This window comes from Halichoerus grypus, chromosome 1 (genome assembly GCF_964656455.1).
Source record: "Halichoerus grypus chromosome 1, mHalGry1.hap1.1, whole genome shotgun sequence".
In the NCBI taxonomy this organism is placed as follows: domain Eukaryota; kingdom Metazoa; phylum Chordata; class Mammalia; order Carnivora; family Phocidae; genus Halichoerus; species Halichoerus grypus.
In genome coordinates, this window is record NC_135712.1 from 161,915,475 (window position 1) to 162,056,734 (window position 141,260).

The 141,260-nt window shown below is 54.0% G+C and overlaps 1 protein-coding gene and 1 long non-coding RNA gene across 5 annotated transcripts; one reads left to right on the forward strand and one right to left on the reverse strand.

The window, feature by feature from the left end:
- The first annotated feature begins 687 nt into the window (after window positions 1–687).
- FBLN2 (fibulin 2) lies at window positions 688–86,654 on the forward strand. 3 transcript variants are annotated; one of them, XM_036113489.2, is made up of 18 exons: window positions 688–813; window positions 28,219–29,574; window positions 56,849–56,960; window positions 58,348–58,477; window positions 59,418–59,598; window positions 62,087–62,296; window positions 62,934–63,047; window positions 63,678–63,779; window positions 66,818–66,958; window positions 71,013–71,147; window positions 73,209–73,346; window positions 75,136–75,279; window positions 75,407–75,535; window positions 75,975–76,100; window positions 78,171–78,287; window positions 78,797–78,925; window positions 83,460–83,583; window positions 85,741–86,654. In XM_036113489.2, exons 2-18 carry the CDS (start codon window positions 28,278–28,280, stop codon window positions 86,096–86,098), a joined length of 3,687 nt encoding a protein of 1,228 aa, XP_035969382.2. In that variant the 5' UTR covers window positions 688–813; window positions 28,219–28,277; the 3' UTR covers window positions 86,099–86,654. The 3 variants fall into 3 exon arrangements, with proteins under 3 accessions (XP_035969382.2, XP_077930777.1, XP_077930774.1); XM_078074648.1 differs by lacking the exon at window positions 688–813 and adding an exon at window positions 1,968–1,983; XM_078074651.1 differs by lacking the exon at window positions 66,818–66,958.
- On the reverse strand, window positions 29,702–33,062 carry LOC118549236 (uncharacterized). 2 transcript variants are annotated; one of them, XR_004924001.2, is made up of 4 exons: window positions 32,917–33,001; window positions 32,077–32,232; window positions 30,361–30,490; window positions 29,702–30,044 (listed from the first exon to the last, which is right to left on the reverse strand). It is a non-coding gene; the product is annotated as an uncharacterized LOC118549236 (long non-coding RNA). The 2 variants fall into 2 exon arrangements; XR_013448783.1 differs by lacking the exon at window positions 29,702–30,044 and having other exon boundaries at window positions 30,335–30,490; window positions 32,917–33,062.
- Window positions 86,655–141,260: the final 54,606 nt, after the last annotated feature.

A 141,260-nucleotide genomic window follows, 5' to 3' on the forward strand; every position in this document is an offset into this window, starting at 1 on the left:
TTTACATTTGGCAGAGTGTTCACCACCTGTTGGCGCCTGTGCGGTGGGTATGACACCGGGTTCTCCTTGGCTCCCCATCACCGGTTGGGGTTAACCCATTCAAAAATGAGGAAGCTGGACTCACAGAGTTCAAGGGTTTTGGCTGAGGTCATATAGGGGTCACAGGCAGCTAGCTGTATGAGCTGAGGAAAAGGACAAACTTAGATTGCCCCAAAGCCGGGGGCTAGGAACCATCTGCCCAGGGACCTGTAGTAGCCCTGTGGGGCGCCAGCAGGTCAGGTGGGATGGGGGAGCCCCCCAGGCAAGAAGCAAGGGGGATGGAGAGGCCTGCCCTCTGATCCGGTCACACCGCCTGTCCCTTGGTAGTGTGGTACGCAGACCCCTCAGGCCCTCCCAACGTGCCCAGGGTTGTTGAGCCCATTTTCCAGGTGGGGCACTGAGGCCCAGGCTGGCCGAGGTGGCGGGCTCACAGGCCCTGAGGCTGAAGGCAGCCGCGCGGGACCTGGAACTGAGTTTAGACTGGGCGGGGCACGAGGGGCGCTGGACGGGTGGGGTGCTCGGGGCTCCGCAGCGGACGCACTGGGCGTCGGTTCGCACAGCTCGGCTTGCAGCGAGAGCCGTCCCCGGCCCGCGGCGAGACCCCGCCCCGGAGGCGGAGGCAGGGGAGGGGGCCCGGGGTGGGCTGGGGCCGCCCCTCCGCGCCTCCGCCCCGCCCCGCGCCGCGCACAGCCGGGGCTCGGGGCTCGCGGCTCTCGACGCGCGACGGCCCGGCGGACTGACGGACAGGCGGCCGGACGTGCGGAGCGCCCCGCGGTGAGTGCGCGCCGACTCCCTTCCCGCGCGGGGTCCCCATCTCCCCTCCCGCGCCGCGCCCCTCCCGGGCCGCCGTCGCCGAGCTCGGCTTGGGGGCCCTCGGACGCCCCGACGGTTCGGCGGCCCCGCGGATGCGCGCCCCGAGCCGCGGGGTGCCCACACCCCCGCCCCGCCGCGGGCTCGCCCCCCCGGCCCAGGTCCCATTGGACGGATGCGGGCACTGAGGCCGGCGACGGGGAGCGGGGGCCCTCGGGGTCCGCAGACAGGTTCCCCCAACCCGCCAGGTCGAGCGCCCCCCACCCCCAGTGCTGCCGCCCCTTCCCTCCGCTGCATCCAGCCGGTCACCGCCCCCCCCCCCAGCCTTGCTCCACTCCTTCTCTACGCCCCCCTCCCCCTCTCGCGCTGCCCCTCAGCTCCCTCCGTCGGGCACCACCCCCACCGTCAAGCTCACATCCTCAGTTCCCCCCTCCCGTCACACTGCCACACACACACTCACACCAGTAGCCGAAAGAAGTTCCTGCACCGTCTGCCGGGGCGCACCCGCCATCCCGTCCCCCTATTCCCCCATCCCCCCAGTTGCAAAGTCCCATGCTCAGGGCACCCCCCCATCTCTCACACACATGCTTGGGCTTCCCACACTCGTCTCCCACACACGTCCCTTTTGCACACACGTGCCTCACCTACAGGCGTGTCCCAGACAGGCACGCCTCTCTCAAACACTTGTGTCTGTGTTGCACGCGTGTGCCTCTCTGACACGCATGCATGTCTGCCACACGTGTCTATCACACATGCATCTCTGTCTCACATGTGTCACACACGTGTCTCTCGCATAGCTGGAGTAACAGTGCCCCACACACTGAGTCTTGCACACAGAGTCACATACACCAACCTCAGTCCCGTGCACCCCTGACACTCCACCTCCATGGGCATAGCCCTCCCTGCTATCCTGAGCTTGCTGGGAGCCAGAGGAGGGCTGGGGGGAAGGCTCTGGGCCGAGGCTCTCTTACCCTTAGGACTGGGAGGCTCTGGGAGCACAGGGAGGGGCCTTCAGGGCCGGGCCTGACTCCGCCAACATCCCCACTCCTCACTCCTGCATCCCCTCCCCTTCCCCCACTCTATGTCCCAAGCAGCGGTGTCCTTTCTCTGCCAGATGACCAGCACTGTTACAAGGTGAGTGCACTTGGACTGGTCCAAAGCTGGTGTGAGCCAGCAGGTGTCACTATGACAGGCCAGAAAAAGAAAAAAAAAAAAAAAGATTTGGGTACTGGTCATCCCGTAGAGCCCCTTGAATAAGGGGACTGGTTTAGGCCCCTCCCAGAGCAAGCCCCTAAGAGCTCGCCTGGCTAGTGTTTGTAGCTGAATGGCTGGGGCTCTGAGCATCACCTTCCTCACATGCAAATGAGGGTGAAAATCCCCACCAGGAGGAGGGAGGGACCTGTAACAGTTGCTCCCTCAACTTCCGCCCTCCCCGCCTGTATCCAGAGCTGTGAGGTGGGGGAAGTGGGCAGGGGATGGGTGAAATCAAAGAATCTGACTCTGGCTGTGCAAACCTACCAGCCCCGGCTTTGACTGGCTCTGTGTGTTTTGCTTGGCTCTTACCATGTTGTTGTTATTTTTAAATATTTAATTAGCTGCTGGCATTTGCAAATCGGCAGGTTTCACATAAAAGTCCAGATTTCCATCTTTTACCTGCAAAATCACAAAGTCTGGCAGCTCAGGGTCCACATTCCCCCTGTGGTGCCCACTGGCTAGTGCTGCCTGCCTGCTGCCCCTGGGGGATGGGACAGGAGCACCATTTGGCCATAGTCCCCACCAGGGACTCAGCTCCTACCTGGCCTGCATAAGCCTCTGTGTTCGCTGTGCCTGCTGTTTTTGCTGCATTGCCCACTCCGAAGGGGCCTGGGCTAGTCCCCTCACCCATGACTGGGAAAGACTTGAGTGAGCCTCGTACCTCTTCGGAGCACTTGAGGGGCATGCCAGGGGCCTGGACCACAAGGCATCTCTGTGATGATGGAAGGTGCTTTCTGCTGGGCTGTGGGGGACAGTGGCCTGGGAGCCCCATGGGAGGAAGGCAGTGATCTCAGAGCTAGGCCTTGACCATCACATTTCTTCCCAGATCCCGTCAATGATTCTGCAAGATCACATTCTTACCTTATTTGACAGATGGGGAGACTGAGGCTCAGAAAGAGTTTTCTAGCAAGCAAATGGTAGAGCTGAAATTTCAACCCAGATTTTTCTGACTCTAAAGCCAAGCTCCTTGCCCCCCCGCCCAATGAATCCATGAGAGAAGGGACTTGGTCTCATCAGCCCTGGGCAAATTCCCTGAGCCAGGTCCACGCCTGACATACAGTGGGTACTTAATAAATGCTTGTGGAATGACCAGGGAAGTGAAGCTGCATTCTCTGCAGGGGTCAGGGTAGAGCTAAATTCAGGACCTAAAGTGAAGAAGATTTTTTGCAGCCTAAATGACCACCCAGGTTCCTTTTTTTTAATTTAATTTTATTTATTTATTTTTATTTATTTTTAAAAGATTTTATTTATTTATTTGACAGAGAGAGACACAGCGAGAGAGGGAACACAAGCAGGGGGAGTGGGAGAGGGAGAAGCAGGCTTCCCGCTGAGCAGGGAGCCTGATGCGGGGCTCGATCCCAGGACCCTGGGATCATGATGTGAGCCGAAGGGAGATGCTTAACGACTGAGCCACCCAGGTGCCCCTAGGATTTTATTTATTTTTAAGTAATCTCTACACTCAACATGGGGGCTCGAACTCACAACCCTGAGATCAGGAGTTGCACGCTCCACCAGCTGAGCCAGCCATTAAAAGGTACCCCTAGGTTCCTTTTCATCAACCTGAAAGCTCAGCACAGTTTCCTCCTCTAGTCTTGACAGTCATATTCACTGTGACCCTGTGACCACCAGGGTAAAGACTGCTGAGTCTCGAGTCTATCTGGCCTCAGGAGCATCACAGTGTGCCTTGCTGGATATCAGGCTTCATGTTGGCCTTGAATTTGGGGGCTCTGGGTGTGAGGATTTTCCCCATAAGCCCCTGGTCAGCCTTGGTGGCGAAGATGCCTTACAAGGAGGGACTCAAGTGGAGAACAGTCTCCCAGCTCCCATTCCCTTTGGGTGGCCTCTCCATGGGTGGCACGGGGTGGGGCAGTTGCTGCATTATTTTAAGTCCCAGCTTCTGTGACTCTGCTCTCTCTCGTGAGCACACTTATGTAGCTAATGTAAGTGAAGTACCCCCCGGGATGTGCAGCCTCCTGGAAGTTTGTTGACTGACTGAATGAGGGCCCAGCCCTTCCAGAGTGATGGGGGATGGTGGGCAGCCCTGACCTCTTCCTCGTGCTTCCTGGGGGTTTTCTTTCCTGCTGGGGAGGAAGGTGCTGGGCTGTGCAAGGTGGTGCAGAGGGCCTGTCCATCCCTTCTCTGGGCCTTAGTCTTCCCTTCTGTAAAGTGGATACTGTGTTCTTGAGCTTTCCAGGGCTCATGGTCCTGAAGTGGGGAGGGGAGGATGGAATCCTGGGGGCTGCTGTCCGGAGGCAGTGGGTATAGCCCCATTCCCCCGCTTCCTGAGCTCTGAGGGGCCTCCCCCAGCTGAAGGCCTTGGCCTGGGGTGCAGTTCCAGCTCGCGACAGGATTCTGAGTGCTGTGCTCCCACAGTCCCATGAGCTCTGTGAGGGCTGGCAGGAATAATTCTATCAGGCGGGAGCTGCTGCAGGAGCTTGGCTCTCCTGGGCTGAGTGTGGGAATCACATCCTAGGTGAGGCACCGTCCAGGAAAGGACTCAGGGTGGGCAACGCAGACACTGTCTTTGCTCCCATGCAGTCTATATTCTGGTTAGAGGGGTGAGATGGGGTGATTCAGGTGACAAAGAAATGAATTGCGTTTATTTCAGATGCTGTAAAGGAGTTTAAGTCAGCAAGACAACCAAATCCAGGGTGGCAGAGAGGGTCCTTTGAGGAGGGGATTTCTGAGCTGAGACCAGAGTGGTGAGGGAGAATGCCAAGCAGGGGGCACAGCTAGTGCAAAGGGCCTGAGGTGGGACCCTGCTTGGTGTGTGTGAGGAATGGAAAAGGAGGAAGCTGGAGTGAGTCAGGGAGGGGAGAGAGGGTCCCGAGGAAGTGGAGGGGCAGCGCAGAGAGTTTGAAAGCTACTGAAAAGTTTTGATGGAAGGAGCAAGGAGATCAGATTTCTGTTTTAAGACACCCTCTCGAGTAAGATCAGGAGGCTTGTGCCAGGCCCCATGCTGGGGTGCTGTTCTCACCCTTGAGAAGCTACAGGCAGAGGGCGGAGACAGGACTGTGGGCAGACATTTGAGACCCAGGGTGACAGATGTTGGCATGGCCTCATCGTGGAATATTATGTAGCTGTAAAAAGAGGACGTTCTCTGTGGAAGGGTCTTTCAAGCTCTATGAAGAGAAGAAAACAAGGTGCCGAATGGCTTGTAAACCGTGCCACCTTTTGTGTCCAATAAGAAATCCAACTTCCCGTTGGCTTGTGTGAGCATAAACAAGGCCTGGGAGGAAACAGGAGGAACAAGTTTCAGTGCTTACCTGTGGTCACCTGGGGGTGGGCTGGGGTGGGCAGGTGGGGGCCAAGGGTGCAAGGGTGAGGTGACATGTCCCACTCTGTGCCTTTTTTATATTTGCAGCTTTTTGAACCATGTGACTGCATTGCCTGTTCAAAACATTAAATTAAAAAGCAGTTGGGCAGTTGGTGGGTGACTGTTCGTTTGTGAGTTTTAAGTGGAAGTGTTTAAGGATGGTTTTTAAATTCCCTGCTTCACTGACCTTGTTGTTGAACAGACTGACTTCTTCCTGGCATGGTACACTAAAGTTTCCACTGTGATTAAATTAGATGGTAACAAAGTCACTTTTTGCAAAGTTTGGCAAATGGACAAAAGAAAAAACCCACCCTTTCTCTCTCTCCCCATTTCTCTCCCCCTTTTCCTGTGGGTGTATTTCCTTCTGGTGATTCGACTGCCGGCTCTTTCTGGCGTGGGCACCACAGCACTTACAATTCTGTCCTGAGGCTGTTTCCCCAGTCAGCCCTCCCAGCTGGTTGGGAGACTAGCTGCAGGTCCGGAGCCGGGGCCAGTCGGGAGCAGGAAATCCCTGCTTTGGCATCTGATAAGGTTCTGATTCCCAGCTCTGCCACTCGCAGGCTGTGCTCCCATCAGGCCAGTGACTTACCCCTCTGAGCCTCAGTTTCTTTATCTGTAAAATGGGTGTTCTATCTCTGTTAGGGTTAACGGAAGGAGGAAATGAGATCACTCGTTCCTTCATTCAGCAGCTATTTATTGAGCATCTGCTGGGTCCTGGACACTGTTCTGAGTGCTGGGCATAAGACAGTGACCAAGACAACATCCTCTGCCCCCACAGAGCCCGCTTTCTGGCAGGAGACACAGACAGGAGACCTGTGGGTGCTCACTGTGATGTGCTGTGCTGGCTGTGGGTGCAATGAAGAGATGGCGAAGCTGGTCCGCGACTGGGGGTTGGGTGGGGATGTTTTAGGTTGAGCACCTAAGTGGAGGTGTCAGTGGAACAGACACCTGGGTGGAGTAGGGCTGTTCAGGCAGGGGTCACGGCAGGTGCAAACGACCTGGAGCAGCTAGAAATCAGGACCCCCATGAGCAAGGAGGGCCATTGGAGGGTGGGCCACATCTGGGGGCCACAGGAGGGCTTTCATTTTTATTCTGGGTGCTATACAGATTCAGTTCAGGGAGGGGCCAGCTCTGATTGAGATTTTCAAGTCCCCCCACACCTGAGCTGCTGGGGGAGAGCCGCTGGGGCCTGGAACTGGGCATTATGAGGCAGAGGGGAGTAGTGGAGTTGTGAACTTCCTCTGGGAGGGTTAGGAACCATGGCTGAGCATTGCTGGGAACAGCCAGGGAGAGGCTTGTGGAGTCAGGGTTCCCGGACAGTGGCTCCCTGGACGTCCATGCCAGGGATGTGTACCCAAGGATTTGGGTGCTCACAGTAGCCTCTGGTGTGGGATGGCCTGTTGTCTCTCCCATGCCAACTTGAGGGCCCCAGGGATGCACATAGGCAGTTCTGACCTGCTTCGGTCAGGGCTGTCCTGAAGGAGAGCAGAGGTCATGATAGCCAGGGAAGAATCTAGCCGAGTCTGGAGGTGGTCAAGGAGGGCTTCCTGGAGGAGGTGATACAGGCACTGTGATATGAAGGTAAAAAGGTGAGGGAGACACAAGAACAGGAGAAAACCCAGTTTCTCTTGGAGAGGTGGTTTGGAGGAGAGGTGGGAAGTAAGCGTATGCTGGTGGACTGAACCCTGACAATGGAGCACCTCAAATCCTGGTCCGTGAACCGGAGATGGGCCGTCATGGGGCATTTCTTAGAAGAGGATGAACATGGCCAGAGGGTTAGAGGGTCCCTCTGGGAGTCCCGGCATGAGGGTGGGGCTGGAGGGGCGAGATGATAGGTGGGAGGCTGGTGAGAGTGACAGGGCAGGGACACTGAGGCTCCGAGAGGGGCTTGCCTGCCTGGGGTCACACGACAAGCTCGAAGGAAGAACCGGAGCGGTAGCCAGGTCTGTCCACTCCCAGGTCCTGCTCCGGATGGGCTGCCCCTTGATTACGGGCCCCACTGGCACGCACGCACACACTAATTCCCCTCCGCTGCTCTGGTCCCTTCCCAGGGCCCCTCTCAGGTCAAGCCCTGCGTCATTTTGCACCATTGTCCTCACGTTTATTGGAACTTGGAAGCATTGCAAAAATGCCTCTGTCTTCTCATATATGGAGATTGTTACAAAGAAAGTGCTGGTTTGGGGAAAGGTTATTTCCTTCCTCGAGGGTGGGGAAGCTAGCTTTTCTGGTGGGGGGGATGCTGCATTGTAGGCCAGAGTGACCCCGCCCGGGTCACAGTGTTGATGAGGAAGTGGTGCCGCCTGCTTGCCCCGGGCTGGGAGACTTGGCCTGGCCAAGAGCGTGGGGGGCAGCGAGCATCATGTTCCAGGGGAGTGGGGTGGCCACCTCTGGCCACTGGAGGCCTTTTTGGCTGCAGGCAGGCCTTGAGCTGCTAGGGCTTCAATCTTTCAATTTCCTCATTGCAACCTGGGGACGGCCCTCCTGGCTCTGCTACTGTTTGATGGCCAGGAATGGCCGGACATGTGGGAAGAGGGCCTGGCCTGCGGAGTGCCAGTAGGGTGAGGACCCGGCCAGGCCAGGGAAGCCTGGAGGGCGCTGGCACGCCTGCCTGGCCTGAGTCCTGTGAGCCTGGATGATGAGGGCTTTGTGTCCCAGCCTCAGCTTCTCCATTTGTAAAGTGGGCCTGGTGGTAGTGGCCTGCCCGGTAGGGTTGGTGTGCAGACTGCCGGGGAGCCCCAAGCGCAGCTTTTGGCAGCTACACAGTGCTTTGCGAACACATGCTAGCTAGGTTCTTTGAGCGTCATGACCCCGCTCTCCTGTCCTCCTTCTCTGTTCTCTCTCTCATCATTGAGATGCCATCGTCTGTGTAGGGGCCAGATCTTGGCCTTGTGGTCAGGACACACCAGTTCTTTTTTTTTTTTAGATTATTTATTTATTTACTTGAGAGAGAGAGCAGAGAGAGAGAGAGAGCGCGCATAAGCAGGGGGAGTGGCAGGCAGAGGGAGAAGCAGGCTCCGCACTGAGCAGGGAGCCTGATGGAGGACCTGATCCCAGGACCCCAGGATCATGACCCGAGCTGAAGGCAGACGCCCAACTGACTGAGTCACCCAGGTGCCCCAGGACACACCAGTTCTTGATAAGTCTCCCAGAGTTCTTCTTTCCTCAGCCTGGGTCTCCCATCCTAGCCCTGAATTCCCAGCTGTGTCTTTGGTCACTAAGTGAGCATTAAGTGATCCAGAAAATTCGGTTCTTCTCCATGACTCCTCACAACAGGAGCACAACATTAAAAACATTCTGGTAGAGAACTCTCAGGATCCCAGAGAACACCACCCCAGCCCCCAGTGAGTCTGCGGCCTGTTGTCTGAGCCAGAGGGAGCCAGGGAAGAGTTATGAGCAGGAGAGTGCAGCCTGCTGGGGAATGAGTGGGACAGGCAGAGTGGGCAGGACCTCTGTGGATCAGGGCCAGCTCAGGTGGTCTTGACACATACCAGCCCCTCAAAGGCGACCGCACTGTGCCCTCCTTGACACCCAGCACTCACAGGCATGTGCGTGCACACACAAGTACACACACACACACAGACTCAAGGCCACAGCTCTTCCCTTTGGTTTCCATGTCAGCCCCCTGGTCCTCGGGAGCTGAGAGATTAGCCGTCATCATGGTGGTTTGGTGCTGGTTGAGCATCTCAGTGTTCTTTATCTGGTCCCCTGGCATGTCCTCAGAGCAGAATAATTCAAATGTTGTCTGACCATAGGCACCTCAGGGTCTCTGGCTGCTGGTCCCTGATTATGGGGCTGATGAAGGCAGGCCCCATAGGGGGCCTTGTCTCCTTTCTTGGGGAAAAAGCCAGTGGGTATCAGCTTCCTCTTCTGATAAAGTAATGATTAGCGTAACACCATCACATTTTCCGCCAGACCTCCCGACCTCCCGTGCCTTTACGTTATACATAGTATATTTAAAAAAAAAACCCTTCCCTGTTTTACTTGTACTTATTTAAAAGGAGACCTTCTGTCACAGCTGTAGACAAAAATCAGACTTGCTCTAAATCAGCAATACCCATGAAAATAAAGATTAACAATGGCCAAGTGGGGCTTTGAACCCTTGTGACTTCTGTTACCTGGCTCAGCCTTGAGCAATGCGACTTGCCCTCTCTTTGCTACAAAGGTTGGCAAGTGGCAGAGAGATGTGCAAGGCACACCAGTGTTCCACAGAGAGTTCTCTGTGATCCTGAGTGGTGGAAGGAGACTAGGAGGGGGATAATTACTCCCCACGGGCCTCTGTTGCTTTTGCCTTGTTCCTGAGATCTGAGCTCACCCTGCATGGTCCTCTCTAACTCCACGTGGGTAGACCCTTCTGGCTGGTCATCCCACACTTCCCATCTTCTTGGGAACCCCCTTTCCACATTTTTGGGCCCTCATTGGCATGTTTCCTGTTGGCCAGGGCTATAACAGGAGGCTGTAGCCCCTCCAGCAGGGATGTCTGCTCTGAAGCCAAGTCCCTGGTTCTCAGGCCGGGGGTTTGGGACATTCTCTGAGGCGTCCAGTGGCCTGGGGTCCATGCCAGGGGGTCGTGGGCTGGGGGCTTAGGACCAGGGCTCCAGTGCTGAGGAAAGAAGTTGATTGGTACCTGGCGAAGTGAGGCTGGGCCCAGTCACCAGATGACATGGGGAATCTAGGCCTGTCTAGATGGGAAAGTGCCTTTTAAGCTATGAAGTACGGTGAGCCGAGATCACTAATGATTCGTCTCATGGGTAATACCAATCACAGTCATGATAATGGCCGGTCGGGCCCTTAATTAGCCACGTGCCCCAGCATGAGGAAAAGTTTGCCCTAGTGCTCCTACTTCCGTCACCCCTCGTAACTTGTTTTCTTGAACTGAATGGCTGACCTTACACCCTGATGAGTGAGAGAGACTCATGTAATGGAGCGCTGGCCACAGAAAGGGTATGGTGATGTCAGTTGCCTGAGCCTGAAATGCCCCGCTGACCCCAAGGCAGGACATGCCTGGGCCAGGTACGCCCCTTGGAATGGCTGTGGCTTCCTGTGTGTGGGGTCGGAGCAGTGACCCCCCCCCCTTGGCTCCAGACCTCAGGGGTCTCACGGGGATAGTAGGGCCTCAGCATAGGGCATGGTAGCCCACCCATGATGATTTCCCCTGCTCTGGGCTTCGGATGGGGCCTGTCCGAGGGGTGGGTGGTTTCTCCTTCATGTGGGCTTCGCTTGAGGCCACTCAGGAGAAGCAGGGGGCTCCACTGCATCGTCAGGGGAGACTAGGCCCCGCTGGTCCCAGAGAAAGCTACAGCGAGGGTCTCTGATGCCGCCAAGGCTGCCTCACACCTCATCTTTATTTTGTCTCTGCTTTTCTCTGTGAGCGCTGCAATTTTCTCAAAATGACTTAAATGTGCCTGCCCTCAGCTTGGAGGCCTCCTGGCTCGCAGTCTCTTCCCCCAGAGATGCTCTGTATGTTCTTTTAGGTCCAGGTCAGGATCCTGGGGAAGAGCTCTGATTGGCCCAGCGTGGGCCAATGGGCTGTGGCCGGGGGCGGGGTTGTGATAGTGACAGGGCTCTGTGGGCTGTCTCCAGCTGGTCCCTGAAAATGGGCCCTGCGTGAAGCAGGCTAGTGCTGCAGGAGGTGACGCTGCCGGGACCGAGTTTACAGACTCCAGAGACCAACATTCTTGGAGTTGAGTCAGCAACTGACACAACACGGTTGCTGCTCTTACTTTCATCACAAGTGTCAGGATTATTTTGATCATAGGTGAAAGAAGGTGTAACTTCAGCAAAAAAGTCACGGAACAAAAAAGTACAGGGTGAAGTTTCAGGCTTGGCTGTATCCAGGGGCTCTAGAGATGCCCTTGGGACTGTGTCTTCATTTTCCGTGTCGTGTTATTCTCAGGCGGTGTTCAGGTGGCCTGGCAGCTCTGGCGCACTCCTTGAGCTCAGAAGCTTCAGCGTGGGCCCGTGTGGCAGTCACTGTGGATGGGGGATAGCCATCCTGCGGTCCATGTAGTCTGAGAGAGGGTGGCTCCCCAGAGGAAGATTGGGGTTCTCTTGCCAGGAGAAGGAGGTGGAGATCCCCACAGCATCACTGGGTTGCTCTATATCACCGGCCTGCAGTTTCTTCCCTGTTCCTGCGTCACATGGTGGACCCATCCCAAAAGGAATGTGAGGATGTTCCAGGTTGAGTAACAGCGGCTCTTCACGATCTGGGGTAGTCCAGAGTTAGGGAGTTGAGAGAAGGGGTGGGGGCTGTGGGGTCTTGACCTCCAACCCAACCACACTTACCCCAAGTGGCGAGGATGTGGGCAGAGTCTGTTACTCTCTGAGGGTTTGGTCTAACCCTCTTGTTTTTACATCCTTCTTGCCTGCGAACCCTGTGCAGATTCAGGGACTCCGTGTACAGAGTGCAGGGAGGTCAAGAGAGGCAGCTGTGAACTCTGAGGAAAGTTTCTCAGAGGAGGGGATATTGAGCTGGGCCTTTAGGGATGAATAGGAGTTTGCTAAGGGGAAGAGGGATGGGCCTGGCAGAAGGAATCAAGGAATGGGCGGAGTTGAGGAGTGTGAAAGAGTTAGAGTAGCTGGGGACAGTAATTTTTTAAAATGTTGAACATGTATTGAGTGCTCATTGTTTGCCAGACACAATGCTAGGGTCTCTACATCATCTCCTTGAGTCCCCCCTGGGTATTGCAGGGAGGCTGCTTTGACTGGGCCCCTGTACAAATGGAACATGCCTTCTCAGACTGTCCCATGCTGGAGTGGCCCAGCAGCCCGGGGAGTCCAGAGCTTGGTCCTGCTTGCTGTTTGTCTCTGCTCCGGCAGGGGCGGCTCATGGCCTGGGAGGGCCCCCGACGGTGATGCCACAGCCTAGGCCAGACCCCGCTGCTTGCTGCACACTGGCCGCCCACCTGGCAGCCCCCAAGAGATTCCTAAATTTCAGGGCCTTACAAATGAATAGGGGCGCTGGCACGGCAAAGGCCCGAGGGAGTGGCAGCGTTTCGCTGGCTGGCGCCTCCTTCCGGATGCTGCTGTGGCTGAGGGAGCCCGGGCCTGCTGCGGGCCAGCCCTGCCCGCTCGTCTTCCTCACCTCCACCTCCTGTCTGTCCCTGTCTTGTCTGTTTGCTTGGCTTTTGGTCTCTGATTCTCTCTGTCGGCTTTTCTGTCTCATCTCTTTCTGCCTGTCCCTTTCCACTCCACCTTTGGCCCTTGTGGCGCCGTGAGGCTAAAAGGTGACACGTGAGAAAATGCTCCTGTGCGCCTGTGGGCATGGGGCCCCCAGCTTAGGTGGTGACCTGCCAGGTGACCTCGGGCAAGCTTTTGCCAATCTCGAAAGCCCTTCTGGGATGAGTGTTGGTGACACTTACATTTATATTCATCTGATGTCCTGTGTCAGGCCTTGCTGGGGCCATGCACACTAATTAATTCATCCACCACCCACCCAAAGCATTTTGAATGCCTGCTGCGGCCCAGACCCCAGGTGAAGGCCGAGCAGGAGGGCAGGGTCTCTGCCTCAGAACCACAGTGCAGCTGGGGAGACAAGCAGGCGGACACATCAGCATAAGATGTCAGCTCTTAAGTGTGGGGAAGGACCGTGCCAGTCCCGGCCCCTGATGAGCATCCTATCTGACTAGGCAGGGGATGGGATCTTGGAAATGTGGGTGATGGCAGAATGAGCCAGGGCACTGACTGTGCCCCGAGTGTGGTGATGTCCCAGGGCTGTCTACGCAGGCTGGGGAAGTGGTGCAGGACTGGATGGGCTCTGTTGGAGCTCTGAGCAAGGTGGGGCCAGGGACATGGCAGGAAGCAGGGGGCCAGTCATGGGGGCATTGGGGAGAAAGCGTGTTCAGGGCAGAGGGGAAGGAATGCAGGTAGAGAGAGGGGAATGGTCAGGAGGCTTGGAGAGCAGTGACCCACTGGCTGGGCCTGGAGGAGGGGTGGGATCCACCAGGGGAGGATGGCCCAGCATGTGTGTGTGTGCATGCACGCACATTCACACTTTCTCACACATAATCGTACACACTTAAATTTGCACACCCACCCACTCCACAACCACTCACATATACATGGATGTGTTCACTCTCCCTCAAGTGAGTGTGCACACAGTCGCACACATACACCCCAACTCCCGTTCCCATGAACCCTTTCTCACCCTCATGTCTATGCATCTCTCATGGAAGGGGCTCTTGGTCTTTAGGCTTCCCTTGAAAGCACCTTTTCTATCAAAAGAAGGAAAAAAGCAAGAGAATGCCTGCTTGAGCCCGGAGATTGGGTGAGAACCGGGTCCAGAACCCTCTCAGGGAACTCCTGGCACCTCCCTGGAGCAGCTCAGTCTCTGCTGGGTTTCTCAGCACAGATGGAACCCCGGACTCAACTCCAGGGCTGGAGAAGGTGTGATTAGGGCCTCACCAAGGTTTGGGAGGCTCTGGAGGAGGGGTGGACCCCAGAGTTTATCTTCCACTGGCCTGCCGTGAAGCCGAAAATCCTACCTCCCAGGCATTACATTCCCCCAAGGCTAGTTTATTTTCTGGGAGGGGAGATGGGCGAATCCATTTCCATAGGAACCTGGCAGGGAGTCCTCTTTACCTGGAGGAGCTGAATTTTCTCTGAGCTTTTAATCACAGAACGTCAAATTTTATTGAATGCTTTTTTCCAGCATCTAGTAAGATGACCCCGGCAAATTTTTCTTTTGGTGAATTGCATTGATTTTTTTAGTATTGAACTACCCTTGCATTCCTGAGGTAATGCTGTTTGGGCACAATATATTATTATCCCCATAATAGGTGGCGGGATTCAATTTTCTGGTATTTTATTTAGGACTTGGCAGCTAGATTCATAAGTGAAACTGGCCTATCCTTCTCTCTGCTTATAGTATCCCCGTCTGCTTTTGGTATCAGGATTTTCCTCACCTTACAAAATGAGAGGAGGCTGCCCCTTTTCTTTTTCTAGGCCCTGGAACAATTTTTTTTTTTTTTTTTAATAGGATGGAAATCATTGTCAGCTCTGACTGTACCATGTCTTGGGCTAGCCTCTGCAGATAATTCTTTATCTCATCCCACAGCACCTTGTGAGGAGAACATGATGCTTCTCATTTAACAGATGGGGAAAATGAGGCTCAGAGAGCCAGTCTCTGGTCTGTGGTCAAATAGTGGGTGTCAGCTTAGCTGGGCTTTGAATGTAGGCCAGTGTGACTCTAGGGCCATGCTTCCAAGCTATTCAACATGGCCAAGAATTATCTGAGATGCTGGCCTATAGGAGAGCCTTCAACCTTATTCTAGGGTTTTCCAGGGGGTCTAGGAAGAGCCCTGATTGAGCATCAAGAGAACTTTCCTAGCTCTACCTGCCCATCTGCTACCCACCTACCTGTGTACCCACCTGCCATGCATGCATCCATTTGTCCATTGATCCATTGCCTGCCTAGTCATTGAGCTGTCCGTCAGCCATTCATTCCTATACTGATATACCCACCCATTAACCCACCTTCCCATTCATCCATCCTCTACCTCTTCACCCATCTGTTCACTGGTCTGCCCATCCATCAGACATTTATCCACATGCTGGTTACTCATTTATCCACGGACCCACTTTGCCATCCATCTATCCTCTCTCTGCCATCTATTCACCCACCCATTTATCTATGATTTGTTCACCATCTGTCTATTACCCCATCCATATCTTCATCAATTATCCATCTATATACAAGTTCACTTACTCATTCACTAATCCACCTTCTCATCCATCCATCTTCCACCTGCTACCTGCTCATCAACCACCAAATCCATCCATCCATCCATCCATCCATCCATCCATCCATCTATTCATCCATCCATCCACTTGTCCATCCACCTACCCTTGGAGCTTAGCCTTAAAGTAGGAGCTGGGATTTGGGTCTTCAGAGATTCAGAAGGGAGGACACTCTGGTTTGGGAGAGCGATATGAGCAAAGATGAGGGGTTGGGAGTCTTCCAGTTTATCAGGAATTGGGTGAATGGAAGGCAGCAGAGAGAACTGGAAGATAGGTGGGGGCTAGGTGGTGATGGACTTTGAATGTCACTCTTAGGAGTTTTCACTATGTACCTGAGCTAGGGGTCTTCAATCAGGGTAGGTGAGTGAGCTCCAGCGAGTCTGTGAGACCCCTAAAATGATACACAACAGTTTTTGGTGTATGCCCATATCTCTGTTAAGACTCTCAATTGCAAATGATAGAAAACCTGGTCCAGGTTAGCTTAACACACTGTGGGTTCATGTCATTGCAAAATTCAGTTTTTCAATTCGGCGTGGCTGGATCCAAGGGCTCAGCAGCTATCGCTGTGTTTCTGTTTTTTCCACCTCGTGGGCTTTTCTTGTTTTTGAGTTGGCTCCAGCCTCAGACGGTCTCCACCTGAGAACAAGATGGCTTCAGGGATTCTTGACATGAAATCACTTCATGTCTAATACAGTGGGAAAGAGAGAGGCCATTTGCCCCAAATCTCACCTGAATTGGGTTTCTTGAGCTCACGTTAGCCTGGTGTCCAAGTCTGAATTTGGCATTGTTGTGACAGGAATAGGAAACACTGATGGTGGGGGAATGGTGGGGTGGTGTGGACCCCAGAATGAAGCCCCCAGGCTGCTCTTGGAAGGCGAGTAAATATGTAATGGGATGGTCAGAAACCACCCCATGTCCACTACCAGGCTTTGTTCGAATTTTCACTTTTCTGGTAGAGGGGGGTGTAGTACCCATAACTTTTTCTGGATTCTCAATGATAGGGAACCATTCAGGATTTTGAGCAGGGGTGAGAGGAGATCAGCCAAAAACCCTCCTGCGGGTGGGACCAGGGCAGGCTGGATGGAAGATGCCTGGCTTTCTCACAGAGAGAGGGAGAGGTCAAGGGTGTGACGCCCCCCATCCGCCCATCCGCCCATCTGTCTGGGGCCGGGTGGAGGGCGCTGGACGCCAGGTGGGGAGAGCAGTGAGCTCAGCGTGGCTGTGGGCAGGCCCATTTCTCATTGCTCCTCCCTGGGAGCATTTCCTCTTTCCAGAGTTGTGACTTGTAGGGAAGGAAAAGAGCAGCTCCCTCCTGGTGCCAAAAGCAACATTTTCTTTTTCTCAAAGGTTGATTATAAGTCATGCACATTCATCTTTGTAATTTTTCACCTGCTTATGCTGGTAATGAGATTAGTGATTATATACACAGGGTCAGCTCTCACCCAGGCTTTAAGGAGCTTTTTATTCATTTCATTTTTTATTTTTTTCTTTTTAGGGAGGAGAGGGCAGGGAGGGGAAAATACCCTGGCTGTTCTACTTGAAGGATGATTTTTCACAGTGTTTTCATGAGCTCACCCCTTTGGCGGTCCCCAGGGGCCAGTGAGCCTGTGAGTCTCCCAGCCCCTCTCTGTGTCCCACCTGGGGCCCCCGATGCTTGTCAGCACTTTGTACCCAGAGTTGGCTCAGAGACCCGGTGTCCCCCAGCACTCTGGACCCAGCCCTTCCCCTCTCCTCGGGGGTCTCAGGCCACCCACCTGTGCCTTCAGCCCTGCCCGGTTTTCCCAGTGCAGGGACAAAGACCCCACCTCCCCAACACGCCCCTGGCCCTTTTTATTCATTTACCCTTTACTGTTCTCCTCATGGCCAGCCTTGTCTTCTTGCCAACCATATCAGCGATTATAAAGACTTTTGCCTACAAGGAAATGAAGGGAAATAAGACTTTAAAGACGGAAGCCAAATGTGATCACTTTCTTTCGGTAATTTGTGACTATTTTTCACATCCCTCCCCTCCTTCCCATTTCTTCTGCCAACACCCTTTCTTGCTCTTGTTTTCTTTTCCTGGACTGCTATAAGTGGCTCTTTTTTTCTTTTCTTTTAAAAAATCTCTTTTATTGTGAAAAAGCACACATAAAAGAAAGTACATAAAAGCATACCCTCGAGTGACCACTACCTGGGGGATTCAGGAGGACAGTGCCCATACCCAGGAGCTCCTGTGGTCCTTCCCTGTGCCCCTCCCCCCACCACGTACCCATCACCAGACTTCTATGGTGACCATTCTAGTTTGGCTTTTTAGTTCTGTCTCCCCTTTTTGTGTTCCCTATATGATGTTGTTTAGGTTTTACCTGGTTTCAGACTTTATAGACTGGAATCTTCCTTGGACTCCTTGAAAAGGATGTCTGTAGTTCCTTCTTTTTTCTTTTCTTCTTCTTTTTGGAGAGGGGGTGGGGGAGAGAGCGTGAATGGGGGGGCAGAGGGAGAGGAAGAGAGAGAATCTCAAACAGGTGACCTGGGGCCCGATCCCATGACCCTGAGATTGTGACCTGAGCCGAAATCAAGAATCGGATGCTCAACCAACTGAGCCACCCAGGGCCCCCTGTAGTTCCTTCTTGAATTCCCAGTGTGCTGGACCTAGTGGTGGCCCCCATCACCCTGTTGAAACAGTGTCTGTTAAACGTACTGGATGCTTTGCCGAGTTCTCTGGGGCACTGCACATGGGGGAGTGATGGACCTCCTCTTTGGAGCTTCTTTCTTTCCTTGATTTTCACATCTCTACTTCTATCTTTTCTCCTCTTGCTGCTCACCTCATCATATCCTGCTCTCTTCTCTGTTTCCTGCATACCAGCCACAATGTGTCTAGCTGGTTCCTGCCTCAGGGCCTTGCACGTGCTCTTATCACTGCCCGGATGCCACTCCCCAGATCTTTGCATGGCCACCACATTTTTGCCAGGCAAGTCTCAGCTGGAATGTCACCTCTTACATATGGTTGCTCTGACCATTCACCTTTTTTTTTTTTTTTTTTTTTTAAGATTTATTGATTTATTTTAGAGAGAGAGAATGAGCACGAGCGGGTAGGGGGCAGAGGGAGAGGGAGAGAGAATCTCAAACAGACTTGTACTGAGCACGGAGCCCGATGGGGGCTTGATCCCAGGACCCTGAGATTATGTCCTAAGCTGAAACCAAGAGTCAGATGCTTAAGCGACAGCACCACCAAGGTGCCCCTGCTCTGACCACTCTTGCCGGAGAAGTACACCAGTCCCCATTCTTCACAATGCCCGTATTATCTTCTTATTCATTTGTTCCCTGTTTCTTCCCTCCGCCAATATTGGCCCCATTGCCCCTTTGTTGGTTTGGTTCACTGCCTCATCCCAGTACCTATAATAGAGGGTGACAGGTAGCAGGTGTGTGATGAATATCTACAAGCTAAAGGACTCTGGCTGTATTCCCTTAGCTAGACAGACCTGGGTTCAAATCCCCATGCCACCTTTTACTGGTGATATGACCTTGGGCAGATCATTGACTCTGTCTGGGCCTGAGTTTCCCTATCTGCAGAGCATGGTTAATAAAATAAACCTTGGGGTGTCTGGGTGGCTCAGTTGGTTAAGTGTCTGCCTTCAGCTCAGGTCATGATCTCAGGGTCCTGGGATCGAGCCCCACATTAGGCTCCCTGCTCAGTGGGGAGTCTGCTTCCCCCATCTCCCTCTGCTGCTCACCCGTGCTTTTGTCCTCTCTCTCTCTCTCTCAAATAAATAAATAAAATCTTTAAAAAAAAATAAACCTTCTTGGAAAGCCTGGGTCCAGTGTTTGTCATTGTGTTGGCACTGAGGAAGTGATAGTTGAGTATGAACCTAACCAACAGCTAAAATCCCTGCTAACATTTTGTGCCAAGAACAAGTTTATTTTTCCCAATGAACTAGATGACTTCCTCTGATCAGACAAGGAGCACTAGGTCATCCTCTAATTTCCCTCTGGCTTTGGCTGCCAGGAAGCTTACTATCAAGGGGAGGTGTCGGGGGCAGCCCTTGTTTCCTGTGGGGCCTGCAGTGCGGTTCCTTCTTTCCTCTCCTCTCTGTGCTCTTCCATTATTCACTTCTGGCTCCACAGTGCATGTGTTTTTACTTTTTATTGTAGTAAAATACACATAATAGAAAATTGACCATCTTGGCCACTTTTAAGTGTGCAGTTTGGTGGCATTAAGCACATTCATACTGTGGTGCAACCATCCCTACCATCCATCTCCATGATTTTTTCATCTTCCCAGACTGACACTCTGTCCCCATGAAACAGCTGCCCACCTCCCCTAACTCCAGCCCCTAGCACCCACCATCCTACTTTCTGTCTCTATCGACTTGATGACTGTAGGGACCCAGATAAGTGGGATCTATAGGATTTGTCCTGTGGCGCCTGCTTCATTTCACATTGTCTGCAGTGGTCGCCCATGCTGTAGTCTGTGTCAGAACTTCCTTCCTTTTTAAGGCTGAATAATATTCCAGTGTAGGTATAGACCATATTTTGTTTATCTACTCACCTGTTGATGGACACCTGGGTTGCTTCTGCCTTTTGGCTATTCTGAATAATGCTGCAATGAGCATGGGTGTGCAAACACTATTTTTAGTAAATACTTTCTTACCTTTCTGTGCCTGGGGTGATCTCAGACTAAATTATAAATTAAGGGTAGGTTTGGGGACACTCCCTAGGACTATACTGTTTTATCTGCTTCTGCCCTGTGTGTGTGGGGGTGTGTGTGTGCATGTGGGTGAGAGATACTGTGGTCACTGCTGGTGCCCCATCTGGTCCCCCTCATCCCCCAGATGCTCCAGGTGTTCCTGCTAATGGCTCCCACCTGCGTCCTTCTGCAGAGGCTTGCCCTTGGCCAACAGCCATTGCCTCCCACTACATGCCTGGGAGGTAATCCTTCCCTCTTCACCCCACTGTGGCCCTTGGCCAGTGACTGACTGAGGTCCCTGAGTGGGACAAGTCCCGGGGTGCCAGTCACACTCCTCAGCTAGTGCTGGACTCTAGCCAATGCCCCATCTTTGCCCAGTTTTGTCCCCCAGTAAGTCATATGTACGAGAACCCATGTCAGGCTCTGCCTCTGGGGGTCACCATCTAAGACAGTGTGTAACCCCTGTATTCCCTACCGCGTTGTGTATCTTGTATGACTGTGGGATGTGGTTGGAATCTGATAGGAGTGATACACTGTGACCTGCTAGGCCACCTGGGTGGCAGCAGGCACCTTGCAAGGGGGCAAAATTCCCACGGTCTGCCACTTAGAGAAGAGATGGGTCCTAACCCAGGAGACCAGGACATTCAGGATGAGACCCTGGGCAGGAGGGGGCAGGAACTCCCACCTCCTCTGGGCCTCCCAACTTTGGGCGTGGATAAGAAGCCCAAGGCCTAAGGGGGTCCAAGGGGACAGTGACCCAGGGAACCCACTGATGCAAATGGGGAGTGAGTATGGACTTGCCGTGGACCAGAAGAGCCCTGTTCTCAGGCCCTACCCTCTGGTTTTCCTGGAGAAGTTGGGGGGTCTAGCTTCAGTGCAAAGTGTTCAGATTTTAAATGTTATACCACTAAATTAATGATAAATTAATGGCATTGAAATGTTAGAACATCAGCAACTAATTTCAAGAGCACACGTGGGCCCCCAGATGTGTCCTGTGAGCAGTTGGCTGGTTTGTGACCACCCTCTGGTTGGACTTGGGGGCAGAGGGCAGCTGTTTGGGGCGGGCTTCTGGGAGGAGCAGGACCAGGTGGCCTGATGACTCACTTGTTTGTAACTGGTGTGTCTACAAGGGCCTTGTATGTTTATTTCTCTTCTGTCATCCCCCACTGCTTGAAAGTCCCAGTGTTTTGATATAGCTGCCTCTTGTTTAAAAGAGAGATCCCCTGCAAATATTTAGAAGGTGTTGGAGCCATACCAGCACCAACCTGAGCTTTTTTTCTTGTCTGGGGTTGCCCGGTAAAAATGTGGGATGCCCAGTTAAATTGGAATTCCGGATACACAATGAATAAGTATGTCTCCAGTATTGTGCAGGACATACTTATGCTAAACATTTGCACATTGCTTATCTGAAGTTCCCCCACAACTGCTTGTCTTGTATTTTTATTTGCTAGCTTTGGCAAGCCTGTTCTTGTCAGGATCAGAAGGATCAGAAGACCGGGGAAGGGAAGCATTTCCTTATCTTGTGATTTGATGCTACATGAAGCCAGCCCCCACTTTTGATAACAGCACCGGCGATGAATCAGTGTCTCCCAGGGCCATGTGGGGGGTACAGCATGGCTTTGCCAGCCCAGAGAGTGCTCATCTGGCCCTGCTATGGATGGGAGCTGTGGGAAACGCTGCCAACTTGCTGCAGAGATACATGTTTCGGTTTTGGGGCGGCAGTCCTGAGGGCAGCAGAGAGAGGAGCTTGCAGCCAGAGCGAGGGAGGGTCATTGAGGTTCGAGCAGCACCCCAAGGCACCTCTGACTCTGCTCAGAGATCTCCCTCTCTGACGCTGCCCACCCCCCACACCCTGGGGTGGGGGGCGAGGAGGAGAGTAGACATGTCTCCACACAGTGCGCTCAGCCACCTGTCTCAGGGGATGCTCCCTGGGAAGAGACCCTTCCTGAGTGCACACCCACCCCACCCATGAGAACCTGACCCTGGGCTACCACAGAATCCCTGCTGCCCCCACCCACAGCAGGTGTCCCATCAACAAAGACCAAAGCTATTAGCAGCCTGGACCGTGACCTCAGCCGGCCCGCTGGTTCTGCCTGGAGCCGCCTCCGGGATCTCTAGTTCTGGGAGTCAAAGACTCACCCCACCGAGCTGGACGCTCTCCCAGCTGTGAGTGTCAGTGGCTCCCTGACCTTTGGTCCCACCTCCACACTGATGGTGGCTGTTCATTGTAGGGAGTGGCAGACTGAAACCCAGAAGACCAGAAAGGACACCAGACACCCATCACCTAGATTTCACAGTTGTGAACATTTGGACATTTTGCTTTTGACTGCTATCCATGCTGAAATATGTTAGGGTATCTTACAGGCGTGATACGTAGATAAAGGATTAATTAAAAAATGAGAAAGCATTAATCTTTAAAACATGCCGGTATTTGCCAGCCGTCACACCTCACAAAATGATCGGCTGGTCCTCAATCCCTCCTTGGAACCCCTCAGTGAGCTGAGATGACTTTCTCATCGGGTTTATTCACACCCAGGGCCGATCAGGAACCCCACATGAATAGGGATGTTCTATCTCAGGCCTCTGTGGATCTGGAGCAGCCTCCCCTCTGCCTGCTTTTCCTATGTGCCAAAGCGGTGGGGAACATTTGTCCTGTGGAACGTCTCACCTCCCGACCATCTGTGTTTCACTGCTTAGATCCCAGTGGTTCTGGTTATCTATTGCTGCATGACCAACTACCCCGACCCCTGGCAGCTGAGATCAACAACACTCATGTAATTTGCTCAAGAATTTAGGCAGGCCTTGGCTCCTTCTTTCAGCATCAGTTGGGGACATCAGTGGTGTTCACCTGGCCTCCGAGCGAGTGGGGGCCTCCAGAATGGACTCACATGCCCAGGGCCGTGGCTCATGTGGTCTCATCGGTAGGGTGGTCACACATCTTCCCTGGTGCCTCGGTGGCCTCAGAGAACCAGGTGGAAGCCACCAGGCCTCATACAGGCAGCTCAGCATCCCGACTGCCACTCCCCTATGGGAGCAGTTGGAGTTCTGAGTCTCACAGGTTACTTGGGTCCCCAGGCCCATCCCTCAGCCAATCCCAGCGAAGGGGGGATGAACTTTGTGGATTGGCTGGGTGTGGTCATGTGGCCATGCCACTGTGGAGCGGGGTGCAGGAAGGACCCCCGACCTGAACCCTCCCTCAGGCTGGTGGGGTTCCTGCTTATAGAGGGGCCCAGTTAGGACGTGGGATTCTTTTTGTTTTTTCAGCTAAACCTCAGGCACTAAGAGTCGAGTTAATTATATTCCTCAACTAATAACACACTATTATCTTGGTCTCTGCAGGGTCCTGCTTTTATTTTATTGGTCAGTTTATTCCCATTATCTTTGCCCCCCATGCCATTCCGTTTTCCCACTATGGCAGACTTCCAGCTCTGCTCAGTGCATATCTGTTTGCCTGTGTTTTGCAAATGGTATATTTTACTTTGGGCATGTGTATTTTTACTCCCCATGAACAGTGTTGGGCTAGCTTGTTCTGTTTCTTAACTTGTTCCACTTCGTGTTCTATTTTTTTTTTTTTTTTAAGATTTTATTTATTTGACAGAGACACAGTGGGAGAGGGAACACAAGCAGGGGGAGTGGGAGAGGGAGAAGCAGGCTTCCCGCCGAGCAGGGATCCCGATGCGGGGCTCGATCCTAGGACTGTAGGATCATGACCTGAGCCGAAGGCAGACACTTAACAACTGAGCCACCCAGGCGCCCCTTCGTGTTCTATTTTTAAGGTCCATCCTTGTTGCTCTGTGCACACCAAATCATCGACCTAGCATTCTGTGGGGTCCTCACAAGGATGTGTCTGGCAGGGTCCCAGCAGGGAATGGGATGGGGGGCTCCCAGGGTTTACCAGAGGAGTGGTTAATGAAGAGTCATAGAACCTAGGTGTAGGCAGGGTCGGGGGAACTCTAGGGGTTTGGGCTGTGCTTGGAGTCGTGGTGGTGGGTGGGGAGTCCTTAGCACCCTGGGCCTGCAGGGGCTGGGGAGAGGCAGCTCTCCAAACCCAGCAGGGTCACCCAACTGGAGTTGTGGCCTTTGGTGGAGGGGTCAGCCACCACCAACCCCTGCCCTGGAGGGAAGGGGGGTGGGAGATGGGGAATAGATACTCTATCCTCTGATCCCTTGTCAGTGGCTGCCATTGAGGGCTGCAGGAGAGGTCAGCCTCCCAGGTGCAGAGCAGGGTGGAGGAGGGCAGGGAGTGGATCTAGGGACAAGGAACAGCATTGTGGCCTGCGTCTGCTGGGTCCCCACCTACCACCAGATGAATACCTGGTGACCACTGTGGGCATGTGGACCTCTGCAGATTTCTCTGGATAGCTCACTGGACAGGAGGACGCGGCCTGTGTGCACTGCCCATGCTTGCGGACCTAACTGCATAGACGCCCCTCTCCAGGGGTGTCTGCTCCTGTGGTCACTTGGGCCAGCTGGCCTTGTCATAATCACAGTTTTGTTATTATGAATGTGCATACGTTAGGCAGCTTTGCCAGTGGGATGGGTACAGAGAAGAAGCTGTGTGGGTTTGACTCTGCCTTTCCCTGGTCCCTGATAAGTTCCCACCTTGGGAGTGTGTGACCCAGCCTGCTGGCACTGGGCAGCCTGGCTGGAGGCTCTTTGTTTGTGACCACAGTCTGGCTGCTGGGGCTCCCCCCTGCAGGGAGGTCAGCCTCCTTTTCTCAGCCCCTCCCCTTGTGGCTCCTCTTTTTAGATTGGAAGGGGGGGGCATGTCTGCAGAAGCCAGACATGAAGGGGGCCACTTGCTGTGGGGGCCGTGGGAAAACAGCAGCTGGAGTCTCCAGGAGGGACACGTTTCAATCTGAGAACAGCAGTGTAGAGATTGTGCTCTCCTACTTCTCACCTGTGTGTTTCCAGCCCCGCTTGCTTATCTCCACGGATAGGGAGCTTACCCCTTTCCCCTAGCAGCCTGGTCTAATGCTTGACCTGGAGAAAACTATTCCCCTGTGGAGCTGAGATCTACCCCCTCCACCCTTCATACATACCTGTGGGTCCTGACCTACCCAGAACAGCTGTGGAGATATATCGGGGCTTTCTGAGGCTGCTCTTCTCCAGGTGAGCCACCCTAAGGGGCTCGGGACCCTCCCCATTGGGCTACCTCCTCTGAACACATTTCCGTTGGTCCCACCCCTCTCACAGGTGGGCACACAATCATCAGACAGCACCAGGAGGCTCTGAGCAGCATGTCATGAGCCCCAGACTTCCATTCTTCCAGCTGGAGACCATAGTGGGAATGAGCATGAGGTTCCCAGTTTAGGAGTGAGCCTGGGGGGGACCCTGAATTCAAGCACAGCCAACCACATATAAGTCACATAGGCTTTGTGGGGAGCAGGAGCCCATACCCCATGTGACATCTCAGGGTGGCTAGGGCTCGGTGGTTTTCAAGAGGAGTCAGAAATTTTCTTTCTCTTTTTTTTTTCTTTTTTAGAAACCTGAATTTTCATGTGAACATTTCCAATTTGTAAATGCTGATTAACTAACTTAAAGCTAAAACCCACTGTGTGGGATAAACAAAACACACGAGTTGGCTGACTAGAACCCCAGAACCCGTGGGCCCCCTGTTGTGACCTGAGGTGTGGTAGAGCCTCTTCACTGTATACAAATGCAGGCTCAGAGAGGGCAAGGGCCTGGCTCAGGGTTGCACAGCAAATGAGGAGTACACAAAGCCAAGGCCTGATGTTCTTTATGCTTCCCCTGGGCCTGGGGTGGGGATGATGGGCGAACCCAAGACCTAGAATCACCTAGGTGTGGGTAGAATGTGACACCTGGGGGGGCCAGGGCACCCAGGGGCCGAGAGGAACTGGGGGACCAACTTGTGGGAGAATGTGAGATGGGGTGGAGTGTGGCAGGGCTGGCTGGGAGCAAACTTCCTCTGGGAGAAGCTCTGGAAGAAGCCTGCCAGCCTGTGGCGGGAATATTTGCCTCTTGGGGATGCATTGTTCATGTGAGCAAGATGGAGGTGGGAGGAGGGTTTGGGTCTTGGTTTGCAAAGGTTTCCTTTCTTAAATGACGCTATTGAGAGTGGACTCAGGGGCCACTTTCGGGCTTTCGTGCCCCACAATCTTCAGGTAGAGGGTCATTGACCTGGTCAGGGGGGACCACAGGCCCCAGTTCTCCCTACAGCCGATTCCTAGTTGCGCTTTATAGAGCCCCCTCCCCTACCCACTCACCTCCTGAGATGGCTTCTTGGTTGGGGGGCAGGGGTGGATGTCCGTTTGTGTCTTTACCAAATTCATTTGGACTTTCCTTGGGCTTCTCAAATTTGGCATGGCCCAAACTAGGCTGCACATCCCTCTGCAGGCCCTCCTTTGGCAGCCTTCTCTGCCTCAGGAAGCCGGAGCTCCATCCTTCCAGGTCCTTGGGCCAAAACCTCAGCTCTCCCAGACTATGGTGGCCCTCTGCTGTTCCTCATCTCCCTCCTGCTGCCTCAGGCCCTTTGCACTTGCTATTCGGTTGGCTGACATACAGATATGCCTTTACCTCCAGATATTCACATGACTGTCTCCTTTGATTCCCTCAGGTCTCAGATGAAATGGCACTTCCTTAGAGAAGCCTCGCTTGACCACCCTGGCTAAAATGGGCTTTCCCACAGCCCCAGTCACTTCCTGCCCACTTCCTTGCTTTCTGTCATTTATTTATCCATTGTACTTACTACTGCCAGGCATTCAGTAATCTACTGCTTTGCTGTGGGTTTATTACCTGCCTCCCCACATCAGAGACTGAGCTGGCAGCATGGCCATGGATCTGTCTTATTTGCTGAGAACCCCCCAGTTCTAAGGTGCCCGGCGCATAGGACCTGTTCAGTCAGTTCTGGTTGACTGGCTGGCAGAGGCCGACCTCCTTGTCCCGCTGTGCTGGGTGCTGAGTCGCTGTTGCTGCCCCCCTCGACTCAGATCCTTGTACTCCACTCCAGTCCTGCCTGCTCGCCCTGCCCTGGGGATCGCTTGGGGCGGGGGGCCGGGGGGGCGGGTGCGGCAGCATAAGGCTGCTTCCTCTAGAAACAGTGGTGGCAATGCTCTCTGCTCCCTGTCTCCTCTTGTCAGAAACTTTTAGAGAAGTTACTATTATATTGTTTGTTTGAATGTTGAAATGTTTGAAATTATTATATTTATAGGTTTGAAATAATAAGCACTTAAAATACTGGAGATGCCACTTTATTGTTTTTTTCCCTCCTTTTTTTGGAAAGCCAGACAGTTTTAGCAAAGTGACTGCAAACAATAGCTCAGCCTCACTGCGGTGGGTGGAGAAGGAGCCCATGTCTGGGAGTGAGGGCAGGGTCAGGGCGGTTCCCACTGGGACCGCGGACCTTTCCTTGCTGGAGCAGGGAAGCCTCCATGGGGCTTGGGGCCACGGCGTGTTGGGGTCAGCTGCTCTCAGGTCATATGGGCTTTGCAGAGGAAGGGCTGAGTAGGGTTGGGGAGGGCAGGGAGGGCATATCCCAGGGCAGATGGGAGGTGAGGCTGGGGCTGGGGTGGGGCCAAGGAAACAGATGGAAGGGGCAGAGAGTGGAGAGCTGTTCCTGGGGGAGAGTGGGAAGGACTTGGGGGTGGGGGTGTTAAGGACAGCAGGTATCTAGAATAATTCTGGGAATGGTGGTAATATTTACAGAGGCAGCCGAGGACATTGGCAGGAACCTCTCCTGTGGCTAAATTTGTAGTCCGAGGGAGTCTTCTGGGGGGGGGGGGGGCGGTGGTGTTCCTGAGCCCTGCGGTGTGAGGGCTACGGTGGGGGGCTTGGCTGGCTGTGCCACAGCCCGGGAGGGGGCTTGTTCGTGCCCAGCATCTACCTGACCATATTGTCTGGCTGGCAGCCAGGCCTCTTGGTGGATGGCTGGGAATCGAGTTGGACTTCGGTGGGGAGAGAAATCATTTGGGTGGTCGTGTGTGTGTGTGTGTGTGTGTGAGACCACCTGTGGTGTCCTGGCACATGGATGAGGCTGTGGGTGAGACAGTGTGTGTGTAACTGTGTGCCTGTCACCAAGGGTGTGAGACGCCAGACGTGTGCCCTGAATGAGTGTGAGTAAGAATGCAGGGGTGTGTGGGGGGGAATGGCTGTGGGCAGGAGGCTCCCACTCAGAGGGCATGTGTCAGAAGGCAGGCGAGGGTGGGGGGTCAGTGGCCCCGCACGCTGACACCTGTGGCTCGTGAGCGATGGCCGAGGCCCCCGTCTGTGCATCTGAGCAGACGTGCCTGGGCGCACGTGCGTGTGCTGTACTCCAGGGGTGCGCGCGTGGGAGGCAAGCCGGCTGGGGCGCTGTCCAGCTGTGCGCGTGTGTGCGCTGGCGTGTGTCCACGTGGGTGGGCCCCCGCGGGGCGCTGACAGGTGTTCCTTCCCGTTCCCCCAGGGCCTCACAGCAGAGGACACGGTTCATCTCGAGGCAGCACCTGGGCCGGCTGTGGGACCATGGCGCGGCTCCGGGAGCCTGCGGGAGCCTGGCTGGCCCTGGCCCTGGCCCTGGCCCTGGGCCTGCGCGCCGGCACGGCCGCCCCGAGGCAGGACTGCACTGGCGTCGAGTGCGCGCCACTGGAGAACTGCATCGAGGAGGCGCTGGAGCCGGGCGCCTGCTGCGCCACGTGCGTGCAGCAGGGCTGTGCGTGCGAGGGCTACCAGTACTACGACTGCCTGCAGGGCGGCTTTGTGCGCGGCCGCGTGCCCGCCGGCCAGTCCTACTTCGTGGACTTCGGCAGCACCGAGTGCTCCTGCCCGCCGGGCGGCGGCAAGATCAGCTGCCAGTTCATGCTGTGCCCGGAGCTGCCCCCCAACTGCATCGAGGCCGTGGTGGCGGCCGACAGCTGCCCGCAGTGCGGCCAGGTGGGCTGCGTCCACACCGGGCGCAAGTACGCCGCCGGCCACACTGTCCACCTGTCGCCCTGCCGGGCCTGCCACTGTCCTGACGCTGGGGGCGAGCTCATCTGCTACCAGCTCCCTGGTTGCCGTGGAGACGCCGAAGCCGTGCCCGCGGCTGCCACCGGGAACTTCTCGGACGCGGAGGAGGGTGACCCCGAGCGACACTATGAAGACCCCTACAGCTATGACCAGGAGGTGGCTGAGGCGGAAGCTGCAGCGGCCCTAGCGGGCGAGCTCCAGGCAGGCGCTGGGGGCCCAGCTGCTCTGGGAGGCGGCAGTCAGCTGTCCTCCGCCATCCAGGCCACCCGCTGGCCGGCCGCCCTCCCTAGGCCCACGGCGGCTGCTGCCCTGGGTCCCCCGGCCCCTGTGCAAGCCAAAGCCAGGAGAGTGACAGAAGACAGCCAGGGTGAAGGGCAGGAGGAGACAGAGGAATTGGCCACCAGGGAGCAGCCAGCAGCAGGCGGCCCCACGGGGCTGGATGGACCACCCACTCCAGGACCAACTGGGCCTGGTCTCCCTGCCCAAGATGACAAGGCAGAGGCGAGGGCAGGGCCTGAAGAGAACTTAATTCCAGAAGCTCAGGTCACCCCCCACAGTGCTGGGCAGGAGGGAGCCGGGCCCGTTCTGGGGTCAAGCACGGCCAGTGTCCCCCTATCACAGGCCACACCGAGCTCTCCTGGGGGCACGATGAAGCCCAGCACCCACACCATCCTGACCCTATCTCCCCAAGAGGCAGCCTGGGTCCCACCTACCCAGGAAGTGCCCAAGCAGCCGCCGGTTCTGCCCCGTTCTCGGCCAGAGGAGGACACAGACCCCAACTCTGTTCATTCTGTCCCCAGAGGTAACCCTGAAGGTAAGACCCTATTCTAGTTCCTCCAAGGGCACTCAGCCCAGGGAAGGGCAGCCTCAGGGCCCCGTCAGGGCCCCCAGCTCTCTGCACAGTTGCCTGGGGCTGGAGAAGCTGGGTCTGTGGGGCCAGGCTAGGGACAGTCAGCCCAGCCCATAACACTGCAGGGCAGATGGCTCTGAGATGACACTTTCTCCCCGGCTGCCCTCCTAGGGACGGAGTGGGTTGGTAGGGCTGAAGTCCCTCTTGCAGTAGGTGCTGGGCTACCTGGTAGGGCTGTGGTTGAGGGCCTCTTAGGCATACCTTCTCAGGACTGGAGTTCCCCGAGGAGGGTTCCAGCTCAGGTGCAGGTTGGGCCTAGGGGTGGGGTCCACAGGTGCCCTGGCAGGAAGTGGGGAGTTTCGCAGACCTGGTCCAGCTGCTTGCTTCCATCCCCCCTTGACAGTAGCCTCTGGGCGTGGCTGTGTTCTTGGTCTCTGAGGTGACAGCAGAAGAGATGTGGTCTCTCATGGGGGCTCCTTGCGAGAGCCCAGGACCAGGGCTGCCACCCCTGCCAGCCAGGGGTGGTGTTAACACACACATCATTCTCGTCCCTGCTCTGTGCAGCACCTGCTGGGCTCCCACCTACTCAGAGTAGAAGCCAAAGCTCTCTCCAGGGCCACAGGCTCTGCGCCAGTCAGCCCCGTGACCTCCCGCACCACCTCTCCATCACCCTTGTCTTAGTCTGTTTTGGCTGCTGTTACAAAAATGCCATACACCAGGGGGCTTACACCCCAAGCATTTATTTCTCACAGTTCTGGAGGCTGGGAAGGCCAAGATCAAGGTGCTGGCAGACGTGGTGTCCGGTGAGAGCCCGCGTCCTGGTTTGCAGATGGCCATCTGCTCATTGCGTCCTTGCATGACAGATGAGGGCGCATCTCATCTGAGATACACAGAGAAGAAGCAAGTTTTCTTACATCTCTTCTTAGAAGGGCACTAATCCCATCATGAGGGTCCACCCTCATGGCCTAATTACATCCCCAAAGGTTTGTCTCCACATACCATTCCTATTAGGGTTTGTTTTTTTTTTAAGATTTTATTTATTTATTTGAGAGAGAGAGAGAGAGAGCGAGCGAGCACAAGTGGGGCAGTGGGAGGGGCAGAAGGAGAGGAAGAAGCAGATTCCCCATTGAGCAGAGAGCCCGATGTGGGGCTTGATCCCAGGACCCTGGGATCATGACCTGAGCTGAAGGTAGATGCTTAACTGACCCCTCCCCACATTAGGGTTTTAACATATGAAGTTGGGAGTGGGACATAAACGCTCAGTCCCTATTGACCTTCTCCCTCAACTACTCTGCTTAGTACTGGTTTCCTAGCCCCTTTCAGGTACCTTCCAGCCCCAGGGCCTTTGCACTTGCCACCCCCTCTTGACATGCTCTCCCAGGTGTCCATGTGGCTCTCTTTTCCAGGTCACCTCCCCAGAGAGGCCTTCTCTGACCACCTAGTTAAAAGAGCACTCCACCTTCCTCTTACCCTGCTTTAATTTGTCCTAGCAATGCCTGACATGATAGCATGTAGTTAACTTGTTTAATGTTGTCACCCCAGTAGAATGTTAGTGCCATGAATGGAGGGACCACATCTGTCATCTTCTCTGCTATGCCTAAGGGCCTCCAGTAGGGCCTGGCAACACAGTTGGTGCTCAGTAAATATCGGGTAAATAAATGAGTGACTCAGTGGGGGCTTTCTGGCCACGCCCTCTACCATCCTTCCTCATCATAGCTTCCCAGCCATCCTAGGAACACCTTACACCGACATATCCCCTCTCTTCCACCCATTTCCACACATTTGTTCCCAGCCAGCTCATGTAGCACCTCCTCTAGGAAGCCTTCCCTGAATCTTTATGTCTTGTCTGATCCCCTCACCACCACCCCTCTGCCGCCTCACCTCTGAGGGTACCTTAGGCAGTTGTCTGGTTGTCTAGAGATCCCTCCCTATAGCTGAGAGTCTGTGTCTTGTTCAATCTCATATGTAAACCTTCTCTATAAACCTTCATTAGGCATTAACTGTGAATAGGCCCTGGTGGGCCCTGGGGAGGCAGAAATGGACCACTATGGCCCATGTCCACAGACTGGGGGCTGTGAGGGAGGGATGTCTGGGTGGTGTGTGGGGAGGTTTCTTGGAGGAGGGGGCATGAGAGGGCTCCAGGATTTCTGCAGCATTCCCATATACCCTTAGTACTGGTTTCCTAGCCCCTTTCAGGTACCTTCCAGCCCCAGGGCCTTTGCACTTGCCACCCCCTCTTGACAGCTGTGTGGCCTTGGGCAGGTGTCTTAACCGGCCTGGGCCCCGTTTTCCCATCTGTCAAGTACTGTGCCTTTGTTGGGCATAGACTGTGTGCAAAGCTTGTGCACATGGAGCGAGGGGGTGAAATTGCAGGCTCCTCCTGACCTGGTGGGAAGATCACCCCCCCACCCCAGATGGCTCTCCTTCTAGTCCCAGTATGGTGAGTGGGGCACAGAACTCACTCACCCTTGCTGAGTGATCACCTCCTAGGTGCCAGGCCCCATTTCTTTGACCTGATCCTTCCCACAAGCTGGGGAGGTGGGCTCCTTCTTTAAAACCGAGCACATCGAGGTCGGAGAGGTGTGGCTCGTGGTTCCAGGTCACATGGTGGGAGTCGGTGGGCTGGAACCAGGGCAGTGGGCTTCAGGGGGCTCCTCCTTACCCAGCCCTGAGCTTGCAGGATGTGGGGAGCATGCGTGGGGTGGGTTGGGGGCTGTAATGAAGTACACGTGTGCCTGGGAGAGCTTGCAGGCCTGACTGGAGCATGGTGCATGCGGCGTGTTTGGGTTGCAGCCTCCAAAGGTTCCAAAATAGACCCAGCCCCCACCCCCCACCCCCGCCTCTCGCTCCAGAGGCCTCTCTGTGGTTCTGGGCCTTTGGAATCTTGGAGACTTACTTTGTTCTCAGGAGCCCTAGTTTTTTGTTTTTTGTTTTTTTTTTTCCCTCTGCCCTGTGTTTTCTCAAATGGATTTTGGGGTGTGGCCTTTGATGAGGGCTGCTTGGGGCAGGGGCCCCTGATGGGGTGTCCCCTATCCCATCTGAGGGCTGTCCTGGCAGAGGGCCCAGGACCCACAAAGCCCCGAGATAATTAGCAGGGCACGGACCCGGCAGCTGCATTTTTTCGTGTGCAAGGAAAGGAAGGTGTGGGAGGTTGGGGGGGAGCTTGCGCTAGCCAGATAAACAAGGCTGGCCTGCCACTGACCACCCTCATCCATCTTCCCTCCTCTCCTCACCCCGCGTCCAGCCACCCCCCACCAGCTCACGAGTTCTGCTCCACGACCTGCACAACTCAGGCAAGTGGCTTACCGTTTTGTGCCTCCTTTCCTCCATCCGTAAGCAGCAGGGAGGTCCCTGCTTCGTGGGGCTGTCTTGAAGATGAAAGGAGCTGATTCATGTCCAGTGCTGGGCACGGAGCTGAGCACTCGCTGAGTAATTAAAAATGTTAGCCGCTGGTTGTCACCCTCCGCTCTTCATTCTACCTGTTTATTTCCTCAACAGATGTTTGTGGCCCACCCTCCCTGTGCCGGGGACTGTGCCTTTGAACAAGGCCAGCACAGCCTCTCCGCTCCTAAGGTCTCCTGGGGGAGGGGGGTGTTCAAGGATAAGTGCACACACACAGGTTTACTCGTGGCCATAATGGAGTACACGCAGCTCAGAAAGGGTGGGCGGTGGGAAGCCTGATGGATGGGGGTCAGGGGCCCGATGGAGCATCCTTTGGGAAGTGGGGACCTTGTCGGGGGAGGGCTGGGGCATCCCAAGTGACGGAGGGGCCCTCAGCGCCGAGGAGCTGGGGAGGTGGCTGTGCCCTGCTCGCCAGTGGGGCCAGCTGAGAGGTGGGCATGGAGCCAGAAATGACCCCTAGCCATGTTGCCATGGCAGCCCTGGGGCCTGGAGAAGGACGCTTCCAGCCATTGCTCCAGGCCCGGCTTGGGTGGGGGTCCTGTCTGAGCCGGAGCTGTGCCAGGGATCCTGGCTGCCTCTGAGCATGTCCAGATGTGGCCTAATGGAAGCCACATGCCCGGCTCCCTGGGCTGGGGAGAAGGGGTCCAATGTCTGTTGTCACTCAGGGGGCTTTGTGAGCGTGCCTTCCCCTTCTACCGCTGGGCTGGCATGATGGAGGGAGACAGGGGACTTCTGGGCCCCAAGGGAGGGCGCCCGGGGGCAGGGTGGCCCTCGGGAAGTCGGAGTTTCTCCCTCCTGGGAAAGGCTCCAGCAAGACCTCTGTGGGCCCCCAGACCACGTGGCAGGAAAGGGGCCCCTTCCTTGGACCCTTGTGTAACCACATTCTGCAGGGCAAGGGTCTTTGGATGCTTTGACATCCTGGTTAACAGGGAAGCTTTAAAACTCAAATAACTCTATTAATTGCAGACATTGTCATGCTTGCGACTTGCGCCGGCACCATTATAAGCACTCTGTGATAATTAACCCCTTTAATCCTCATTGCCACCCCCTTAGTTTACAGCAGAGGAATCAGGCCCCTCGTCTGAGGACACATGCGCAGGGAGCGGTGGATCCAGATTTCCCTCGTATTTCTTCGTGTCTTCATCCCTGTCATTTCTGAGTGCCCAGTGTGTGCATGGGCTGTGACAGATGCTGAACCTACAGTGTAGAACAAAGCCCAGCACAGTCCCTGCCCTTTGGGAGCTCACGGTTTAGTGGGGGAGATAGCCCAGTAGTCACATGGGTGTGATGTTCTGAGTCATGACCAGGGCTGAGGAAAGAGGTGGATGTGCTCTCTAAGCCTATCTCAGGGATCTGACTTCTCCTGGGGATCAGGGAAGGCTTCCTGGGGGAAGTGATGTTTGAGCATGAAGGCTTGTTGACTGGATGGTAGGTGGCAAACAGAGAGGGGACAGTGCTCCAGGCAGAGGACACAGCACGTGCAAAGGCCCTGTAGGTGAAAGGAGCGAATTAGATTTAAAGGAAGCTGTGTGGTTGGTATGAGGCTGGGGAGGGGGTAGGGACCACGATGGTGTTGATTCTCAAGATGAAGATTTGGGTCTTTGTCCCAAAAGCAGTGGGGAGCCATTGAAGGTATAAGGCAGGAGGTGGTATGATCTTACTTGGGCAGTGCAGCACTCCCCCTGGGTGCTGGGAGGAGAACACAGGACTAGCAGTGGGCCTTTCCAATGTCTGTGGGTTTCCAGCACCCCTCCCCAGTCCCCCCACCCCCACCCAGAATCACCAGGCTGTGGCTCCCGGGACACAGGAGACAGGGACTTGTCCAGACTCTCCCTGTTCCCCAGAGGATCCTTAGAGACCCTGCCTTTTCTTTTCCAGTCTTGGCCTGTGGGAGAGTTAAACTTGTGTGGGGCCTAAGGGAACCAGGCTGGGACTCTGGACCCCAGAGCTCATGTCCCATGCAACAGAATCACCTCCTGCTAGAGCTCCAGGCTCCTGGAACAGGCAGGGGATGGAGCTGGCCTGTGGAGGCTGCGGCAGGAGAGCTTACAGGAGGGTCCTGCCAGCCCTTCCTCTCCTCACTCCAAACCACGGGGCCTTGAAATGGGGTCTGTGACTCTGCTTAGGGCTCTGCAGGGCTTGCTGAGAGCAATAGGACAGGCAAACTGGGGGCCTGGGCTCCCCACATCCACAGTAAGACCCAGGTCTGAAGCCCACCACTCACTCGTGTGATCTGGGGCCCAGGACGTCACCCCTCTGAGCCCCCGTTTCCTTGTTGATGAAATGGCACTGTTGTAAGTGCCCAAGGCTGTAGTGAGGACGAACATGTCAGGAGTGAGGCCTGCATGGAGTGAAGACACAGGCCAGTGTTGCCCGCACCTGGGCCTGCTGAACTGTTAATACGGCGCACGCTCCTCTCCTAGGTCCACCCATTAGCTTCTTTCTGCAAAGCATCTTTGTAAGCAGTAGAATTTTGTTGTGAATATTTCAAAATTAGAAGATTTCACATAAATTTCAGCTCTCAGGCTTTCCTGGAAAATGGGCAGTTGTGGGCACACCAGGCCCGTGTGCCACAAGGCTGGCCATTGGGGTTACTGACAGGAGGCTCCCCGCCCTTCAGACTGGGTGGGTGCTCTGCACTCTGCTGGGCTAGCTGTCCTCAGTTTCATCAGCAGCCTGGCCCTGGTTGGCAGCTGGGGGTACGTGTCAGAGCATAGAGTTTTGTCCTGTGGTTTATGTGGTCATTCTATTTTATGGAAGAAAAACTGGCATCCTGAGAGGGGAGGGGGCTTTTCTGGAGGTCACAGGAGAGCTGGGCAGGGGGCTGCAGACTCCCAGGGGAGGGGTAGGCTCATGGCTCCCACTGGGGACCTGGAGGCATGAGTGGGTCTGAGTGGCCTTAGCTGGGCCCTCCCTGTGGTTTGCCTGCCCCAGACCATATAGCACTTGGAGGAAATGGGGCAGGGGCCAGGGCGAGGCCTGTGGTGGTGGGTATCTTTTAATTTTTAAAACTATATCTCCCTCCTTCCTTCCTTCCTTCCTTCCCTCCTTCCTTCCTCCCTTCCTCCCTTCCTCCCTTCCTCCTTTCCTTCCTTTTTTTTTTCTTTCTTTCTTTCTTTCTTTTTTCTTTCTTTCAGAACAGCTTTATTGAGATGCAGTCATGCACCATAAAGCCCCCCCCTTTCAAGTGTATAATTCAGTAGCTTTTATCAGAGTTGTGCAGACATCATTAGGCTCCAATTTTAGAACATTTTCATCACTCCCAAAAGAAACCCCACACCCAGTAGCAGCCACTTCCCCTTTCCTCCTCCTCCCAGCCCCCAGCAACCACCAAGCTCCTTGCTGTCTCCATGTATTTGCATATTCTGGACATTCCTGGACGTGGAGTAATGCAATATGTGGTCTTCGGGGACTGTCTTCTGTCACTTAGCATAATGCTTTCAAGGTTCATCCATATTGCAGCATGCGTCACTACTTTGTTCCTTTTTATGACCGAGTAACATTCCATGGTGTGGATGTACTATGTTTTTTATCCATTCATCCATCGACGGACATTGTGTTTCCATCTTTTAGCCATTATGAGTACTGCTGCTATTGATATTTGTGTATGTACTTTTGTGTGGACAGATGTTTCTATTTCTCTTGGTAATATACCCAGGGGTAGAATTGCTGGGTCATATGGTGACTGTATGTTTAATCATCAGAGGAGCTGCCAGAATGTTTTCCACAGCAGCCGCATCATTTTTCATTCCCACCAACAGTGCATGAGGGTTCCAACTTTTCCACATCCTCGCCAACACTGTCTGCATTTTTCTTTTCTTTTCTAGGGGGTGGGGAGGGGCAGAGGGAGAGGGAGGGAGAGAATCATAAGCAGGCTCCATGCTTAGAGCTCCAGCACAGAGCCCGATGTCGGGCTTGATCTCATGACCCTGAGATCATGACCTGAGCCAAAATCAAGTCGGATGCTTAACAGACTGAGCCACCCAGGCGCCCCTTACTGTCGTGTCTTTTTGAGTATAGCTGTCCTAGTGGCTGTGAAGTGGTATCTGACTGTGGTTTTGATGTGCATTTTTCTGATGACTCGTGGTGTTGATCATCTTTTCATGAGCTTACTTTAGAAAATTCTAGAATATACAGAACACACAAAAACACATTCCATTAGCCATTCAAGTGATGACATCATCACAATGTCATGTTGCCTCTGGAAGACTCCGCCATATACTCGTGGGAGAAAAGGCGTGAAGAAGGCAACTGATGTTGTCGTGTTGTTATGAAAATAATGCTGATCTCATGGATGCCTGGAAAGGCTGCAGGGACACTCCAGGGCCTAGGACCACACTTGAGAACCATTGGTCAGTCCACAAATACTAGCATATTATGCACACCATTCTGCCCTGTGCTTTTTTTTCTCTGACAACATATCTTGGGATTCTTCCTTGTCTTTACGTGAAGAGTTCCCTTACCAGTCAGTATGTCACTGTCCACGTGTTCCAGCTTTACTTTCTGGTCCCTACTGACAGATGTTCAGGTTGTTTCGAGCCTTTTGCCATTAAAAAGCAGTATTCTAGTGAATATCTTTATGCTGTGCCCTGGTGCGGAGGCTGGGTCAGTATGCATGTGCATTTCTTTATATTTTTTGTGAACTTATTATTGAAGCATAATCGATAGAAGCTATCAGAAGCACACAACTCAATAATATATTTTCACAGATGGAACACACCCATGTGACAGGCGCTCAGATCATGAAACATCATGAGACAAGCCAGGTTACCCCCTTGGTGCCTGTCCTGGAAAACCACCACTGCCCTGACTTCTAGCGGCAGATGTTCGTTTTCTGCTCAGACTTTTCTAAACGGAACCAGAGAGTCTGTTCTCTTTTGTCTCTGGCTTCTATTGCTCAGCACAGCGTTTCTGACGTTGGCCATGTTACATGCGCTGTAGTTGGTCCTTTTGATCGCTGAGAGGTGCTCCATTGTATGGATGAACCCCAGTTTGGTTGTTCATTCTCCTGTCAAGGGGTGCTGGGGTTGTCTCAAGTCTGGGACCATTAGGAAGCATATTTCTGTGCACCTGCTCGAACCAATCTTTTGATGATCATGGGCACACGTTTCTTTCGGGAGATGCCGGCTCCTGTGGGCTCAGCATTAGGAGACGCAGGATATGCATGTTTATCACCTGGGCAGATGGCAGCTTGTCCTCCTTTGAAAGCTGGGCTAGATTTTTGCTCACACCAGTAATATATGAGAATGGATTTTCCCCATTTATATATCTGACAAGCATTTATTGCATTGTTCTAGGTGCTGGGGACACAGCATCGTAATCAAAACGGATGGAATGCCTATCCCTCATGGAGCTTCCACTCTGGCGGGCTTGGGAAGCCCACAATCAATCCCATGAATATGTAAAGTCTGTGTGAGATGGTGCTAGGCGCTAAGGAGAAAATGAAGCAGGGTTCTATAAAATGTTCTCAGTGTGGCCAACCTGGGAGGTGGAAGATGGTGTCTCGGGGTGGTTCTAGTTAACACGTGTGTTTTGCTCTCCCCATCCTCCACTTTGGCCAAGGGGTCCTCAGCAAGTCTGGCCACGCTCCCACCAATGCCGCGTGGGGCTGCCACCTGGTCTTTCTGGCACTCTCGCCAAACCCGTGCCAGTCCTTGTGCTGGGAACACACCTTGGTCATGGTATGAATGATCTATTGCCATGGTAACATGAGCAGCAAGCCACCACACAGTAAACTTTCATTGTCGCTGCCAAGTGCACGGGGCAGCCAGGCTCTGCTGCCCAGGAGTGGCTGATGGCAGCTGGGCTCATGCCTGTGAGTGTCTGTGGTCAGCTGGCGGCTCTGCTGGGGCTAGCAGGTGTGTGTGGGGCGGCCTCTGCCAGGATGGCTTGTCTCTCTGACCCCCTCAAGCTGGTTAGCCTTGGCTTGGTCTTGACCTGGAAATGGGGCTCCAGGTGAAAGATGAGAAGCACGCAGGGTTCTTGGGCCTAGGTTCAGAACTAGTAGAACCCTTCCTATTGCCCCATTTTGTAGCCAGCCAGTCAGGAGGCCAGCCCAGGTTCAGAGGCTCCTCTTTCTGGGAGTTGCTGTGAAGGGTATACGTAGAGGAAGGGAGGAGAATTGGGGCTGAGTCTGCCCCAGGACCTGGGCCGGGTGCTCCATGGACCTCATTTCACTTAGGCCCCAAATGACTTTACAGTGAGTCCCTTCCCACCAGGGGGGAAATGCTTGCCTGGCCCATGGCCCGGCAGCAAATAAGTGGTGAGCCCAGGTGTGAACCTGGGTCCGTTGATGCTTAAGGCATGTCTGGATTTCCTGCTTGCCTCCTTTGGTAGGCCCGGTACAGAGCTCCCCAGGTTTGAGCTGGCTCTGCCCCTCGCTAGCTATGTAATCTTAGGCAAATTGCCTTATTGCCTGGGCCTCAGTTTTCTTGTTGTAGAATGGGCTTTCTGAGGGCTCCCTTCTATAGCTGTGTTCTCAGTTGGAAGAAGGCTGGTGTTGGGCACCAGGTGCTGGGGTCTATCTCCTAGCAGGGCTCTACTCACAGCTGGAGTCCTGGGGGCTGATTCCAGGCCTGGGGTCTCTGTCGGGAAGGCAATGGCCTTTGCACTCTGGGCTGCTTCCTGTTTATACGCTGAGCCCGAGACAGCAGATGTGGCAGTCCGGAGGCTGAACCAAGCCCTTTGGCCTCCTGTACCCTGAGCCTTCCAGAATCCTGGGTGCCCCTGTGAACTGGAGCTGAGAGGTCTGTGCTCAGGGCTCTCCTGAGAGCATTGTCAGCATCATCTGCCTGCCACCACCTCCTCTAAGCCCGGCCAGGAGTTGGTGTGGCCTCTGCGTCCTTTGTCCTGCAGCATCTGGGGCCTTGCAGGGGAGGCGTCTGTACACCGAGGTCAGCATTGTGTGGGCTGGGGTTCTACGTGGCCCTCCTTATCCACTCCAGGGTCTCCATACTGGGAAAATGAGCTTGGAGCCAGTGGTGCTGGGGATGAGCCAGCTTGGTCCTCAGAGGGTGAATCCTTGGGTGTGAATCCTGCCCCTGCCGCCATGGCTGTGTGACTTCAGGCAGTTGACTCACTGAGCCTCAGTGTCTGCATCTGTAAGATGGGAGAGTGGTCTTACCACCGCAGGGTTACGGAGAGGAGTAGCAGGAGGAAAGTCAGCCAGCGCAGAGCAGAACTCAGTCCCCGTCTTGCCCGTGTCAGACGGCCAGTGCACTCTGGGGGCTGGGGCTATGGGCTTGCGTTTGTGCTTCAGTGAACAGATGTGTGTCTTTTCTCGTGGCCAGGAGTTGTCCCCGTTGGTGAAAAAGCAGAGGGGCCAGGCCTAGTGGGGTTGGGTGGGGGGTATTCACTTCCTGCGCCCCACCCCGGCGCTGTCACTCTCCGCAGCCTCCCAATCTGGAGTGCAGTGGTCCTCCCTGGCTCTTCTGTTCCCGCTCTCCAGTTCTGTTCCAGCACCTGCCAACTGAGTCAGCAGACACCCAGTCCTGAGGTCTTCCCTTCAGTGGCACAGCCTGACCGGGAGGCTGACATACCAGAAATGGGGAGGGGGACGCCCTCCTTGGGTCTGCACGTGGTCTTCTCCTTCACCCTCACAGGGCTGGCCTGCGTGGGGGAGCGGTTGTTACAGGGCAGGTGCTGAGCTGGTCACTGGACGTGTATCGGTGTGTTACGCCTTGTGACACCCCCGTCACTAGAGGTGAGGTTACTGAGGCAGAGGGAAGTTAAGTGAATTGTCCAAGGTCACTGAGGGCGATGAAGCAAGCAGACGTGCCGACCACTGACTCTTGGCCCTTTGCCCTGACCACCTCCCTGGCTTTGCCCAATTGCCTGGCACGAGTATGTAGATCCCACTGCCAGCCGTCAAGGGCTCCAGCACTGCCCCATGTCACAGACCCACAAGGGGCACATAGGGCCCAGGGTGGGGTCAGCAGGCCCCAAGCTCTGCATGTGCCCTCAGCCCCAGGCTCCCTCCCAGGCAGAGTTTGGGATTCAGGGTTTCTCTGGGATCCACAGGGGGAGGGTGGAGAAGGCTGAAGAATCTGGCTGCAGGGAGCCACCTGCCTGGGCACAGAGAGCTCCCAGCACCTGAGAGGGTGTTGGCATTGGTTGGGGGGAGAGTGAGAGAAGCCGTCCTGTTTCGTTTGCAGCCCCCACCCTCTCATCTGCACCACTCACTCCCGACATGCTTATGGGCCACGTACTCTGAACCAGGGCGCCAGCGGAAGCCAGAAAGGAGAGTGCTCCCCCACACCCCCAGCCTGTGGTGGGTGTACCTGCTGTAATGAGCAGACCTTTGGAATGCACAGGATGGGGAAGCAAAGCCAGACGCTGGAGGTGGGGCGGCTGGAGGATAAGAGCCACTGGCCGATGGGGACCGTGGGACCAGGAAGGCGCCTGGAATGCTGGGGCAGCTGCTCCCCAGCTTTGATTGTTTCCCTGGGGCAGGGGAGGCCCAGCGTGGCCTATAACTTTGGGTTTTCTAAAAGAAGCCAGGGATCTGGAATTTTCTATGAAAGCTCCCGATTTGTAAGTGTTGGCAACTAATTCAAATATATTACAGTACCAGTAAAGTATGCAGTGAGTACCAGTTTGCTGCCACAATTTAGTCTCCCTACCCCTTCCCACCCCTAATTACACAACTAGAACACAGAGGCCCAGAGGTGGATGAGGGGCTGGCCAAAGACTCCGTGAGCTCAGAGGATGGGCCCCAAAGTCCTGACTCCCAGCCCAGTGCGCTTTCCTCCCAGACTTCCCTGCCCAGTGGAGTCAAAGCACAGGGAACAGGTGGCACATTCCAAGGGCGACTGAAGAGAGTGTCGTGAAGAGGCCACATGCACAGGTGAGGGCAGGGTTGGGGACCTGCAGGGCATGGTGTAGCACCTGGGCTGGCAGCTGTGGAAGATGTCACTCCTGGGCCTGAAGGGGAACCTGGCAAGAGCTGAGGTTCTGAAAGTGCTATGGTCTTCGGTCAAGGGGGCCATGCCTTCTTGGGGATCCGTGCTGCAGCCCCTCCAGGTCAGCCTCTGTCAGCGAAGAGCAGGGTGGGATGCAGATCTGGGACAGATGGGGACAGGAGCAGGATTGGTGGATGATGACCATGTAGATGTGGCTGGGGAAGGATCAGGATCTCTCCAGGATGCCACACCTCCCAGGCTTGGTTTGGGGGATGCTCTTCCTGAGATGGGTGACCCCAAGTATGTGGGCGAGGGCTACTCACAGTCTCTTTCTGGAGGGTTGCAGCCAGTTGCTGATACTCAGGTAGAGACACAGCCTTGACAGTGGGCATGCGAATCTGGAGTGCTGGGCAGAGGTCTGGGCCAGAGGTAGAAACCTGATCAGAGGGTGGCTGGGTTTCTCTTTCTTCCCCATCGAGTTTGCCCCACTTGGCAGGTGGGCAGCAGGTGGGTAAGTGCCCAAAGAAAGGCTCATGATTCCCTATCTGTCACCACATGACCCCTGAAGCCTGGATGTGGGACCAGACGGGCCAAGGGACTTGTCTGAGGTTTCTTGGGCAGTGGAAGGAGAGCAGGGTTCTGGGTTGGGTTCTCTGGCTAGTGTGGAGTGTCAGTGTCAGCCCACCTCTCCTGGGTCACCAGGATGGTGCTCATTGCTCCCCTGAATATTGAGTCACTCTGCAGGCCGCAGCGACAAAGGATGGAGGTACTTGGGAGTTGGGAGAGAGATCTGGTAAAGGTCTAGTTGGGGTCAGGGCCTGGTGGGGCTGCAGTCCCACGTCACTTAAGAGAAATGCAAAGTTGCTGGGTAAAGTCACTGGGAATTTGGCTTTGGAAGGGCCCCGGCCTGGCCCTGTGGTATCCCCCTTGAGAACGCTGGGAGCCTGAGGTCACAGACTTGCGGCCCCTCCGCCTCATCTGGTGACCCATCCCCGGGCACCCACTGCCTCTTTCCCCGGCTGGACCTCTGTGTCAGCACCGCCACCTGAGGCTTTGCTGGAAATCTTGCTGGTGCCCTGCTTCCTGTTTGCCTCAAAGAGGAGAAAAAAACCTCGCCCAGTTTTTTATGTGATGTTTTAATTTCTGTAGTTCTTTAACCAATCCCTATTTATTAAGGTAAAAATAAATGTTTACATTTCTCTTACAGAAAAAAACTGGCCTGGGGAAACCAAAACTGCCTTATAGTTAAACATCTTCTCTTACTAAACTGTATGTATGTATGATGGAATGGTAATTAAATTGAACTATCCAGAAAGACCAGGGAAGTAGAATTAAGTCATTGATAAGATTCATGTATAAAACAAAATATTATCCCGAGAACCGGAATTCCATGACACTCCTCTGAGCAGAAGTACAATCTCATAGGTAGCAGCAAATTTCTTCAACTCGTCATGAAGGAGCTACAATTCACAGTTCTTTTTGAGGAGGAACAGAGCACATCCCAAGGTGTCTTGGGTGAAGTTCTGGAAGTCTGTGCATTTAGTTTGAGGTTTGAGTGATACCGGCAGGCTGCAGTGGGGGTGGGGGCTGGGAGAGGTCTCCTCCTGGAGCCCAGGGACGGAGGGCTCTGGCCCTAGGATCTGGTGCCGCCATGAGCTGCAGCAGGCGGTGGACATGGCCAGTAGCCTGGGGTGAGGCTGAGTGGAGGAAGGGACAACTCTCTTTTTGTATGGAGGACACCCATTGGTGAGGGACCCTAATGGGCATATGCCCTTGGTCACGTGCACTGTTTTAGAAAGCTGTTGGCCATGTTCTAATTTTGGAGCGATCTTCCAGGGACTGGTTCATTCTTAGAATGTGAGCCGCCCACTCTTGTGTCCCAGCGTTTGGATCTTTGTCCTGTCCTTGTTCAGGGAAGGTTATTTTCTCAGAAGCTGGGGCTGGTCCTGTTCAGCTTTTCAGAGTTTGCCTCCAGCTTCTATACGTCTGGTGGCTCTTTCTAGGGTGGCTTCTTCTAAAAATGATGCCAGTTCCACACACTCCCTCTGAACAGAGCTGAGCTTGTCAAGAGTTTTTGCAGTATTCTTGATCAGGGCAGCCCATTTTGTGCTGACTACTTTTCTCTTTTTGCATGAAGTCAACTTCTCATCAATTGGAAAATTCTAAGCAGAAATGGCCAGTTAAAAACCAGATGACAGGCACACACCCCATCCCACCACTGGCTCCCTGGAAAGCCGTAGAGGCTAGGGCCCTCCTATTGCACGGGTCATCCTACTGCTCACCTTCCACCCCCCAAAGCTTCCCAACGACCATGCTGCTTCCACGTGCCTGGGGCCTCGCACCCCTTCACATCGACAAAGCCCACCATAGAGTCCCCATATCTGTGGCTCCACCAGCCACAACACCCTGACATCCCAGGATTCCACTTGGAACCCAGCCCATACCAGGCAGCCAGGATGGGCCCTCGGTGGGCCTGCTGTAAGGGGAGGGGGCTCAGGGAGGAAGTCTCAGTCCCATAATTGTTCAGGTCTTGCTCTTCTTTCTCGTTTGAGATGTAGTATGTGTGTGCGCACGCACATGTGTGTACGTGTGATGGAAATATTTCAGTCTTCACGCTTATATGTATGGTGCAACTCTAAAAGATAAAGACATCTTTCCACTTTCGTCATGATGGTATGTGATGAGTACGTTGCAAATGCTGTCTTCTGAGGAACACAAATCCCTAATTTTAATGAAATGCAATTTATTGATCTTTACTTTCATGTTAGTAGATTTTGTGTCCTTCTACAGAAATCTTCGTCTACCCCAGAGTCATGAAGATATTTTCTTATGTTCTAGACATTTTAATGTGTTTCACCTTTCACATTTGATCATATTTAGATTTGTTTCTTTAGGTGGTGCGAGTAGGAATCAAAATTCATTCTTTTTTTCAAATACATATTCAGCTCACCCTGTACCAGGTGTTGCAAAGGCCATCTTCCCCCCACTGCCTTGTTGGCTTTGTCAGGAATCAAGGGGCTTTTCTGCCCATGGTGAGAATGGGAAAGGAGCTGAGGAGTGGGGGGCCTGCTTCCCTTGGAGTAGCTGCTAGAGAGGAACTTGAACTCCCCCTGCCTCCCTCCTCCCTCATCCTCTCCTTTGCTTGCTCGGGTGCTCTGCTCAGGAGCCTGCCCTCTGGAGCGCACTGCTGCCGTGGGCCCCTGCGGCTGCCCCTGGCTGGGCATGTGGTCCGGGGCAAATGGCGCCTCCTCTCTGGGCTGCCGCCTGCTCATCTGTAAATTGGGGATGTGCACAGGGGCCTCTTTCTGGGGCTGGAGGGTAGATGCAGTGGGTGCAAGATGGGGCCCCACAGGTGGCTCAGCCAGGGCAGAGACCAGCCTCTAGCCTGCAGCCTCGGACTTGGGCAAGGGTGGGCAGGAAGTAAACCCTGCCACACAAGGAAGCCAGGTGATGGGAGGTGCTGGAAAGAGCAACGGAGGCTGGGGACTGCCCTTCTGGGGCAGGGAAGGGGGGAGGGGAGGGCATCTCTAAGGGCCTGAGTTGGGTGGGCCCTGGTGGGTGGGCTCAGCCCAGGTTGTTTGTCACCACTGTGTGTGTGATCCTGGCACAGAAGACAGAGCTCAGGAACCCTTCTTGTTTGTCCACTTTACAGTCCGTGTAAGAGGATCCCAGGCGCTCCCAGGGCCTGCAGGTACCCGTTCCCCGCCCCCAAGCATACCAGACTGCCCTGAGCAGAGAGCTGCAATGCTGGGCTGTTTGCTCAGGCCCCTCAAACATCCTGTCCAAACAGGGTGCTGGCAGAGATGGCCTGCTCATCACCCTCCTGCCAGGTGCACGCGTTTTTCTGCAGTATTTCCAAAGCCACCATTCTTTAGGACTTTAATGTCTGGGAGAGGGGCCTGTCCAGAGGGGTCGTGACCTCTGAGCCAGATTGTTCAGGGCACCTATTGTTCTGTGATCAAAGGCGGTTACAATCTCCAGAATCTCAGAATCTTTTTATAATAGAATATCTCTTGAATGGGCAATACCTGCACACGATAAGAAACACATAAAAAATACAAAAGGGGCAAACAGTGAAATGTCAGTGTGCTTCCTCCCTCCCACGGTCAGGTCCTGCCCTGAGCCAACCACTGTTACTACTGTCTTGGCTGTCCTTACAGAAATAGTCCATGTATGTCTGTGTATCCCTTTAAAATGATAAGGCATAACTTATTTTTTTTTTAGATTTTATTTATTTTGTCAGAGAAAGAGAGAGAGAGAGCACAAGCTGGGGAATGCCAGGCAGAGGGAGAAGCAGGCTCCCCGCTGAGCAGGGAGCCCGATGTGGGACTTGATCCTGGGACTCCAGGATCATGATCTGAGCCAAAGGCAGACATTTAACCGACTGAGCCACTCAGACACCCCTGTTCTTAATTTTTCATAGTACAGTCAGAAATCATACCGTATAAGTGCAGGAAGATCTACCTAACTCTTTTTAACATCTGCATAAGACTGGACAGATATAACATCAATTATTTAATCACCACTCTACTGATGAGATTTTGGTTGTTTCTGACCTTTGCTCTCACATATTCAGGGGTAGCAAGCATCCCTGTCATACATGTTTATGCTCATGGGGGAGGGGAGTCTGTCAGCAGGTTAGATTTCTGGATGGGGTAAGTGCTGGGTCACATTTTTTTTTTTACACTGCAATGCATCATTTTCTTTTTATTGCAGTAAGATACACGTAACATAACATTGGCCAGTTTAACGAATTTTAAGTCAATAAGATGTAGTACATTCACATTGTACAAGTATACTTCATCCATCTCCAGAACTTTTTTTTTTAAGGTTTTATTTATTTGAGAGAGCGCAAGAGTCAGAGAGCACAAGTGGGGGCGGGGGAGGGTGGTGGGCAGCAGAGGGAGAAGCAGACTCCCCACTGAGCAGGAAGTCTGACGTGGGGCTCGATCCCAGGACACTGAGATCATAACCTGAGCTGAAGGCAGATGCTTAACCAACTGAGCCAACCAGGCGCCCCATCTCCAGAAATTTTTCATCTTCCTAAACTGAAATCCTGTGCCCATCCAGTGCTGACTCCCCATCCTCCCTCCCCCAGCCTCTGGTAACCTCTATGCTACTTTCTGTCTCTCTATATTTGCCTATTCTAGGTACCCTATATAAGGAGAATCATATCTGTGTCCTTTTGTGCCTGGCATAAAGTCACTCTGTGGGTCACAATTGGAAATACTCTTAGTCTTTAGTCTGAGTCTTAGAATTTTCTAATCGTAGTACCTTTTGCAGTGATGTTATCGTTGTGAAGTGTTTGTGAATAGAAGCACGTATGGGACTTACATGACAATTAAAGGAGCACTTAAAGTGGGCACCCATTGGAGGTACCAGCTGTGGGGACAGAGGCTGGGGCCCACCTGCCCTGACCCCCTCCCACTCCACAGTTCCCACCATCCTGACTTCTGTGCGCATGTGTTCCTTCCTTTTCTTTAGAGCTGTACAGTCGTTTTGCTTTTTTCCCTGTTTTTGAACTTCATATAAAAGGCGATCTGCAGTATTCTTCTGTGACTTGCTTCTTCCCCCAAGATCATTACTGTGATTCATCCATGTTATTGTGTGTGGTTGTAATGAATTTGCGCACAACGTGTGGTCCTGCCATGGCTTATTCACCCTTTCTCATCGAGGGGTGCTTGGGTTGTTTGCAGTTTGGGGCTTCTGTTTGTGGGTCTCCGGGTGGAGACCACGGGCACCTGTTTCTCCTGGGTGTGTACTTGAAAATGAGATCACTGCATCATTGGCTTTACTAGACGAAGTTAATTGTTTTCCCAAAGTGGGTCTGTTCTCCCTCTGCTACTCGGGGATGTGGGAGGCGGGCTTCCTGCCAGGGCCTGTGAGGCAGGCGGTTGGCAGAGCGTTTGGAAGCCAGGATGATGTGGTGCTGGCCCATGTCACTGGAGACCAGAGAGAGGGCCATGGCTGCAGCTGTCATATCAGGAGATGTCCTCCCGTTCCATCCACAGTGCTTGCAGATAACCAGCAGGTGAGGGACACCACACACGCTCTGGGCCAGAGCTCAGGCAAGGTGGCAAAGTGGCCAGAAGTGGGGGAGTCTGCGAAAGCCCGGAGGAGAACAGAGAAGACGGGGAGGGATTGCTGAAAGCCCCGCCAGCTTCCTCTGCTGGAGTTATTGTTCTATCCACCCATTTATTGGTCTGTCCCCTTGTTCTTTAATTAATTATTTGGTGAGTAGTCACCAAACACCTGTGTGCCAGGGCCGGGGAGGTATTGGTTACCTGTTGTTTGCCAGGCATTGAATCTTCTCACCTCCCCACTCTGTGAAGTGTGGTGGAGAGAGGTTATTTGCCCATTTTACAGGCAAGGAAATTGAGGCTCAGAGGATGAGTGACTTGCCCATGTCCCCTAGCCCACGCTCACAACGATGGTAGAGATGCGTCCGTGCACCCCTCTGCCCCCCGCTGGAGACCGCAGCAGAGAGGTGGTCTGGGCCAGGTGGACAGGCCACACTTGCGTTCTTCTCCCGCATTTTCCTAAGCCTGTGCGCTGGGCTGTGTATCTTAAACTCTATTTACACATCTGGAAAATCAAGATAATCATCCAACCTCATGTTGTTGATGTAAGTTTTCCATGAGATGGTATACACTGAGGGCCTGGGATGCTCGATTCAGCCCCGGGCCCTGGGAGCCTTGAGAGGACTCAGACCCATTCTTGGCTTCTGAGACCCTCTCAGTCTGGTGGTGGAGACAAACATGTCCCCTGACAGTATCACAGTGCAAGTATGTACCAAGTGCTGATGTGAATGAAGCCAGAGGAGGGGGCTGTTGCCCAACCCCCCCCCCCCCCCCCCCGGGTTGGAGGTGGGTGCCAGTGGGAGCTCAGCAGGTGGAGAGGCAGGGAGTCACATGTGGATTGGCTGGTTAGGGATGGTTAGTTGGACAACACAGAGAAAGATGTTCCCAACCTGGACCAGCATGTACAAAGACAGAGTGGCAAGGAGAAGCATGTGGGGCTAGGGTAGAGGGTGAGAGCTGGACATGACTCTGGGCTGTGATTGCCCCACCAGGGAGGGGTGCTTCATCCTGGAGGGCAGTGGCCTTCCAGGAGGGGTCTGTGGACCACAGGTTCCCTGAGCTGATTGGGACCAGGGAAGGCCAGGGAAGTAGGGTGGTGTGATGAGGGTTGGCATAGAGGTTAGTTTAGTTACAGAAGTCAGGGAGCTCCTCTCTGAGGAGGTGAGAGCCCTGAAGAAGAAGGGACAGCTGTGTAGACAGTGGGAGTGGGGCAGGGCACAGGAAAAGAGCAGAGGATTCCAGGCAGAAAGCAGAGTACATGCAAAGGACCTGGGGCAGGAATGAGCCTAGGGAGTTCAAGGAGTGGAGAGAATGAGTGAGAAAGAGGGTCACAGAAAGGAGATGAGGGTGAGGCAGTCAACAGGTCTTTGTAAAGAAAGGGGGACTGTTGGGCCCGTAGGCCAAGGAGAGACACAATCTGATTTATATTTGTGACTCATTCTGACACCCTCGGGAAGATGGCCTGGAGGAGGACACCTGTGGGAACAGGGACCCTGTCGGATCAAGAGGTGTGGGTGGAGTGAGAGGCCAGGTGGGTAGACTGGAATGCACTTTGGAGATGGCCCGCTGAGTGATGGAGGGAGGTGAGGAATGAGGAATTGGTGCAGGAGGGTCCTGAGGTTACTGGGGGCCCTTCACTGATGCAGGGGAGACCTTGGGGAGAGGTGGTTTGAGGGAAATCGGTTGCTGAACAGATTCTGGTGGTGGGAGCACCAGGGAGCACTGGTGGTGGTTCCTTAGCCAGCTGTGTGTGTGTGTGTGTGTGTGTGTGTGTGTGTGTGCGCGCGCGCGCACGCGCGCGCACGCGCGCGCACAAAACTATGGCTGGAGACACATGTGTGGGAGGGGTCGAGGTGGAGCAGGCACTTGAAGCTCAGAGCTGGATGAGATCAGCCAGGGCCGGGGTGGAGACAGAGAAAGGAAGAATCCTAGGACTGGAAATCTGAATGGTGGTGCCTGGGAACTTAAAAAGAACCAGAGAGAAAGACAGGCTGGGGACCTCAGAGGGGGTGGTCAAGGAAGGAGACCTGGAGGAGAGGGCCTCTGGGCTGAGCCTTGAAGCACTGGGGTGGGGAATGGAGGGGGTGTCTTCTGGATGAGGAGATGGAGGTATACATCTTGTGGGGCTTTGCCTGGCTCTGCCTCCCACGTCTTGGACAGTACCAAGCAGTGCCAGGCTTGGCCCCCTCCTGTTCCAAGTGGGTGGCCCTCCCAGCATATGGGTTCACGGCCTCTGAGTTCCTTTGTCTGAAACAGAGGGAAGTCAGGGTGGGAAAGGCCAGGGGAGAATGGTGGGAAGTCTGCCAAACACAGGCTGAAACCTGGCTTCTGATCAAGGAGGGGGCAGGAGGAGAACACCATTCAATCCACAGGGAAGCAGAACCCCCTCTCAGGATGGTGCTGGTCAGATTTTCAGACAGGGCCTTCAGGATCAGCTATATCAAGTCACCCATGCCACGAATGTGGGGAAGCTGAGGCCTGGAGAGGGGAAGAGAAGAGGGGAAACTGAGGCTTGGGACTTCTAACTCACCACCTGATCTGTAAAGTGGGGAGACAAGAGTACTCACTCATCATAACTGTAAGAATGAAAGTGCTTGGACCCGAGCCTGGCACTAGCCCACACTTCATTTCAGCTGTTACAGTTATTTCAATAGGGCACCCATCTCAAGTCACCTGGCTAAGACCCAGGGATCAACTGCAATATCCTGATCTCAGTAAGGCAATCTTGGAGAAGGCTTAGGGAGTAAGAGTTGAGTCCAGTAAAAGAACGATGTGAACTTGAGCTATGCAGAGAAGGGATAAGCTGCCTAGGTGGAGTGAGCTCCCTATCACCAGAAGTATTCAAGTGAGACATGACTCCACGTGCCCAGAGTGTAATGAGAAAGGATTAAGCATGGAATGGTGGCATCACTTCCAGTGGCCACAGAGATTCACGTGCCTTTGTAGAGAAAGAAACAGACAAGAAGGAAACTCATAAATAAACAAGATTTCACATAGTGATAAGTGCTATGAGGATCCTTAAAAATGAGTGATGCGATGAGAGTAACTGGGGCTGGTTGGATAAGCTGTCACTTGCCATACAGGGATTTTATGCTTTTATTGTATTAAGGTTTTCCTTTTTACTTGTGGATTTTATTTCTTTTTTCCCCCAGCTTTATTGAGATATAATCGACATATAATATTGTGTAAATTTAAGTACACAGTGTGATGATTTGATCTACATATGTATTGTGAGCTGATTACTACAGTAACGTTAGGTAATACATCCATCACGGCACAGAGTTGCCATTTTTTGTTGTTGTTTGTGGTGAGAACACGTCTAGATCTATTCTCATAGCAACTTTCAAACACACAATACAGTATTGGTAACTAGTCACCATCCTGTGCATTAGATCACCAGAACTTATTCATCTTATAACTGGATGGAAGCTTGTACCCTTGGCTCAACATCTCCCCATCTCCCCGGAGGGGCCCCCCTATTCCCGGGCAGCCCCCAGATGACTCTGTTTCTTTGAGTTTGGCTTTTTTTTGATTCCACATATAAGTCAGATCCTACAGTATTTGTCTTTCTCTGGCTGACTTAGTTCACTTAGCATAATACCCGCTAGGTCCATCCATGTTCCTGAAAATGGCAAGATCTCCTTTTCTATGGCTGAATAATATTCCATTATATATGTAGGTATGTATGTGTACATATATACACACACATACATATATATACACACCTGTACGTACATATGCATACACATTGATATGTGCATATACATTTATATACATACATATGTATATATGTATGTATATACCACATTTTCTTTACCCATTCATCCATCAGTGGACGCTTAGGTTGCTTCCATGTCTTGGCTACTGCAAATAATGCTGCAGTAAACATGGGGGTACAGGTATCTTTTTGAGACTAAGCTTTAATTTCCTTCAGATATATACCCAGAGGTGGAATTGCTGGACCATATGGTTAGTTCTATTTTTAAATTTTGGAGGATCTTCCATACTGTTTTCCAGAGTGGCTGCATCAATTTACACCTCCACCAACAGTGTACAGGGTTCCCTTTTCTCCACATCCCACCAATACTTGTTATCTCTTGTCAAATATTAGCGTCCCTAACAGGTGTGAGGTGACATCTCATTGAAGTTTTGCTTTGCATTTCTCTGGTGATGAGTGATGTTGAGCATCTTTTCACATACCTATTGGCCATTTATATGTCCTTGGAAAAATGTCTATTTTGGTCCTTTGCCCATTTTTAAATAAAATTAATTTTTCTTGCTATTGAATTGTATGAGTTCCTTATATATTTTGGATATTAACCCCTTATCAGATATGTGGTTTGCAGATATTTTCTCCCATTCTGCAGGTTGCCTTTTCATTTTGTTGATGGTTTCTTTTGCTGTACAGAAGCTTTTTGGTTTGATGGAGTCCCATTTGTTGATTTTTGCTTTTGTTGCTTGTGTTTTGGTGTCTTCCAAAAACTCACTGCCAAGACTGATGTTAAGGATATTTTCCCCTGTGTTTTCTTCTAGGAGTTTACAGTTTCAGGCCTTACATCTAAGTTTTTAATCCATTTTGAGTTGATTTTTGTATATGGTGTGAGGTGTGAGGGTCCAATTTCATTTTTTTGTGGATTTTACTTTTGAAAACAGCTCTCTTTATCCTAAAATTATTTTCTTAGGTTTTCCTCTAATACTGCCTTTAGATTTGGAATTTGTTTTTGTGTGCAGTGTGAGGTCGGTCCCAACATCATATATTCAATCCTTTCTACATTGAGTTTGAATGTCGCCTTTATCATATATGATGTTCCCATATGCACATAGTTCTCTTTCTAAATTCTATCATTTCATTGATCTCCTTGTCTCTTTAGTTATTAGAACTTTAAAATATGCTCTTTTTCTTTTCAGAATTTTTCTTCGGTGTTCTTAGACATTTCCAATTTTGGATGAATTTTAGAATCAGCTTGACAAATTTCATGACAAATTATGTTGGGACTTTGTATTGCATTGAAGTTGTAGATTAAAAGGAGGAGAATTAATGTCTTCAAGGTACTGAATCTTCCCATCCAGACACATGGGATATATTTCTAATAAAATATACTGTTATATCTATTAGACAATTTTTTTTCTTCATGTGGATTTAGCATGTTTATGATAGATTTATTTCTAGGTCTATTTCTGTTTTGAATGAGATTTTTTTCTATTACCTTTTCTATTTTTACTCTTGTATAGGAAAGCACTAAATTGAGCATCTTGATTTTGTTTTTGGCTACTGTATAATTTATTATTATTATTATTATTCCTTAGCATTCATTTTAATACTGTGTTAGTTTTGGTTCCTTTGGATTTTCTAGAAAGATGAAACCGTATAACATCTGCAAAGAATGACCATCATCTCTTTGTTTCTAATATTTCTACTGCCTCTTTTTTTTTCTTACCTTATTGCATCTGCTCGTATCTCTAGGACAACACTAAACAGAGTGTCAATAGGCATTTTTGTCACATTTCTGACTTCAGTGGGACAGGTGTCTGATGTTTCACCACTGAGTGTGATATTTGCTATTTGTTTCTGGTAGATAATTCTTTTCATTCCTCCTGGTACAGACCTCAGGTTGTTACGAAAACTTATTTTCCCTCTTTTACAGAAAGGGACTTGAAACTTAGAAAAGTTCAATAACTTGAAATGCCCACTCAGCAGATGAAGCTGATGATTCTCAGTGAGCTGTCACTCTTTCCCTGGAACCTTGCAGGCTGCTGACATCCATTGGCACATTTGTTCCTCAGCTCTGCTAGATTATGTGAACTGCTCAAGGATATTTAGAGGTCTTTGTAGGCTTCAGCAGTTGTGCAGCTAAAGGTCCTCATAGTAGAGAAGGACACTAAGTCTTTAGAGAGAAGAAATGGCTATACATGGTAGCACAAAGATGTGGACCCAGGCTCAGAGTTATTCCATTACACCCTGCTGTCCCCCCAGCATGGATATAGGTATTCTAGATGAGCTTTACCTTTTTCTGGTTTAAAATTTTTTATTGAAGGATCATAGCATACAATGTTATATTAGTTTCAGGTGTAGAAGATATCAATTCAACAATACTATACATTGTTCAGTGCTCACCACAATAAATGTAGCCACCATATAATGTTATTACAATATTATTGACTATATTCCCTAAGCTGTACTTTTCATCTCTGTTTATTTCATAACTGGAAGTTTGTATCTCGTAATCCTTTTTGTTATTTCGCCCATCCCCCCATCACCTCCCCTCTGGCAACCACCAGCTTGTTCTCTGTATTTAAGAGGCTCTTTTCTTTGGGTTTTTTTTATTTGCTTTTTTGTTTTGTTTTTTACATTCCACACGTAAATGAAATCATATGGTATTTGTTTTTCTCGTCTGACTTATTCCATTTAGCATAATACCCTCTAGCTCCATCCATGTTGTTGCAGATGGCAAGACCTCATTCTTTTTTAGGGCCGAATAATATTCCATTGTGTACATGTGCCACATTCTTTATCCATTCATCTATAGATGTACATTTTGGTTGCTTCCATATCTTGGCTGTTATAAATAATGCTGCAATCAACAGAGGGGTGCAGTTATCTTTTCCAAATCAGTGTTTTGTTTTCTTTGGGTAAATACCCAGTAGTGGAATTACCGGATCATGAGGTATTTCTGTTTTTAATTTTTAGAGGAACCTCCATACTATTTTCCACAGTGGCTGCACCAGTTTGCATTCCCACCAGCATGCACAAGGGTTCCCTTTTCTCCACATCCTCCCCAACACTTGTTGTTCCTTGTGTTTTTTATAGTAGCCATTCTGACAGGTGTGAGGTGATATCTCATTGTGGATTTGATTTGCATTTGCCTGATAATTAGTGATGTTGAACACCTTTTTATGTGTCTGTTGGCCTAGATGTGCTTTATCTTTTCATGTCATTTATTTTTAGGCCTCAGAAGCAAATGGTTGGGTTAATTATATTCATTTTCTGGCACCTTACACATCATTGTCTCTGTAAGACTCTCTCCTGTTTTATTTATGTATTTACTCCCTTTTATCCCTTTCCCCATCACCAACCTCTGCCCCACCAGAGGCAACTGCTCTCTTCTGTTTAATTTGCATATGTGTGTGTGTTTTTAATTTATGTGCAAAATGTGTGTTGTGATTTTGAATGCAGTATTTTTAATTTGTGTAACAGATCTCACCTGGTTTCTTCCTTTTCCCCCCAGTGCTTTTTTGTGCCACTCCCTCTTGCTGTGTGTATGTGTGTCCAGCTTCATGGTGTTGTGTGTGTACATCTAGTCTGTTATTTCTGACAGCTGTGGAGTCCTCCATGGAGGACATCCCCAAATTCTATTCAGCCACTTCTCCACTGATGAACACCCGCTTCCACAAATGACGCCAAAGTATGGCATCCTTGTAGTGGTTGCTTTATGGGCCTGGGTGAGGACTTCCCTGGAATGCACAGCCAGGAACAAAAACACTGAGTCCAGGACGATGTGTCTACTTAATTGTGTCAGTGATGCCTTATGTCCTTCCAGACTGGCTGTGCCAGTGACCATTTCCACCCCCAGGGCATGAGGGCTCCCACCTGTGCGTGGCATGTATCACTCTTTCTGATTTTTCCAGTTTAATAGGTATTTTACTTTGGGGTGTATTTTATGTTAATTTTCAGGAGATTATTCTGTTTTCTCAATGGCAATTCTTTGCCAGTTCTAGGCATTCCAAAAATGTCTCCTAACCTGTCATCAGTCTTCTATTTGTCCCTGGGGTTCTTTGTTATACAAAGAATTTTAATTTTGAGGTGGGCAAATTCATCTGTTTTTAAGCTGTGGTCTGTGCCTTTCAGTTTTAAGACATTCCCCTACCCCTTCCTCCTCCTGCTCTCCCAGCCACACAAATATTTTCTCCACTAACTTTCCTAGATGAGATTTTTTTTTTTTTTTTAGAGAGTGAGAGAGAGCGAGCGAGCAAGTGTGGTGGGGGGAGGGGCAAAAGAAGGAAGAGAGAGAATTTCGAGCAGGCTCCCTGCTCAGCTGGACCTCATGACCCTGAGATCATGACCTGAGCCAAAATCAAGAGTCGGATGCTCAGCCCACTGAGCCAACCGGGCACCCCTCCTAGATGAGTTTTAAACTTCCCTCGCTGTTGCTATTGATTCTTATGCCTTGTCCTGTCTTGGTGCTTAGGTCAGGTTCCTCAGAAGCAGATCCTGAGGGGCAGCTGGGTGGCTCAGTCAGGCAGCTGCCTTCAGCTAAAGGTCATGATCCTGGGGTCCTGGGATTGAGCCCTGTGTTGGGCTCCCTGCTCAGCGGGGAGTCTGCTTCTCCCTCTCCCTCTGCCCCTCTTCCCCTGCTCATGCTCACTCTCTCTCTTCCCCACCCCAAAAGTAAATAAATAAAATCTTAAAAAAAAAAAAGAAGCAGAGCCTGACTTGAGGGTTTTGTGCATGTGGTGGTTCATTTGGAGAATCGGCCTGGGGAGGGGGCAGGGAAAGAGCTAGCCAATGCCCCCGATCCCACTGGGAGCTCTGGAGTGCGAGTGGCCCCACACACTGGCCCCCTTGAGGCAGGGCTAGGTTTTTGTACCCCCACTAGTCACTGATTGGCCATAGTTCTGCCAGCCTTCTCCTCCGTGGGGTGGACTTCAGCTCGCAGGCAGCTCTCCGAAGCAGGTCGTACTTGGGAACTGCTAGCAGCCACCCTGCACAGCTGCAGGGGGTGGGGGTGAGTGAGTCACCTGCCTGGGCATGGGGGTCCTGACAGCCCCAGCAGCATCTCCTACACCTGCTGACTCTGGACACCTTGGAACCGGGTGCCTCCTCTAGGGTGGTGACTCTGCCTGTGTTGCCACCCACAGTGTCCACGAAGGATCTGATCGAGACGTGCTGTGCGGCTGGACAGCAGTGGGCCATCGACAATGACGAGTGCCTGGAAATCCCCGAGAGTGGCGCCGAGGGTGACGCCTGCAGGTAGGGTGGGCACCCCGGAGCAGGTAGAGTGGCCCGGCCCGTTCACCTTTTCCAGACCCCTGCTTGCTCTGCGTGGGCCCCGGCAGTGCAAGGGGGGTGCATCTGCTCCACCTGTCTCCGCGTGCACGCTGTGGCTGCCAGGAGCCCGCCGGCCGGGCCTTCTCCAGGTGTGGAGAGCTCAAGGCTGGCTGCAGGAATAAACGAGCCACGTACATCTGTAGCTGGACCGATGAGCACGGTTAGGAGAGCGTACAGTTTGGAGCCAGTGTTAAAGGGCCGTATCACCTGGGAACAGTGAGGTGCCTCACTCACTCGTGCTCAGCCCACGTGAGATTTTCCTCCTCAGCTTGGAACCGGGAGCCTTCAGCCCTCCTTTCTTTCCCCTCTCTGCTACCCTGGGGTCTCCAGAAGGCTGGCCCCTCACCTGTCCTCTGTTGTCTGTGTTGATTGTTTTCTCTGACTCTAGTGTTCTCTGCGGAGGAATCATTTGTACCTTTGCCCCTCTGTGCTACACTGGGAAGATGTCTTGGTCAGCCATTCACCTCTCCTTTTTCCCAGGGTTGCCTTCTTTCCCAACCTACTTATTTTTCTAGATAAGGAGGAAGGTTCAGAGAGGTGATATGATTCACCCAAAGCCACACGGCTCCTTGGGAGCATGGCCAGAATTAGAGCCCCTGTTTCCTAATGTCTAGCCCTCCCTGCCTACTTTAGAGACATTTAAATTCTAACCTTGTCCCTTTCCCTTCCCTTTTGTCATCCTGCCAGTTTGAGGGCTGCTTAGGATGTAGAACATGCATTGTTCAGGAGTTTTGAGCTTAGTGGCCCTGAAGTGTCCTTGTATCCCTCTTGTGATGGGAAACTCACTACTTCATAGACAGGCAGTTCCGTCACTGAATAGCTCCCACTGGGATGTGCCCTTTCTGAAGTGAGGCTAAACCTCACCTCCTGGCGGCCCCCCCTCTTTGTGTGCTGGCTGCCCAGGGCAGCCCTATAGATATGGGGCACACGGCCGAGGGGCCTGGAGGCTGCTCTCTTCCAGGCTGAGCTGCCCTGTGCTTCCTGGGGTTGAGTTTCCCTCTCCTTAGCCCTGTGGGGACCTCAGAATGCTGACCGCCTCCCACACTGGTCAGGGATAGACAGTGTGGAGTCCAGTGTTCTTGGTGAAGCTCAGACACAGAACCCACGTTCTTTGATGGGGGGTGCGCTGGCTTTGCCGAGTCCCCCACACCAGCACGGGCCTTGCTTGCAGTGGACCTCTGGCAGGGCCTTCCCTCTCTGAGCCTCCGTGTCCTCCTCTGGGAAATGGGACCAGTCATCCCTCCTGGTGGGGTCACTGGGAGGATGGGGGCCGGCACTCAGGCAGGGCTGAGGCACACCTCTGTTGCAGGACAGCCCAGAAGCACTGCTGTGTGTCCTACTTGAAGGAGAAGAGCTGCATGGGTGGCGTCATGGGGGCCAAGGAGGGCGAGGCCTGTGGGGCTGAGGACAACGACACCTGTGGCGTCTCCTTGTACAAGGCAAGCCCGACCTGTGGCATCCGTAGCCTGGGCCCGAGCTCCTCGCAGGCTGGGGGGTTAGGCTCCCTGTGGGACTCCTCCGTAGGAGGTTTGGGGGGCTCTTCATCTGCATAGAAACCATCATCAGCTATTGGAGTGGCCAGTTCATTCAGGAACTATTTGTTGAACACCAGCCTGTACTGGGCCACGTTAGGCATTAAGGATGCAGAAATGAACAGCACATGAAAAGGCCTGCTCTCACAGGGCTTTCTGTTTCTGTTTTTTCTTTTTTTTTTTCTTTTAAAGATTTTTATTTATTTATTTGACAGAGAGAGACAGTGAGAGAGGGAACACAAGCAGGGGGAATGGGAGAGGGAGAAGCAGGCTTTCCACTGAGCCAGGAGCCCGATGCAAGGCTCGATCCCAGGACCCTGGGATCATGACCTGAGCTGAAGGCAGACGCTTAATGACTGAGCCACCCAGGTGCCCCTGTTTTTTCTTTTTGTATCTGACTTATTTCACTTCACTTCACATCCTCAAGGTCACCCACATTGTAGTGTGTGTTAGATGCTCTCTCCTTTTCAAGGTTAAATAACCGTCCATCGTGTGGTTATGACACGTTGCGCTGATGGCACTTGGGTTGCTTCTGCCTCTTGCCTAATGTGAATACTGTTGTGAACGTGGGGCTAAGAAGAGCCTCTCTCTTGAGGACAGTGTTTCACTTCCACTGTATTGGCTAGAACTTAGTCCAGTGGCCACACTGAGCTTCCAGGGAGCTGGGGAATGCGGTCTTTCTTCTGGAGAGGTCATGTGTGGCCCCAGGGAGCTGGGGAATGCGGTCTTTCTTCTGGAGAGGTCATGTGTGGCCCCTGAGTGAGTCCCCCGGGCTTACAGTCCATGGGGAAGGCCGATGAGCTCCGAGGGGCCGGGCTGTGGGCAGTGATGGTGCGTCTCTCTCCAGCAATGCTGTGACTGCTGTGGCCTGGGGCTCCGTGTGCGGGCTGAGGGCCACTCGTGTGAGTCCAACCCCAACCTGGGCTACCCCTGCAACCACGTCATGCTCTCCTGCTGTGAGGGTGAAGACCCCCTCATTGTGCCTGAGGTCCGCCGGCCTCCAGAGCCTGAAGCCGTACCACGGAGAGGTGAGTGAGGGGCACAGATAGCTGTTGGGGCTTCCAGCCAAGGCTGGGTGTCCTCTCGCCTTCTGTGGGAACCCGGGGTCCACTGTCACCTGTGGCAAGCTCTGCTCTGGGTACAGTTCTTCTGTGGCCTCTGATGGTGGCCTCTGCCCTGTTATTCCTGAGATGGTGATCCCATCCAGCTATGTATGTACCATCCACACCCCGCACCGAACCACCAACTTCCTGCTACCCTTTCACTCTCCACCCTCCCATGTCCGCCTGCACCTCCCCATCCACTCTTCTGTCCATCCATCCATCTATCCATTTCATCATCCCCGGCACATCCTCCTGACTCTGGTCCATTTCTCCACCCATTCATCCTACTACACTGTCCATTCCCGTGTCCCCTCATCGGGCCACTCACACATCCGTCCTTCCATTCATGTATCTACCCAGCCACATGAGCATCCACCCGTCCACTTACCCAGCCGTTTACCCTTCTGCCTATCCATCTATCTGTCCATCCATCCGTCCATCCATCCGTCCATCCATCCGTCCATCCATCCATCCATCCAACCATCCATCCTTTTTCTGTCCGTCTGCTCATGTATTCACCAACCCACCCAGCAGCACACCTCTCACTCATTCATTCATTCACCTTCCTCCATCCATCTGCCCTCCATCCCTGTCAGCTATGTCATTCCGTGTCTTCAGGGTACAGGATAGAACTAGTATAGAGAATGCATTCAGAAATGGTGCCCCACCCGCTGATCAGCCCCTTCAGGACAGCACTGTCTTTCTCCCTGAATTCCCAGTGCTTGGCCCCGAAGAGTCACTAGCAAATAACTGAATGAATGCTGGGTTTGCTTGGTGGCCTCCCCTTCACCACCATGAGCCCTTTGAGGGCTGATCAGGCCTGTGCCCTCTTCCTCTGTGCCCCTGCCCAGAGCCTGCCCCCGAGCAGCTGTTGGCTATGTGGGTGGGAGCTCTGGTACCAGTGCAGAGCCTGGAGCCTGAGCAGTCTTAGAACTTCCAGCCTTCCGTGTCCCTGGGGTCTCCTCCTTCCTCTGACTGCCATGTGCTGTGGTCCCTGTTCCAGCTGCCATGCCCAGTTGCTGTCACCCTAGCCAGGGATGTCTCCTGGTCTCATGACCATTAGCCTTCTTTGTGCCTGTGGGCCAGCAGGAGCCTGATGAGGGTGTCCCAGTGAGCCCACAGGGACTCTGCTAAGAGGGACTGGCCGGCCTTACCAGGCTAGCGTGGACACAGATCTGTGTCCAGTCCAAGGAAATACCACTTGCTGGGGTTGGCTGTAGGGGCCTGGTGGAGCAGTGCTGTGAAGGTCTGGTAAGTACCCAGAAGGGTTTGGTTTAAGGTAAAATTTGGGGGAAAGTTTGGCCTTAGGAGTCAGAGGGTGGGGACAGGGCCAGAGGTGCAGGTTCCTCTCCTCCAGTGGGGAACTGGTGGGTAACCTGGGCCTCAGGAGACATAGATGGTAGGGTCAGACTGGCCTGGGTTCCCGTCCTGCTTAGGTGACCTTGGGCAAATCACTTTGCTCCTCTGAGCCTCAGTTTCCCCCTGCCAAGAATATGGTATGAAGAGCATGCTGGTGAGGGTGAGCTGAGCACGAACCCTAGACATGCTGTCCGGCCCTCAGCACGCTCGGCGGAGCCCTGGGCCCAGGCCCATCTGCCCACCTGCAGCGCTAGGTCTCCGGGCCAGCCCACCAGCTGCCATGGCCCCGCCTGCATGCACCAGGCCAGGGCGGACTGGGCTGGAGCACAGTGTAAACACCCTCAATACGAAACATGTTTCTCAGATGTGACCTCATGCAGCTGGTCTCTTGGGCGGCTCTGCTGCCTGGGGCCAGTGAGCTAGGCTGAAGTCCCAAGCTGACTGTAAATATGGAGGGCTGCGGGTCCCCTGCCCCATTCCATTACTGGTATATGAAGAGCCTCCAAGGCAGCTCAGCCCCAGGAGCCTTCTCTGCCTCTCCCACCTGCTCCCCATGGCAGCCCTGGGAGGCTGGAGAGACCCAGTGCTGCCCAAGGGGACATGGCTGCGGAAGGCCCAAGTGAGAGTTCAGATCCCCATCTGACAGAACACATGTTGGGGTCCTTTCTGTTGCTAGGGGTGGTCTTCCCAGATGTCACTGAGATCAGGGGTCTGGATCTAGTTCAACACTTTAGCCAAAGCTTTCTGGGGACTGTTATGAGCCTGGCCCTGTCATATTGCAGGGCATAAAGACTTGGGCCTGGCTCTGATGGGTTCATTCTTATTGTTGGAGGTCTGTTTGTTCGTCTCTTCATCCGTTCATCCATCCATCCATCCATCCATCCATCCATCCATCCATCCATCCATGCGTCCATGCTTTGTCCATCTGCGCTATCTTAGCTGGGCACACAGAAGATTCTGAGGAGGGCCTACACTGATTTCCCGGGGGCTTACAGTGTCAGCCACCTGCTGGGGCCAGCCCGTGTCCCATCGCGAGCACTGACCCCCGCTCTAGTTGCAGAGGCAGAGTTGGCGAGCCGGGAGGCCCTGTCCCTGGGCGCGGAGGCTGAGCTGCCCAACAGCCTGCCCGGTGATGACCAGGATGAGTGCCTGCTCCTCCCCGGGGAGCTGTGCCAGCATCTCTGCATCAACACCGTGGGCTCCTACCACTGTGCCTGCTTTCCCGGCTTCTCACTGCAGGACGACGGCCGCACCTGCCGTCCAGGTAAGGGCCCAGACGGCTGCGGCAGGGCTGAGCTTGCCAGAGGAGCACGGTGTTCCTGTGATGGGCACAATGGGCTCCTTCCCCTCCTGTCACCCTACACACTGGAACCCGTGGGAACTGGAGGCCCCTAGCAGTGGGGTTTGTAAGGCCGGGTGGACAGGTTGAAACCCTCTGCTCCAGCTGAAGCTCCATTTGCGTGGGCAGCCCCAGTGCCCCACCCTCGATCCCAGTGCAGGGCTAGGACCCAGGCTACAGAAGCTCCCACCAACTCAACTTAAACTGTCCCCAGCACTCGGCCTGAGGTGGTCAGGCTTCAACAGGCAACCTAGGAGGCTGCCTCAGTCCCTGGTCTGGGGGGCTTTCTGTCCATCAGCTGTCCAGGGTTAGATACGTTTTTAGTCTAGAAACTCACTCCCCTCCTTCCTCTCCTCCTCCACCCCAAATAGCTGTGAGATTGATTTTGCCTGGGGTACGTTGCTTTCTGAGCCTCAGTTTTCTGTCCTATGAAATGGGTAGGAGAGGATTAAACAAGGCAGTCTCTGTCAAATGCCTGGTGTGGTGCCCAGGGTGTGAGAAGAGCCTGAGGCCAGGCTGAAGGCATGAGCTGTCCCCCTCCTGTCTGTCCTGCCCATGACAGATGGTGATCCCCCACAGCCAGAGGCTGCAGAGGAGTCTGCACTGAAGCCAGATCCCTCCCAAGTGGCCTCCAACACCATCATGCTACCAGTGCCGCAGCCCAACACCTGCAAAGGTAACCTGGGCCATGGAGTGGGTCTGGGCCGCCTGCGGGGCGTGAGCTCCCCAGTGCCGGGCATGTGCGAGATGGTCTCCTGCCAAAGGGGTGCTTCTGCTTCGGGAATTTGGTTGGTCTTGCCTGTCTGGAGGTCAAGAGTTGAGAGTGTAGCTGAGGAGATGAGGTTGTATGTGGGGGAGGGGGAGCCTAGGGCCAGGGTGTGACCCCAAGCAAGTCAGTTAGCGACTTTTCATCTCAGGTCCTATAATATGGAAAGAATAGAATCCTTGCTTAAGAAACTGTCTTGGAGACTGCTTGCAGACCTGTGTGGAAAGTTCTCTTTGTTCTTCCTCTCTTCCCCTCTGTCTTGTTCCTCCTGTCTCCGTATCCTTTCTCTCCCTCCTTCCCTGTCTCTCTGTCCCCTCCTCTCTGCCAGCACTGTGACTCCAGGGAGGGGTTTGGTATCTGAGCGGCGGTGGCAGTGGGAGGTCCTGAACATCATCCCCGACACCAGCTGGCGTATGAGCCGATTTACCGGGGGATCTTGTGGAAAGGACTGGGGCTGGGGTTCCTTGGCTCCCAGGACCCTCTGCTGGAGCCGGAGGTGACAAGCCCGGTCGTCTCTGATCTCCATGTGGTTTTCCTCAGACAACGGGCCTTGTAAGCAGGTGTGCAGAATCGTTGGGGACACAGCCATGTGCTCCTGCTTTCCTGGCTATGCCATCATGGCGGATGGTGTGTCCTGTGAAGGTGAGTACCCCGGGGCCGCTCTCCTACCTGTGCAAACCTCGGCTGGCTCGTGGCGGGGGCCCCAGAGGGGAGACGGGGCAAACAGAATGAGGTGGAGGTGTTCTGGATGTGAAACTCACTGTGTTAGTAAAGGAATGGGTCTGGCTGCTCTGACTGGAGCCCCAGATAGAGGAGCTGAAACAGCTCTTCCCTCTCCTGATACCATGCACAGGTGTGTGCATGCCATCCAGCAGTATGGACAGGCGTGTGCATGCCGTCCAGCGGTAGGGACAGGCGTGTGCATGCCATCCAGGGGTATGCAGAGGCGTGCGCATGCCGTCCTGGGGTATGGACAGGCATGTGCCTGCCGTCCAGCAGTATGGACAGGCGTGTGCATGCCATCCAGCAGTACGGACAGGCGTGTGCATGCCGTCCAGCGGTATGGACAGGCGTGTGCATGCCATCCAGGGGTATGCAGAGGCGTGTGCATGCCGTCCAGCGGTAGGGACAGGCGTGTGCATGCCATCCAGGGGTATGCAGAGGCGTGCGCATGCCATCCTGGGGTATGGACAGGCATGTGCATGCCGTCCAGGAGTATGCACAGGTGTGTGCATGCCGTCCTGGGGTATGGACAGGCGTGTGCATGCTGTCCTGGGGTATGCAGAGGTGTGTGCATGCCGTCCTGGGGTACGGACAGGCGTGTGCATGCTGTCCAGGGGTATGGACAGGTGTGTGCCTGCCGTCCAGGGGTATGGACAGGTGTGTGCATGCCGTCCTGGGGTATGGACAGGCGTGTGCATGCCATCCAGGGGTATGCAGAGGCGTGCGCATGCCGTCCTGGGGTATGGACAGGCATGTGCATGCCGTCCAGGAGTATGCACAGGTATGTGCATGCCGTCCTGGGGTATGCAGAGGCGTGCGCATGCCGTCCTGGGGTATGGACAGGCATGTGCATGCCGTCCAGGAGTATGCACAGGTGTGTGCATGCCGTCCTGGGGTACGGACAGGCGTGTGCATGCTGTCCAGGGGTATGGACAGGTGTGTGCCTGCCGTCCAGGGGTATGGACAGGTGTGTGCATGCCGTCCTGGGGTATGGACAGGCGTGTGCATGCCATCCAGGGGTATGCAGAGGCGTGTGCATGCCGTTCTGGGGTATAGACAGGCATGTGCATGCCGTCCAGGGGTATGGACAGGTGTGTGCCTGCCGTCCAGGGGTATGGACAGGTGTGTGCATGCCGTCCAGGGGTATGGACAGGTGTGTGCATGCCGTCCTGGGGTATGCACAGGTGTGTGCATGCCATCCAGGTGTGCCCACGGGCGGGCCAGGACTTCAGGCCACTTCCATCTTGTTGTTCTGCCATTCTCTGGAACAGCGCTTCTCAAACTTCAGCATGCCACAGAGTCACATGGAGGCCTGGTGACAGCACGGATCCTGAGAATTCCACAGAATCCCCAGAGATCTTGACCCAGTAGGGCTGGGGTGGGGCCCGAGAATTTGGGTTTCTGATAAGGTCCCTGGACCACACTCTGACTAGCCCTGTCTCCTTGGCTGAGGTTGGTTTGTGACCACCTTGTCCTTGTTCTAGCCACATGTGGAGAAAGAGAAAGAGGGGAGTACGTGCCCTGTTGTTGTAATGCAGGACTCAGAAGTGATGCTCATCGCTCCCCACTTGTCTCTGAGGGGGAGCAGGGCTGGACAGCAGGAGCCCCGGTTGGATGGCACGTGCTCAGTTCTGTTACTGAAACCAAAGAAGGGGCAGTGGATGTTGGTAATTCTGCCATTCACAAAAGGGCCAAAAGGGCCAAAAAGAGACCAAAAGCTTGTCCTGCTAGGACCAGGTCTTGTCTTGGTGGGACTTCAGTGGACCAGGACCTCCTGCTGTGAAATGGGGACATTGGATCCGGCACCTGCTGGGGTGCTTCCCACAGTGAATAACACTTCAAGAGCAACCTGAGAGACCTCGAGATGACATCTCCTCATGTCTGGAGGCAGGACAAGCATGGAGCGTGGAGACAGTCTAGGAAATGCTTTAGTTCAGGTTCAAGTTCAGGAGATGTGACTTCGGTGGGTGTCCACGGGTACCCATATCCCTATCCAAAGCTGAAACCCCACATCTAGCCCTTTGGCTGAGACTGTTCTGATGTGGATGAAAATCATTCACATGCCCAGAGAGGGCAGGAGGCTGGTCCAGGGCACACAGCATGGCAGTGACTGGCAGACCTTTCTCCCAGGTGGTGGGAGCAGATCTCAGGTGGCCTCTGGGTTTCCGTCCGCTTTCCTCAGGGTCCTGAAAACGTGAGGACTGCATCTCTCCTGGGTCGGGACTCCTTCGGTCCCTGTCAGGCCTCAGGCCAGTGTCCGTGTGTCTCCAGGCTTCTGCGGGACCCCTGGCAGTAAAGACTGTGAGGTCCAGGCCAGAGGTTGCGGATGGCATTCTGAGGGGGCAGTCTGCCCTGCAGGGAGATCCTGCTAGGCTTTACCCTGTTTAAAATAATCAGATGAGAGTTACCAACCATGAAAACTCACGAATTTTTTTTTAAATGACCAGATTTAAGGTTTGTCTTCAAACTTCTGCCCACAAGGGTTTCACAGTCCTGGTCTCCCCATAGACAGAGCACAGGGCCCAGAGTGCCCCAATGAGCCCCTTGTCCCCCAACCCCTTTTCCTATATATGTTGCCAGCTTGGTCCGCTAGGCACTTAAGTTCCAGACCCCTGCCATTGTGTGGCTCGTTGACTGCCTCGAGGTGGAATGTCCAGAGCTGGGTGGGAGATGGCCTCTGATCCCACCCTGCTGTGTGCCCATGGGCAGGCCGCCTATCCTCTCTGAGCCTCACCTTGCAACCTGTCCTCACTGGGCTTCTGGCTCTGACAGCTTTTTGACCGTACAAACTCAAGACTTGGGCCCGGAGCCCAGAGGTACGACTGATGCGCTAGGAGGCCCTGGGCGGGTCCCTGCCCCTCTCTGGGTCTCAGTTTCCCTCTCTGTCACGGAGTGCTTCATGACAGGCCACGCCCCTCTAACGGCCCTTCTGTTTTTCCTCCTGCGGCCGTCACTAGACCAAGACGAGTGCCTGATGGGCACTCATGATTGTAGCCTGCGACAGTTCTGTGTGAACACCTTGGGATCCTTCTACTGTGTCAGCCACACGGTGCTCTGTGCCGAGGGCTTTATTCTCAACATGCACAGGAAGTGCGTGGGTAAGCGAGAGCCCCCGCCTGCCGCCGCCGTCACGGCTCTCTGCTCTGCTCCATGCCACGCCGCCACACCGTGGCCACATGCTAAAGGGCCTGCCCTTTGCATATGAGCTCTCAGCACCGCCGGCACCCCCCCGCTCCGTGTCATGCCCTACGTGTCCTGGTGTCCTGTCCCGCTGCTTCATCGATGCCACAGGGAGGCTGCTTTCCCCGGGGACCTGTGTGCCCAAGAGTCAGAAAACGAATTGATGTGTGATGTGGCTGGGTCGTTGAAATGAGAAGGCCCCCTGTGCCGGCAGCAGGATAGAGTCCATGGGGTCTGGAGGCAGGGAGGCCTGCATTTGAAGCGGGACCCCCTAGGAGCTCTATGGACTTGGACAAATGTCTTCCCTTCTCCAAGCCTCAGTTTCATTACCTGTAAAAAAGGAGGCATTGATTCTCCTTTAGAAATGATGTGTGTATGGTGTAGCGCAGAGCCTGGGGCACAGTGAGCATGAGATTGCTGAGATTACCCTTAGGTGCTAATAGAATCCCCTCCAGAGGTGAATGGATGGAGTTGGGGTTGGGCAGACCCAGCATTGCACCTCGACTCAGTGTTCATTTGCTGTGTGATTCTGAGTAGTGGAGCTCCCTCTCTGTTCCTGTTTCCTTGCCTCTAACCTGGGGGCCAGAGGACTGGGCAAGGGCTGCTACCCAGCGGTACCTAGCTCCTGGCCTGAGTGTGGATGGGGCTGGTGCTCAGTAATGGCCCTTCCCTCCTGCCTCTCGGTGCACATGGGGGCCAGGGGCTGGGACTTCAGGTGTGCCCTGGGGGCAGTGAGGAGAGCAGACTTGATGTTCTCCCATGGCTCAGGGGCCAGATGTTTTCATGGAGGGAACATGATGGTCCTCAACAGAGAGATAGACTCAAAGTAGCAGAGACTTGGGGCAGAAGGTTGGAAATGCTCCAGTAGAGACACAAGCAAAGGGAGAGGTCATCTCCACTGGTGGCATCTGGACGCACTCCCCGTAGAAGATGGCATTTGCGCTGGTCTCTGAGGATGGATGGGACTTGGAAATCGGGAAGGGCATGCAGGGTGGAAGGAAGAGCTCGAACAAAAGCGTGGAGGTAGGAACAGTGCAAAGTGCATCCAGGGCACGTGATCAGAGCCCCATCTGTCTTCTCTATGCTTGGGGACCATGTCCAGCCCGGACATGTTCTCTTCCTCACCCTCCGCCGCTGGGCAGATGGGCCCACGGTGCTGGGCTGAGGGGCGGCTGCAGACATGTTTGCCCTGGCCTCCAGCTGTCGGCACAACATGCACCCTCCCGAACCCGCTTCTCCGTGGCTGGGCAGCTCTTCCTGTCTGGGTCGTGTCTGTGTGTGGATGTCTGGGAAGGCGGATCCTGCCCGGGCCTGCGAGGACCCCTCCCAGGATGCCCTGGCCATGCCTGGGGGTGCGGGCTCCCCCAATGCCCTGGACAGAAGACCTCGTACTAGAAGGGGTCCCCGGGCAGCCAGAAAACAGGTTCTGGGATTAAAAGAGCAAAGGTATATTTCATTCAGCAAAATTTATGAGCTCACATTCTCGTTCTTTCATGTCTCTCTCCTTGTTCATTCTGCACTGACGCGCCAGTGCCCCCCCTTCCTTCTGCTCCACTGACATGCTCATTTTATCATCTGTTAGCACTTGTTCTCCCCATCACTTCTTCATGCACAGACAAGTACGGACGTCTTCTGTGGTTCATCTGCTAGCTCCAGGCTCGGCTATGAACCCCGGCTGGTGCGATGAGAGACTCGCACCTGGGTGAAGAGTGCCCTCTGCAGCCAGACTGCCTGGGTTCAAAGCCTGGCTCTGCCGCTTTCTAGTTGCAAGACCTTAGACGAGTCCATTAGCCTCTCAGCCTCAGTTTCCCCATCTGTGAAATGACATAGTAGTCACACCTGCCTTCGTCACCGTGGAGATTGAGTTAGTCCACATAAAGAGTATTTGATGTCATTGTTATGATTCAACAAATGGGTTACACTGAAGCAGCCTGCATAGGTAATGAGCTCCCCATCACCGAAGGTATGTAAGCCGAAGTGGGATAGGGTGGAGCCAAGTCCAGAAGACTTCTAATGGATGTATGACTTCTGCAGTTTGTCTTTTGTGCCCTGCCCTTTGAGGACCATTTTGGCCCCTGGGAAAAGTGTTGCAGGTGAGCTGTTCTGCTAGATGGGAAGGAAGCAGCCCCAGGTTCTGGGGCCCATCCCGCAGCAGCGTGGAAAGAGTACAGCTCTGGGCTGGGTGCTCTGGGTTCCCTTCTTGCTGCTGCCATGTGCAGGCTGTGTGACTTCGGTCCAGTCAAGTCACTTCGTTTGTGAAATGGCATCTGTAAATGGCCAGACCTCTAGCGAACCTCAGTTAGTGTCAGCTGCTGTTACTTATTACCGTGGTTCCTCCCAGGCTGTTGGGGCTGTGGAGCTGTGGCCTTTCTGGGGTCGTGGGAGCATCTCTCCCTGTCACTCCATCCTGGGAATCAGAAGTCTTTATCTTGCGCAGCCAAGCCTTCCCCGGAAACTGCTGGCCTGAAACTCTCCCTTTCCCACCTCCCCATCCCCTCCGCCCCCAGAGTCAGGGTCAGCCTGGCCTGCATGCCCTTTGGTCACCTGTGAGTTTGGAAGGGGGTCTTTCCCCACAGCCCTGCACGCCACCTCTCTACCTGGTCTCCATCATCCTCGTAGATGTAGGTCCCAGGTCACCGGCCCTGAGAAGCGGCTCTGACAGTCCGAGGCTCCAAGACAGCAGCTTTTCTCCCCAGCATCTCTACCTTCCCTGTCCCGTCCCCACGCCAGGCAGGCAGTTCCTTGAGGGCGGGCGCTGTGGCGACATCCCCGCTTGGCCGGCTGGGCCTGGCACAGAATAGGGGCTGGCTAATGTGTGTCCGAGGGATGAATGCATCAGTGAAGGATTGTTGCGCCTCCCTGCCAGGTGGAGTGTGGGGGTGGCCGGCACGTGGCCGGTCATCTGCTCATGCTCATCCTTAGCACCAGAACCTGGGGCAGGTTCTCCCACCCTCCCTTCTCTCACCTTTGTAGGCTTCTCCCCTTCCCAGTTGCTCATCCCAAGTCTGCTCTTGGCCTCTTCTGTATGCCCTGTCCCCTAGGGGACCTCAGCCCCTGACGACTCCCCAGTTAGTGTCTCTACTCAGACCCCTTCCATGAACTCACATGCATGCCTGGCTGCCTCTTGACACTCAAACTCAGTGTGTCGGTGGGGTTCCCAGCCTTCCCTGCTGGCGTGATCCTCGCAGCCGTCCCCATCCCAGGCTGGCACCCTCGCCTGTCCAACCGCTCAGCCGGAAAGCGCTGTACACCTCTCGGCTCCTCTTTCTCGCTCACCTCTGGCTCATCCATCAGGAGATCCTGTTGGCTCTACCTTCACAGCATTTCCAGACCTGACTTGCTTCTCCTCGCCTCCATGGGTGGTGGTCCAAGCCCCGTCATCCATCTCCTGTTCTAACAGCCTCTATGGCTCCCACCTCCCTCTGCATCTACAAACACTCTCTCCTCTTCTCTCCCCTGCAGCCAAACCCCCTGCTGGCCAGTTCTGAGTCTGCCTGGGGGCTCCCTCCTCAGGACCCTGGCATCCATTGTCCCCTCTGCCTGGAATATCTGCTTGACTCATTCCGTCAGCCCTTCACATGCTTGCTCAAATGGCCTCCTGTCTGAGGATCCCCCGGACTTCCCTGCTGCCCTCTCTATTCCTCATTCCCTTCACCCTGCTCTGGCTTTTCCATGACCCTCATGACCACCACCCTCCCTACTTGATGCTTGTTTATTTGTGTCGGCCCCGGCAGGGATTTGTCTGTCTCGTCCACCATCGGATGTACCCCGGTGCCAAGAACAATGCTTGTTGGCACGGCAGGCGCTTGATAAATCTTTGTTGAATGAACAGCTGCATAGACAGGTGCACATCAACCTCGTGGGGCTCTCTGGGTGGTGGGCACCTTGAGGTCTTGAGGGCAGGGCTGGCTGTGCCAGGCCCGAGGTCCTGGCACCACCCTGCAGCCTCTAACGGCCCCGCTCTCCCTGCAGACATCAACGAGTGTGTGACGGACCTGCACTCGTGCAGCCGGGGCGAGCACTGCGTGAACACGGTGGGTTCCTTCCGCTGCTACAAGGCTCTCACCTGTGAGCCTGGCTATGCCCTCAAGGATGACGAGTGTGCAGGTGAGGAGGGCGGCCCGGAGGCCCCGCCCCTGATGTGCTCTGCCTCTTGCCCCACCCCCTGCCCCGCCCTCACCCCACCTCCTATCCCACCCTGACCTATCCTGTCCGCTCCCACCCTGCCCCTTGACCAGCCCGTGGCCTGACCAGAAGCTTCTCCCTCCAGCAAGCTCCAAGCACTTGGGTTTCTTGCCTGTGGGAAGACCTCAAAGATGATGGTGTTTGGGGCAGAGTGGGGCATCTGAGGCTGGTGGGGGGAGGCCATAATGTGCTTCTGGGTGGTGTCAAGTTATTCCCTCAGCATGCCTCAGTCCCCCTGTTTGTACACTGGGGGGTGGAGCTCCACAGAAGGATCACTTGTGTGCCTTTCACTGGAAAATTCTAGCCTCCTAAGAAGAGGGAGGATTATCATGGAACCATTTCAACAGATAACTTCTTGGGCTGCTTTTATGTGCCTGGCAGTGTTCTGAATGGCAGGATATGGGCTGGGGTGCGGTGTCCTTGCCCCCACCTCCTGATGAGGGAGACGGGCCACCCAAGCAAATGGGAAGGGCAGGAGTGGCTGTGGGCTGGGTGTTACTTTAAGTGGGGCTCCAAAGAGGCCCCCGTGGAGGTGATGTCCCAGGAATCCAGACCTGCAGAATGAGAAGCTCTGGGGGAGGAGGCTCTAGGCAGGCAGAGGGAACAGCAAGTATGAGGGCTTTGGAGAAGGGAGAGATCTTGGTGTGGCCAAAGAACAGAAAGTCTCAGGGGTAAAGGCAGGCTGGGAGTGTGCAAGAAGTGGGACAGGGTTGGTAGGTCCCATCAGGGAGGAGGTTTGGAGTCTTAACATTTTTAACTAAAAATGTCCAGAAGAATGTCACCAAAGAGGTAAGACCCACAGAAGCACTCGAGTGTTGCAAACCCTGGAAACTGGATGAAAAGTGACCTGAGGTTGGGCATGAGCTCAGGGAGGTGGATTAGCAAGCCCCACATTGGGCCCTGAGCCTGGGTGGAGTGAGCTGGGAGGAGAGGTGAGCCCACGGCACACACATATGCACACACAGATCCGGGGCCAGCCCCCCTCTGAAGACTCTGACACCTGGGGAGGGGCGCCACCTCCCTGGACATGTCCCACGCCCCCTGCCCCTCTGTCATCTCGGGTGCTGGCTGCCACCTCCTTAGACCAGAGCGGCTGCGGAGGGGCTGCTTCCTCAGGCATGGTCTCGGGACAGGGGCCACACCCGGTCCACGTTTGGGTGCCTGAAACCCAGCACAGGGCCTCGCAGAGACCAGGCTGCTGTGGAACAGTGGTGGAAGCCGTGGAAACCAGACAGGGGAGGGATGGAGGGAAGGACAGGTGGAAGGACTGCAGACAGACAGACACACAGGCCTTGGTCTGGCAGTCAGCGACACTGAGTGAGTGTCCGCCCTGCCGCGGACTCCCTGTGGGTCACCTTTCTGCATCCTGTCTCAGTTTCCTCGTCTGTCAGAAAGGCCAGCTGTACCTGCTGCTGGAAGGCTGAGGGAGGGCTCAGCCAGCACTCTGTAAACTGTGGGGTGCTGCACGGACGTCAGGGGCCCTCAGGGACTTGCTCCATGCCACAGAGCAGGTGGGGACAGCGGTGCCTTCCAGATCTGGCAGCTTCCCCCTCAGTGCCACCTCCCGAGAAGGCTGGACACAGGCCCTGGGGGACTTGGGCCCTCGTCCTCATTTCTGCCTGCCCCGGGAGCACAGACCCTGGAGCAGGCCCCAGCCCAGGGTCCCCGAGCCGTCAGCCATGTTCGTGCCTCCATCCCCCCTGTTTAAGAAGGCGTTTGTCGTAGCCCCTACTTGCTGGGGTTGTTGGGAGCACCGGGTAAAGAAAGCCCCGTCAGGGTGCCACGCAAGGTGCCTGGTACCGCAGAGATGCTCAGGCACTGTGGTGACGGCATCGTTACTACTGGCCTGGGTCCCGGCAGCGAACTTGCTCTGCTGCCCTCCCGTGATGGAGGAGACCTTTGCAACCATCAAGGTCACGGTGGGGCGTGGGGGCAGGGGCCTGCCAGCCCACCGGCCCCTGACACCCCGTCTCTGTGTGGCAGATGTGGACGAGTGTGAGCTGGGCACACACAACTGCCAGGCAGGCTTCACGTGCCAGAACACCAAGGGTTCCTTCTACTGCCAGGCGCGCCAGCGCTGCATGGAGGGCTTCCTGCAGGACCCCGAGGGCAACTGCGTGGGTGAGCGGGGGCTGCGGGGGCTGTGGCCGCCGGCCGGGGGGCTCCGGGAGGGCTCGCTGGGACCTGGCCCCGGGACGCACTTGCGTAACAGAACTCTTGAAATCCTGACCTGTCTGACCTTGGCTGAGTTCCTGCGCTTGTGGCCTCAGTTTACCCTTCTCTGGGATTGGACGGCATGAATGTCTATCGGAGGTTTTTAACCAAGCTAGCAGTAAGGAATATCTTTATATCTTGACCTGGTACACACACACACACACACACACACACACACACACACACACACACACACACAGAGCTGGAACAGAGATTCCACAAAACGTTACCCTACTACCTGGGATACTAGCTAAAATTTCTATTTGCAAAGAATGTTAGTGAGACATATGGGGTCGAGCTCATTCCACACTCATGGGTCAAGACCTGCAGTTTGGCACATGGTGGCCTCGTTGTCCTCGCGTGGGTCTGAGATCTCACACTCTCCCCACCTCTCTTCACCTCCTTCCACAACACCGCTGGCCTGCAGCCTCCCCTTCCCAGGGCTGCTGATGATGTCGGGTCCAGAGGCGGGGCGCCAGAGCCCCTGTGGGACTGACGGCATCTGCAGCGGGCGTGGTCAAGGCGGCGCTCAACCCTGTGTGTGTGTGTGTGGGGGGGGGGTGAAAGATGCAGGAGAGGTGGAAAGACAGGCAGGTGTGCAAGGCCAGCCGCTGGCTGTGGACAGAAACCGGGGTGTGTTAGAAACCGCTTCCATCGCACACCCTTCCCTCACGCGGGCAGCTGGTGGGACAGGTGTCTCCATCTTACAGGGAAGACACTTAGGGACAAGAGGAGTGTTGGCTTTATCTGAAGCCTTTCTCAAGACTCTGTGGGGGTCCCTCTAGCCATTCTGGGAGCTGGAGCTGTTTCTAGGATACCCCCTTAACAGCTCCTCACCGTGTGACTCTGGCAGTGGCACGAGGGCTGTGGGCACAAGAGGCTCCCTGCGATCCTCAGCCAGGGTCAGGGAAACGTGGGGGTGGGGGTCTGCCCGAATGCCAACAGTTCTTCAGTGATTCATTCATTGACAGCGTTTTTAGAGCACCTACTATGTGCCTGGTTCTAGATGTCAGGGAGTTATAGCACTTCACTGAGACATTTTGGAGGAGGAGGGACTAAGCAAACACATTTATAGAAGTGGCAGTTATTCAAAGGTGCTTTGATAAATAATAAAACAAGTAGGGGATAAAATCTTAAAGGGGGGCTCATCTACCTAGAATGGTTGGGGGCCTCCCTGAGGAGGTGACATTGGGGCAGGGACCTGAGCAAGAGAGGGAGCCAGCCATGCAAATATCAGAGGGCAGTGTGTGCCTGAGAAGCGGGGACAGCATATGCCAAGGCCCTGTGGTGGGCTGGGGGCATCTTGAGATGATGAGGCCAGTGAGGCTGGGGCAAAGTGTGAGGGAGAGATGGAGGATGAGCGTGACAGGTTGGCAGGAGGAGCCAGAGCAGGGGCGTGACTTACTGTAGTCACCCTAGAACTCAGCTTCAAGTTCTAGGGGGGCCACTGCTTTCAACCGCCTCATCAGGGCAGCTGTGAGACTAATGTAGGAAGAGCTCGGCAGGTGCTTAGGTTCTTGGAGGAGAAGGCCCTGGGGTCATAGGACACAGGAGGGGGACACTCTCATCCCACAGCCCTGTCCAAGGCTGGTCTGGATCCCCAAAACGGCCACCTCTGGGTGTGGCCCTGGACTCAGAAGGCAGGATGCGGGGAGGGGCCGTGCCAGGCTCCCTGTCACCTTCATCACTTCTGCAGACATCAACGAGTGCACGTCGCTGGCTGAGCCGTGTCGGCCAGGCTTTAGCTGCATCAACACCGTGGGCTCCTACACGTGCCAGAGGAACCCGCTGCTCTGTGGGCGTGGCTACCACGCCAGCCAGGACGGGACCAAGTGTGTGGGTGAGGCCAGCCACCTCCCTGCCCGCCTTCCACCCAGCCTGGGGCTTCCTGGGTTCCTCGGCCCGTGGGCGGCCCTGGCCGAGGGGCAGCCTGGGCCTCAGGGTGCCCTGCTCGCCTTCCCTGGCAGACGTGAACGAGTGTGAGACGGGGGTGCACCAGTGCGGCGAGGGACAGGTGTGCCACAACCTCCCTGGCTCCTACCGCTGTGACTGCAAACCCGGCTTCCAGCGGGACGCCTTCGGTCGGGCCTGTGTCGGTAGGTGGGCCCTGGTGGCCGGGAACCCCTCTGTGGTGTCCACCTGCCCCGGCCCTGCGCCGGGCCAGCCCTCAAGCCGCCTCCTCCTTCCTGCCGGCCCTGTCCTCCGCCTTGCTCTGCTGTTCCTCTTTGCTCTGGTCTCCTCTGCTTCTCTCAGCATGGCCCTGTCACCCTTCTTTCTTGCCTCTTGCTGTGTCTGTCCGTCCCTCTGTCTCTGCCTCCAGCCTCCTTCCAACACTCTTGCTGCGTTTCTCCTCGGGCCCTGGTCTTGTTGCCTCTCCTGTTCCCTGTCCAGGTTCCTCCCTGTCTCTCCTTGTGGGTCTCTGTGTCCCCGTCCTCACCCAACCCCTCTTCTACCTGGGGGTGGAGGGAGCTGGCTCCCAGGCCCCTTCTGCCCTCCCTTCGGGCCGCCCACCCCCTGCCTGCCGCCCGCCCGCAGACGTGAACGAGTGCTGGACCTCGCCGGGCCGCCTGTGCCAGCACACGTGTGAGAACACGCTGGGTTCCTACCGCTGTTCCTGTGCCACCGGCTTCCTGCTGGCTGCAGATGGCAAGCGCTGTGAAGGTACTGCTGACCCGACCTCTGACCCCGCACAGAGGTCCCCACCATGGAAAAAGCCCAAAGCCCTGCCAGCCCCTAGCTTCATACCTTCCCCGGCCCCATCCCTACCTCACACCACTTCTCTACCTCTGCCGAAGCCCTCCCAGAGGGCCCAGGGTCCGGCCATCTCACACCAGAGGGGCTGGGTTTCTGCATCGTCTGCACCCCCAGATAGGAGCTCCTTTCAGGCAGGGATGACAGCCCAGCCTCGGCCCCTTAGTAGGTTCTGATCCTGGTCAGGATTGCACAGCCTGGGGGTCCAGGCAAGGAACAGAAGTGAGTGAAACATGACATCAGGCTCAGGCCAGCTGGAGAGCCCAGTGGTCATCAAGAGGGAGTGGCAGCCACACGGCACCTGGAGATGGTGCTGCCCAGCAGTGACAGTCCAGGCTGACCCGGTCTTGGTTTTCCAGATGCTAGAAATGTAGCTCTCTAAGTAAAAGCTGCTGGTTTTTACATGTTACGATAGATTTAAACTTCTAAAAAACACACCGTGAGTTAAACCAAGCATATGAATGGGCTGGACCCTGCCCACGGGTCAGAGGGTAGGTGAGGGAAGAGGATGCGGGTCTCTAGCCCCTCCTAGCCTGGAGGCGCTTTCCTTACTTCCCTCCTGGGGAGGGGAGCCTGCGGAGACCCCTGAGCTGGCCCTCCCATGGGACAGCACCAGCCCAGGGGCAGGGCAGTGTGACCAGGACCGGCTGCCTCAGAGGGCATTTGGAGGGCCCCCCAGAATAGACCTTGCCACATTCATTCCTTCGTCTGTGTTCTGATCACCTGTGAGCCCCTCTTCCAGGCCAGGCTGGGTGCAGTGAGCTGCGGGCATGGGTCTCGAATGGTGTGGCTCATTCACTCGCTTCTTGGCCCTTCTGCCTTTGCTGCCACCATCCCTGCTTCAGGCAGCTTCTCTACACCCTCTGTGGCTGGAGGTCAGAGACCCAGAGATGAAGCCAGTGTGGCCCCTGGCACCAGAAGCTCAGAGCCCAGTAGAGAAGATGATGGCTCATTTTGTGTGAACGCCACGTGTGTTGGGAAATTCTGAGGGGGATCTGGACGTGAGTCAGATGGCAGCCCACCAAGCCCTGCGTGACCCACTTCCCCTGCTCCTCTCCCCTGGCCCCCTCTGCTCTGACCACAGCGGCTTCCTTGCTGTCCTTGAGGTCACGAGGCACACTCTCACCATAGGGCCTTTGCTCTTGCTGTGCTTTCTGCCTGGAATGCTTCCCCCAGTTGCCCACATGACTGCAGAGCTGCAGCCTCCCAGACACTCTCTCTGTCCCCTCTCTACTCTTTCCCCACAGCGCTTGCTCCTTGGACGTACTAGTTATTTGACTCATTCAATTAGCCCTCCCTCTCCTTTCCCAACACACATGGCAATGACAGCTCCACGAGGTGGAGATTTTGTCTTGTTCATGGCTAAGTCCCCAAATTCAGCACAGGCCCGGCACATTGTAACAGCTCAGCATTTCTTGGTTGGATGAGGGAAAGCCAAGTGCCAGCCCTCACCGAGCTCAGAGCCCAGTGGATGTTCCATCTGAGCCATGAGTTGACCTTCCCCTCACATACTCCCACACCGTTTGGCTCATGTGCCCACACATGCAGCTCTGGTTCCTCCCCCCCAGCCCCATGCAGAGCCAGGCGTGAGGATCAGGGCAGGCTGGTGAGGCCCCAGAGCTTGAGGGGGTCCTTATTAGCACCTAGATGATGCTTCCCAGAGCCATCTCTACCAGCTGTTATGGCCTCTCAATGGGGCAGCATCTAGCTCCCCACTGGGGAGATCTGAGCCCGATCTGGGGCTGCCTCCTCCAGGCAGCAGGCCGAGACCCCACCAGCAAGCTCTAGCCCTGCCCCTGCCCCAGCTGCATGCCCCAGGTGGGCTCCTTGCCCTTTTCCGGGCCTCTAATTCCCCACTGGCCCTTAAGAGAGGCTGGAACGAATGGCTTCCCAAGATAAGGCTCTAAGTAAGCTGGGACCTCAGCCCTCGCCGCTGGGCTGGGAGGACTCTGCCCTGACCACAGGCCAGTGTCCCCACAGATGTGAACGAATGTGAGGCCCAGCGCTGCAGCCAGGAGTGCACCAACATCTATGGCTCCTACCAGTGCTACTGTCGCCAAGGCTACCAGCTGGCCGAGGACGGGCACACCTGCACAGGTAACTCTCCTCTGCCCAGGGGCCCCCTTCCTGAGAGGCACCCCTTCCCCGTGTGCCAGGGTCCCAGAGACTCCCTGCTGGGCCGGGGACACACAGGACACACAAAGGCTTCAGCCTCACATTAGAACTGGATTCCCAGCCCTGCGATCTCCTTGGCTATGTGACCTTAGGCTCCTCCTCTGTAAAGTGGAGGTGATGGTCCTGGCCTCAGGGGGATGAAGGATGAGGCTACATACCTTGTCCAGGCCTGTGTCTGGTACCTTATTGGCCCTGCACTGCTAGTAGTAATCATGGAGTGAGCACTGGGAGTCCAGGGAGTGAGCACTGGAATGGGAGTTCTGTTTGGCTGTGTGGCCATTGGCAACTCTCTTCCCCTCTCTGAGCCCTGTTGTCCTCATCGTTAAAATGGGCCCCTAGGCTCCAGGGCTGTGGCAGGGCTGGGATGACTGTCCGCGGCTGGGCCCTGTGGGTACGAGGGGTTCACCAGGGGCCGAACCTCTTTCTGACAGACATTGACGAGTGTGCTCAGGGTGCCGGCATCCTCTGTACTTTCCGCTGTGTCAACGTGCCAGGGAGCTACCAGTGTGCGTGCCCAGAGCGGGGCTACACCATGACGGCCAATGGGAGGTCCTGCAAGGGTAAGCGAGGAGGTCCCTGCCCACCAGAGTCTCGGGCAGGCTCTGAGCAGCTTGCTGTGTGATTGGAACCTGACACCTAGGACATAACCATGGAATGGCCGATGCCGCTAGTGGGTATATTAACCAAGGTCTATGCCTGGGTTGAAGAAGGAGACAGTCTTTCTGCTGTTTGACTCAGCTTGGGCTCAGCTGTGAGCCCTCTCCTAGGAGAGGGACAGGGATCCTGAGGGGTGGATCCTAAAAGGAGACCTCTCCAGTGGAGAACCTGAGGAGGTCTCCGGGGTCCCAGCGTCTGTCCTCAGGCATTGCATCTGCTAACCTTGCATGCAGAAAGACATTGTCCCAGCCAGAGCTGTGTAGAGCTGGGTAGGGCTGCACGGGGCTTCCCATCACCAAGGATGTACAAACCGGCTAGGCAGTCACCTGTTCTTGCAGTTTGCAACTACTTTCCTGGATGGAGACCAGGTTCTGTGACGTCTAATCTTCCTTCTATGCTGGGGAGTCACGATACTAAGTTCAGTTCCATTGGGACTTACTGAGGCCACCAAATTCTAGGCCTGGCAAGCCACCCGGGGAAGGTGGAGGGGTTTAGAATCCACTTGGGCAGGACACAGGAATATCTGCGCCCCCCCTCCCCCTGCACGAGAAGTGACCACTCAGGGCTTCACAGCACAGCCCGCCTGCCCTCCTCCTGGCCTGCATGACTGACTCTTCCCTGGATGGTGGGGCTAAGAATCCAGAGTCCCCTGGGTTGCAGCTTTGGTCCACCAAGGCAGGCACTGGTATTCCTACAGGCCCAGGGGTCAGAATCGGTCCTGGGCAGGGTACAGAGTTAGACCAGTGGTGTTCAGCCTGGTGGTTGCTACCTGTAAATGGGTCCTGAGATCATTTTGGTAGATCTCAGCTGGCTGGTTTTGGGTTTTTTTTTTAATTAGTGAAGAACAAAATATAGGATCAGGTAGGGTGCAGTGGACAGAGTAGATCAGGGAGCACCATACCTATGCAGACTGTTCCAGTCCATATATGTATACTTAGTCTAATGCAAAAGGATTCTTTACCATAGGTTGATGCAAAGAAAAAATAAAAGACCCCAAGTGAGGGTAGGTAAATCATGGTCGTGGAGGCCTGGTAGGCTCACAGAAGCTGACCTCCCTGGCTACAAAGCCCTCTGCTTTTTAGTTTAAAAAAGAGTAAGTATGGGCTCCATCAAAGGTAAGGATTTTGCCCACCATCAGCTGAGTTGCATGGGACACATGGCTTTATGTTCCTAGAATAGGATTTCATTTTAGAGAACAAGGCTCTGTTCCACTTGAGGGCAGAACACAGGTGGGGTCCCTTCTCTGAAGTCCAGTCAGACCCTGCAGTGACTTTGCTCTTGAAAACCTGTTCGAGTCCAGGATGGTCTCTCCCCAGCCCATGTCCGCTGTGGTCTGTGGGCTGCCTGGCCAGCCGACGGCGTCTCTGTTGCCACCAGAGAGGGCTCCCTGGGCCCGGGTGCACGGCTGCTCTCACTGGCCCTGGTGCATCTGACCCCCAGCACCCATCTCTGGCTGTGGCCCCTGCAGCTGCTTGTGCTTGCCCCCATCCCTGGTCACTGCATCCTCCTCCCAGGGGTGCCCCCCCAACGAGGCCCAGGTCCCCTCTCTCCAGTCCCTGCTGCAGCCCCCACCAGGAGGTCAGGCGAGAGCGAGGCCCCACTGTACATGGGATGCCTTTGCTGCCCCTCCACACTGTCTTGCTGGAAAAGTCTCTGCGCTGTCATAGGGTGGTCAAGGACAGAGCGCGGGAAGGGTGGTTCTGCCTGGTCGTGTCCACTTCCTGAGTCACCCGTGGTGCCCACGTCTGCAGCCGCTGACCTTCAGAGCTAAGTGGTGGCCCTCTCTGTACTCCGTGGTCCTGTTCTGACTCAGGCCAACCACGGAGGTCTCGTGGCTCCAGCGGGAGGATGGGAGGACAGCCGTGGGAGAACAGTGTTCTGGTTAATGTCACAGTAAATCCTGCCCCTCTTCAGTGGTTAAAAAAAAAAAAAAGTGGGGACAGAAAAATGTGAAGGAATTGAGACTTGGCACTGTCTCCCAGAATACATACTCCGTGCAGGCAGGGCCGTGACCCTCATGCATCAGCACGCAGGGCAGCGTCCAGCGCGTAGCAGGTGCTTAGTGAACGCTCAACCCCTCCACTGAACCGAGCGGCACGTTCTGCTGATACTTGGATGCATCTTTTCCCAGTACTCTTGTTATGCCAACATACATACAGTATGTATATATACGATATAATAGGAGTTAAGATCATGCGGAAAATAACCTTGAATTCTGCCTTTGTTTTGTTTTGAATATATGTAAAGACCTTATCAGCAGTCCACTCACGATGGGCTAGCTCTTAGCACCGCTATTAATCTGAGCACTGACTTTGTCCCCTATTCCTCCCCCATCTGGGTTGTGGGTGGCACTTGGCTGTCTCAGCTGGGGCTGCAGTGACACCCCCGAGGATATGGCCTTGTCCAGCTCTCCCTTTGGCCTGACCTCTCCAAGAGAGGCTCCAGGGATGAGGACCCCACAGACACAAGGGGCGAGGACTCTGGGGTCATAGGGAAGTCCTGTGACAGCATGGTGAGGCCAGGCTACAGGGCTGCTGACCCTTGGCTCTCCTCCCTCCTACTTCAGCACTGGGCCGGCAGACAGCAAGAAGCAGCTCCCTCCCCATTCCCGCCACACCCCTGCCCAGGATCAGGGGCAGGACTTCCTGCTCACCAGTGTGGGCAGCCTGAGTATCACTGGGGCCAGAGGGGGAAGAGCAGGGGCCCTCCCTTCATGTGGATTCAGTTAATGAACCATCAGGACAATAACCGCGCCCATCCTGGCCCCACCGGCTCCTGCCCTGTTTTCTCCCACTCGCCTCTGTGCCACCCTGGGAAATCGGGATCATGACCCAGTTTGCAGGGGAGGAAAGGGAGGGGGGCTTGGAGAGGTGAATGAATGTCAGCTGGTCTGTCGCCACAGAGGGCGGTGGCCAACTGCCTGGAGTCAGCATGTGAGGATGGGAAGTGACACCGTTCCTGCCTCGTGGGGTTGTGAGGACAAATGAGTTAATGAGCCCAGAGGGCCCCGAGCATCGGATGGACGTCAGGCGTAGACTTGGGATGCAGTTGGCTTCTGTTGTTACAACTTTCCTGGCGTTCCTGTCACGCTGCTCTTCTAAGGAGTCCGTGTGGCATCGGGACTGGGTCCCTGGCTTCCAGCCCCAGCTGCCTGCTGACCGCTGTGTGACCTTGAGCGAGCCTGTGCCCCTCTCTGGGCCTCAGTTCCCTCCTGTGTCCGGGGAGGCCCGTGGCCCTCACCCTACAGGCGGCATGAGGATTGAATGAGGAGAAGCCCCTAAACTGGATCAGTGTGGAGGATTGGAGCAAGAAACCAGAAGCCTCCCAGGGAAGCTCCTGATAGGCTCTGCCCCCCATCACCCCAGCAACGGCCCCTGGCGCCTCTCTCCGCTGAGCCGCTAGTCTTCACGGAAAGGGTCTGTGGAACCCATTTATTTGATCTTACTTGTCTTGCAGGTTGCCTGTGCACAAACACGCCCCAAGTTTGCTTCTCTGAGCTTCTGTCAGATACTTACCTATATGTCTCTGCGTGTGTGTGTGAGTGTGTGTCAGCATCCGTTTGTGTCTGTGATTCTGTGTACCTGGGTGCGTATGCTTGAGCATGGGGGCGTGCTTAACCTCATGCCTGTCTGTGTGAGTGTGCGCAGGAGGCGGGAGCAGGTCTGCGCAGCTCTGGGGGGCATTCGTAACTGCGCATCTCAGAGTCTGTACTTACAAGTGATGGGTCTGACACTTCCATCCAGCAATATGTGTGGGGCACCTGCTCTGTGCCAGGCACTCCGCTAGTTGCTGGGGACACCACGGGACCAAGAAAGACACACACCCTGCCCTTCTGGAGCTCACACTGAGGAAGGGGAGGTTGGACACAGAACAGACATACGAAGTAGCATGTGTTTCCAAGCAGGACAGGCAGTAGAAGGAGAATAAAATGGGAGGGGGACCACTGTAGGGTGGTCAGGGAGGGCGTCCTGCAGGGGGTGACCCTGAGCTGAGACCTAAAAGATGAGATGAAGCCAGCCATGGGAAGATGTGGGGAAAGTGTTTCAGTAGCAGAAACAGCATGTGCAAAGCCCCTGGGGTGGGATGGGCATCGGGGCGTTGGAGCAGCGCAGAGACGTCCAACAGGCTGCAGCCCAAGTGGAAGGAGAGGAGCTCAGAGAAGGGCCAGAGGGGTGTGCATGAAGGGACTCGGCTTTTATTCTGGGAGCATGGGAAGCCTTCAGGGGACGCAGATGATTTATTTTAAAGCGAGGTCCTCAGCTGCTGGGTGTGGAGTGGACAAGGTGGGTGTGTGTGGTGGAGGGTGGTGGGGAGCTGTGTGCTTGCAGCCGGGACCAGCTGCCCTGAGACCCAGGCCTCCAGCGTGGGCTGTGGTGGTTTGGACGAATGCCCCCAGCTGAGGGGTCCCCGTCATCACCCTCCTCTTCTCCCCCCCAGACCTGGACGAGTGTGCACTGGGCACCCACAACTGCTCTGAGGCCGAGACCTGCCATAACATCCGGGGCAGCTTCCGCTGCCTGCGCTTCGAGTGCCCTCCAAACTACGTCCGGGTCTCCGAAACGTGAGTGCCCCTGCCTGGCCTTGGGCCAGGGACCCTTGCACCCCTCTTGGGCTGCCAGTCTTCACCCCTCCTGCTCTTCACAGGTCCACACGGCTGGGTCTGTGGTCTGACCACACAGGGTACAAATAAAAGCACCTTGCAGAAAGCTCAGAGCAAAGAGAACAAAGGGAAGACAACTCACAGAAAATCTCCATCCCCTTCCCTCCTCCCACGCGCACACACACATAATATACTAGCTAGCGATTGTTGTGTAACACATTATCCCAACACGTAGCACCTTTCCATGACAACCAGTTATTATCCCCCGTGGTTTGGAGGGTCAGGAAGCTGGGAGCAGCTTAGCTGGGTGATTCTGGCTTCAAGTCTCCTGGAGCCGTGTCATCTGAAGGCTCGAGTGGGGCTGCAGGACCCTGTCACTCAGCCACGTGGCTCTGGGCAGCAGGCTCCTTGCCATGGGGGCCTCTCCGTGAGGCTGCTTGTGATGTGGCTTCCCTGGCACGGGTCATCAGGAGAGCAGGTGACAGTCCTTTGTAACCTAACCTAACGTTAGAAGTGACATACTGTGCCACGGGCACACAGTCCAGCACTGCGAGAGGTGGGGGGTACCCTGAGGATACCCTGACCACACAAGGTGTGGCCACCAGGAGGTGGGACACCCAGGACCATCCTACAGACCGGTGACCACACTTCTTACTGATCACTTCTTGGCATTTTGCCGTATTTCCTGTCCTTTACTAAACATACATTCTCATAAAGCACTTTCGTGTTTCCTATAATTCAGTTGTCTTCCACTTTATTTTACTTTGTAAGGTATTTTCCATACTTATGTTTTTATAATTGCAAATGGGACACGTGCTTATAAAAATATTTCCATAACAGAAGTGGGTCAAGCAAAAGCTCTTGCCCCTGCCCCCAGCTGGATGTGACGGGCTCAGAGGGCGCCCACCTTCCCTCTTACACTGGCACGAGGTGCTGGTGACTCTGCAGTCACACATGTGCTCAGCTGGGCCCGGCTTGCTGCTTCTACCTCATGGCTGCCCTGCGGCACATTGCCCTGTTTCACTGTCACATACCCCCTGACGTCCATGTGCATGCATGTCGGGACATTTAGGGGAGTGTGTCTGGGTGACCTGGACAGGTCCTCCCTTCTCTGGGTCTTAGCTGCCCCGTCTGGAACATGGGGGTGAGAGCAGCACCAGCCTGGGGTGGGTGTGCGCACGAGATGAGTAAAGGGATGCATGGGCTTGGCACGGTGCATGGCGTGACGTAAGCACTGCGTCATTTCCACTTGTTGCTGGTGGCATGGTTGTCGTCGTGGCGCCTGTGTGGCCCTGTGCCGCCGTGGTACACCAGGTGGGGACTCTGCTCAGAGGATCCTCTAGAGCTGCTGAGCCCTGGCGCCTAAGCAGCGTCCATTTTGGAAGCAGTGAGCTTGTGGAGAGTGACTTAACGAGGGAGGGGTGACAGTGGCTCTGAGAGCCAAGAAGGGACAGATTGATGCTGTGCTCAGAAATCAAGCTCTTAGACCCCCTGTGGGGTTTGGTGGAGTTTCCCTCCTCATTGTCATTGTCATGTAGCATGGCCGAGTCTCGAGGCTTCCTAGGGAGTGGGTGACTTGGAGCTCCAGGTGGGCCAGCGGCCCTGGTACTCAGAGAGGCTTCCCCTGGGAAAGGGCAGGCCACCCCGAGTCAGAAAAGGAGACGGCTCCAAAGGAGAGTCAGTTACGGAAGAAAAGGAATTTGGAAAATGGTGAAACAATCAAAACCTCGTGCCCGGGGAATCTGTGCAAATGGGAAGTGTGCAAGTGAAAACAAAACGGAGGAAGGCGGGTCAGAATGAAGGGAGGAAGGAAGAAGACAGGGAGGAACGTGTGGCTAAGGGCTGCTAACACAGTGTCCCAGGCGTCGTGTGAAGCCCTGCATGCCCATTAACTCACCCCAACCAACGGGCGAGACCACAGGCTATTATCCCACCTCACAGATGAGGAAACTGAGACCCAGAGAGGTAAGGCGACTTAGCAGAATAGAGCTGGTGACGGAGCCGGGCCAGTTGGCCCTGAGCCTGCCACTGAGGCCTGCGCCATGTCCGGGCCGGGTGGCCGTCAGGGGTGGGAGCGCCCCCCGGGCCCGCTGACCACGCCCCCCGTGCCCCCCACAGGAAGTGCGAGCGCACCACGTGCCACGACTTCATGGAGTGCCAGAACTCGCCGGCGCGCATCACCTACTACCAGCTCAACTTCCAGACGGGCCTCCTGGTGCCGGCGCACATCTTCCGCATCAGCCCGGTGCCCGTCTTCGCGGGCGACACCATCTCCCTGACCATCACCAAGGGCAACGAGGAGGGCTACTTCGGCACGCGGCCGCTCAATGCCTACACAGGCGTGGTCTACCTGCAGCGGCTGGTGCGCGAGCCCCGGGACTTCGCCCTGGACGTGGAGATGAAGCTCTGGCGACAGGGCTCCGTCACCACTTTCCTGGCCAAGATGCACATCTTCTTTACCACCTTCGCGCTGTGAGGCACACGTGTGTGCCCGAGCGCCCTGCGGCAGCCGCGGAACCCCGGGATCCCTTCGCAGTGTCCCCGCGGCAACCTCTGGGCCACCTGCAGGCGCTCGCCATTCTGCGGTCGCTGAACGCTGCATATGTGGGGCCGGGTTATGGTGGTGGGTTTTACTATAACTCTGTAAATTAACTTAATTTTGCTGACCCATTTCCTCCTGGATTCCTGGGCTTCTCCTGTGCCCCGCCCCGCCGGAGGGAGCTTAGCAACAGGAAGTGTGCCTAGACTTTGAGGGCAGTTCAAGGTCACAGTAGGTGCTCCGTGGGTGGAGTCAGAGGGCCGAAGACTGGAAACCCAGCGACCACGTTGGGGTGTTTGGACTTAACTGAGTGGCCTGTCCCCAAAGCTGATATTCCATTTCATATTCCACTGTGATTAGCTCTTTACTTTAAAAAAAAAAATCATTTTGAGTGTTTTTTTAATTATAAAAGTAGTATGCACACATTGCAAAAAATATATTCAAATAGTACCAAAGGGTTATAAAGTAAAAAAAAACAAAAAAAAGAAAAAAACCCTTATTTTGTGAAGTGTTTGTGTTAGATGACGTATCTGCATGTCTCAGGCCGGTTTGTTGCTCATGATGGTCCTTGATGTCTTATTCAAGGAATTAGCCCCCAACCGGGAGTTCTTTTCTTGGGGGTGAAGGAATCACAGTGTAAACAGTGCTAGCTTTGGGATCCTTTCCTCATATTTTACTACAACTTTGCCTCCTCCTCCTTCCCCAGAGGTGGCTCCCCACTGGTTTGTCACTCTGGATTTCATCTGGAGACTGCAGTCCTGGTCCTGGTCACTGGGCCCGGAAAACATCAGGTCAGACAGAGGACTCGGACAGGCCCCTGAAGGCTGAGAGAATTCATCTTTCCTTCGCTGCCCCGTGTAGGTTTCTGGGGCTTTGAGGCTGCAGCAGACCAGGAGGGCTGAGAAGGCGCGGCGCCGGGGCCCTAGTCTGAGCCCCCCACACATGCACGCTGCCGCTCTCCTTGGCTCTTTCTCTAAGCCAGTGGATTTCCGATGCAGGCAGTGTGTGACCCTGGGGGTCTTGAACTGAATGTGGTAGGCAGCAGCCGCCGTTGAAAAGCCCGGCTAGAACGGACAGTCTCACAACACTCCGCACCTGGGGGGGTGGGGGCACGTGTCAGGACACAGTGGGTATGACCGTGCGCGTGTGCCACCAGCTCTGGTGGGTGGTGCTGGGACACGGAGTGCAGCGGGCCCGAGGGGGACGGTGGTGAACCGGGAGCGCATGCCCTGGGAGGAGGAGGCAGGACACAACTCCAGCCATCCCGCCTTCTGGAAACCCGCACCCGCGTGGCGGGATGCTCTCATTCTTCCAGACAAGCTCCCAGACTACATTTTGATGTAAAATCTTCCAATTTAAGATGTGGTGATTATTTAAAACTTTTTAGCAGCAGGAGCGAGCCAGCCCCGGAGCTTGCTGCTGTAAGCCTCCCCTGGAGGCCTCTCTGTCTCGTGGCCTTTTCTCCCCTCCCTGCCCCTCCCTGGCTCCGTCCCCAAGGCCATGTAGCAGGAGCCAGGATTTCCTTCTCGCGGCCTTGGCCATCTCTCTTCCATTTCCCTGGTTGTGGGGAAAACCGGAGCTAGCAACGATGTCAGGCTTGGTGCTCACCAGGCGGGGACCAGTGGGGACCGGACCTCCAGTCTACAGGCAGGTTAGGGACACCAGCAGGGGACGGGGCTGCACCTGGCTGGCGGCAGCTGGCCCTGGCCTACACAGGCTTGGCTTCTTCCTCCAGCTCAGGGGTTACTCCTGTGGGACCTCGAGTGAGTGACATCACCTCCCTGGATTTCATTTGCCTCATCAGTGGAGGGGGGTGTCCACAAGTTTTCCCTCACGGGGCCGCGATGCCACTAGAATGAGCAACACACATACAGCATCCAGCTGGGTGCCTGGAGGCTCTTGGAAAACGAGTTTTCCTTCTGACTTCAGAGGTTCTAAGGTTCGGTGATTCTAGAGTTCCATGTCTACAAGGAGTTTGGCAAGCCACAGTTTGAGGGACTAGGCCCTACAAGACTGCCCTCACTCCGGATGCCAGACACAAACTTGGGGGTCCCCACGACCACCCTCAGGTTCGTTAACTGAACAACTCAGGGAAGCGCCAAACTTAGGATGACAGTTCTGTTAGGATAAAAAGCAGACAAACAAATCATCCAAGGGGAATGGTGCATAGGGCAGAAAGGAGGGGTGCATGTCCCCAGGATGTGTCCCTTTCCCGGCGTGATGGGTGACAGTTTGTGCAAAGTGTGACCAACCAGGAAGCCTTCAGTATCCAGCACTTTCATTCGAGCTTGCTCGTACTGCAGCCTGACTGACCTGTGGTGTCCAGTCCCTCCTGCAGGTCTGAGTTGATACGGCATGTCCCAAAGCCCGCCTCCTCAGTCACATTATTAACCTGTCCACTGCCCCACGTCCCCAGGCAAAGCCAGTCCCGTCAGGACCTTCCAAGGGCCTAGAGCTCACCTCCCTCAGTTGAGGGCAAAGGCCAGCTCTGCCTTTAGGTACTAAAGCTGAATTCCAGCCCCCTGGCCCCTGGCCTAGGCTTTCCGATAGTGGAGTGATCATATTTGGGCACGTGTGTTTAGCATTAACTTGCTTCACCTCCTGATCTGCTGCTGTGTGTACCTTATGATAAACTTGGGCAGGACTATTTAGCATAGAAATGAGCTAGTGGTTCGCCAAATCCAGTTCTTTCTCAGGCCGGCTGTTTTCCAGTAGTCGTGCATCCTGAGGAGGCTGGAACTCAGTGCTGCAACTTACTCAAGGCCATGGCCGTCGGTGTCAGCATGGAAACCCACCCACAATGCCGCAGCAGGTGGGGGTCACCTGGAGAATAAGACTGGGTCCCGTGCTGTCATTAGCACCTCGTCCAGCCCATTGTCTCTTGTATGACTAAATGTCTCCTGGGGTGGCCCACTCAGGTTTGCACCTTCCATTCAACCTTGTCAGGTTCCAAAGGCAGCTCGGGAGGGCCTGGCTTCCCCCCATCTGGTGTCATCGAGCTAAGAGACCGTATCATCTCTTCCTCCAAGCCTCTCCCAAGATGTTAATGTAATGCCGGATAAATAGAATATCGGGTTTGTCTCATTGCATAACCCACCCATTTCTTTACCCTCAGCTACAACTCCCTTTCTCTCAGTCTGTACTCCAGTTCTTCCACCTTTGGAGGGGACGTTAGCTTCGGCCACTGTGCCCGTCTACACCGCAGGCACACGTCAGATCAACTGGCTGCAAACTCTGAGGTCCCGTGACCACCCTCAGATTCAGTAATTCTCTAGACTCACAGAACTGAAGAAGGTGTCTTACGTATTTTTATAGTTATTACAGAAAAGGATACAGATCAAAATCAGCCAAGGGAAGAGACACGTAGGGCAGAATCCAGGAGGGTCCAAATGTGGTTTCCAGTTACGCTGTCACCGTGGAGTCCCGGATGGCATTGCCTCCTCCCAGTCTCGATGTGTGATAATGCCCCCGGAGGATCACCCAACAGGGAGGCTCGCCTGCGCCTTTGGAGTCCAGAGTCTGTAGTGGAGCTGGTTGGTGCCTGGGGCGCACACGGTGCCTGGCCCCAGGTGGCAGCACAGTCGCTAATGATTTCACCCGGACTCACCCGGAGCGGGTTGTCCCAGCGGAGGGGATGCTACAGCACAGGTGGTGAGGCACGCAGTTGAAAAATACGAGGGACCAGTGCTTACAAAGACACAGAAGTGCATGGTTAGCGCTAAGTTGCGCTGACTTGCAGAGAGACAGTGAGAACTCTGGGGTTGTTAGCAGCTAGTGGCTGAGGGCGGGGCAGAGCCCTTCAGTGGCAGCTTACAGAGGCACCTGTCTCCTGCAGGGGAAGGGCAGAAACGCCTGAGGGCAGGCCGAAGACCTGCTTGACTGTGGGAGTCACGGAGCTCCAGGGACATTTGCTGCTCAGCCAGGGTCAGTCATGGGAACTTAAGGGCCCCAGGGTGAGACACCTGAGACCGTGAAAATGGAGGGGAACATCTGGAGACACAGAGGAGGCTTGCCACTACCCTGCAGGGCCCCAGGTGCCCCTTGGGTGCTGCTCGAGCCTCCTCTCCTGGCTGCCAGGCCGATAGCTAGGGTTAAAGCCCAGCATAAGCTGGCAAGAGGTGTGCTGGGCTTGATAAAGAAGGAAAGAGACTCTACACCCAAGAATTGCAGAAATGATCTGGCAAGTGATGACGAGAGCCAGGGGAGCTCCCCGAGATGGATCTTGAGGGTGCTGGACCAGCACAGCCGGAATGAGAGTCTGGATAAACATGACTTCACTGACTCGGGGGCACTTTTTTGGGGACATGGGGTTTAACACCATGTCCTGGCAAGGAACCCAGGGGATAGGGCCTACTCACTGACAAAGTGGCGCTTCGTGGCCTGGACACAAATGATGGCTGATTCTAAGTTGTCCCAGAAGCTGCCAGCTTCGAGTGGGGCTGGAGCGGGAAAGGGGTCCGCAGCGGGTGTAGGTCGCGATGCAGGCAGCCTTGCTACTTGGGCCAGACACACTCAGCCCTGAAGGGGAGCTCATGGCAAGCCCCGGGGAGGGGGGATTCGCAGTGCGGGCCCCTGGGGTTCTAGAGCAAGGCCATGCCATCCACCGCTTGAGAAACGGCCTGTGGTGTGTTCCTGGGCCCTCGTGGAGACCATACACTTGACCACGGGCACCATGTGGCTGTGCATCTGCAGCCACCCACTCCAAGCTGCGTCCGCCAGACCCCCCAAGTCCTAGAGTTGGACACGTCCATCACGGTCCATCGTAAGATGGAAACAGGTCCAGGATCGAGCCTGAGCAGGACCGGAGGCATGAGGGGGCTTCATGAGCAAGTGGTATACACTCCTGTGTCGCCCAGGGCTGTTGTACCAAGCCTATCCCCTTTTGCCAGGTGGAGGTTTCTCTAGAACCAGCTGGAAGAGGAAGACGATGCCAGAGCTTGGTTAATGAAGGGTCAGCTCCGACAGGTGCAGGTTGGAAATGAACGGCACCTGCATGACAGCCACATCCAGAAGTGACCTTGAAAGACAGTGGAGAGGGGACATCTCCCAGTGGGTGGTGCTGTGGGCAGTGAGCCCCTCATCCACTTTGCGTGGAAGGAGGAGTGGCTTGAGGTGGGACTGTAGGGGGAGTGGCCATTGACGGGCCATCAGGCCTGGAGCCGCTGCCCCCATGTCGCTGCAGGCGAAAGCTGAGACCAAAGCCAGCACTGTTAAAGGTGACAAATGTCCTGATGGCAGTGCTTGGGCCCCGAGCCCCGCCAGGCCTGCGGTCACAGCAGCCTTTGAATTTTCTGTCATTACTTTCTTTTCTGTGTAAGCTAGTTTGGTTGAGTTTTCTGTCAAATGCAACAGGACAACCCAACAGGATGCGGTAAAAAGTGGGGAAGGGTGTGCCAGAGGAAGGGAACGGCACGTGCAGAGCTCCCGGGATAGGGATGAAGGAGACTTGGTGAGGAGTTTGGGGTGTGACCGGAGCGGGCAGGGAGGCCTCAGATAGGTCTGATCTAACCTTTCAGCAGTGGGGAGTGTGGCGGGGTGGGGACAGGGGCACTGTTGTGTCTTACAGACGTCCCTCTGGCTGCAGTCTGGAGAATGGATTACAGGGGGTGAAGGCAGGTCCCTACAGGCGTTGACCCCTTGGGGGATATCAGCACCTTGTTGGGTTAGGACCCTTGGACCTGGTCTTATCACTCCAGCCCTATCTCCTGTCCAGGCCCCTCTCTTACTTATCTCGGGGGCAAGCCAATGACTCACTCATCAGACTGGACGAACCTGCTGGAACTATCTTAACCCAAACTGGTGACATTCACTCTAATGTTTATGCGTTCTGCCCTTCTGCATGCACTCTACTCTCCAGACCCTGGGGATGGGCCGCAGTTCATGGCCGTGTGTCAGGTGGAGCCCAAGCACCACACACACACACACACACACACACACACACGTGCGTGTGCACTTAGTTCCACATCTTCCAGCAGGCCCCAGCCTGCCTGCTGCTGTCCCTGCTGAGCTTCCTGGTGCCTCTGGGGCCCAGCTTGGGGGGCCTGCCCTCTCCAGGCAGAGTTGCCTAGAGGCAGGGCCCCTGCGCCGGCAGGGCTGGGGGGGGATGTCTGTGCCAATGCTCACCATCCCAGCGCTCAGGCCTCCCTCCTGGGACCCACAAGGGATGGCCAGTGTGTCCATGCACAGAGGGTCGTGCACAGAGCGCCTGGGGCCGCTGGCCTTTCTGTGGCATTGGTTTTCAGACCTTGGGGCAGAAGGCTGGCAGTCACCCCCACAACTGTCCCTGGGGTCTGGGTCAGCGTCCCCGTCCTGCTCCCCCAGGCCTCCATCCGGACACTTTGTTGTGTATCTCTGTGTTAGGAGGAGCTTTAGAAAATGAGTACTATGACTGGGTGTGTATGTAGTTTTTAAAAAAATATTTTATTTATTTATTTGACAGAGAGCACAAGTAGGCAGAGCAGCAGGCAGAGGGAGAGGGAGAAGCAGGTTCTCTGCTGAGCAGGGAGCCTGATGCAGGGCTTGATCCCAGGACCTGAGCCGAAGGCAGATGCTTAACCGACTGAGCCACCCAGGCGCCCTGGATGTAGTTTTTAAATAAGCGTTCTACTTTAGAATAGTTTTAGATATGTAGAAAAAGTGCAAAGATAGTACAGAGAATTCCTGCACACCCCCCACCCACCCAGTTTTCTCTATTGTTAGCCCCTTACACTATTCTCTGCATTCATCACAATGACCAAACCAATACCGATACACTATTATTCACTAAAGTCCACCACTCATTCAGATTTCCTTGAATCCGTGTCCTTCTTCATCCGTGGACACCACCCAGGACACCCTGTTACCGTTAGTCATGGCTCCTCTTGGCCTTGATAGCTTGTCAGACTTTCTTTGTGACAACATTGACTGTTTGAGGAGTGTTGGTCAGGTGCATTGTAAGCTGCCCCCTCCTGGAACTCGTCTGGTGTTTTCCTCATGATTAGACTGGGATCGTGGTCTGGGGGGAGGAAGACCCCAGAGATGTCACACCGTATCAAGGTTGCAAGCTGTCAGTGTGACAAATCATTGTGGGTGTTGACCTTGACCACCTAGCTGAGGTTTCTCTCTCGGTGAGGTTTCTCTGATTGTAACCTTACTCTTTTTCCTTCTTCCCCTCCCGCTTCCTTACTTTTAATTCTTTAACGGTCCCGTGTTACAGTGGTCATTCAGTTTCTTCATTGCTTTGCACTTGGCACTGTTTTAAACTGTTACCATTGTTGCCATGTGGGTCTGGTCTGTGGCTGCAGAGTCCTCTGGGGGTGCCCGTGATGATGCCCAGGCTGCCCCCGGGTACCAACCCCCCAGACCTTGCCATGGGGAGCGTCCATGTCCTCGTGCGTTTGGGGCCTGTTTCAGGACTTCTCTGGACATGAGACCAGGAGCACACTGCAGGTCGTGGGGTGTCTGTATCCGTGTTCTGTGACATTTTGTTAGGCTGCCCTCCAAAAGGCAGCATGTCAGCCTCCTATAACCTCTGTCCCCATAGATGACACAAGCCCCACCGGGGGACGAGCAGTGCCGCTGCCCCTGTGCAGGAGGGGGTCTGAGCACCCCACTGGGCACCCGAGGCTTGCTTTATCCGAGTCACCAAGCTACACCACAAACCAGGGCCCCACCCAGCGAGCCGAGGACCCCTGTGCTCCATCGCTTGGCTGGCACAATATTTGGAAAAGTTTTGAGCCAATGCTTCACATCAACTTATGGTTTCCCAAGGAAAAGTGGTTCTTTTAAAATATTTTGATTTGGTAGCCCCTGTGGCCCCTTAAAATCTCATGGCATCTGAAAAACAGACCCTGCAGAGCACTTTTCTCAGAGGAAGAGCCGTCCTGCAATGGGCCAGGCAGCCCGGCTGGAGGTAGTAAGTGGCCCATCACAGGAGGTATGCAAGGTGGGCCAGGAAGGCCAGGACATGGGATGGAGCCCTTGAAGTTCTGTCTTGTCAAGATTCCATGGTTTTGTTAGGCACATGTTCCCCCCTTCCGCTGCTCTGCTGCCAGGGCTACCGAGGCGGCTCCTCATTTTTTGGCCGAGTTCGGGCGGATCTGTGGGGCAGTGGTGCCCCCTTGTGGCTGCAGCCCCAGCCTAAACTAATCCCCCACCAATGGCGAGGGATGGATTTGGACAGGTGGGTATGAGGGCAAGGTGTTGTTTTAATTTCAAGTTCTTATTTAAATTCTAGTTGTTTAACATATACTGTAATATTAGTTGCAGGAGTAGAATTTAGTGATTCATCACATTACATATAACACCTAGTGCTCATCACAAGTGCCCTCCTTAATCCCCATCACCCATCTAGCCTATCCCCCACCCATCTCCCCTCCATCTGCCTTCAAAGGGTTCTCTATTGTTAAGAGTCTCTTACAGTCTGCTTCTCTCTCTCTTTTTCCCTCCTCTATGTTCATCTGTTTTGTTTCTAAATTCCACATAGGAGTGAAGTCATTTGTCTTTCTCTGACTTATTTCGCTTAGCATAATACACTCTAGCTCCATCCATGTCATTGTATATGGCAAGATTTCATTCTTTTTGAAGGCTGAGTAGTATTATATATATAATATATACACCCCACATCTTCTTTATATATTCATCAGTCAGTGGACATCTGGACTCTTTCCATAGTTTGGCTATTGTCAATAATGCTGCTATAAACATCGGGGTGTATGTGCCCCTTTGAATCAGTTTTTCGTGTCCTTTGGGTAAATACCTAGTAGTGCAATTGCTGGGTCATAGGGTTGTTCTATTTTTAACTTTTTGAGGAATTTCCATACTGTTTTCCACAGTGGCTGCACCAATTTGCATTCCCACCAACAGTGTAAGAGGGTTCCCCTTTCTCCTTGTTAACATCCATTAGCAGCAACATCTGGTGTTAATTTTAGCCATTCCGACAGGTGTGAGGTGGTATCATTGTGGTTTGATCTGTATTTGAGCGAAAGGTATTTTTGATGGTAAGGAGGACCATGGCGCCTCATGGGGCACACAGAGGCCCTGCTCATGAGCCGTTGTGGCTGGAGGGAAGGGGGTTCTAGGAGCAGAGGCTTGAAATCTGGGGGAAGTTGGATGGGAAGAGCATTGCATGCTGAGTGAGGGGTGGTCCTCAAGGGGATGTGGCCTGGGTGGTGCCCTGACTTTGGCAGAGTGGCCAACCCTCCCTTGAACAGCAGGTGTGTCCCCTGCAAGGCTGTGGTCTCCCTGGGGTCTGCTCCGTTGCCCCACCTGTGGGACCACGAATTCTCACCCATAAGGATCTTCCTGGCAAAGGGACTTATTGACCTGGCCTGACCTGTGCTGCCACATGACCACCATTGGTGGCCAGGTGCTTTAATGGTGGTGGAACTGCGGGCCAAGCTCACCACCCAGAGAACCGACATGTCTTGGTTCCACCAGCGTCTACCTGGCAGCAGCTGCCAGGTTTCAGCCTCTGTGCTTGGGGGCCCCTCATTGCTAAAATTTCACTCCACCCCTCTCCAACCAGAAGGGCGGGCTTCTGTTCCTATTTTACAGAAGTGGAAACTGAGGCTTAGAGCCTGTGAACTCCTAAGCTCACATAGAGATTCACACCCAGGTGTACCTGCCTGCAAAAGCTCAGTGGTCAGGAGAATGAAACAAGTGACAGGCTGGGAGAAAATATTTGCTAAAGACATCACTGATGACGGACTGTTATCCAGAAAATACAAAGAACTCTTAAAACATAATGAGAAAATGAATGATCTGATTTAAAAATGGGCAAAGACCTCAACAGACACCTTATCAAAGAAGATGTATGGATGACAAGTATGTGAAGAGATGTTCAACATCATACATTATTAGGGAATTGTACATTAAAATGAGACACCACTTCACACCTAGTATGATGGCCAAAATCTAGAACACTGACAATACCAGATGCTGCTGGGGATGCAGAATAATGGGAACTCCCACTCATTGCTGGAGGGAATGCAAAATGGTATAGCAACTTTGGAAGACAGGTTGGCAATTTCTTACAATACTAAACATGCTCTTACCATATAATCCAGCAGTCACACTCCCTGGTATTTACCCCAAGGAATTGGAAATATATATCCACACAGAAACCTGCACAGGGATGTTTCTATCAGCTTTATTCACAATTGCCCAAAATTGGAAGCAACCAAGATGTCCTTCGGTAGGTGAATGGGTACATAAACTAGTCTATCCAGATGATGGAATTGTTTAGTGCTAGGAAGTGAGCAACCAAGCCATAAAAGACATGGAGGAACCTAAAATGCATATTATTAAGTGAAAGGAACCAGTCTGAAAAGGCCACGTAGTGTGTGATTCCACCTATATGACATTCTGGAAAAGGCAAAACTATGGAGACATAAAAGATCAGTGATTGCCAGGCATTGGAAGGAGGGAGGGACGAGGAGGTGGGACCCAGAGGATTTTTAGGGCAGTGAAACTACTTATAATGGTGACACATGTCATTATATATTTTTTCAAAACCCATAGCATGTACACCACCTAGGGTGGACCGCCAGGTGAAGTGTGGACTTTGGGAGATGATGATGTGTCCATGTAGTTCATGAATGGGTGTTGATAGTAGGGGAGACTGCGTGTGTAGGGGTAGGGGCTATGTGGGAACTCTGCACTTTCCACCCAATACTGCTGTGAGTCCAAAACTGGTCTGAGGGACGCCTGGGTGGCTTAGTTGGTTGAGCATCGGACTCCTGATACCCGCTCAGGTTATGACGTAAGGTTTGTGAGATGGAGCCCTGTGTCAGGCTCCATGCCCAGGACCCTCTCCCTCTGCTCCTCACCCCCCCCAAAAAACCACTCTGAAAAACAGTCTATTAAAAATAAACAAATAAAAAAACTTCATTGCATTGCCCTACCCAGGCTCCAGAAGCTCACAGTCTGGTGGGGAGCTGGACATGGAAACAGGTACAACCGTTTGGACAGTCACTGCAATGAGGAGGAAGCCACAGGGGGCTGTGGACTCTTAGAAGGGCTATTACGCTGGCATCAGAGAAGGCTTCCTGGAGGACGTGTTGCCTCCAGTGGGTTTTGCCCTTCCAGCAAATTACCCAGGTAGAGAAGCAGGGTGGGCATTCCAGGGAGGGAACCAGCTTGCACCAAAGTGCAAGGTATTGGGGGGAGCAGCGGAAGTTCTCAGGTGCAGAGTGGGGATGCGCCTGAGCAGAGTTAAGTCGCAAGAGGCGGGCCAGTGGACCCTGGGCGCCGCTCCTTAAAGCCTCCCGGATCCGGCCCAGGTTGAAGCGAGGTCGAAGCGAGGTTGGAGCGAGGTTGAAGCGAGGTGTGGGCTCGCGGAGGCTGCTGCCGGCTAAGGGTGTATGCGGCGACGCCTGGCGGTGGTGAGGGGCACTGCAGGCGGCCGCGCCGGCGCCGACCAGGGAGCGTCTGTGCTGGCCGGGGCCGGGTGGGGCTCCGCATCCCAGGGCAGAAATCAGGGGGTCTGTGACTAGGGATGCACAAAAACGACATCTTTTGCCTGTCACTAGCCTCTAGTGGAACTGTAGTGTTTCCTTTCATTACTCACACAGACAACAAACCACGGGAGCTTTAGCTGTGTTCACACTACATTTCGGATATCTCACAATATCATTTCTGCTCGTTAGTACTTTGAAATTATCGTGGGCGTTCGACCTGCCACCAGACCGTGTTATTCATTGTGTTAAGGCAGAAGCCCACACAGTGCCATCGTACCAATTTCTTTTTAGTATTTGGATAACTATAATTTCAGTGTCATTGGCATTTAAAAACTCACCCAGACTGCCAAAGAGGTTTCTGGCACGCACACACACAAATATGTGTGCATGCACATACCTAAACGTGCCTACAGATACACACAAACACGTGTACACATGCACCCACAAACTTGCGTGTGAACACAAACACATGGGCATGCAAATATGCACGTGTACACACACACTTGGTGGAGAAACCCTCTGAAGAAGAAAGGTGACTGCAGTGAGTGCCCAGCATGAAGTGGCTGTCCATATAATTTATCATCTAGATCTGTCCACCTGAGTGACAAAGAGGCACCACTAATAGGCTGGGACGGCAGGTATCCACGGACTCTCGCAAGCACACCAGCTCAAGGGCTACCCTACGTCTGAGGCCTACAGGGCATCCGTGGTTGTGTCTGGGCTTGTTTCTGTGGGCTGGTGAACATGAGTGTGCATCTCATGGGGGGGGCACCGCTATGCGGATGGCGGGGGTGGGAGTGTGTGAATGGGGGATTCTGATCTCTGGTGCCTGCCAGACTTACAGCCTGGCCTACTGCCCCTTGTTCAGCCTGGTCATTCTGGCCCCCAGAGGAGACCTTGCCCGGGTGTTCCCAGGGGTAGCCAGTGGTCTGGGGCGCAGGCCTGCCCTGCCTCCTCTGAGAGAGATAGGGCGGGCTACAAGTGTAGCCTTCTTGCCGCACCAAACTCATCCTCCTTTCTGTGATCACTCCCATTTTACAGATGTGGAAACTGAGGCCCAAAGAGGTAGAATATTTTGCCCAGGGCCACGTAGGCTGTCCAGCCATGGATGATGGAGGGGTAGGATGCCTGGGTCTTTCTGGACCTCAGTAGTTTCACCTGCCATGTCAGGAGGTGACAGGAAGATGTCTGAGGCTGACCTAGCAGAGGAGACCCTCAACTTCGGTCTCTCCTGTGTAACTCCCACCATGACTCCCCATTCCCCAAAGCACAGGTCCCAGTTCCCCAGTCCTGCATTGTGGACCCTGGCCTCTCTGGCCTCATCACCCATCACTCCTCGTCTGTTCTCTGTGCTCCAGCTACCCCAGCTTTTAGCCCTTCCCAAGCCCCTCCAAGCACCTTCACACCCCCATGCCTCTGCTATTCTGTTTCCTGTGCTGGGAGTGCCTGGCAAACTCCTCCTCATCCTGTGGTGCCCCATTCTGATCGCCCACACAGAGCTGGCACCTCCTTGCTGTGGCCCCCACTGCCTTCACACACCCTTGTAGGGGAGCCTGTAAATCTCAGGATTTATGCAGATAAACACCACTCTGCATCTCCAGCACTTAGCACCAGGGGCAGCATAAAGTAGGCACTAATAGATGTTTGTTGAGTGAATAAACAAACTTGTTTGTGCATTGCCCCCTGCCCCCCGCCCCCCATGAGCTGCTTGAGAAAAAGGCTTGGGCCTTTCCAGCTATTCAGGTGGAAATCCGAGTTTGTCCAACTGTCTAGGCTGAAGGGAGGAGCAGGTGGTGACGGCAACAGTCAGGGTGCAGGGTCCTAGGCTGGGGCTTGTCTGTGAGCTGCACTGCCCCCCAGTACCTGAAGCATCTGCCCTAGGTTCCTCTCTGCAAGCACCTTGGGAAGGGACTGCTTTGCTGTTGTTTCCACTTAGGCCCCTGAGGATCCCCAGTGGGGCTAAGCCCTCCGTGGCTCTCTCCCTCTGCCCTCAAAGGTCAGTGCTGGGCTAGGCCTCATCCTCTCCTCTGTCCGTGTATCGGGTCGGAAGCTCAAGGCTGGTCCGGCCTGACCAGGGCCAAGCTTTATGAGCTTGTCCTCCCCACCCCAGCCACTCTGACCCTGTGAAACACGCCAGGAAGGGTGGGGACAGGAAGGGGACAGCGGGTCTCTGAGCCTGCCCCGGGGCGCTGTCAGCCGTGTCAGGATTTATGCCTTGATGTTCCCACCCCAGGAGCTGGTCACCAGGCCGATGCCTTTGGGCCGGTGCTGAGCCATCCCTGCAGGGGACCTGGCAGGGCCCGAGAACTGAGAGCCGGCCAGGAGGGGGGCAGAGGCGCAGAGGTGTCCTGAGACAACAGCCCCCTGCAGATTGGTCCCCAAGTGAACACAAGTCACCTTGTCACCTGTGGGATGAGAACTGGCCGGGCATACCCACCCACCAGCCGCGGTGAAGGGGAAGTACCCCACAGGTGGGGCCTGAGGCCAGTCCAGCCTTCGTCCAGTGGAGGGACATTGGCTAGGACATCCTGCCTCCGCGGGCCTCTGTTTCCTCAAGTGTGAATGGCGTAATGGAGCAGCTGCCTGCGGGGCCCCTCGGCAGTGTTATGTTGTGCCATTTGCAGGGGGCATCGCTTGTTTGTGTCTGCCTGGCGGGCCCTTCCCTTCTTGTCCTGCCAGCCACCTCCACACTCTGTTTACTTTGGGGGAGCTCCCCTCCCCCATCCCCATGTTCTTAGCCGGACTGTCTCCCCGCACACCTTTCTACCTGTCCCTCCAGGCACTGGGAGTCGAAGACGGAGCCTCCTCAGCAGGCCTCCTCAGGAGTGAGTGGCAGCTCAGATGGGCAAGAAGTAAGGGGAGAGGCGGTTTTAGGGGTTTTGCTGATCTCAAACTGAGTTCCAGAAGTCATAGTGGGAAGGACAGGGGTGGGGGAGGAGGGACAGGCAGACCTGAGTTGGATCTGGGATGCGGGGGAGGTGGCACCATGGGTCACCTAGTTGCTCATTTAGAAGCCTGGAGTAGCTGGACTCCTCTGTCTCACCCCCCCACATCCCAACCATCAGTGAGTCTGGCTTCCTGGACCCTCAGAACATTCTAGAACCCAACCTCTTCTCTAGCCTCTACTTCTCACTAACCCCCCCACATCCAACCATAGGCAATCCCTTCATAATCAGCCCTCAGAACACTTCAGAACCCAACCATGTCCCCTGCCTCTGCTGCCACCAGCCTGGCTCCAGCCACTATGTCTCACCTAGAACATTGTGATTGCCTCCTCCCTTATCCACACCCCTCCTGTCCTCACCTTTCTCTTCAAAGCTGCCTGAACATTTATTGTAAATAACTTGCCTGTTCTCAATTCCTCCCACCCTCCATGGTTTCCCACCACACCCAGGATAAATTTAAATTCCTTACTGTGGTCTGTAAGACCTCTGAGTTTTGGCCCCGGCTCACCTCTCTGACCTCCTCCCCTTCCCTCTTTCCACATCCACAGTGGTGTTCCTCACTGTTCTTGAACTTACCTAGAATGTTCCCACCTCAGGGCCTTTGCGCTTACTGTTCCCTCTGTCTGGAACATTGTTTCCCGGGTCTTCATAAGACTCCTTCCCTCCTTTTATCAGGTCTTTTTTCAACTGTCACCTCCTCATGGAGGTCCTCCCTGACCTCATATCTACAGTATGCCCCCCCACCACCTATCATTCCTCATCTCCTTACCCTTTTATAATTTCTTCAAAGCATGTTCACTGATGTTATTTTATATATTTAGTTGTACGATTATTATCTGGGGCTTGCTGGTAGACATACCTGGTGGTGTGATGAGTCCTGGGATGGGGAAGACACAGCGGTCTGCGGGGGACTCAGAACAAGTTCCTGCCTCAGTGTCCCCCGGAGGCCTGGGCTCTCCCTCCTCAGCAGCCTGCTAACGAGATGTGGGTAATTCTGAGTCCTCGCTTTGTCCTGGAAGAGAGGTTGCCATGGAAACAGAGGCGCTAGGCTCCAGCAGAGGGAGCATTAACCTCCCTTTGTTAGATCTGGGGAGGACTGCCTTCTGGGGGCCACCGCACCTGCTGCCGGGCTTTGGGAAAGAACACAGCCTGCGCTCTGAGCTTGTTGAGGGGCCAGTGGCCAAGACTGGGGACCTCCAGTCTGGCCATCCTTCTTACCCTTGAGCCTGTGTGTTGTCTCGTGGGTGAGGCAGATGCTGAAAGGGCCGGGTTAAAGGACAGAGTTCACTGCAGAGTGGTGGAGGATCAGGCGCGCACAGACCAGGGACGTCTGGATCCCCCGCAGGTCCGCGCCCCACTGTGTTTAGCTGTTCCAGGGCCCCGCCCTTCTCTGTGCCCGTAGCACCGGCCTTTCCATCTGCACACAATTCTGCTTTAAGAAAACCAATGCGGAGCCCACCTCCCTGCTCCCGTGCCCACTGGGGCATAATGTGGGCTCCGCTGGGGTGGGCCACTGGCCGCAGTGACAGCTGTCAGCGTGGTTGCAACCGAGGACATCCCCTGGGCTCCAGTAGTCCCCTCGGGTGCTGCAGGAAGGGAGGGCCCGCCTGTTGGGCACAACTGGGTGGTGGGGAGGTTGAACCCCTGCCCGTGCCTCCCCAGGACAGAGCTGCAGCCGGAAGGTCCGTGACCTCCGGGCTCAGGGGTGTGGTCGCTCTCTTCCGGTCCGCCTGGCTGCTGCCCAGGCCTGGGGGGGGGGCGGGAAAGGGGGAGAGGACAGGAAGCCCAGGCCTCTCTTGAAGGGTCAGTCCCCCTCCAGCAGGTGGTGAGGCCCAGCCCTCCAGGGAGCTGCTCCCGCCTGCCAGCTGCCCCGGCCCTGAGCGGCTCCCAGCCGGGCCTTGGGCGCCTCTTCCCTTCCCGGGGCGTGCCCCTGCCCCGCCACCGCCCAGGGCATCCCGGCTCCCCGCTCGCCGCTCCGCAGGAAGGGCCGCTGGCGTCCAAGGCCAGAGCCGGGCGCCGCCGGAGCCGGACGCCGCCAGGGGGCGCTGCGGCGCCGTGGGACGCGCGTGCCCCGAGCCCGGGCCCTGTGCGTGGCGGGCCTGGCCCTGAGGGTCTCGCAGCAGTTCCCAAACGCCTGGGTCACGTGGGGCCCCACCCTCCCCTCGGCCTGGCCACTCACCACTGCCCCTGGCTCGGGGGTGGAGGGGGCGGATGGGGCCGGCTCCCACTTCCCCCCGGTAACGCCGATATAAGCCGGGCTGGAGGGAGCCAGGGCCGAGGCCCCAAGCCAGCCCTGGGTCCCCCCTCTCACGGAAGCAGCTGCCCTGACGTAGAGACTTTGGGGCATCTTGGGCCACTTCTCTGCAGGGCATGGGCACCCGGAGATTTCTGGGCGCCCCCATTTTCCCAGAGAGCAAAGGCAGAGATCACGGGGACCGTGGATTAAGGAGCTTACACTCTCTTGCGTCTGATACTGCACTTTTCAAATTTCAGCATCCGAATTCTGACCTGGATGTGTTCTCAGCCTTAGTGCGGTGTAGAGGGGCGAGGAGCGCAGACCCTGGCACTGGATCCTGGGTTCCAATCCCAACGCTGCCAGTTACCAGCTTTTTGCGGGCCGTTCCCTTAACTTCTCTGTGCTTCGGTTTCCCGGCCTGTGGGGCGGGGTTACTGACAGGCCCGGCCTCGCGGGGTTGCTGAGGACTGAAGGAGGCAGTGCCCGTTCTGTGTCTCTGCAGTGGTCATTATGGTCGCTCAGTATTGCCTCACGGGCTCAGGAACCCCACCACTCACAGGCGGCAGAGCAGAGCATCAGGAAGTGCAGAAATGTAGCTGGAGCGTCCAGGAGACATCAGGCTCAGGCTTTCCTTTCTGGAAGGAAAGGAAAATGAGAGGCCCCAGCAGGTTGAACTGCAGAAGGTGGAGTCTGTGCCCGGCCATGACTGTGACCGTGGGTGGTATGGGCAGCGGCTGGACGCTCCGGGCCCCAGTCTCCCCACCTGTAAAATGGGATGCCTCCCCTAGCTTCATCACCTGAGAGAGGCTTGGATGGGGAGGCCGGAGACGGGGCAGCCCCACCACTCAGGAGGGGACAATGACAGCCGTCATCAGGCCATCTTGGAAGGGTGTTGGATGGGTGGACAGTAGCTCTCAATGCCCCTGGCTGACCCTCTGGGCCTGGGCACAGCCCCTCTCCCAGCCATATATCCCTCTTCCCTGCTGAGGCTGCCATCCCCTGAGCAGCAGGGCGAGGATGCGCAGTAGCTGCAGCAGCAAGAAGCCCACTAGAGGCGGTGCTTCAGGTGCAGAGGGGCGACAGACTGGGCAGAATGACATGGCGGCTCCCAGGGTGCCAGGAAACTCCGTGGCCATTCTCACTGGCCCCTCACTGTACCTAAGAGAAACTGAAGTCATTGAGGCTAAGGGGCTTGCCCCAGGTCACACGGCGAGACAGAGGTGGGTAGGATGCAGGTGGTTGAGCCTAGATGTCTCTTCCATGATCAATATCCAGGCCAGATTCATATCTAAAGACCTCTCCGTACCAGCATGGAACAGCATGAAGATGTGTTTGTGGAGTGAATGACTGTGTCTATCAGGCCACATTACCAAAGATCTATGCTTGCAGTGAGGGAGGGGATGTTCTGCTCAACTTTGCTCTTCTCTGAGCTCCCTGGTTCCTATGCTCAGGTCCAGACCCTTCAGTGGACTCTGAGATGTACAGTGACCCCTGGAGACTCCTTCCTGTGAAGAGTGGCTCAGACAGGACAAGTGCAGCCTCAGGGGTTCCAGCTACTGTCCCTAATTTTCTGCATGATTGTCCTGGGGCAGGAGGGACGGGAGGGGCCAGTAGGTCTGTGGGCAGGGCTGGGACCCTTAGGAAGACAGGACTTAAGCTTGTGAGTAAGGGCCCCCATTTTAGTCACAGCTGCCCCATACTGGGGGTGAGCAAGTTGGAATGGCCATTGGATGGGAATGTTGAGGCAATCATTAGTTCAAGTCATTACTGAGCACCTACTGTGTGCCAGACGCTGGAGCTGACATTATTTTGCTGGAGAAAAGGACAATCAACAGATAAACAAATTTAGAATGTGAGGGCAGGGGGTGACAAGTGGGAAGACGGACAGGAGAGCAGAGTCGGGGCAGAGCAACAGCGGGAGCCTGGGTTAGATAGAGGCAGCCTCACAGCGCCAGAAACCTGAACGAGGAGGAGGTGGCTGTCCCGTGAAAGGCAGAGGGGCCTGTGGGGCGAAGGCCGGGCAGCAAGAATGTGCTGGAGTGGCTGAAGTGGGGCAGGAGAGACTCAAGAGGACTGTGCTCCATGCCCTAGGCCTCCCCTGCCTTCTTCCCAGTCCTGCCACCCCTTCTTCACTCCAGCCCGCTCTCAGGAACCCCAAGCGGCCCAGCCGGGAAAGGCTGCGGCAGCTCTATTGGCCACACGGGGGCAGCAGAGAACATACCTGGGAAGGAGTGGGGAGGTTAAGGGCTGACCCCGAGCACTGGGGGGCTCTCTGACAGCTGGGGCTGGGGACCGGACCCTCTCACTCTGCTCCTCTGTACCTGTCCTTGCAGCTCTCTGCTCGGCAGTCAGAACAGTGCCTGCTAAAATCCTGACGCTTGCATCTGTGGCCTGGGGACACTCACAGTCCCATCTCTCTGGGGCACGTGGAAGGTCTCCGAAATGTTGTTTGCCATCATGTGTGCCTCAGCTGATTAACTTGCTTTGGGCATCTTGCTTACACTCTGGGCCTCAGTTTCCCCATGTGTAAGATGGGGATGATGGTAGGGCTATGGCGTGGGAGTCCTGTGCAATGAAATTGATAGAACACATGGGGCATGCCAGGTCCTCAGCACTGTGCCTGGCACCAGTAACTGCTCAATGATGATCGTTTGTAATGACAACGATTAATGACTTGGGGGTGTAGAGCTGAGAGAGAGAGACGGGCTCTTCAGATGGGAACATTGAAGGGGAGGGATTTTCCTAACTTATACCCACCAGCAACGAGGCCAGGAGACCCCCCAAGATTCCCTGTCCTGTTGCCAGATGGGGGACCCCAAAAGGGTTGTCAGCCTGGCCCAGGCCCCTCTATGGCAGGCACAGGACTAGAATCTGAGATGGCAGCCTCCTGGCCGCAGCCTACCCTGCCCCGCCGTAGCACATGCCCCTTCAAGGCCCCTGTCCCCAGCCTCTCCCCCAGCACTGGATGTTCCAGGACCATGTAGGCCCTGCCTGCACAGCACCCCCTGCCCAGGAGGTGATCGTCCCTCCCTGACAAGCCAGCTGTGTCAGAGGGAGGAAGGAGCTTGCTAGGGTGGGAGCATCCCAGGCTGTGTCCCCCCATGTCCCTTCTCTTCCCCAGCTCTCCCTGTGCCCAAGTGTGCGAGGGGAGAGAGCTGCAAATGTTAGAATGCTAAATGCTCGGAAACCTGGTCCTTTAGTCTTTGAATTCCTAGATTTTCCATCAGATGGGGGCCCCCTCATTTCTGACAGAGCTTGGAAGGGAGCCCCATGATTTTTTTTAAAAGATTTTATTTATTCATTTGAGACACAGAGATACAGAGGGAGAGAGAGAAAGCATGAGCAGGGAGAGAGGGAGAGGGAGAAGCAGGCTCCTCGCTGAGCCAGGAGCCCGATGTGGGGCTCGATACCAGGATCCTGGGATCATGACCTGAGCCAAAGGCAGACGCTTAACCATCTGAGCCACCCAGGCGCCCCGGGAGCCCCTTGATTTTGATGTCCTTAGGGTGCGGGAGGTGTTTCTGGAGGGTGGGCAGCATGGGCAGGCAGCTGGAGGTGGCGGTGGGGGTGGGAGCTAGGGGGGTACGGGGAGGGGGAAGGAGTGTTGGGGAATATTGTGTGAACCCCCTCCCGCCAGGGTAAGAACCTCCTGTCAGTGGTGTCCTTGTTCGCTTGGTGTGGAGGGGAGGCCACGCTTCTGCGCCCCTCTCTCTCCACGTCCTTGTGAAACACCCACAACCCTCTTGGAATAATTCCTCCAAAACCTCGAATACCTCCAGCGTCTCCCAGGGTATTTTTCTTGTGGTTAAGGTGGTATTTACAGTGAAAACAGCTATTGAAGCAAATCGCAAAAATAATGTCAGTGTTTCCACTTTTGACAAAAATGGGAAGGCAGGTGGTTTCTTGTCTGCGATAAGCGCATCTGCTCCTGCAATAATTACTATTTGAGATAATTATGAAAAAGAATTTAAATACTTAAGGCATGCACAGAGGCCAGGACAACTTTCTTTCGCCTTATTCATAATTTCTCCTGCAAGTTGGAGTCTTGTCTTGACGAGGGCCGAGGGAGGGCCCTGGGAGGGGCGCCAGAGGTGGTGGGCCAGTGCTCAGACCCCGTGGCTGGGGTCTGCTCCGGGGGTAAGAGGTGGGCGGGGTCCCAGAGGGAGCCCAGGTCTTGGAGGCGGGCACACCTAGGTTGAATCTGGACTTGTTAGGGGCGCGACCGTGGACAACCCGTTCTGCACCTCAGTTTCCTCATCTGTGAAATGGGGTTCATGATTGGGTACACCTTAGAGAATTGTTATGAAAACCAAAACAGATCAGGTACGGGAAGCACTCAGTGTTCTGCAGGGTGAACAGCCCAGGCTCAGCATGCAGGGCCTGGGGCGGCTTCTGCAGCCCCCTATCTGTGGAAATAAGACCCGGCAGGTGCTCGAGGAGAACCCCGGTGAGTTTGCATTCCCTTCTCTCCACTGTCCTGTCTGAACTTCTGGGGATGCAGGATGCAGAGGGCAGCAGGGTGGCAAATGCCCATAAGCGTGGAAAGGAGCAGCCTCAGGTCCTGGCCCCTGGCCCCAGGTCAGCTTCTGGAGGAGGGTCAGGACTGAGGGCTGGGGGCCCAGGTGTTCCAGTCAGAGCTCAGCAGGGCGGGGGTAGATAGTCATGGAGAAAATGTTCTCTCTGGCACCTGAGGGGTCCAAGCAGCACCTGGGTGACCATCTACCAGGGATGCCAGGGAAGGGACAGGGGTTGGGCTGGGGGACCCCTGAAGACCTCTGTGTGGTCTTGAGAGTTAAGGACAAATCAGAACCCAAGAATCCTGGGTCCTGGGGGAAGTTAGGGAAGGAAGACATGGAAGAAAGTTGGCTGGGGCTGATGAAGCACACACGAGGTCTAGAGAGGGGGGAGGGCCTTGCCCAGGCTCACACAGGTGCCTCTGACAGAGCCCAGGCTTCAGTTTGCCCCCACCCAGGGCTGCCTCTGGGGGCCTGGGGACCTGCATGAGTGGAAATGAGGCAGGGGGCTGCCCTGCATGACCTTGAGGGAAGAGGATTCTGTGACCCATTCAAGCAGAAATGAGGAACCCCCCCAGGGGATCACAAGAAGACAAGGCAGGTGCCTCAGTTCTGTGCTGGTCCTGCTCTGACTCATTGTCTGGTGTTGCATAGGTCTGTCTGTGCCTGACTTGGGCCTCACTTGTCTCATCTTTGCAACAAGAGGGTTGGACTGTAAATGAAAACCCCAAAGAGTGATGGGTTAAACGAGGGAGAAATTTCTATCTCTTTTATATTTAAGCCTACAGGTAGTTGGTACAGTGCTGACATGGAGAGACCAGCCTACCAACCAACCAAGGAGATCTGGTTCTCATGGTCCAAGATGGCTGCTGGAGTTCCAGCCATCACGTCTGAGTTCTAAGCAGAAAGAGAAAGGATGGAAGAAGAAAAAGGGACAAAGTGTGGGTATTAGGTATCTCTTAAGACAGGCTCCTAGAAATTGATGCTGGGTACTATTTCACACATCCCAATGATTAGAACTTAGTCACATGGTCACTTCTAAATGGGAGAGATGCTGGGAATAAGGTCTTTATTCTAGGAGCCCAGCTGAAGATCAGAGAAAGAAGGGGAGGATGGTGCTAGGGTCTACCAGCTGACTCTGTCTCAGAATGATCTTGTGGGCCTTTCTGCTTTGACTCCTGAAGGGTCTGAGGGTCTGGAAATGTACAATTTGCTATGTCCCAGACTTTAAAGAATAGAATGCAGGCTAAATTGGAATAAACAAGCTTTCAAAATCCTAAGATTGTGAGATTGTAGAATTTCTAAATATAGTGTGCGTGCCTGTGTGTGCGCGCCTGTGTGCCAAGAAGCAGGGCCCCCGCTCAGGTAGCAGATCTGGGGCTCTCCCGGGGCAGAGGCAGGTGGTGCCCCACGGTGGACAACCTCTCTGGGCCCGGCGGGCTGCTCCCTCGGCTCCTGGAATCCACTCACGCGGCCTGTCGGCACAGGTGCCTGCGTGCGCGGGAGGCCCGGGGCCAGGGGCGGCGGGAGGGGGGCGCCCAGGAATGCCTGCTCTTTTTAAGTCAGAGTCGTCTGTGCCGTCGGCAGAGGTCTGGCGCCAAGGGCCGGCTCGGGCAGTGGGGGGCGCCCGAGAGCAGGCTCCGGGGCGCCGGGTGGGGATGGGAGGGCGGGGTCTGAGCGCAGGCGCTCCCAGCGGGCGGCCTCCAGGTTGGGATTCAGGTGTGTGCTTTACGGCCACACTGTATAAGACAGTGATCTAGGCACTGGGCGTGCGGCAGAGAAAGTCCCTGCCCTGGGGGAGCCACGGTCAATTAACAAAAGGTATCAGTGAATAAATGATCTAGGGAGCCAAGCAAGCAGGAGCTGGGGTGGCAAGTGAGGCAGGGGCTGCAGTTCTAGATGCCTGGTGGTCAAGGAAGGACTTGCGGGGGTGGGTGACACTTGGGCCGAGGCTTGAAAGAGAGGGAGGAGTGAGCCCAGTGAGCATCTGAGAGAGGGCGAGCCAGGCAGAGGGCACAGTCTGGGCAAAGGCCCTGAGGCAGGCACGGGCTGGTGTGGCTGAGTTCCAGAGTAGGGCCAGGGTGAAGGGGAAGGAGGCAGGGAGTGAGGTCAGGGAGGTCACGGGGCCAGATGGGACAGAGCCTTGTAGCCATAGGAAGGACTTGGCCCTGCTGGGGGTGGGGTGGGAGCCCCAGGAGGTCTGAGCAGAGGAGGCTCGTGATCCGATCCAGGTTTTCATGGGATGCCTCTGGCTGCCGCGGGGAGAATGTAGGTAAGATGCTGGTGGCTCAGTGTCCCCACAGGATGTCCTCCCTTCCTCAGCGACACGGAGCTTCCGGCTTCCCCGGTCTGGCCCTCTGCCTTCTCCACAGCCATTGTTGGGGCTCAGGCCTCAGCTCTCACTGGTCATTCTCTTGCTTCTTGTCTCCTCTGGGCTTTAACTCCTTCAAGATGGCAAAGGGGCTGCTGTGGTTCCACACCTCACTCGCAGCATTTCTAGCAGAGCCAGGGGACGTTCCGGCCTTTGCCGGGATTGGGCCATTACTGTGTCAGCCCCTGAGGGAGGAGGATGCCACGCTCCCATTGGCCTTGCCCCGGGTTATCTGAGTCAGCGGTTAACGCGAGGGGGGTGGGGTTCCACAGACCAGCTTAGCCTGGGTGAGGCGAGGCCACCCCTCTCTCCACGACTGCACCCAAGAGAGGCATGTGGCCTTTCTGGGGGCTAGAATGCTGTCCCGGGGGATGCATGCCCGGGGCCGGGGCTGTAAGCACTGTCCCCTCCCCCCCTTCTAGCCGGCTTGGCCTCTGTGTGATTTGCTATTGTTGCCAGATTACCACAAACCCTGTGGCTTAACGTACTCACTCTTCTAACAGTTCTGCAGGTCAAATATCCAAAATGGGTTTTATGGGGATAAATCCAAGTGTCAGCAGGGTTGTATTCCTTCTGGACTCACCAGGGGAGAAGCATGTCCTTGTCTTTTCTGGCTTCGGTTGGCCGCCTGCCTTCCTTGGCTTGTGGCCTCATCCTTCATCTTCAGAGCCAGCAGCCTCGGGGTTTTCTGTGACTCTGACCTTCTGCCTCCCCTCTTCCACCTTTTAGGGACCCTTAGGATGATGTTGGGCCCACCTGGAGAAGCAGAACAATCTCCCACCTAACATCCTTTGTTACCATATCTGCAAAGTCTCTTCTGTTGGGCGAGGTAACACATTCAGAGGCTCCAGGGATTCGGATGTAGACACTGGGGGGCACATTATTTGCCTACCACGTGGCCAACATGGCAGCCCCTGCTCACTGTGGTCCTCTGGGGGAGTCTGGAGCCGAGTGAGTGAGCTGCACGGAGTGGGCTGTGCCTGAATTAAAGGGGGTGGGAGGGTTTGCTTTCACCGCCCCCCAGGGCAGAGCACATTCCAGGCTATCCCGGTTCTCACCCCTCAGCAGCCCATCTCTGCTTTCTGGGTTGGGAGAGCAAAGACACCAGGAATTATCCCCAACCCACAGCCATCACCACACATCCAGTGTGGCTCACAGGGGGCTCATGGATCTCAGGGTGCCGGGGAGGGTCCCTGTCCCACAGTGCTGCCTCCGGACCTAAACGCCATCCTGCAGAGAGCAGGCTGGGCCACTCACGGAGGGACTCCTCCCCTCCCGCAGCTGGAGGAAGGTGACAGCGAAACGGGCCGTGTGGAGCTCTGGAGAGCCCAGAAGGCGTGCGCACCATGACCCAGGGAAGCTGGCCCTGGGGCCCCACGGGGAGACCTAAACAGGTCTCCGGGTTCCCTGTGACCTCCCCCAACTGGGCCTTCCACTTGGCCGCTCTCCAGGTGCCTTTGTGCGCATCATGCTTAGTCCTGTGTGCCCTCACCCCCGTCCACTCCGCAGGGCCTTCCTTCAGCCAGCACGTGCGTTCGATCTGAGACCGTGTTTTCAGTGATTCAATGAGGAGATCTTAAATTAAAATCTGTATTTATTGCTTTTCGTGACAACACTCTAACAACAACCCAGAAGCCTCCACGGCCCACATTTCCACTTGGCAACAACTGGCTGGCACTGAGCCCCCCTCCCTTTGGATGGAGCACCTGCTGTCCCACTCACCTCAGTCCCCACCACTCCCTGCAGTCTGCCCAGCCAGAACCGCTTCTCTCATCTCTGCTGTTGCTGTGGGGCCTGGGCCTTGATTTTGCATCCACACCTCGTCGGGTCCTCACTACTCCCTGCCCCTCCCACCCTGTCCTGATGCCCCGAAGCTGGTGGGGCCTGGGCAGCAGGGACCTGCCCCGGAGAAGCCACCGTTTCCTGGTAAAGCATGACCCAGGGAGATGGGTTCCCCACGGGTCCAGTGAGCATGGGGCACTGACTGAAGGTCACATGTGACCGTGGTGGAGGGCCCCGTCCTGTCATGGTACCCTCCAGGCCTGGGCCCTGAAGACGGCCCATCCCCACTGGGCTGGAAGGGTGGCCACCGAGCCCCTGTCTGCCTCTGCCTTTGACTGGCTCTGTGAACTTCAGCAGTGCCCTCACCTTTCGGGCTGTGGTGGGTTTTCCTACCTGTGAGCGGAAAGAGGGCTGGGTGACGCGTTCTCTGAGGGGCCTTCCAGCCCAGGCCCTGAGCTGCAGCCTCGAGCTGCATTTTGACATCATACAGTGCTGGGTTCTAAACCTGTTTCCGCATGACCCTCCCTGGATGTCCACTTTACAGATGGGAAGGTCCCTACCCAGCCCCTTTGTCCTACCCAGCCTCCTGAATGCCATTGCTCTTACGCATGGTAATGGCCCTGAACATGCGTTTGTAAGCATCCAGACGAAAGGGAGGAGGGACTTAACATTTATTATATTTTTTTAAAGATTTATTTATCTATTAGAGAGAGAGAGAGCGTGCAAGTGGGGGGAGGGGCAGAGGGAGGAGGAGAGAGAATCTCAAGCACGCTCCGCATTGAGTGCTGAGATGGATGCAGGGCTCCATCTCAGGACCCTGAGATCACAACCCTGAGATCATGACCTGAGCCGAAACTAAAAGTCGGATGCTCAACAGAGCCACCTAGGAGCCCCAGGACTTAGCATTTATTAAGCACCTACTGTTTGCCAGGCATTGTGTTTGACGGTGGATCCCGAAGACGACTCTGTAAGCTGGATTCATCACCCTCTCATCACAATAAGAAACTGAGGCTCAAGGAGGCCCTGGGAGCTGTCCTGATGGGGTGGGAAGTGCGGGGAGGCGTTTGGATTTGAATGCAGGCTGCTTTTCCCACCTGCAGTGGCACAGCCCAGGTGAGCCAGGAGGAGAATCTGTCCGAGCTCCTTGAAGATTCCGGGGCTCACTTCCAGCCTGTGGTGAGTGGTGGCAGGCAGCTCCGACTGGACTTTGTCTGGGAGTGGGAGGCAGGCAGTGGGTCGATGTGCTGCTGGGCCGGGCCGCCTGGGAGGGGCGGGCAGGAAGACAAGGGGGCCTTGGGCCCTGCCAAGAGGTATTGATTCCAGGCACCAGGCACTGCGTTGGGGCCCAGCCAAGAGATGAGGTCATGAAGGACGGGGACGGTGACTCTGGGGGCCGCGGCGTCCCGGCCGATGACGTGATCGCCAGACGTGAGGAATCTCTCTCTGCCTGGAAGATGCAGGCTCTCTCCTTCCTTCTCCTTGACAACCCCCCATACTCCAGCCCAGAGTACCAGGAGAGGGGAAGTGTATGGGCCCTGCCTCACTGTTGTGCTGTGTGACCTTGGGCAAGTCACGACCCCTCTTGGTGTCCTTGTGGGACTCCATGGCTCTGGGGGCACCTCCAGTGAATACTTTGATCAGTCCCCACCTGAAATCCTCAGTTTCTGGAGGGTCAGGCAGAAAGGCATGGGTACCTGGGAAGGGGGTCATCAACAGCTCCCAGCAACCATCCACAACTGCCTCAGTTTCCCCACCTAGTCCTTAGGGACAGGAGGTGGCTTTCTTCTTAGCTCTCTCTGGAATTACCCCTTGTGGAAGCTAGAGTGCGAAGTGGGGGGTCGGAGCCCCAGGCTCTGCCACCTGCAGGCTATGTGGCCTCTAGTAAGCTGCTTACCCTCTCTGTGCCTAGTTGCCCATCATGAGGCTGTGGCGAGGGCATGCACCGAACTGCCCTGTGCAGGGCCTGGTGTATGGTAAGAGCTGAGAGATGCTGAGAGTGCGGGTGGACTCCTGGCCATAACAGGTCCCCTGGAGTCTTCCGGGCCTGAGTTTGGGTCCTGGCTTTAGTGCTGCTTAGCTATGAGAACTTGGGTGGGTTGGCCCCCTTCACTGAGCCTCAGTTTCCCCATCTGTAAAGCGGGGACAGCAGTATTTCCCAGAGCGGGTCGCTGGAGACATGAAAGAAGGCCGTGTGGGGCAAGCCCCTGATGGTACGGCCCTGTGCATGCTGGCCGTTGGTGTCCTGGCTGCCTGGTTGGCCTTTCCCTGCCCAGCACCTCCCCTCCCCTCCCCTTGGCTCAGCCCAGGGCAGCACGGGCTCCCCCAGGCCCTGGAGAGTGCCCTGTTAGAGCACTCAGCTGTGGGTCAGCGTGTCACCAGAGGGCTGCAGATGGTGGTGGTGACCACCTTATCTTCCACTTCTCCCAGAGCCACAGCCCAGCACCCACCAGCCTGGGATGCCATCTTGGCTACAGGACCGCAGAGCCATGAGTCTTTTTAAAGTTTCCCTTTTAACTCAGGGAACTTGAAGTAACCTTAGGGGGAAGAACCGCAGATAAACAAAAGGAAGACAAGAAAACTTGCCTGCAATTTCCACCTACAGAGCTGGCCATTGAGCATTTAGATGATCCACAGAGATGGTCCTTTGCATTTCTAGCCTCTTTCACTGTGGCTATGCATGCAGATTTATATTTAGAGAGAAGGGACCATGCCATTTTCCACTTTAATGGTACAGAGCGCTCATCTTCCCGTGTCGGTGAATGTTTCTCTACAACACCATTTCACACGGCCGCGTCATAGCTTGAGGCCTTGACGTGATATAACAACACACACAGCCCAACCCTCCACTGACATTTAGGTGTTGTCTAGATTTTCCTGGCTGTAATTAATATGCCCCATCACTCTTGCAGCTGAAGCTGCCTGGTCAAAGGCTGTGCAGTTTTAATGTTTGATTCTTGATATCAGTTCATATTCCCAGCAGCTGTGTGTTTGTTTGCGTGCAAAATGTTCTGGGCTTGAAAATGATCTGTGCTATGTTTGTTTCCTTTTTCAAGCATGCTTTGGAAGAGCTGATACCACCCAGAGAGGCAGACTGCTTTCTTGGGTATCCTTAATATCAGCCTCATCTCCTCCCACTCTGTGCCTCTTTGTGTGCTTCCTAGCCATGCTGGCCACCTCACTGTTCCTCAAACATGGCAAATATCTCTGCCTCAGGGCCTTTGCGCCTGCTGTTTCCACCCTCTGGAATCTCTTCCTTTAGATAGCCACGATCCATCTTTTTCTCAAGAACTCATATTCTATTTCCTGAGAGGTCTCCCCTGGCCATCCTAGTTCATATATACCTGCCCACCCCCATCTCTTTATTATCCTGTTTTTCTTTACCATAGAACTGTCACGTTTGCAATTCGTCTGTTCTGTATCTTTGTTTACTTGCTTGAGGCCCAGCTCTTTGGGGGGACGGTGGGGTACCAAGTGGAAGTAGCAATGGCACAGGCTGAAGGTCAGCCCCAGTCTCTCTCAATGGGAGTAAAAGGAGCCTCCCCTGTGCCATTCTCTGCAGTGTCCTTCAAGCCCAGGCTCGTGCCTGGAAATCAGAATTGGAATAACCATGAACTTGGAAGCAAGTGTGCAGTGACCCAAGAGTAGATGCTCTTGGCCTCTTGTTCAACAGAATACACACTGGGCAGTTTGAGGGGTGAGCAGAGAAGCAGACTTGCCTTCATTCTCCAAGTCTCGGTTTCCCCAGCTGTAAAATGGGAATAGTCTCTTCTAACCAGCATGTGTGTTGTGAGGAAAAAGGTGATGATGTATGTAAAGTGCCCAGCACTGCATCTGGCTCATCATGGTGAAAACATGCAGAGTTCTTGCCATTTCTGTGCCTGGGGCACTGTTCATGCACTTGACATAGACTATCTCATTTACTCCACATAACACCTGTGTAGTGTGGAGTAAGTCCTGTGTTATCCCCACTTTACAACTGGTCAAACTGAGCCCAGAGAGGTCATTGCCCAAGGCTGCCTGGCTCATGGAGGCTGGAGCTGGGATTCCATCCTGGAAACTTGGCCTGCTTGCTTACCACTGCACAGTCCTGCATGTTAAGCGGTGGCAGTAAGTCAACAGAGGTGGAATCCAATATGGCTCCTGATGCCCTGGGAGACCTTGGGCAAGGCGCATCTTCTCTACAGGCCTCAGTTTCCCCATCTGTAAAGTAAAAAGCACACTTGTGTTTCATGTATTTGTCAGTGATTCTTTGGGGGAAAGTAGGATTAAGTCTTTGGGAAGCTTCTGGCAGGAGGGGGATGGCAATACCGAGCACAGGATAAGGGGAAAGCAAAGGATGGGAAAGAAAATGCTTGGAGCAGGGTCGAGGGTCAGAGTCTGACTCAGGCACTCACTGCAAGGACACTGCACTACTCTCCTCCCTCTAACCTCCCTCCTCCTCTGCCACAGCTTCTCCAGGGGGAAATGCCACCGTGTCCTGCCCATGGCTGCTCAAAGACCGGAGCCTGGGCCAAGGTGGAGATGGCCCAAAGCTGTGGACAGGCCACAAACTGACTCTGGAATCAGAATGGCCTTGTCACACTGTCAGGACTCAAAATGAATCTGACTAGAAATTAATGTGAATCCCAGGACTTGGGTCCAAAAAGCAAGCTACGCATGGCTAGGACCACAAGGTATGGCTTAGCACTGTCCATGGTAGCCAGGAGCTCAGTCCTTGTGGTACAGACAAGCAAATGTGCCCAGGCCATATTACTAAAGGCATAGAGCCTAGGAGGAAGGTGATTGCTGCCTCCATCCTTCAGAATTCCCTAAGTGCTATAGCTGAGATCCTTAAGAAAAGGACAGGTATAGGCTGAGGTGTGTCTTGAGGGGGCAGCCAGGCACTAGAGAATTCACTTCATGGGGAGCCATTAGAGAAGCTGGGCCACTCAACTTAGAGAGGCAGCCCCAGGAGTCCCAGTCACTACCTCCCCCAGTGTCTTCAGGGCTATCCTGGAATGATGAAGGGTGTGGGGCGGTTCAGGCAAGTCTGTGGATCAGAAGGCAGGGGACAGGACCCTCTCTATATATGTATATGACACTGTGAGAAGCTGGTAGCTCTGTTGGAATAACTGCTTTTCCCTAGTCCTAGTTTCTCCGAAAGAGATGGTTATCTCAGGATATATGTATTCCATCCATCCATCCATCTGTCCAGGTATCCATCCACCTACCCATCTATCCATCCAGCTCCCACACACCCACCCATCCATCCATCCACCCATCCACCCACCATCCACCCACTCACCCACCCAGTCATCCATCCATCCATCCATGCATCCATCTGCCTACCCATCTATCCATCCATCCACATATCCACCCATCCATCCAATCACCGACACACTCACCCATCCATCCAACCACCCACACATCCACCCAGTCGTCCACCCATCCACCCACCATCCACCCACCCATCTACCCACTCATCCATCCATCCATCCATGCATTCATCTGCCTACCCATCTATCAATCCATCCACATATACACCCATCCATCCAACCACCCGCACATTCACCCACCCACCCATCCACCCACTCATTCACCACCCACCCATCCACCCACTCATTCACCCACCCACTCATCCATCCATCCATCCATCCATCCATCTATCCATTCACCCATCCATCTATCCATCTATTCATTGACCCACCTACCTATCCATTCAATATTTACCAAGCCTTCTTGCACTAGGCTGGGGCCACAACATTGAAAACAGACACCGCTTCTGCCCTTGCAAAGCTTATAGGCTGGAGTAAAGGCTAAACAGACAATAACACCTAGTGTGGTAATTGCCAGGTGAGTGAGGGTCCTGACCAGGGTGGCGTGAAGGAGGGTGGAGAGACTGCTTTTTGAAGAGGGATTTAGGTGTCAGATGGGAGGTTAGGCAAGATGACCTCAGGGTCTGTCAACAGGAAGGGGCAGTTTGGCACAGTGTCCCTGATCTCAGGCTGTTGTTGGCAGCACAGACCATGATTTCTAGCCTCCAGAGGCCATCAGAACCTTTCTTCTAGGAAGCTGGATGGGTTCTCCAACATCCCAGCTGGGATCCACAGAGAAAGGAAAGGCAGGGTGTGAATGGGGTTCTGGATGACCCAATTCCTTCAACAAAACAATGTGCGCTTTCTTCTCCATTAGGTATTGGGTGCTGCAATAGATATAGTTTGAGCTGGAGACCCTTGTTCTCTCTAGTGGTCCTCTGTGGATTTGGCCTTCCCACACTCAGTTGGCTTTCTTAGGGGGGATTTATTATTATCTTTTGGGGAATAATATGGGTTGGAAGGGGAGTGGATTATCACTCTAGGTTTCAGACAGGAGCATATAACCCAGGCATGGCCAATCAGACAAAAGTATGCCCTCACCACAGTGATTGTGGGGTCTCATAACCTAAGACAGGCCAACTAGCCTCAGTCCTGAGATTCTGCTTGCCGCCATCAGAGGAGCGCCTTCTTGCATTCTAGAGGCTTGGAGCCACATGACTGCAATCTGGGAGCTTCAGGCATTTTTAATTTAATTTTTAAGCATTTAAAATTACTTATTTTTTCCGGCTTTATTGTGGTATAATTGACACAATTGCAATGTACTTAAAGCATGCAATGTGATGATTCGATATGCCTATACATTGTTCCAAGGGCTCCTCCCGTCTAGTTAATTAACATATTCATCTCTTCACATATTTCTTTTGTGTGTGTGGTGACAACATTTAAATTCTACTCTCTTAGTGGATTTCACTTATACGATACGGTGTTATCAACTATATGTTGTACACTAGATCCTCAGACCTTACGCACCTTATACCCTCTTACCAACCTCTCCCTATCTCCTCCACCCCCAGCCCCAGGCAACCAGTTTTCTACTCTGTTTCTATGAGTTTGAATTCTTTTTTTTTTAGATTCCACATATAAGCGATACCATGAAGTATTTGTCTTTCTCTGTCAGGTTTATTAGGATCACGCCCTCAAGGTCCATCCATGTTGTTGCAAACAGCAGGTTTTCCTTCTTGTTTATAGCTGAATAGTATTCCATTGTGTATATACACCACCTCTTTATCCAGTCATCCTTTGATGGACACTTAGGCTGTTCCCCGTCTTGGCTCTTGTGAACGATACTGCAATGAACATGGGAGCACAGGTATCTCTTCAATATCTTGTTTTCATTTCCTGTGGATATGTCCTTAGAAGTGGGATGGCTGGATCCTATGGTAGCTCTACTTTTAATTTTTTCAGGAACCTGCATACTGTTTTCCATAGTGACTGCACCAATGTACACTCCCACCAACAGTGCACACGGGTTCCCACTTTTCTCGTTTTGGAAGCAAGTTTGAATTGGCCGACCTTTGCACCTAAAATAATCCTGACCAATATATTCTCTGGCATCCCACCTGTAGGGAAAACTGAGACCCAGAGAGGGAAACGACTTGCCCATGGTCACCCAGCGAGCTGGTAACAGACATAGGACCTAACCTAAGGCCCCCTGGCTGCTAGCCAGCATTCTGCTTCTCAAAGCTTCCTATGCTTTACCCAGGTTAGGATGGCCCCCAGGGAAGGGTAACCTGGGAGGGGGCTCGAAGCCCCCAGCATCAGGCAAGGCAGGCCCTGTTCTGCCACCTCCCAGCAGGGTCCCTTCAGCCAGCAAGGGCCCATCTCTTTACTGGGAAGCCCTGTGTGCACTGGATGGAGCTGGAGGGAGGGGAAGGGGGCCCTGATGTTGCTGAGGGCCAACATGGTCAGAATTCAGTTCAAGGGTGGAAGAATAGCTTCCCTCAACTGCAGAACCCAGAATTCCACGTTGGAAGTGTCTCAGTGCTCAGCTCATGCCTGAAGTTCAAACAGTCTTTCCTGGCATCACAGACTTCCTGGGGTCCTTTGGCATCTAGGTTTTCCAGGAGGAAAACAACTGCATTTTTCATTTTTTAAAAATATGTTTTGGGGATTCCTTGAATGGTTTTGCTTGAAAAATACACAGGGGTTCAAACACACACAAAAAATTTGAAATACACTGGGCTCATGTCCACAGCCATTTTACAGATAAGAAAACTGAGGGTCCAAGTAGAGTCGGGACTGTGCCAAGGACCTTCAGGAGGGCAGCACTGGCCTCTGGGGCTCTGGTTTCCTGCCACCTCCCGCAGCATTGGTGTGCAGTCTTGTTGTGTGACAACAGCCAGGTCTTATGCCCCATCTGAGCCTCCGTGGGATAAGGGGGTTCACCAGGAGCTCTCCAGCTTCATACTGTGCATCCCCAGCCACCTCCTTGCTCTCCCATCCTCACGGCCACCTTCAATTAAGTGAGAAGTCATTTCTGTCTGTACAGAAAGGACAGATGAATCAGAGGTTTGATCAGCGAAGGGACTCAGGCAGTTCCCCAACCAGCTTCGTCATTCCTTTGTGCCTTGAATGAAATTCTTCTTCAGTACGTGCCTTTCAGGAAAAAGAACGGGGAAAAAAAAAAAAAAGAAGAACATGGGGTAAAGAATCCAGAGAGATGGATTGACCCTGATAATATCAAAGAGTTAATGTCTGAGCTCATTCCTGAGCTGTCAGGGGTCTGGAAGACTTTCTGTAAGCCATAAATAACGCATTTTAATAATGGGGACTTTGATTCCTCTCTGGGGGCTGAAACTGTATTGTGATTCGGGTGGCAGCTTGTCAGGGCGCCAACATAGGGTTTCTCCTGCACTTATTAAGGGATTGCATATTTTGGGTATGTTCAGGTCTTCATGGTCTACTGCAAAACCATCCTGCTGAAAATGCTTTTGACTCAAGGAAATGGATTTTTAGTTGAAAACAATTTTTTTTCCATCACTCAAGTTCATTGTTTACCGGTTTCACCCTGAATTGGGTTGAAAGTTATTATTAATTATTTTCTTCATTCCCCTGACCCTACAGCAGCTGCATGACTCACAGGGTCCCAGTTCACCGGGACCCACGTCTAACCCAACCATAGGTAATGCAATTTCAGTATCTTGGGGGAATGCAGAAATCTCGTCTTAGACAACCTTCAGGGCTGAGTTCTGTCCAGACCAGGTTCCATCTGAACTATAGCTCCAAAGACCTGGCCTGCAGGCTTTGCTGTGACTTTGCTGTAGGATCTTGGGCAAGTCACCCCCCCAGAGGGACCACATCTCCTCTGTAGAATAATAACCTCAAGCCCAATGACTGTGTGGTTTGATGTTCATTGAGGTCTGAAGAAGAGCTATTTCCTCTCTTATAAAATGGGAGTAAGGACATCTCCATGGGAGAGATGTCTTGGTCACTTGGTTCTTTTTCAAGGAACTGAAGACACGACCACGGATGAGACAGAGGGTTTATGGCTACCTGGAAAAACAGTAGGCCTTTTATGCTCCACTGCAACATTCCTATGTTTCTTTCTTCTATAAAGGGATGAAAGAGAAAACTATAGGTAACCACGGTAGATACTGCCATCTACCTAACCAGTATCCATCTCCCCTTTTTCTCAGTAATGGAACTCCGGTTTTGTTCAGAGCTGCACTATGTCAGGGTAAAGAACTACCTTTCTCTGCTTCCCTTGAGGTACAAGTGGGCATGGGAACCGGTCCTAGCCTATGAATTCTAAGCAGAACTTGCTAGGAGGGGCTTTTAGGCAACTCATTTTGCTGTTTATCTTCTGGCAGTTCTTTTCTTTTCTGTCTGGGATTTGGATTTGATGCTGGAACTCTGCAGCCACCTTGTAAGCATGAGGATGAGGAGCACACCTGAAAGAATGTGGAGTAGAGTGAGGTGGAGCCCAGGCCCCTGAGGGTAGTGTGGAGTATGGGCCTGGGCCTGATCTGTATACTTCCTGGCTTCCAGTTATGAGAGAGAAAGACAAATAACTATCATGTTTTAATCCACTGTTAGATTTCCTGTGAACTGCAGCTCCCACAAACATGCAATGACAAGCAAAAACTTTCAGGCAAGACAAGATAAAAATCTAACTAGCCATCAAGCGGGGAAGGAAGTCAGAAGGCAACTATGTGGGCCACAGAATTCTCTACCTAGTTTTAAAAGCTGCCCTTCAAGTTTGGCTTTGAGCTTCCTAGTAGCCAAGTAAAGGAGGAAACACCAACACTGACAAGATTCTCATTATCTCTAAAGAGGGAGTGTGGCAAAGAGAGACTCAGTTTCTCCTGGTATTTAGTTGTAGGGCAGAGTTTCCCCAGGGCCTGGCCACAAGTAGGTACCTGATAAATGCCACATGTTATTATGAACTCTCCTGCTTATTCCCGTTACGGGGACCACTTTCAGAGGGATGGAACAAAACAGACCTCCTACACCTCACCCTAGTTCCTCTTCCTGCCGGCGCAGCTGCCCAAGGCTCTGGGGCCCTCTCCATCCCGCCTCCCCTGGCCAGCCTCCTCTGTGTCTTGAGTTCCCCCTTCTCTCCTGGCTCCTGCCATCAGCATTTAAACCTGCGTCACCTACCTGTACCCGGAAAAGAAGGCCTCTCTCGCTTCCTTCCCCACGCTGCCCTTGTCCTATTTCTTTTTTCCCTTCCCGCTGATTCGTCCCTACCTGCTGCCTCGACTTCCTCACCTTCCACTTTCTGGAGTCATTGTCAAACTCAGAAAGACTGTTCTGTAGTCTTGATTGTCCTGGATCCTTGTGCATTCATTGGCTCTACTAATTATCCTCCATTGCTCCTCTAGGCCAGGCCTTCTTCTGAGCCCTGGGGGGTACAGCCGCCAACAGAACAGACTTTACAAAGCCCTGCCCCCATGGAGCTGATTCGAGCTGATAAATATGAAAGTATCCATAGTACAGTCAACCTCCTGAACAACACCATGGGTTTGAACTGTGAAGGTTCCCTTATATGTGGATTTTTGTCTCTAAATACAGGACTGTACTATAAATGTGTTTTCTATGTGATTTTCTTAGTAACATTTTCTCTTCTCTAGCTTACTTTATTGTAAGAATACAGCGTATAATACATAGAACATACAGAAAATGTGTTAATGGGCTGCTTATGTTATCAATAAGGCTTTTGGTCAGCAGTTGACTCTTAGGAGTTAAGTGTCTGGGGCAGTCAAAAGTTAGACACGGATTTTGACTGCATGGGGGGTCGGCACCCATAATCGCCGTGTGGGCGATTGATACACAGGGTCAACTGTGTATACACACAAAGCGTGCCACACATACGGGCTCTGGAGAGTGATACGTCAGGGTAAGTCTTGGCTTGTTCCGTGAACAGCAAGGAGGCCAGCGTGACTGAAACAGTGAGGAGACAGTGGTGGAAGACGAGGTTGGAGAGGTGGGGTGGGGAGCGGGGGTCGTAGGGCATCAAAGGAGGCTGCGAGGATGTTGACCCTTTCTTCCCTTGGGGAGATGGGAGCCATGGGAGGGTGTGGAGCAGAGGAGGAGTGCGGTCCAGCTTAGGCTTTGTCAGGCTCCCTCCTGCTGTGGAACGAGGGAGGCTGCATGTGCTTTCCCCTCCTGCTTTCTGCATTTATCTCTGGTCTTTTCTCAGAGCTCCCTGTTTCCTCCGTCTCTTAGGTGTCCTTGTCCCCGGGGCCCTGTCCTCAGTTCTCTCCCTTCCGAGGCATCCTCAGCTCCTCCTTTGCACCTCGCCTCAGTCCTTCAGCCACCAACACCTGCTCACTGCCCCCCTCAAACCTCTTACCTCCTCCCATCCTCCCTTTCACTTCCTCCCTATCTTCCCACCCCCCTCCTCCCTGGCCTCCTCCCCATGGCTCCCCCATCCCTCCCGCCCCTCCCCATAACTCAGCCTGTAACTCAGGAGCTGGTCCTTAGAATGCGCCACTGCCCCCTGCCCCACCAACCTGCAACCACATGGATTCCCCCAGCTGCGGAGGCAGCTACAGCCCTCGCCCACAGGCGGTTCTCCCACTCCCGGGGATGTGGCACCCCTCCCGCACCTCAGCACCCTCGCACATACTGTTCTCTCTGCTGGGAACAAACCTGTACATCTTGCCAACCTGACTCGTCCCTGCATGAGATTCGCTCAAGATGCCTTCGGCTACAAAAGTCTATCCATCAAGGACATTTATTTTTGCCTTACTCGAAGTCTGGAGGTGAGGGGGGCAGTGTGGGTTCAGGGGCTCAACAAACACATCAGGGACCCCGTTCTCCCATGTGGCCCCCTCAGTGTGTTCACTTTTCTTCAGGGTTGTGCTTCATGGTTCCAAAATGGCTGCCAAAGCACCAGCACCGTGGAGTCACAGCAGGAAGTGAGAGCCAGGTATAATGGGACTTTCTTCTCTTGCGCATGTCTCTTATCAGACAGGAGACATTTTCCCAGAAGCCTCCAGCAGACTTCCCTGATGTCACATGGTTACCCCTTGACCATTCCGGGTAAATGATCATGAGGGTGGCAAGATTAGCTGGATCAATCATCCTTCATTCTCCCAGACTATGCATTTTAGCCCCAGTGAAAAATGAGGATCTTATAAATAAACAGAAAGAATGGATGATTACTGTGTGAAGACTCAACCAAATCTGCTGTGTCACATGTGCTCAAATTCCCCCCTCCCCTGTCACATTTACTCTGCAAGAGCCTGAGCTCCAGAACATGTTCCAGTAGCTACTGGATCTTGGCTCAGCATTCCCCAGCTCTTATCTCATGAATTTATCCCTCTAAGGCTTGTCTCATCACCCCCACTTGACAGAGGAGGAAACTGAGGCTCAGAGCTGGAAAGGATGGGTAGACACTGAGAGAGACTGGCTTGAGGTCTCCCACTGAAATTCTACTGGAGGTAGGCTGGCCAGTAGAACTTTCAATGGTGATGGAAAGCTTATATGTCTGCACTGTCTGATGGTACCTACGAGCCATATGGTCACTGAGTGCTTGAAATGTGGCTCGTGTGACTGAGGACTGATTTTAATTGAAGTAGCCACATGTGGCTAGCAACTGCATGGTAGGAGATGATAGAGTGCTGGATGCAGGATTGGCACGTCTGGCTCTTCGGATGCAGACAGGAAGTGGCCGGGCAGCAGATAGATGACCTCAGAAATGTGTGAACTGGAGTTTGCCACAACCTGGCCCTTGCTTGGGGGCTCCGGTCGAGAATTTGTCCCCAGAAATGCAATTATAGTCTTGGAGAGGGCTTGGCAGGCCAAGGAAATCATTCACCTGCCCCAATAAGCTCCTGGAAATCATTCACCCAGTGACAGAGAAACAATGCTCTAGCAATTTGTCCTGCTCAGAAGCATTTGCCCGTGGAGTCCACTCACTCCACCCCGTGAATGGCAGGTGGTGGGCTCTAGCCTCCCGCCTAAGACTCAGACTGGTCCATCAAAGCCTGGGCTCTGTGAGTTGCTGGGGGTGGGGGGGCAGTGGAGGTCTATAGATACCATCCAGGTAGCTCCTTGTATTACTACAAGGGAAACTAAGGCCCAGACAGGGACTAGTGATCATTGAGGTGGCATCTTATGCAATGTGTCTTTCATAGGACTAGGTACTTGCCAGGCCCTCGTTATGGCAACCCCAACATTCATTCCTCCTCCCTCCCTGCTGAGCAGTGGTCATGAGATTTTGGAGGTCTCCACTTTAGCTCTAGCATAGATGTGGTTTGGTCCAAGCCAGTTGGCACAATCCCATCCCTTTTATCATAGTGGTGGGTCCATGAGTGCCTAAGCCAACCAGTGCATGGGGACAGAGTACCTTGAAGGCAAAACCAACATCCAAAGGACTGTAGAGAAGAGTCACAGAGAAACAAAGCTGGAGCCTTGATAAAACATGCCTAAAGTCATCTACCTTTGGAATTTTCTGTTATGTGAATTAATACATCTAATCAATACCCCTTTTAGTTTAGACTTAAAATTCAGTTTTCTCTTACTTGCCACCTAAAGCATCCTTTCTGATGCAGAGATCTGACGTCCATTCTGTCATTTACTCTACACATCTGAAGTAGTGATGATGACTCCCAAAATACAGGTGAAGAGATCCAGAAAGGGCCAGGGGCTTGTTCTGAGTCACTCAACCCAGCAGGGGCAGAGGAGCTGAAATCCAACTGTTGCCAAATCCCATTATTTCACTTACTCCTCACCATATGCCTGTGAATTAGGGGTTGGTACCCTATTTTATGGACAAGAATACTGAAACTCAGAAATGGAAATGCCCTATGCCTCATGATAATCCAGTAGGGGGTGGGGAACATGTGCCAGTTATTCTGAGCCAGTTTAGTGATGTTATTGGAGGGGCTCTGACAGCCACTTTTTTTTTTTTTTTTTTGCATGAGAATGCTTTAACTAACCTGTCCTGGTGTGGTTCTTTTGTTAGTCCATATTCCCTCTGTCATTGGAAAGGGCTAGTATCTAAAGAGCTGGATGGATGCTTTTGGCTGGCGGCTACATTGAGACACCTGTCTGTGTCAGTGATTGCCATGTAACAAACCACCCCCAAAGCAACTCGAAACAATACCCATTTATTATCACTTACAAGTCTGTGGTCAGCGGATGGTTCTCATCTAGGCCAGGCTCAATTCTGAGTGACTTGAGAAAAAGGGAATTTATTGAAGAGACCATGGGAATTCACAGAATCATTGGAGTCGGGGGGACCTAGTCTGGAAAGTGGGCCAGAACATCCAGGCAAGCTGATGATGCATAAACTCTACTCCACAGTGATACCACCTCTGAGGGAAATTCTCATAATTGCTTATATTCATGGGCACCAAGAGACACACAAGATGGGTTTCTGCCATACCATCTGTAGTAGCAAAATCCTGAAGACACCTGCACCTGTGTCAGCTAGCTATTGCTGCGTAACAAAACCACCCAAAACTCAGTCACTTAAAGCATAAGCTTGTGTTATTGCTCTTGAATCTGTGGTTCAATTGCGCAGTTGTGAAGTCCTCACACTGGAATAATCATACAGCTATGGAAATGAATGAAATTGAACTACAAATGTCAACATGGATAAATCTCAAAAAATATAATGTTGAGCCAGAGAGCAAGGTACAAAAAGGATACTTATGGCTGATACACATGTATAAAATGCAAAAACAGTCAAAACAATTCTGTTCATAGTCCACAGATATATGTCTATAGATTATAGGACAGAAAATATGAGTGGGCTTGACAAGCACCAAATCTTGCATTGTGTTTATTAAAAAGGGGGAGAGGTGATCTGGAGGATTCTCTGGAGACTCATCAGAGACCATGTGCTTACCTGCCTGGCCACTTCCCTCCCAGCTACTCCTTCCTGTACCCTTCCTCAGCCCGTGGGTGCCTCTCAAGACCCCGGATCCTGGGCTGGAGCATCTGACTAGCCCAGCTCAGATCTATGCCCGTCTGGGGTTCCCCTAGGGCAGAGAGAGGGGAAGCTGGTGTCTTAGACTTCTGTGGTTGGAGCTGGGCACCTCCTTCTGCCAAGAGGGCCTCAGGATTGGGAAAGGAGAGGTTCTGAAAAATATCTGGGGGCATTAGGAGAGATTCTGGATGCTGCCAGCCAAAAATGACAGCCTTCCCCTCACCCACACCCAGATGCCCTTCCACCTGTGGCCCTCCTCCCTCAGGACACAACTTTGAGGTGCCCTCCCCGAAACCTTCTCAGACTTGCTGTCTGACTCAATACCTCCCTCTTCTGGGCTTTTCCAGAGCTCTTTGCCTTCTATTCCTCTCTTAGAGTTCCAAGAATGTCTAGTTGTTCTGTTAAATCTACTGTACACAGGATCTGGAAGGATGTAGAAGCTGAGAGGTGATATGGAAAGAAAAGACAGACAGAAGGAAGGAGGGGGGGAAGGAAGGGAAACAAGGCAGGCAGGTGGGGCTGAAGGACCTGGGCCTTCACCAGTCTGTGTTCCTTGCAGCACTCCACACCCAGAGGAGGGCCTGGCATGCAGCGGGCCCGTGGTTAGTTTTGTTGACTGACTGGCTCTGCACTTTCTTAGGGGCTGATGGTGATGATGACTGCCCCCGATTTTTCTCCAGGTTGACACTGAATGTCATTTGGTGCCTTCTGACACTTACTATGGGGAGTGAAGGGCATAGATCCATTGCAGAGCCCTCTCCCCAGCAGCTCCCCTCTCTGCACACCCCAGTCTCCTTCCTCTTGTTTTCAGATGTGCTCAGACCTCTGTCATTCTCTGGGTCCCTTTGCCTTGTCTCCACCCAGCCTTCCTGCTGCCACCCTCACTGCTTAGGCTGCTTCTTAGAGGCAGAGCCTGAAGCAGGGATTCGGTGCCTGTGATTTACAGAGGGAACTTCCAGGGGAAATCTGGAACAGAGGGAAGGAAGCAGGATCAGACAGGGGAAGAAACCAAGCAAAGGTGTGGTTTTAGGAGAAGTCTGGTCTCAGCCTGAATCCCACGGGGAGCACTGGAGAGTAAAGGACCCTACAGAGCTACCCTCCTCAGGATAAGGGGACTGGACCTTGTACTGGTCAATCACTGGTCAATGACTACTCTTGGGGGTTTGTTTGGGATGGAGCATAAACCTTCCTGGCATTTATTTCCAGATGCTAAGGGCACTTCTTCAGTAAAGGCATGGCTGTGAGCTATTAGTAGGTACCCTCACAGTAGCTGGGGGAATGGGTGCCCCCACCCATTGGGGCAGGGGAGGGCGGTTTGAGCTTGGTGCCACAGCATCACCACCCTCACCAGACTGGCTGCACCTGTGCTCCCTGGGACCTGGGCTGTGAGGGCAGGTGGAGAGCTCCCTGGATTTCTGCCCTAGTGCTGTGCACAGCTGGGCCACTGTGTTTTCTGGAGACACCCCTGTCCTCAGTCTTCTTTCACCCTCACTGTGAAGTGTCATCAGTGCCTCAGACCCAGCACATCCAGGCTGAACCCACACGGCAGGGAGGGAGGACAGGGGCCATGTGGGCCTTCAGCAAGCACTGTCCCTTCTGTTGGCTCTTGGGCTTCTGGGATGCTGACTCCTCCCTGACTCCAGGGGCTGGGCCCGGGCCGGCTGGGGCCAAATAACATAGTCTTCCATTTCTCATCCTGGCTTGGGACTGGTTGGGGGTGGACGCAGGAACCTGGCCTGAACAAGGCCAGAGGGGAGCTGGCTTGGGAAGGGATATGTGTAAGTGTGAGTGGTAGAAGACCTGGAGGGCTTGCACACGCAGGGGCCTATTGGAGTGTGTCAGTGAGACAAGACAGGGGCAGGAGACCAGGAAGGAGGCCACTGTGGTGGTCCAGTCAGGAGATAATGGTGGCTTGAACCCAAGTGGTTGCCATGGCGACTGAGAACCAGGGATGGATTGCAGAGATGGAGGGGAGAGACCCCAGAGGGCTTGCTGGCAGTTGCATATGGGGCCAGAGAGGGTGAGCAGGTCAGTGTGGCTTCCAGATGTCAGCCGGGTCCCTGGCTGACTTGCTGCCAAGCCCATGAGGGTCCCAGAGAGAGAAGGCGTCACACCCACTGTCCCCTGGACTGGCTGGCCTTGTTCAGCCCCTGCGGGGACAAAGTGCTTGCTGAGCCAGACTGGAGCCCGCACGCAGCCTTGGAGGAGGGTGTGAGGCCCCCACTTTAGAGGTGGGCACAGGGGCCGTGGCTCTGAGTCTGAGCCATGACTGCCACCCTCTGTGCTGCGCCCCCTCCCCCCCCAATCCAAGAGCCCTGTGGCCCTGGGGTGTCAGGAGTCAGGCCCCTTCCCTCTGTCCCCCGGGCCCTGGTGTCTGTGGGCAGAGGCACGCTCTGAAGAGACTGTGTCCTCCCCGAAGCCCAGACTTGGCTTCTCCTGAGCGACCTTCTTCTCGGATCCACATCCAGGAGATGAGCTCAAGTGCTATTCCTGCCCAGTGATGTCACCCTGCCCAGGGCTGTCCCCCAGGGCTGTGGGATAGAGCCCACCCGCCCCTCAGACACCCCCAACCTCTCTCTACGACACACACACACACTTTCCCACATACTCGTGACCCCACACCTCCACAGACACACTCCCTCTCACACACTCACTCTCACACGCTCACGCTGACACGCGCACATTCTCTCACACATACCCTGGAGGCCCACAACCTCCCACACCTGTGCTTCATCCCCTTGATACACCCATTACTTAACCTATCCCCAGTGCACCCCTACCCAGTCACACACTCCCACGCACCCACCCTCTGACCCGCATTCCCGTGCACGCGCACACACTCCTGGACAGACATTCTCTCACCTCCATGTTCATGTACAAATGGCTGCCCTGGGATCTCACACACCGCACTCTCCCCTGTCCCTGACCCACTCATCTCACACAAGTCCACAGCCCCGAGTACAAATCACCCCCATGCACCCTCGTCCCTGAGTTCACACCTGCAAACCCAGAGGTCCCCTGTGACCACCCCAGGTAGCTCTGAGAAAATGAGAGCCACCTGAGGAGGCTGTGTTGCCTCCCACCATCTCTGCAGGGCTGTCTTGTGGGGGAGGAGGAGGATTGCGACCCAGAGTGAAGGTGGGAGTGAAGGTAGGAAAGCCACTGGGAAGCCAACCCTAAATCCTGTGGGAGGGAGAGCTTTGCCTAGGTCATAGCTGGCTGGGCGTGGAAGTGAGCTCTCCATCACAGGAAGTGTGCAAGCATGGGCTAAGCCACTCCTTAATGGAGAAAGTGTAGAGGACCTCAATCTCTCGACTCTGATTTTTGGGGGCTCAGGAATGAGGGAGCTGGGTTGGGTGATGGGCTTGGGGGTGATGAAGGGGCTGGTTGGGCAGGTAAGGGGCAGGAGGGGCGCCAGAGAGGCAGGTAAGGCTGGGGCCCACGGTCCCAGAGGGTGAGGGCTGTCTCGCCGTGGCCACCATAATTCAGCCCAGGTGGACAGTTCCCTTTCTCTTGCCTGATTTACTGCCTGCTTCGAAGGGGCGAGGCCCATTCTTTGAACTTCAAAGGGAGCAGTGAGCGAAGCCGGGGCAGTAGTGAGAGCCCCCTGAGCCCTGGGATCTGTCCCAGAGGCTCCCGGTCCTGGGTCTGCCAGCCACTCACCAAAGCTTGCCAAGCCACAGCCTCCTGGTCTGAGAACTGTGGTCCCTGCCACTGGGCCCCTGAGAGGAGGTCAGAAGATGGAGTCCTGCACTTGTTTTAAAGGCTGGGGGCTGTGACCCCCAGGCTCTGTTGCAACCTCTCAGCCCTGTAAGCTCTGTTCAGGACAGAGAGGGAACCTGTCACCTCTTGTATTTTTTAACCCATCACTCCTTTTATTCTTATTTTACCCCCATTTTGCTGGTGGATAAATTAGGGCCCAGAGACATTAGGTCTGCCTCCTAAGCACACAGAGATGCCTCGGCCCCAGTCCCTGGTCTCTCCCCAGGCCTGCCCCATGGCTTGTGCCCCTGCGGTTGCAGTTGAGTCGGAAGTTTGTTTGTTGAGTTTTTCATTTCTTTTGCTGAGGGACTGGCTGGCCCGGGCTCTGCCATGGCAACCTGTGTCTCTGGGCCTCAGTTTCCCCATCTGTAAAAAGAGCTGTATGCTAGTGCTCTGGCACTCTGATGTGGAAAGAATCTCAAGCAGTGAGTGGCCTTCGTGCTTGGGGCAGACCTGGGAGGCACTTTCTTTGTTGCGCCCTGAGTTACGTAAAACATTCAGGGCGGGTGTCAGTCAATGTTCAAAACTACGTCTACCATAAAAATCTTGATTTCCACCTTCTCGTAGAGAACCAGAAACTTTTCTCATACCAGCGTTCCTAGCTGCTAACCACCGCCACCAGCCGGAGCTGGGAGGGTTCCCCATGAGGTGGAGGACACGCTCTGCAGCCCCCACACCCCCTTCCCGCCAGTGCCCTTATTGGTGTGCTCTGCCTGGGCCCCAGAAGCACCTGAGTTTGAGAACCTTAACTTGCCTGAATTGATTTGCTTTGGAATTCCTGCCCCATTTCGAACCTGCTGTGTGACCTTGGGCAAGTCACTACCTCTCTGAGGCTCAGAGTGGGCTAAAGCTCAGCACAGACCTTCTCAGCATTTTGTCTGTGCTTAGGGGACATCACAGCTGATGGCAGCTGGGATTGGTGGGGACAGTTGGAGAGCTCAGGGCCTCACCCTCAAAGTACACGCAGGAGATGAGCTTAAACACAGGAAACAATGTCAGAGCGAGGCAGTGGGTCCTTGGGGACAGCTTGAGCTGTGAGGTGTGAAGCCAGAGGGACCTGGGATTGAGCCCTTGTCCTGGCACTTTCCAGCTGTGTGAGCTTGGGAATGCTACTTAACCTCTCAGGTCAGCCCCTCTGTGGGCTACTCATCTCTCAAAGCCTCAAAACAGGGTGGCAGTGAGGATGTGAGGGCGTCCATGTGGGGAAGCCCCTGGCACAAAGCTGGTGCTGGGTGAGTATCAGGGAAGTTATGGGCCTGAAAGAGGGAGGGCCAGGCCCTAAGAGGGCCTCCTGGGAGGTCAGGAAGTTGAGGAGTGTCTGGATAGGAGTTTCTAAAGATGAGCAGAATGGGGGGTGATATGTGAAGGAGAAAGAGGTGCCTGGTTGGACCACAGCTCATCAGGGAGCGCCTTTGGCTGTGAGTGGGGAGGGGCTGGTAAGGGGCCAAGGACGTGGCCTGAAGCATGCAGACCAAACCATGGCAATGGGGAGCCATGGATGTTCTTGAGCAAGGGGACACCTGTCTTTCTTTGAAGTCAATTGTGATGCAAGAGTATGTACTTTCCGTAATGCCCCAAATTTTGGGGGGAGGGGTGATGGCAATATTCTTCTCAAAGATACTCTTGGGGGTCCATGGACAGGGCCGTGCATTGCAAATTGGGTCTGGGTCTTTTAAACTCAAATCCCCACTTGCCAACCTGCTCCACCCTGGATGTCAAGTGCTTCCTACAATCTGCTGGGGAGAAAGAAGCCAGGCCTTTGGGGTGAAAGTGACTGGGAGTCAGATCTCAGCTCCACCCTTGTGTGGCCCTGGCAGAATTTTCCACCCACTTACTTCTTTGAGCCTTGCTTTCCTCATCCATAAACTTCACGGGGGACCCAGTATCTAGAAGTTTTGAAGTTTCGTTTCAGTGCAGGCCTATTCTAGTTTCTCATCTTCAAGGGCGAAAGCATTTTGTAAAGGAGGGGTGTGGGGGTGCTTGCCTCACCCCTACTGGGGGAGCGTGTGCCTTGAACTGTGATTCTATTTGTGGGGCTGGTTGGGAGGAGCGGGAGAAGGGGACCCTCCCGAGCTGTCCGGGGATGCTGCCACGAGGCAGAAATGCACAGACGGGATATGGGCTGAGTGTGTAGTATGCGCTGGGCCTCCCCCGGGCCCCCCAGAGCAGACACTTGAGGCAGAAGGGCTCTCTGCATGCAGCAGCGTGGAGAGCGGAGCCCATCGTACCAGAGGGAAATGCTCGCTTGGGAATGTGCGCTGTCTTTTAGGAATGATTTGGGGGCCATAAATTTTCGGTAGCAAAGCAATCCTCCAAGTTTTCATAATGCTGAAAAGTTTGGACTTGTCTTGAGGGGTAACAATTTCACCCAAGTGATGCACCAGCTCCAACTATTTGTTATTGCAAAGGTGGATTTTTTTCCCCTTAAGGTGGAATCCTCCTTGAATTTCATGCTCTGCTTTAACTTGTTTTATTTCACCCGGAACACGAATAAAAATAGCCCATGAGAGGTACAGATGGTGGAGGAAGGAAGGAAGGAGGGCAGAATGTTGGCTGAGCGTTTACTGTGTGCCAGGCCTGGCTCTGGGCCCACAGAGCTGACACCCCCCGCCGGGTCCCTGGCCTCGGCAGCTTCCGTCCAGCACCGGGAGGGGGGTTACCCCCCTCTGGCTCTGAACCCTCCGGGCAGCGCCCCCTGCATGCAGCCATTTCACAGATGAGGAAAAGAAGTCTCCGGGGCATTTGGGAGCCTGTCCAAAGTCTCACAGGTGGGCATTTGGGAGCCAAGATTCAAACTCAGAGCTGTGTAACTTGAAAGTTCATTTTGGGGGAGCAGCAATCTATTCAGGGGCAAATCTCTTGAATCCCTACTGGGAGCTCACAATCCGAAGCTTATCTCCAGTGGCCAAGATAATGCTCTCTCCAGCTGAAGTGCCAACTTCGAGTGTGAACAAGACTGCAGGGAGGGGATGTTTGGCATAGTTGACTCCAGGGCTGGTCTGACGTCTCCTCGAGCACCCTAGAAGCCCTGTTTCCATGCCAACCGTTGCTGTGCCCCTTGCGGGCATTTTCCTCCACTCACTAAAGCAGGTCCTGAAAGGATGCCAAAGGGACCGCTTTCTGCTTTGAAGCAGGTCATTTGCATGCCATTTGCATATACAGTCATTTTTCTAGGTTCTCCCCAAACAGGGACTGACACAGTGCATGTGTTGTCTCCAGAACCCGACTTGACAGAATCAAAGGGCGTCAAAATCGTGCTGTGTGTTGACGGAGGGGCTAAGGCAGCCAGGGCCCTGTGGCGGAGTGTGTGTCCTGGTCAGGCTTTCCCAAGGCAGGGGCAGCAGGTGGGTGTGAGGCCCAGACACAGGGCTGGGTTGGATGGAGAGGGCGGAGGGGGGAGCCCAGGGAAGGAAGAGTCATGCTCAGAGTCAACCAGAAGGTTCTCTGAGCAGAGCTGTTGAGACAGTCTTTGTAGTGGAAAACACTGCCTGTATTAGAGTTACTAGGTGCTTTATATACGTTATCTATGGTCCCCAGTGTGGTTCTGCAACTCTGCAGGTCCGCAGAAAGTCACTTGCTCCTCGCCAGGTAAGAGGTCCACCGAGAGGTGGCGGCGTGTGGATGCCAGGAGAAGGGTAGGATCCTGGGAGCTCAGGAGGCCCGCAGAGAGCATGCCAGCATGGGGACAGAGCTGCGGAGGTGGGTGTGTGAGCTAGGGTTGCACAGCAAAGTGCCACAGGCCGGGCCACTCAACGACAGAGATTTATTGTCTCATGGTGCCAGAGGCCGGAAGGCAGAGATCAAGGTGATGGCAGGGTTGGTTTTATCTGAGGGCTCTCTCCTGGGTGTGTAGGCAACCATCTTTTCCCAGTGTCTTCACCTGGTCTCCCCTCTGTCTGTGTCTAGGTCCTAATCTCCTCTCCTGAGAAGGACACCATCAGGTTGGATTAGGACCTGCCTACGTGACCTCATTTTAACTTTAACCTCTTTCAAAACTATCTCCAAAGATAGTCACATTCTGAGGAACTGGGAGTTAGGACATCAACGTGTGGATTTTGGAGGAACACAACTCACCCCGAACAGTGGAGATTGTCATGTGGATATCAGTGGGGACGATGAGGAGTGGATGAGGAAGTAAGAGGGGATGTGGGGGAAAGCCTGATTCTGGGAGCTCTGAATGCCAAGCTGAGGGTCTGGTCTGCTACCATGTGATGGACACATGCCTCAATCCCCAAAGCAGGGAGACTAGCATGCAAAAGCCATTTGGAGCCAACCAGGCTGGTGCCAGCTGGATTGGACTGGGCCGGGGGTGTCTGGAGGAATGACCCTCCCTTTCATTAGCGACACATGACTCAAGTGTGGGGTCCTCCTCGTGCTGGCCAGTTTTCTAGGGCCTGATGGGTCTTCTAGTGTAGGGAAAGTCACTTGACTCTTAGCCTAGGTTCTCCCCAAAAGCAGAGCCTGAGGCAAGGGTTTGGGACCTGGTGATTTATTTTGGGGTGTGATGCCAGAGACTAGGAATGGAAGACTGGTGTGAGTGAGGCAGAGAAGGGGGAAAGCCAGTCTAAGTTGCTGTTCCTGAACTAATCACTGCTGTAGGCAACTAGGGCCTGATTCTGCAGGTGGGTGACAATGGGTGGACTATACACCTTCCAAGCTGGCAACCAGTTATAACCAATGGAACCACCTGCTTCAGGGAGCCAGAGTCCCTGCTGACATTCATTTTTTTGACAGAAGTGACCAGTGCATCTCCCATGCCAAGCTCTGTGCTTTACCTTGCTGGGCACATGGAGGTGTGTGGAGACAATTCTGGGAGACAGTTCTGGGAACAATCGGCATCCTTAGTGAGGAATGTCAGGAAGAGGCCTCTACAGACTACATGGTGGACGCAGCACAGGGACTTGTCACATCCTGGGGGAGGGAAGTGTCACAAAGGGGGCATGGATCAGAACCTTAGAGGAGGTGTAAGTGTGTTCCAGGGAGAAGACAGGCGTCCAGGCTGAGGGAGCGCGGATGGGGGTGACTGTGGCTACCCTCCACCCTCCAAATCTGAAACCCAGCATGCTCCCATTCTTCTTGGGCACACTGACAGACCCATCTCTTAGGCCAGCTTGCAGTTAGCAACTGTGTTCCAGCCCCTGGATGGGGGGCACAAGTGATGCATGCCAGTTGCAGGTCTGTCCTCCTCCTTCACACGGTTTGCCTCAGCTCACTGGCTGGATGATGCCAGGGCAGGCTCCAGGCCACAAAGATGCTGGTGGTGCACAAGACAGAAGGAACCTGGGGCCCCGAGTGACTGTGTGGAGCCTAGCTCCATGGCTAAACCTCCTTGAACCATGACAAGAGTGAGAAATAGACCTTTATGGCGATGAGCCACGGAGACTTTGGGCTGTTTGTTACAGCTCTCTGTCTTCCCTTACTGATACAGAAATTGGTCATTTGAAGTGCAGTGTTAGCATAAGAACCTAAATATATGGCATTGGCTTTGCTATTGAGTGACTGGGTGGAAACTGATAATAAGAGTCTTTGAAATCTGCTGGTCCATGTTATAAAGTGGCAAAATCCTTGGGAGGACTGCTGGCTGGGCTGGCCTGGGAGGCAGAGCACTTGGCTGCTGAGCCTATAGCTCTAGGGGTGGTGGTTGCAAAGAAGCGTCTTGGCCCCTACAGGCTGCATTTGCAAGGTATTACAGGAAAGAGATGAGCTCAGGAGAGGAGCAGCTGGTTTGAGGCAGAAACAATAGAAATAAAGAAGGATTTATTTTCAGGGCTGGAAAAGCCAACTGCATCTGGATCTGCAACAGTAGGAGATTAAGATTGAAAAAAACCTCAGGCCGCTGTGAAGCCCAGGTGAAGGATGTGACATTGCCACTCAATTACAATAGCCTCAAGGTTGTCATGATTAAGTGGGGAGGAAGAGGCAAGAAGAGGGAGAAAAATAAATGTGGCTCTGGGCGTGATTGTTGGCTCTTAGAATAGACTAGAAGCAGTAGATTAGAAATTTAGGATTGGAGGGAATTACATTGCCAAAGAAACAATGATCCTGGGCGAAAAAGAGTCTTTGAAGTTTAATATATCCTTTGGGCCCCCAGCTCTCCACGAACAGGAAGCAGGGCTCTGGAAACTCTACAGTGGGCAACAGGGTGCTCTACCTTACCCCCTACAGGGTGGATCCAGGGGACACAGAGAAAGATGGACAAGGAGTTCTCTAAGAAAGCATAGCCAGGGTCAAGTCAGGGGACATCCGTGGCAATCCCTGCCTTACACTGGTCAGTGGACCACTTGCTTCTGGCGTCTCCCATTCTTCTCTCTTCTGAATGGGAGTTTTCACTGGGGTTATCTTACCCCTGCTCCATCATCACACACACTCTGTGTGTGTGTGTGTGTGTGTGTGTGTGCAACAAATATGTTTTCTCTCTAGTTCATGGGCCATCAGACCATGTGATCGGATGGGACCTTGGGCTGTCTCCTTGAGGGGAGGGTGAGTTTTTTCTATGTGTAGAAGGAGGGACATTCATGGATATGTGTTGGCCAAAGGGGCAGACTATGGCAGCGACTACTAAGTGTACAAAGTCATCTGTGTCCCTTCCTGTCTTCCAGGGCACTCCACAAGGCCATGTTCCCTTTCAGTCAGCTGGCCAAGTAACCGAATTATGGCCAAAAGAATGTGGGCAGAGAGATGCACACCCCTGATGCTTGGCTCCCCAAACCCTGCATTATCTTCCACATGTCCTCTGTTTTCATGGGTGATGCCAAGGTGACGCTGGTGGCCATGCGTTGGAAGTGGAGATGTGCACAGATGACTGCATGGGGAGTTGAACCCTCAACACTGTGCATTGGAGGTGGCATGAGTGAGAAATAAAGTTCAGTTATTGAATCTGCTGTGACTCGGGGGCTCTTTGTTACAGGATTAACTTCTCCTGACTAACACACACACCTATCTTGGCCCCCTCCCAACTGGCTGATCTGTCAAAGTCATGTTACTCTCCTGCAGAAAACTCTGGGATGGAGCCATGGTTCACTGGGCGGCCAGAAACCTGAACACAGCCCATGGGGCCTGCATGCCGGCCCTCTCCTGTCCTCCTGACCCTTCTTCCCCTTGCTCTCTGTTCTTGGGTCACAGTTTTCTTTTCCTCAAATATCCCACTCTGTCTTCTCCCTCAGGTCCTTCATCCTATGCTTGAACATCTCCTGCCCTGTTTTGTTGTGCTCACCCATTATCCTTCAGACCTTATCGCAAACATCATTTCCTCAGGGAAGGATTCCTGGCATCCTTCAGACTGGATTCAGGCCCGCCATACATCAATTTGCGGACCTTCGTTACAATCGCCCAAAAGAAGCCCTGGTGTGGCCAGAAGAGAAATGTTTTGGAAGTTGTGTTAATTAGATGCTGTTAACTGCCCCTTATCTTTCACATTCCCCCTCCCTGCTAACAGAGCCCCAGTTTGGTTCAGAGGACCTCGTGCCCCTGGGGCTCTTCTCCCAGACCCCCTTCCTGCCACAGTTGGCCGTGGGACCCAGTGCTGCTCGATAGGATCTAAATGGGAGTCCCCTTGGTGGGTTCTTAAAAGGCATTGTTTTCCTAAAAATGCCAGCATAGGCCTTTCCCCCTTCACCCTCCCATCTTCTTCCTTTCCTGCGTGAGGATGAGCACCACATGCTAAGGACGGTGGGCCAGGAGCTGGAAGGAGCCTGTGTCCCTGATGACTCCCTCTAGCAGCCGCCCAGCCCTTCCGAGAAACCCAAAACCCTGTTTGGTCAAGCTTGGAAATGGGGTTTGTTACATGCAGCTGAACACGATCCTATGCACAAGGCTTTTAGGGGCTTCACAGAGTGGACAGGAAGCCTGGAGAACTGTGCCGGGACAGAGAACACAGCCCTGTCAGGACCGCAGGGACTGTGTTAGGACACTGCTCCTGAGGTTCCTGGAATGAATCCGTACATCCTTGCCTCTCAGGGTTAGCTTCAGATCCAATGTTCCGGGCAGGACAACCTGGTCCCACGCCTGGATGGTCAGAGTAAGGCGAGGGAATGCCCAGGTCCTTGGAATCCTACAGTGAGAGGCCACATCCTGACCATCACCTGCTACATACTCTCAAAACTCCCTGTGCTTTCATTATGGTGACACTAAACCAAAGGCCCCCGTAATCGCGAGGCTGGGGGTGGTGGTGCAGCACAGAGCCCAAGAGAGGGGGAAAAGGGGAATGGGCTGGGGCAGGCTCCCAGGAGGAGGGAGTCCTGGGTGCCACACCTTTTTTTTGAGATATAATTGACATGTAACATTACATTAGGTTCATTGGTACAACAAAATGATTCAATATTTGTATATATGTGAAATGATCACCACAAACAGGTCTAGTTAACATCCATCACCACACAATTTTTTTTTACAATTTTTTTCTTGTGGAGAGAACTTTTAAGATCTACTCTCTTAGCAACTTTCAAACATGGAACACAGTATTATTTATTTTTTAAAAAGATTTTATTTATTTGTTCAACAGAGAGAGCAAGAGAGCACAAGCAGGGAGAGCAGTAGAGGGAGAGGGAGAAGCAGTCTCCCAGACTCGTGGGGCTCGATCCCTGGGATCATGACCCAAGTTGAAGGCAGACGCTTAACCATCTGAGCCCCCCAGGCGCCCCGCAACACAGTATTATTAACTATAGTTGCCACACTCTACATGACATCCCCATGACTTATGTGTTTGATAACCGGAAGTTAGTATCTTCTGACCCCCTTCACTCATTTTGCCCACCCCTACCTTCCCACCTCTGGCAACCAGCACTCTGTTCTCTGTATCTACGAGTTCAGTTCTTTGGGTTTTTTTCAGATTCCATAAATAAGAGAAATTGTATATTTATATTTTTCTGACTTATTTCACTTAGCACACTGCCCTCAGGGTCCATCCATGCTGTGGCAAATGGCAGGATTTCCTTCTTTTCTATGGCTGAGTACTATTCCATTGTACATATGTACGTACCCCATCCTCTTCATCCATTCATTCATTGATGGACACTTAGGTTATTTCTATGACTCAGCTATTGTAAATAATGTTGCAGTGAGCACGGGGGTGCAGGTATCTTTTCAAATTCATGTTTTCATTTCCTTTGGATAAGTATCCAGAAGTGGAATTGTTGGATCATATAGTAGTTCTGTTTTTTAGTTTTTCCACTTTTTTCCACAGTGGCCGCACGAATTTACGTTCACACCCACAGCACACGAGGGTTCCCCTTTCTCCGCATCCTCACCAACACTTGTTATTTCTTGTCTTTTTGATATTAGCCACCCTAACAGGTGTGAGGTGGTATCTCGTGGATTTGATTTGCATTTCCCTGATGATGAGTGATATGGAGCATCTTTTCATGTACCTGTTGGCCATCTGTAGGTCTTCTTTGGGAAAATGTCTGTTCTGATCCTCTGACCTTTTTTTAACTGGATTGGTTTTTGTTTGGTTGGGTTTTTTTGCTATTGGATTATAGGAGTTCTTTATGTATTTTGGATATTAATTCTTTACCAGATATGTGATTTGCAAATATTTTCTTCCATTCAGTAGTTTGCCTTTCCCTCTGTTGATGGCTTCCTGCGCTGTGCAGAGACATTTTAGTCTGACGTGGGTGGGCACACTTGGAATGCCCACCTGCTGCTTGTGCTGCTGCCACATTCCAGAGACTTCCCCCAGGGTTGCCTCCCTCCCCAGAGTTGGCTTTCCTCACTATCTGTCCACTCCTAGACCCTACCAGCCCCACAGCCTTGGCCGCCCTCCACACGGAGGGCTGCAGGGGGCTCTGAATTTGGAGACGGGTTTCCTGGGCCCTCCCATTTCTCAAATGACAAGTGCCAGAACCAAGAACCGGCGGGCAGGGAGGTTGGCAGTGGGGTGAGTGGTCAAGGTGCCAGTTGAGGTGTTGATTCTGGCCTTCAGTCCTGGCTCTGTCGTGTGTGCTCCAGACATGTCAGCGCCCATCCTGAGAGCCAGCCTGCCTGATCCACCATGCCGTAGAACAGAGCTCTCTCCCCTGTGCTCTCCACCATGCTTGCACCAAGTGATTCCTTCAAGGGCAGGCCCGTCGTCCTGTACCCACCACCACGCAGTTCTGGGTCCCCACTGTGTGCCAGGCTCTGTGCACATGTTGGAAAGGCCCTTTTGGAGCCGATCTTCCCCAAGGGGAGCAGGTGTCTCACACCACACACACACACACACACACACACACACACACACAACATGAATAGACACATGGGCACAGCCTGTGGGGATGTGGGGAGGGCTGTGGAGACAGTGATAGGTGGTGTGATGAGAGAGATGTGCCTAGAGTAGAGACAAGAGTGTTTCTGGGACAGAGCCCAACTGGGCCAAGACCCTGAGTCTGGGGGAGTGAGCTCTACCTGTATTTGAGGAACTGAGTGTGGGCCAGTGTGGAAGAAGCACATCCAGGGAGGAGACTAGGTGTCAGGGGGTAACATAGCCAGATCAGGTGAGCTTTCCTATGAGTAAAATGGGAGCCATAGCAGGTTTGGGACTAGGGCATGTGGCAGTGGACCTGGTGGGAAGTCATGGGTTAAGGAGAAACGTAAAATCAGTGATTTACATAACTTAGTGATACTTTGGGGAGGGTGAGAGGAGATGAAGGAGTCACAGGTGGCCTGGACCTCTTGGTGATTGGAAGTGCCATTTCCTGAGAGGTGGGAAAGAATGAAGTATGAACAGATTTATAGTTCAGTCTGGAACATGAAAGATGAGAGTTGCCTCAAGGGGAGAGGAAAATAGGCATTTGGATATGTAGGTCTGGGGCTGGGAAGAGATCTCCTTGTCCTCTCAC

Bases quoted from the DNA above. Each gene is read 5' to 3' on its own strand.
- FBLN2 (XM_036113489.2), top strand. From the start codon at position 28,278: ATGGCGCGGCTCCGGGAGCCTGCGGGAGCCTGGCTGGCCCTGGCCCTG. The intron at 58,478-59,417 runs GCAAGCCCGACC...GTCTCTCTCCAG, and splicing joins GTGGCGTCTCCTTGTACAAG to CAATGCTGTGACTGCTGTGG. The intron at 63,048-63,677 runs GTAACCTGGGCC...GGTTTTCCTCAG, and splicing joins GCAGCCCAACACCTGCAAAG to ACAACGGGCCTTGTAAGCAG.